At 38.7% G+C, this 144179-nt stretch overlaps 1 protein-coding gene and 2 long non-coding RNA genes across 5 annotated transcripts; 1 reads left to right on the top strand and 2 right to left on the bottom strand.

Moving 5' to 3' along the window:
* The first annotated feature begins 6249 nt into the window (after window positions 1-6249).
* Window positions 6250-7869, top strand: LOC111925416 (uncharacterized). 2 transcript variants are annotated; one of them, XR_002862239.2, is made up of 4 exons: window positions 6250-6291; window positions 6469-6685; window positions 7119-7257; window positions 7624-7869. It is a non-coding gene; the product is annotated as an uncharacterized LOC111925416 (long non-coding RNA). The 2 variants fall into 2 exon arrangements; XR_002862238.2 differs by lacking the exon at window positions 7624-7869 and having other exon boundaries at window positions 7119-7335.
* A 917-nt stretch (window positions 7870-8786) lies between these two features.
* LOC147655556 (uncharacterized) lies at window positions 8787-14293 on the bottom strand. The gene is made up of 2 exons (XR_015288996.1): window positions 14121-14293; window positions 8787-12144 (listed from the first exon to the last, which is right to left on the bottom strand). It is a non-coding gene; the product is annotated as an uncharacterized LOC147655556 (long non-coding RNA).
* A 25544-nt stretch (window positions 14294-39837) lies between these two features.
* Window positions 39838-126146, bottom strand: GALNT1 (polypeptide N-acetylgalactosaminyltransferase 1). 2 transcript variants are annotated; one of them, XM_086896825.1, is made up of 13 exons: window positions 126069-126146; window positions 100925-101094; window positions 84320-84548; window positions 76704-76878; window positions 63359-63525; window positions 57407-57614; window positions 55747-55917; window positions 54202-54319; window positions 53066-53246; window positions 45804-45943; window positions 44741-44839; window positions 43828-43962; window positions 39838-41466 (listed from the first exon to the last, which is right to left on the bottom strand). In XM_086896825.1, the coding sequence occupies exons 3-13, from the start codon at window positions 84456-84458 to the stop codon at window positions 41320-41322; spliced, it is 1680 nt and encodes a 559-aa protein (XP_086752951.1). In that variant the 5' UTR covers window positions 84459-84548; window positions 100925-101094; window positions 126069-126146; the 3' UTR covers window positions 39838-41319. The 2 variants fall into 2 exon arrangements, with proteins under 2 accessions (XP_086752951.1, XP_023777568.1); XM_023921800.2 differs by lacking the exon at window positions 126069-126146 and having other exon boundaries at window positions 100925-101099.
* Between the last annotated feature and the right edge of the window lie 18033 nt (window positions 126147-144179).

Genomic DNA, 144179 nt, shown 5'->3' with positions numbered 1-144179 from the left:
TGGCCAGAGAAGTCTGGGAGCTCTGGGTATTGTCAGTTTTGTGAAAGTGCATTTAGGCAAAAAAAAAAAAAAAATCAACAAAAAAAATCAACAAAGCAACAATAACAAAAAAACACTGACAAAGCAGGATCCTAGTCAGCTAATTAAATCAAGTTGCCATGTTTAGAATAGCTGCAGCCCTCAAAATGAGCAAAACCTCACTCAGACAGGCAGAGGCTCTAGACCAAATGTTGTTTTTCTCTCCCATCTGTTAAAAATAAAACCTGCAGAACAGCACACCAGTTTATCAAAGTCCATCCCACTGGAATAATAATCAGTGCATTGTATTTGATATTTATCTGTCTATAAACATTCCTTAATATTTTTCCTGTCTTTGTGCATTTTTTGCTGTTGGAAGTACTCTCATTCTGCAGTCTCACCACCTACTTGCAAAAATTATCTTTGCTATGCTAAGTAAACACGGAGCTTTATAGCTTTAAGCAATATGGTCTCTGCTCCTAGATGGAACAGAGTTGAAGCTTCATTGATGTGGTTTAACTGACCATGAAGAGAGGGAAGGAAGGGTAGAAAAAAAGAAAAAGAGAGCAGACTGCGTCATACTACGTAGAGAGCAAAACAGCTTTGTGTAGATATTCATTGGAAGAATAGGGGAATGAAAACAGAACAGGGTGTATCCTGCTGGAAGACAAATGAAATGGGAATGTATTGAAGGAAAAAGAAAGATGAGGCAAGAATTTAGTGCAGCGGCAGCACCCAGAGGTGGAAGTGAGCTTGAGGTTTTGGTAGCAGAAGAGGTCTTTGAGGGTGCCAGGGAGAACAAAGCAAAACCAGCTTTTATCTAAGTGAAAAACAGAGGTGGTATCAATCCAAGCTGGAACATTTGGTGATATAAGCAGCACAAGGGACAGAAAGTGTGCAACAGACTGTAGAAACTCAGTAGGAAAAGCAAAACCTCTCAGTGCAGTTCAACAAGAGTGTAAAATGAGGAACCATTCATTTTCAACAAGACTGAAAGTTCAACACCAAGGGGATGAGCAAACTTATCAGTGGCCACAAGTGGAGACATCAGAGAAATGTGGAGACACCAGGTTACTCTATGTTCAGCCTGCTCCATGAAGCCCTGATGGGGAAGAAAACAAACAGTGGGAGAGAACAGAGCAGAGAGGAATCCAGGCTGGAAGGATGTCAGTACTTGGGCAGCACAGCCAAGATGGGATTTGCACAGGATCCCCACCAGGTCAGCACTAACCTACATGAAGCTGCTTTGCTTCAAAACACAGCACCCTCCACCTGAGAAATCTGGCTTTATTGCCAGCTTCCCCACCACATGAACACCTCTTCTAATGTTCTTTTAATTTGCACGCTAACCATTGTATCAAGAACAAACTACAGTTACAGTAAGGAACTGACAGCACACAAATAACACACAACTGGGACCATGCCAGCACCTGGCTGCCCTGGATGCTCACCTCTCTCCCACACGGGGATACTTCCAGCAGAAAACTCTGACACACTGACCTGAAGAGTGTGACCCATCTTTGCTCATCAGCTACTCCCTGGAAGAGTTCAGGGCTTTTTATTTATGTAAGTCTCACACTGAATGCACAGACAGACAGACCTGCTTCCTCTGGGCACACCAGCTCATTCAGCCCAAGGGTCTCTCACTGCCTGTAGTGATGCAGGCACGTGGGGTATCTGTCACCTCCCTCCCCTGCCGGCCACGCTGCTTTGGAGGCAGCCCAGGACATGTCTGGCTCTCTGGGCTCAGTGCACATGTCCAGCCTCTCATCCCCCAGCACCCCAAGTCCTTCTGGACAGAGCTGCTCTCCATATGTTCGATCCCCAGCCTGTGCTGATACTGGGCATTTCACTGACCCAGGTACAGCACCTCGAACTTGGTCTTGTTAATCCTCCTGAGATTCCCATGTGCCCACTTCTTGTGCCTATCTTGGTCCCTCTGGATGCCATCCCATCCTTCAGGTGTGACAACTGCACCACTCAGCTTAGTCTGGTCTGCAAATCTGTTGAGGGTGCACTTGACCCCTCTATGTCATTAATGAAGATATTGAATAACACTGATCCAAATATGGACCACTGAAGTACACCACTCATATTTCATATAGCAGCCTTCCCATTTTCATCAATATCAACAAGAACATATTTAAGAAATCTGCTTGAAAGAAACATAAGTGTCAAGATTCCTCTGGCAAGAAAACAATAATGAAAGAAATGTCTTGTACATGAAAGACACAGAAGACTTTTACAGAAGCAAAAAGATGCAGGGATCTCCCTCCTTCCTGTACCTCCAGTACACCTGGGAGGATCAAACAGCTGTGGATTTTCATAGCCAGATGGAAAGAAATTTGATTAACACCTAGGTTAGAAATAAGGTGGTGTTTGAACAGCTCAGACTAGTCCCATATCAGAAACACAACACCAGCAGTTTTAATAAAAAGCACTAGATGGGAGTAAAACATCAAGCAAAGTCTGATGAGGAGCAGCAGGGAGATTTTTACAGACAGGGCAAATAAGCAGGAGGTGCTGCTGTGAAGATGTTGTCTCTTATTCTGATGCAGCACCAGAGTGGTTGAAGTCAACTCAAAATAAATGTGTCTGGAAGTGCTGTAATAAAGTTTGGTGCACAGACAAATAAGCAGAACTTCCCTGTCATGATGCAGAGACCTGGCCATCTGTCCAACAGAGAGTTGCTGCAATTAGAGGGAAATAGAGGAGTTACTTCATAGACTAAACAATTTCCTTCCTTAGGTAAGTGTCTAGCTGGTGGTGGGTGGTGCATGTTCCCAAATGTAGGGGGTATCTATCATTCAGCTGGCAGTGGAAATTATTGAACAGAAGTCACACACCTTGGTCAGGAAGGTAGAAACTCAGAAATACGGGAATTTTGCAGGTTTTGCTTTAAAGAAAGAAACAGAATTTACAAACCAGAGAGATGTTTACACACTTGCAGCACATTAGCAATACAGCTTCCTCCTCCTCTAAGCCCATTACCAGAGGCAAGCAGCACTTTCTTTACCTTTCAGAAAATACTAATTCAATTTCTTTTTTTTTCATGGATCCTCTTGATTCCCATTTGCACAGAAGAGGATGAGCTCATCTCCCAGATATGTAAATGGTGTTTGCAACATTCCAACTCTCTTCCCCCTTTCCTTTCTGAGGGCCTTCAGGAGGAAGCTGTGTTTCCCCAGAGCACACAGCCATTCTGAGGATACCAGGGGTTGTCACATACCATAGCCATCAGTACATTCAAAATCATGCACCTGGGCTGACCACAGCAAGTGTTGGCAGGGACACATTATTTCTGCTTTGATTTTTATTTTACCCTCACTTAGGGAAAAAAACAAAACCCACAAATAACTTTAGGGCTGTTGATGTGACTTTAGAGTTGATGAGAAATACCCAGCTCACTTTTGACAAATAAATCTCCCATGTCACAGTACTGTAGCACTTCTCTGCATGCAAGTACTCTTATCTGAGCACTGAAGTCAACCAGACTTGACTTCAGGCTTCAGAAACCCTATTGTCTGAGCCTTGTGCAGTTTGTGACCCGGGGGATAAGGCAAGAGGTCTTGTGAGTATTTCAGCTTTCTCACCATTTTCCTCACCAGTTCAGTCCAAAAAGTCTCTTCCCTGGGTTTAAAGCTTAAGCAGGACCTCCCATTATGTCTCCAGACAGACCCAACCTGATTAAAGGCTCCCAGGTCCCTCCAGCACAATGTGCAGCACCCTTCCACCACTTTAGAAACAGCCAGTCCTCATAATTTCCAGAGAGGAATCACAACAGCATTTCAGATCCATGTGGGAAAAAAAAAAAAAAAAAAAAAGGGAATGATGAGAGGCACCTATACTCAGGAGACAGAAAAGCAGGTTGGGGGACACTGTTATGACTCCACCATGCACTAAGCCCCTGTCCCTTTCCCCCTGACCCAGACTAGTACCCTTTGGGCTTTAGGAAAACCCCAGCATCAGGGAAGGTTAGGAACAGGGCCTAGTCATGGCCAAGTCAGGAAAAGGCTTCTGCAGGAATAAGGCTTATCAGTGCTCTCATGGACAGTTTGTAGCTGTTACATGGTGCAGGCAGAGTGGAAGGGGGAAGTTCTCCAGCCACACCACAATGCTCCTCACAGTGAAATGAATGCCAAATCATCCTCCAAGGAAGGACAAAGCACAACACTGCCTCCACACCTGAATCTCCAGGTGCCTGGAGCCATGTGGGTGCCCAGGTTGGGGCCCTGGGGTACTCCATGCTGTTGGGAGTATTGAGGTCATGGAAGGCTACTCCTTCTTCCCTGCTTGCTGCCTTTGCTGCTGTTCCTTCCTCTCTCCATCTGCACATTCCCAACACTTCATCTCCTCTTCGCTCACATTTCTCTTTCCCTCTTGCAACTTGTCTCTTTCCCTGTAATCTGTCCTCTGCAGTGTAAGCCTTTGGCTGGCCTGTCAGTGTTGTGGTTCCTGGAGAGGGCACCCTGCCACTCTCCAGCAAGTTATGAGATTTACACTTGCCTACAGCTCTGCACCTGTAGCACTGACCGTGTTGTCTCCCTTTCCCACTGCTGAACTAAAACCAGAACCCATTTCACGTGAAAGGCAGCAGGTGCTTTACCAACAGTTCCTGCAGGACTGATAACAAAGACCACCTCCAACACTCACTGAAGGGCAGTTTTGCTGCCCAGGTTTTCCTGCTCTCACAAGTAAGCAGCAGGCACATCAAGCAGAGAGAAATCTGTCATCGAGAGGCAACGCTGAACTAAGGAATTTGGGAGGAGGAATACAGCAATAACTCACAGGAGACAGAATTAAAGCAACAGTAATTAAATAAATCTTCAACATCAAAATGACATAGTCAAAATGACATACACTGAACAGGACCAATCTGTTTTTATTTAATTGGGACCAGCCTTTCCCAAAGACAAGGGCTCATGGGAAGGTAATTCTGTTTGTTCACTCAAAGTCCAGTTGCATTCCGTTGGTATTAACTATTTTTTTAATTTCTCTGTGCATAAATGATGGGACATACTAGCACAAAACAGTGACTCTAAAAGCTTTATCCATTAACCCATGTTTTGCATGGAGAGCAAAAATGCTACCATGGATCTTGCATTATCATATAATGCAGGAAATAGAGAGGAAATAGCCTTTTCAATTCTCCAAAGCATGCAATTTGACAATTCTCAGCAGTCTTATCTTGTGCAGAGATTAGAACTAGGCAAATAAATTAAAGCAGTGTAATCAATGAATGTATTCCTTTTTCCTGTCTGTGAAGAGGGGAGGGAGGCTGGGGTAACATCAGGCACTCAGGTTAATGAATGTGTTCACAGGCCAGAATTACTAAATGAGTATTTGTGCACACACACATACACTGAGTTATTGATTACTCATAACTTATTTGCAAAGAAAACTCCTCTGAATAGTTTGCAGTTCTGATTAGACATTGGAACTGTGAGGCTGTCTGTAGGGAGTGCAATTAAAAATATCTGTACCAGCCTAACTTACCAAGTTTATTGATTTAACTGCACCAGCATAAAAATCTCTCAGCTGCAGGATATTGCATTGCATTGCAGGTTAGAGCTTGTGTCATTACACCAGGTTAGCTGAACACCAGCAACATTGCTCTACCTGTGACCTGCCTGAATGACCCAGCTCCAAGGGTGACTTGAGAGCCAGCAGAAAACACCAGAAGATTCGTCTCAGCTACAAGATCAAACATTGCAGTCAAAAATAAATTTTAAATGTGCGAATATTATTCCTAAAATAAGGTGATAGGAAGCATTTCTAGATCAGAGATTCAATGCTTAATGTTTCCTGCGTGGCTCCAGGCTCCCTCAGGGTCAGAGCCTTCAGTATTTTGTCATCAGGAAGCTGAGAGAAGCTCAGAGCTGCCCCACCTCCAAGCACATTGTAAAGCAGGAGAGTTCGAGGGTCAGACTGCTCCAGAAGCAAAGGCAGTACCCACCCCAAAAACACACACAGTAATCTAGACAGACAGCAAATGGATTTATTGTGATAGCTGAACCATCTGATCTGGCTAGCCTGTGTGCTATCCCTTAGGGAGTATAGATTATCTCCCCTCTAATCGCCTCTCCCCTTTCCCTAACCTGCAGAATGCTCCCTGCAAACAAGAACTGTTTGGTCTAGCCTTAAACTGTAAGCTGTTCCCCTCAGGGCCCTACCTTCTATTTGCTCACAAAGCCCCTGGCACATTTTGTCACGGCGTAAAGAAGAGGAGAACCCATTTGATTTGCTCCTCCCTGACAGCTGCAGCTTCCTCAGGTTACCTCTTTGTTTGGGAATAATAGCGCTTTTCATACCTTGGATAAATATGGTCAATCCTCTTATAATATTACCCCCATGTCTGCACATTCACTTCATCTGTTTGTCTTGGGATGCTTCCAGCTACTTTCAGTGTCTTTCTATGGGCATTCAAAGGCAGGTCTTTGTCTCCTACAGCAAGATGCCCAGTGCAATGCCAGGAAGTGTCCAACTGCACCGCTCTGGGAAGAGGCAGCTTTTCAGACTGCCAGACAGAGCAGGGGGCAGGAGGAGTCACCGTAAAATAATTACAGGCCCATTCCTCTCCTTCTAAGTGCCCCACTGCAGAAGATAGGAAACAAGCTGCTAAAAGATCCACTCTTTCACTCCCTGTTTTCCGGTCTCCTTCTCCAAGGTACGAGCTGAGTGAAGCCACCCAGATGACAAAAGGCAGCCTGCTGCGTTCACCATCAGTCCCTTGCTGCTCCCCACACCCCCAGCACCCAGACCACCTCCTCTGCTTTTCCCCAAAACATGGCTTCTTGCCTTCCTCTGCAGGTGAAATCTGCTGACCTGGGCTCCCCCACCACCACATCAGGCTTTTCATGTTAATATGAAGAATGTGAAGTAGCTGAATTTGCTACCTGGGCTGTGCAAAGCTTCAATTCACAAGTGCAAGTGCTGCCATTCAATTTGTAGTAATGTCCAATACATTACTAGAGGGAGCCATTACAGTAGCTCTGAAAACTGAACAGTTTCTTCCCCCAGCACATATGATGCACAAGAACAAAACCACCAGGAACTGTTTGGTCATACTCTAATATTTCTTTTTTCACTTTGCATTGCAGTTATGCATAGCTGAAAACCGCTTTATCCTTATACAAGTTTTTCAGAACATTGCAGTAACATCAAGAGTTACTTGCTGGTATTTGCCAAGCCTTCAATTGCATTGCCATACAGCCAGCTAGAAGAGAGTCCCACAGAAGGGTAATATTTGATGGTATAACTTTGTATAGCATAACAGAGAAAAAAACCCCCACAGTGCTTTTCAAGTGAATTAATGATGGTTTATAGTGTTTTTTTTAAATGGGAAATAAAAAAAAAATAAAAATGCTGGAATAAAGTAAAAAAGGAAATCAAAAGCACACCACAGTGTGCAAACCTCCTCCATTCAGTCACTCCAAAGCAGCAAGAACGGCTCATATTTGTATGAGTCGGAAAGTAAAGTCTGCCAAACCCTTTCCCAGGAAACTATTTCAAGGAACTCTACTGAATTCAGAATAGCAGAAGCACTGTTATTTAACTTAAACACGGAGCTCATATTTTAATTTGATTTTGCTCTTTGCATTTCAGATGCACCAAAAAGCAGCCATCCCTGCAAGGAAAGGGGGCAGTGCTTGACAACTAGAGAGTCCTAGGGGCTCTAGAGAGAGCCCTGGGGAAACTTGGGTTAACGATTCACAGGCAAAGCTCTGCCCTCGGAAGAAGTGCTTTAAAATACCATTAGACCTTTACCAGAGCAGACAGTCTTTGATTAACAAGGTCTCATCCAGAAGAATGTTAGCTATTAGACCCGTTAATAACAGAGACCAAAGATAAAAGCACAACTGCAGCTGAGGTGTGCCTCTGTAAGATCCTTAAGTGAGGGGAGAAAAACAATTGAGAGTTGTACAGCTGAGGGAGATACAAGACCTGCTCCTGCTCAGACTTGAAAACAACACTTATTCTCTGTAGCACGAATAAGAATAGGCCACAAATCATCTTCATTGCTTCATGTATCCTTCTGAATGGGAAAGAAAGCAGGGAGAAACATGCAAATACCAAAACCTTCTGCTGAGAGGTTGCATGAGGCTGACTCTTAGTGCTGAGCCGCCCTATTGCTTTTTTTTACAGTAGCAGCTTCCCCCAAAAAAGTATGGCTCTGGGCCTTTTAAACCTGAATTGGTTCTTCAACACTGATTGGGCTCCTCTCTTTGGGAGTCAAGTGCCCACAGTGCAGATGACAGCTCAAATCGCCTCCTGTCACCTCTCCACCCTCCCTCTGTGCTTGAGGGGCACATGGTGGGGCACAGGGACCCCTGCCCAGCCACCCTCTGACAGCTGGGAACTACTGCTCAGGCTCTACCAAGTGCTCTCTAGCAGCCTTGCCTCTAGGCTATGCAGACACCCTCTTGGCCTGTGGACCTGTGCTTGTACGTGTATTTTATTCTAACTCTTCCCCAACACAGCCTGATGCGGGGGGAGGGGAGTGCCTTTAGAGATGGTGGTTCGCTGACTAGAAACAGCACCAGACAAAAAGGCATCTAAAAAAACCAACCAAACTTCAAAAAACCCAAATATATATTCAAAGACAGAATAAGAAGATATTGACCAGAAACCTAAAATTTTATTATCAGACCTCATTTTCTGATATTCTCAGCAAAAGAGTGAATTAACTTTTTTTCCCTCCTTTTAAAGATGGCAAGTGTCTCCCAGCTCTATAGCAAAGACTTAAGGAAAAAATACAACAGGGATTGGTGTTTTGTTGTTTTCCTGTAATGCTCCAAGGCAGGTTTTTTCTTATGCTTACTGTACATGAAGCATTATTTTAAAAAATCAAGTTGGGAAATTTCCATCAAGATCACTGCATTTTACAGATATAAATCAACATATCTGTTTCATCATGCCCTTAAGAATATTTGCCTGAAGGGTTTTATATCAAATCATGAGAGATGCATAACAACATTAGTAAAAAGGCAGTATCCATTACTAATGCATTTAATGTACATAATATTATGTGCATAATATTATACTGTATCTATTATTGGACAGCTGTCTTACTGCAGTGCCTTGTATCACTCCTTTTCCTCCATATAGCCCCTTCCAAATAAAGCATGCAAAACCCATATTAACCTCTTTTTAAAGCTCCTGGTTGCAGAAGATTTGGGATGAGAAGGAGCACCATGAGGCCGCTGAGAAATCCTGTCCAATCAAAATCAGAGTGCTCTTCTTGTCTTCTTGGTTGGTAACTTCTCCACAGAGCTGTCATCTTCTCCTTTCAGGAGAAAAGAGGATTTTTTCACTTGGGTAAACCTCAAAGGAAATTTTGTCCTAATCCTTCTCCTCTCACCAGGCATGCAGTGGGCTCGATGGCCCACAGGGTCCTTATGTTTCTACATGCAGCAGAAACCTGGTGTTTCCAGACAAAATCTCACACTAAATTAAAGAGAGAGGAGCTGCAGGTCATCCAAAGGACAGTTTTTTCTGCTAGTGCTGAGGAGAACATCAAGGGGTCCAGAGGACCCATCCCAGTGCTGCTCTTTGCCTGTAAAGATAATGATGACGAAGAAGACAAGGCCAAAGTGCTTTCAAGATGACTTATTCCCACAGAAGAATGATAGACAGGGAATTTAGCAGGAAAAAGTGCATATTAGTTAAGAAGAGCAAAAATGGTGGTCAACAATCCTGATATTTTTACACACATTTCAAATTTTAGGAAAAAACCCTCTAACATTAGAATCTGAAAATCACTATGGGCAGCTGGGAGAGAGCAGAGATGTGGGCAATCTGGTCTGCAAGTCAGCAGCAAACATCATGCAGAAGAAATTCAAGCCTACTTCTGAACCCTGCCAGGATACAGAGCAGGTTTGCCTGCGCTGGCATGGCTGCTGTTTTCCAGGGACAGGATCCGAGCTGGTTGCTGCACTCATTTCCTCAGTAGTTATTTTCTTGGAACTCAGAATAGTACTTCTTCCTTTTTTTTCCTCCCCAATAGAAAAACATGTGATGTTATTTAATGTGACATGCCAGCTTTTCCATCATTTTAATTTCTTTCAAGGAGAAGCACCCCACACAGAAATACACAATGCTACACAATAGCATGCCAAAAGGTCTGAGTGGAGAGCAGGGAACTCTTTTGGAGTGTGTCTAAGAGGGTGACATGTAATGCAGGTTTTTCTTCGTTTTCTTTTCTTTCCCCCTCTTTTCAAGGCTTCCAGTCAAGTGACATTTTGTTTGATATTCACATCATTTCCCAATTACAGTTCTTCTAAAATTCTTGTGAACAGCTGAATAACTCCTGGTGTGGCTTTGTTACAGCTCATTTCACTGCATTAGCTTCCACTACCTCTCCTCTTCAGAGGCTGAACCTGGAGATGTGGTTCAAATCTCCCCCTCGCATCACTCCCTCTCCACTTTCACTTTTACTGAAGCACATCTCTCTTATCTCGACTTCCATTTCACAACATTTCTATTATGACCTGGTTTAGTGTAATTCTCCCAGTGTATGATAGCTAAAAGAAAGGTTAAAAGGTATCCCAGTGATATAATTGCCCCAGCAGCTCAGCACTACTTACCTGAGGCATTCCTGAGCAGGCAGGGAACTCAGGGATGAGAAGGATCAAGAGCTGTAACATGGCTCTTATGTTCAAGACTCTCCAGCACATTTTCACAGTTGAAGGAGAGCAGTATATTCAGGGTCAGATATTCAGAAGCAATAAAATAAAGGAGCAATCCACATTTTATGCCTTTGAAAATACGGATGCTTGTTGAACCTCTCTCCTGCAAATATTTGTATTCACCAGCAACTTCACAGGTATAACACAGCCCGCTGAACACCACTGACAAGGCTCTCTCAGGCTAGACTGTTCACACGGGGAGGAATTTTTTCTCAAGGCACAGCAGTATAAAGTCTGGCCCAGAGGCCACCCTAAATGGATAGTGCAGTCCTGGCCCTGCAGACCAAGTGCTTAGCAATCTGGTTTCTCCGATTTCCCTCTCCCCATACTAAAACAGCTTTGCAAAAGCGGAGTGGAAAATTACATGCTCAGGGAGAAGATCACGATCACAAGTGAGTTCACCTGCACTTATAATATGGATTCTGGTGGTAGCCAGCCACAAGTCTGAGGATTTTTCTGCTGCACATGCTACACGTCGATCACTCAAACCTAGGCCTAAACCAAGGTTCTTTTGCTCTGGGTAGAGGCAAAGGAGAAAATTCCAACCAAATGTTCTCAAGAGGTAAAAGCACAAACATTCTTTTTTTATGGCAAACGATACAAACTTAATGAACATTGGCAAAAGACTAAATACAACATAACATCATTTATCACAGCATAGATTTAGCCCATTGAACATAGAAAACCTTTAAAGCCATTTGATGCTATGTTCCCTAAGAAGAGAATTTGATGCTATGTTCCCTAAGAATAGAATTTGATGCTATGTTCCCTAAAAGAAGAAAGGGAGAAAAAGAGAATGACAGGAAAGATATAAAATACCAGACACATAGGTACCAACTCCTGGGTCACAAAGATGTAAAACTCCAAGATGAAGGTAGGGTTGAGGGGCAGTGTGCTTGCCTTGTGGTCAGGCTTCTTAAAGCCTTGGCCCATCCTGGGCCTTCTCCCCAGGAGGGATTTCTTGTCTCTCAGCCTCTTGGGGACTTGGATAGGTGACACTGGGGCTGTCTCCAGTGTGCCATGGTTGACAGACAGTCTGGGGGTGGGGGCTCTGGGGCAGGGCAAGGCCTGACCCACCTCCTGCCATTCATTCCCAGGATGTCTCAAAACAGATCACCTTTTCCAGTCTCTGACAACATCACTTCTGCATGCTGTGGCATAATGGACACTCAGTGGGGCTGGAGGGGAACGTCCCAAAACACACGAGGTTTATTTAAAATGGCTTAATGCCTAGAAAGAGACTGAGGAAACACTTCAGTGCAGCTGCCAATGTGTACATGTTGAGGATTTATTTTTTTTCCTGAAGAGGTTGCAGGTAGAGCTTAAGCTGCTTCCAGGGCTCAGCAGAGAAGGCACCAGGGTTCGGAATCGGGAGCCTTCCACTGGTATCTCAGCTACGCTGCTGATGTTGTACAGTGATGAGTATTGCAATGACCCTCTGCAAAGAGAATATTGCATCCACAAGCTGGTCTCAGCACTGAAGTTAACATAATTTTTTTCCACCCTTCCCCTCCTCCCTCCTTATGCTTAGGGAAAAAATTCCTCCTCCACCCAGAACCCATTCCCAGCTCACACCTGTGCTGAGAGGTTGAGATGTCCTTCCTTCCCCAGCCCAGAAGCCAAGCAAAGATTATCTTGAGGTCACCTTTTCAGCGAGAGGCATATTTCTGAGAACATTCCTGACCACAGAGTACCCACCGTGCTCTGTTTCTCGTGCACTGAGCCAAGAGTCTATAGATTTCCTGCTCTTAAAATACATTAATGTAATAAAAGTCAGAATTACACAGGCTGGTGTTTATGATTTACAGTTCTGGGCCAAACACAGTAAGTAAGAAATAAGAACATCCTGTGGCAACTCAAACAATCCAAGACTGTTATGCAGGAAGGTGAACTTTTTACCTGCAATGAGCTTTCATGTCCCTTACAGCCAAAACAAAAGTGACAGAGAAACATCTGCAGTACCTTTTGTCTGGTTTTCAAGTAAGTAGATCAACATTGCTAATGACTGGCCTTGGCAGCTCTCCTGTCTAATTACCAGCTGCGCCCCAACATTATCATCTAATATTAATACCACTGGAAACCCTTGTTACATTCAGTTTATCATGATGTCATATCTGGCTTCTTGTCGGTCTTCTCCAAGTCTGCATGGTTAACCTAGACCTATATACCTCCCTGCTTCCAGACTGAGTGGGTGTTCTCAGACCCTTTTTGCTGAAGATGGTTTTTAAGAAAAACACCACAGGACAAGGAAATCTCTGTGTTAGACATTCAGAGTTTTTGCTCTACAACAGCTTTAATCTGTACAGAGGCTTTTTTTTTCCATACCCACATCAGTAGTTAGTCATTGTGCACAAGCACAGCCCCGGTGACCAACTAATGAGGCTGAATTTTAATTTTAAAGTGTGTTCTGACCTGAAGAAAAGTGCTATTATTGGCACTGACTGAAAAACTTCTGTGAAAGGCAGAACTTCAGCACTGTACCTGTAGCACCCAAGAGCAGTAACTCTGAGACAAGACCTTTGCCTTTCAAGCCTATGTATCAATAGCAGAGACATGCTTTTCTGAGACCTTCAATAAACAAAAAGGGAGAATGGTAATTTAAATGAATTTGTATGTAAAAATGTATTTAAATGAATTGCTTTAATGGCATTTCTGAAGGGAGACCAAGGACCAGTCAAATTCAGGAGAAAGTTCAGGCTGTGGAGACACCGTACTGTGTGTTTGAGGCTCTACAAAAACACCAGGAAAATATGCACTGGAGCTCTAGCTCAGGGTCTGCACACTCTTCCGGAGGCAGTGTAGGTTCTGAATGTCACATTGAGAGCACAGAAAATCAAGGTATTGTATTGATCTCCAGGCTAAATTTGTGGCATACAATAGGAGTTTGTTTTTTCTTGCTAGCACACTTCATCAGTCAGATACTCAGAGGAACAGGTCTGCAGGGATGGCATGGGGGGAGCCAGATCTTGCCTTTGAAGTGGAGAGGTTTTTCTCTTCCTCTCGGTACAACCTTCTAGAAAATGGGCCTTATTTCCACAAAGATGGATATAAACTGGACATTTTCCCTAAGCTAGTCAGCTTGCTGTTGTTTCCTATGAGCTGATTTTTTTCCCCACTTTTGCCAGGCTCCTGGGGAGATGAGCCCCTATTCCTTCAGCCTCGCCTCCTCAGCCTCCCTTCATCCTGCTGGCAGCAGCTGCTGTGGCACTGCTTCAGAAACCAGGTGCTGCCAGGGAGTACACACTGCATGACCCCACTCTGTATGAAAGGGTCACATTAGTCATGGAAAGTGCTTCCAGGAAGGCTAATGAAAGGAAATGGACCCAGACACTGATGCTCTGCATACTAAGTATCTCTTACTGCAAGAGATACTCTTCAATTAAATAATATTCTAAAGAAGTATTGGCCACGAACCTTTTCCACTATCATCCTTAATAGCTGGTAAAACAGTTACTTTGACCTCTTGATGATGTTGCACGACCACAAAAGCAGTGGAAGAGGGAATGCTGTCATCAGGCTCAGTAAGTCAGAAAGGACTGCACACACAAGGTGGAAGTTTTCTCACAGACATCTGCTTTGAGGCCCTTAGTTCCCACCCACTCACAGCTGCCCTCTAGTACCTTCATGATACTCACCTGTAGAAAACCAGCAGTAGTTTTACTAGAGAACCTAACTTGGGAGCCAGAATCATGTCACTAATATATATAGGTCTGTTCTTCACAGGAGGGCAAACCCAAGTCCTGAGCTATCACACACAAATTCAGGCACTATTTTTTCATAAAAATGAAAAAATTGCCCTTTTAGCATGTCATTAAACACAACAGCAAATCTGAATCTGAATTCAATTACCTCAGTCTTAGAATAAATTATAAGTGAACATTGAACAAATCTATACTGAGGATTCTTCAAAAATCACAAATAGACTTAGTGTATCTTCAACATACATATGCATATATACAATGTCTAGCTCATCATCAACAGGAAGACCTTTTTCTACTCTTCTGCAAGTTTTGCTTTTTTTCACTAGCATTTTGTTTTCCCTTTTCTCTTCAGTATAAATGGCAAGAAATAGGGCAATTACATTTTGAATATTTACACTGTTTTGGTTAGAGTTTTTTAAGTGGATTAAGGAATATCAGAATATACATGCCACAAGCAAGGAACAGCTGAGCATTAGGGCTAAATGTGATCAAAGGGCATATATGCATCGGGATGTCCTTACTCTGTTTTTAGCTTGCACAGTAAGTACCAGGATCTGTGTCCATAATATAAACAATATAGAGCATGAGAATGATGGAGAGCAAAGCAGGAAAGACAAACAGAAGTGGTTTGATATAAAACCTCACTCCAGGTTCCTATCATCATTCTCTCTCTTTCTCACCATGGCTGGTGATCTTCCATGCATCTATGAGAGGATATCAAAATGTTTTTAATGTGATCACCTGCTGAAGTAGCTTCAGGAGTTTAAAAAAAATTTTTTTTTTTTATTTCCAGTGAGGTATGATTTTCTTTAAGCTTCTGGTTTCAGGAGAGCAGCTGTAGTGAAAGGTAAGGATGATTGATTATTTTCTTGCAGAGCTAGCAAGAGCCCTAAACCTCTCTGGAATTACTTTAGACCCCATCACTGGTATTTCCCGTTAATTTCATTCAAGCAGATTTCTTTTTTCAGGTGAATGTTCTTATTGCTTCTGGGTACATTTTCTCAGGACTGGCAAACCCAGACCTTTGTGAGAAAACTTGCAAAACCAAAGCACTCACTCCCAGCTGGTTGCTTGTTCCCTTGGGATACTCATGTATGCCTTCTGTCAAGAAAGCCATTCTCAGTCCACCTGCGAAGAGGAATTGTTATTTTCTCATTCGAATGTTGAAGTGACACCAGGTGAGACAACAAACCGTGCCAGATGGAGAGGTCAAGACAGCCCAGTCTCATTTACAGGACTCCAAATCCCATCAGCTTTTTGTCTCTTTCAGCGTATGAGTCCCAGCTGTGAATCATTTGTTGGTGACAGAAGATACCACCAGTGAGAAAGGGGCAAGAACACCTGGGATCATTCACTTCACCCCCTCCCCAAGCTCAGGTAACTCTGACCAAGACCAAGGTGGTCCCAGCATGTCTCAGGTGGAGAGGGAGTGTAGATTTCCCTCTGAATTTTGGGGCTTTCACTGATCCCCCGATAAAGGAATAATCTCTCCCCTCTCCCCAGGATTTCAGGCATCTCTTCTGCTGCTGTGCAGACCACCAGGCCCTCATATTAGCCCAAGACATGAAACATCAAATGATATCATAAAAAGCAGCAGTGTGTGTGGAGCACAGCTAAAGGTCACTGCTGCATGTGAATTCACTTTAAAAAATAATTAATTGAACAACTGCCTGACATTTACCCTGCAAAGGGATTTTTCAAAGTTTGCTTGCTGAACCCTGATGTTCACAGGCTGCAATGTTTACTGTTGGGGGAGCAGAGGATCATTGTTATTCTACAGCAAATAAAAGAAAATGGATCGAATTCAACTCTGAATAAAAGAGGAAAAAAAAAAAACCCTACAGGCAAAACTTGCATTGGATTCACTCAGCTTCGCTCTTTCTCCCTGCTTTGTTTCGTGGGATCCGTGAATACCATTAAGGCTGAACAAATATTTCCAATGCAAAATAATTTCCGCTTGCAAGTAACATCTTTCCTCAAGGCTGAAGTTTCATACACACCTTTTCCTGCCTCAGAAATATTTGTATTAATGCTATTTGGAGGAATGAGAGTCTGAATAATGGTCAGGAAGGGATTTCTTTTAGGATAGAGTGGAAGGAGAAATAAAAGACAGGAAAGGAAATTGTGTTCTCCTTACATCTTTCTAAGTGATATCTCAGTCACAGTGTCTCATCCTTCTGTTTCACAGATGGGCTGGGTGGCATGATCACCATCAGCTGTGAGGGTCCAAAAGCCTAAACCCATTCCTTGTATGTGCTTGGCTTCTGTGTGTCCATGGGCCATCAATTTCCTTCTGACTACATATGCCCTTAAAGTCCTGGAAGGAACAGGCACAGACTCACCATTGATGACATTGCACACAGTGGTTGTTCACACAAAAGCTTGTTCTACACAACATTCATTAAGCATTTTGTCTCACAAGGAAACTAACGTGAATTTTCACTGTGGCCTTGGACTAGACTCTACTTCATTTTCAATGCATCTGAAATTTGAATGGAGAGCATCTCATCCTCTAAACAGCTTTCTGTCCATTAAAAAAAAGAGAGATTACCAAGTCTTTGCTCTAGTCCCACAGCAACTTAGTTTTTTTACTAAGCTCTGGTGTGAACCCTTGCCTCATGCTGTTTGAAAATCCATGTACAACCCCCTCTTGGGCTCAACTTATTGACACAGTTAGTGGCACCGCCACCAGGAGGTTGCAATAGGACCCAGGAGGATACACTGGTAGGGTTGCCCTTTAAAATGCTGCTTCCCACAGGCTGTGTTTGTATCTACCTGTCCAGTGCTCATAGGCCTTACAGTCAGCTCTATCATCTTGTTGCTGCTGGGAGTCAGACTCACTGCCCTGTGGTTCCTAGGTTGCCCTCTAAAGCTTGATTTAGAAAGGGAGTTTGCAACTGGGGATTTCAACATGCCTTTAAAGAAATGAGCTCTTTATGTGCTGTGATACTGGTTTTAGGTTTTGGCAATGCAAATCTGAGTCTGGTGTCTGTATGTTCTTCTATCCACAGGCCAAGCCTGTGATTCTCAGCATTACAGCAGCTACAAACAAAAGCTGGATTCTTTTTTATATATCACATGTCTTGCCTAATCACCTGCTATTTATTAAGACACAATTTAAAGCAAATCTCATACACTAGCACATTGTAGCACCTGGCTTTAGAATGTGTAGAGACATCATGTACATATCCAAAATCCCCCAATATTGGTCCACAATATCAAACAAACATTTTTCTTAAACAGTAAATGTTTTCTAACATATTTGAAATACCAAGATTTTGTTTGATTTATCCCAATCACAATCAGCTTTCTGAGGACTCATTAATACACGCAGCATCACACTGCAGACTGTGTGCAATGCAGAGATACCAAAGCCAGACTTTCAGCTCTGCTATTGTATAGACACTAGGGAAAGTAAGAAAGCTGGCTGCTGTGTTAGGGTGGTCCCTGCAGTCACACAAGACCAACTGTGTAATTTACCTCATTAGTTTACCCCTAGCTCTGAAATCAATGGTGCAGCCATAACAGCCCAAGCTTAAGAAGCAGGTGGATTTGCAGATTTACTGCAAGTGCATTTAGGTCAATTATTTTAAAAATAATTTTAATTTCCAGAAGGTACATTATGAAGCCAGTTAATATTAGGGCTGGCAGCTAGATGTGGCTGGGGACCTCCTGTACTTCTTGGTTCTGGATCCCAGCTCTCCCTGTCTACTGGACAGGGTTATTTATGCTTGACCTCTGTGACAAACCCAGGTGTGGTACCCAACCATCCGTGTTTCTCAAGCACAGCTGATGCACAGGCTCAATTGGCGTGGTTGTCAAGGCTCAGAACTAACATTTTGCAATTCCTTTATCTACACACTTCATCTGCAGTTTCTCAGGTTTACAGACTGACCCACATGCCTTTCTGAACTGTATCAGCTCGGGAGAGCTGAGCAGACAGAAAGATGGCAGGTCAGATTTGGTGACAAGTAAAGCAAGGAAATACACCTAAAGAAAAATAGCTTACCTGATGTAAGGATGTGAAGTTTTGAAAAGGCAGTTACAACCGAAAAGAGAGATCTTGGGGTGATCACTGACAGCTCTCAAGTTCCAACTCAGCAACTTCTCATCAGAGAGAAGGAGAACAACATGTTGGGCATCATCAGCCAGGGTAACAGGAACAAGACAGAAAGGAACATTTTACTACCATGTTGTAGCAAAAATTTGTCAGCCTATATCCTGAAAACGATGTGTGGCTTGGGTCTCTGCATCTCAAGAAGGACACAGTGAAACTAATGAAAGTACAAAGAAGGGTAACTAATGTGATTAAGAGAACAGTACAATTGCTGTTGTACTATTTTTTGCAAAAAAGAATAGAGATTGTAAGAGACTGGGACTCTTCAACTTGCAAAGAGAAAAGCTGGGGGATATCATACAGTGCAATATCAATATCATGACATAATTTGACAGCTGGTGGCCATGCTGACTGCCAAGCCATTGTTCACCAAATCCCATACTGCAGGAACTAGATGACACTCAAGGAAACTGTCTTGAAACTAGCTTTAAAAAGCTGAAAGTTTATTCCTTATGCAGAAGGTAGTGAGCTTCTGTGACTTGCTGCTACAGGAGCTTGTGGATGTCGATAGTATCAGTTAGCTAGAAAGGTAATTAAACACATTCACAGATGATATATAAATGATTTCTCAAAGGACTGGCAAAGCTGTGTTCTGCATCATTTTTACGATGGAGATTTCAGATAATGGAGAGCCATGAAAAGCATGGACCAATATCAGAGAAAGGGTTTACACAGTGGCCTTAATGGCCCCTCCTGTTACCATTTAAATCTATGAGTTTTGCAGTCATCTTCAAATGAGGCCACTATACCATAGAACCAGCAAAAGCTCCCACATATCATGAATGCAGCATGTTGGTAATGTGGTGGATTAAAATCTGCCTGGTAAGGAGTTTCACTCTCAGGCCTCAAAGACTTCAGAAAACTTCTACAATTTTGACTGGATAATCTAGCTCCATCATACATGGCACAGAATAGAACTCATTGATCTGAGAAAAATCTGAATGCAAACCTTACTACTTGCTGCTTGCCAAAATACAAGGAATATGTTGTTAATACTCCATAGTGCATTTCATCCTAATTGAATAATGTGGAGCCACACTTATTTCTGTAAACATCCTAAGAATATAGTGTCTTGACCTTCATATTTTAGGACAGAGACAAGGAAAACAACACATCATTTGGGAAAGAGCCATTAACAAACTGGGATTCAACTCATTGGGCCATATCAAGGTTTAAGTGAGCTTTTTGTTTTCTTGATTTAGAGAACTGTTTGAGAGAGCAGGATAGAGACACTCTCAAGAGAAATGTTCCCTCTTAAACGCATCTGTAAAATGTTTTCTAAGCTCCCTGCCTTTATATAACACATTTTTAAACAGTAGGAAATCCAGACTACAATAAAAAACCTTGCATATTCAACTCTTCCAGCAAAATGCCAAAACCACACGGTAACTTGTTCATCTGGTTTACATTGAGTCTGTAACAGAGAATGAACAAAACTGAGGAGAGGGGCTATTTGCAATGGTTTATTAAATCTCTCCTGTGCCATTTCTCAGTTGGAAGGGTTATTCTAGTCATGGCACAGAACTTAAACCATGCCCTGTGTATCTGCTGATAACGTCAGAGGTAACAGTGCGGGAAACATTGACCCTTGCAAGTACTGGAAGGGAGAAGTCCCCAGTTACTGACTGGAAAAGGGATATCTGGCACTAAGAAGACACTAACACACCTGGTAAAAAACCTTCAAGAGCTTCTTTAATTCCATACCTAAGGATCATGCTACATTACACTCAGGTGTCTCATTCTCAGACACCTGGTAGGCAGCTCAGTCTTCTATAATTCAGATAGGTGAACTGCAAGCTAGTGGCTTTGCTCTTGCTATCCCAGAGACTGTGAGGGTTGAGGAAATTTTCTAGGTGTAATTTATGTATGCCAACCTACAATTTGCTACCAACATGTATCCGTAAGGAATTTTGAAGAGAGGCTGGCAATAAAGCACACAAGCATCAAATCTCAAGAGTCAGAGCTAGAATTACACACATAATCCATTTACAAAGTCTGTTACTCATTGCAACACAAATAATCACCCCTGTGATTCTATTAAATTGATTGGTGTGTCCCAGTTACTGTCTTGCACCTTCAGGTCTGTTTAGACTCCTGTAGATTAACTTTAGTATAGAGAGTCAGAGATAGCAGTAGTTACTCCTCAGCCATCTGAAATAGTAATCACAGGTAGTGCCTACATATAAAATTGCATTGATACTTAGTTCCAGAAGCACTAACCTTTCACTGAGACACAGACAGCTTTTACTCCATATGAACTTTTGACTTTTGAGTCATGGGGGGTGTGGAGGTGGGAGAAGGAGACAAAAACAGCAAAAAAACCTCACAAACAACCCACCCCCACCAAGTCTGTTTGTTTCATTCCAACAATAACTTTTTTTCATAAGTTAATGATTACCTAAAACCCACTACACCTCCTTACCACAATGATGCATTTATGTGGGAGCAATATCATCATTCCCCTTTAAGGAATTACACAAACTCCCCTGTACGCAGCAGCCAAGATACTTTCTGAGGAATTTCTTAGGAGATGAATTAGGAACAGGTCAAAACAGGCTGGTGCCCAGTGCCACCCTCGATAAACCTTGGAAAATACTCACCTAGAAACCTAGATAGAAGGGATCTGTTAATAACATCACAGCTGTTTGATGTGGTTGTGCACTGCTACATCCTGACAGCTCGCTCTCTTTTTCAAAGCCTCAGCAGCAATGAGGCTGAGCCACAACTTTCTGCTCCTTTGATCCACGGATTTTGTTGGGGGTGAGGGGTGGGGGTGAAAGTGTGAATTGCTAAACTAAAAAAAGAGTTACATCTTTGATAACAGACATTTTCCATCCACAACCCAAGGATATTTTCATCCTTTTACTTCCTTAAACAGATTAGCTCTGATTAACAACTACTTTTAGAAGCCTGTGTTATAATACCAGCTCCTCCCAGATTTTTTGGTTATTCCTCTCCACTTCACCTACAAGAATATGAGTCATGTCTGGTTCTTGCTTCTAACCTTTGTCCCTTTCTTGATGAGAGAAGAGATCCCATATGCCCTTCATGCCCCTGCTGAAACTCTTGAGCAATTTCCTTATGAATGGCTGAGCCATGAAGCTCAGCAAACTTCAAACTTTATGAAAATTTCTGTCTATCCTTCACACCACACCAGAGTAGTTAGGTGTAAGACATTCTCTTAAAGCAATTCTGTCCACATGAACTCAGGGTATTATCTCTTCCTGATACCTGTGTTTCCACAGATGAAGTGTCCCCACTAGACACCACTTACAAGATAAGGGCATAAATGGAGAAAGGGGGAGGCTGCTCCTATAATCCAAAAAAAAAATATGAAGGCAGGAAGCAAGGGACTTGCACACACATACAGGTCAACACTTCTCCTGATCTCTGGAACTTTTTTGTTTTGGTTTAACAGTAGAATACAGACACAAAGGGTGCACAGTGTGTCTCTGCTCTGTGAGCTCCTGTGCCCTGCCACCACCCACAACTTCTGGAGAAATGGGATTGCTCTGAAATAAGTTCTGAACTACTTCAACAAAAAAGAAAAAAAGAAGCCTCTATGGACTAATTCCACATATATATGACAACTGTCAATTTTATCCATAAACAAGAGTGCAACATTGGCTGCTGCAGAAATCTGTGTGATATACATGGACATTATGTTTACTTCCAGTGCACATTACAGGTTTAGAAGAAATTAACTTAAATATGGCTGATTTAAACAAAACTGAACTAAAAGTATGCCACTATATCTGCCTGTCTGCCTTTTATTTTTTTTCTATTCCTACAGACAATTTTCTCTGATTGCTAAGCTTCCTTTCCCCTTTTATGCCTCTTGCCCTCTGAAGGACTTGTGCTAATACTTGGCAGCTTATATGAACATGCATTTCCAGCCAAGTGAAGGAACACCCAACCACGGTGAAGATTTTGCAAACTGCAGATTAAGGCCTGAGGGAGCAGAACATCAAGCAAAATTGACAAAGAAATAACTATTTTTGTTTTTCCACCTATAACTTATTGTTGCCAACATCAAAGAACAAAACACAGATTCGTGGAGGTTTTTTGGGGAGGATGAAAGGAGAGAAAATGTGGGGACTGATGAGCACAGCCAGCCAGCCATCCATCCCATCCCTGCATGAAGCAGGCAATGTGCATTTGAGACAACCACCTGCTTTAACTGCTGACAGGTTTTGACTTCTACATCTTGCATTGATAGAGCCAATATAATCCAAACTATGCTTTCATAATATAGCTGCACTTTGAAAAAGCTATGGCTGTTTTTGAATGTTGTTATTATTCAAACCCCTTTCCATCTCTGGAGACTTTCATTCATTCAATGTGGAACCAGAGCTGATTTTCAACTGAGTTTCTTCTCTTCATGTGAGGCCAATATGCCTTATCTAGTCAAAAGCATTTCTACCTCCAGGATTAGACATCTGATTTCATTAAGACTTCTGAAAGCTTTTAATTAAAGATCTTTCCTCTTTACACATCCCTGCAATCACACAGTATAGAAGACACCAGGTGATTTTCTCGTTTTAATTTTGTCTCCAGTGGGTTTCAGTAACTGCTCCTTCAGCTGGAAGTCTTTCTGCTGGCAACAGCCCCTGAATCAGAGCAGTGTGGTGTATGACACATGCACTCGCCTCTGGCATGTAACCAGAAGGATCTCCAGCTCTGGGGCTTCAGGGCACAAAAAGGGTGACAACACCATTCAGGTCCAGTGCCCACCTCCAGGAGACACTGTGTCTTCTGAGATTGTGATACTGATGTAATCAGTCAAGAAGGACAGCAAAGGGAAGGTGTGATTTCAGTTTGAACCAGTAAATATCTGAATTTAAACATGTAGAAAAAGAGAACAAAGACTGGGAAGTGAATACCAAAACAAACCTGATTTAAGCCAGAATTCTGCTTTTCTGATTTTTTAAAGAACCATTTATAATCCAAAGAAAGTTATAACACCATTCCTGACTCCCCATCTTTTCTACAGAAACAGAGAAAACAAAAAGCGTTCTGCGGTCCAAGACAAGTAGAGTTAAGCCTGTTGGCCACCCCTCTGCTTTCACTTCAGGTTACTCCCACCTCCTTACTCCTTGTATCCCACCAACAAATCAGTTGCATGGTAGCAGCTGCAAATGCCAGAGTATGGAGAAGCAGAGCAAGGCAGAAAGAAGTGTACTGGAGCACAGAGGTGCCTTGAAACCTTTACTGACAGGGACTACCTAGACAGACTGCCAAGAGACCATGTTTATCCCTACTTGCAGTAAAGGCAGTTCCTTTCCTGCAACTGCAACTTGCACACAACATGAGGAAGCTTAGGGTACACAAACAGGGCTTCAATGCTGCAAATAAGTCTGTTCATCCAGAGAGTCCTTTATTGTTGCTAGTCCCCAGAGTTCCTCAAGAAGTTCCTTCGTCTTTTTTCTCCTTAGTGTCTCTATGTAAAATACAGGAGCACCTTTCCTCTCCAAAGAGTGATGTTCTTTCACAGCTCACCACTTATATCACACTGTCCTAATCCAAACTCTGAAAAATGAAGTTCCTGCCTTGTATTCCTCACATATGATAACCCAAAATTTATAAATCTCTTATCTTCTCATAAAACCTCAGATCTGCCTGGACAGACAAAAAGAACCCTATCAAGTTTGGTGGATAAAGACACCCCTAGAGAAAAAGGTCTGTGATGGGTGAGTTTCAGCTTCTGAAAGACAGAGGTTGATGGGCAAAAAAATCCCAGTCCCCAAGCTGTTTTCTGCATGTCCTGGCTGCTGCTTTGGTGCCCAGCTGGACCCTGCAGCACCCAGTGTGGGTCACAGCTGGGCTAGCAAGCCACAGAGGACAGCTGGCTCTTCAAAACAATGCACTTTACTTTGCCAAACGCATAAAATGTCACTGCTAAACTTCACAGATGAACCAAATACACACAGAGCGTTGATTAACAGCCAATTAGCAAAGTAAATGACAAAGAGATTATACTCAATCTGCTTCTATGCCTGTGTGTGCAGCAGCAACTGAACACAAACATGCCCATTTAATGACACCAACACAAACAGGTGGACTAGCAAAGACTGCACCTAAACACATCCATACACAGCAGTTTGCCTGTTTGGAGATACCTCATTTTGCAGGCCATTTATCAATGCCCTAAAAATAACTTCACCTACCCACAAATAATTCTCAGCAGTAAGTATGGACAGTGACTTAAATGTCTTTTTATAACTGTAAAATATCATCCACAGACCATAACCCCTCTGTAAAATACCCTACCAAAAATACCATGTAGACAGATATTAATATACTGTCCCTATTTTTACACGTATATAGGTATATTTAATATGCATACAGAGGCTTATAATAAAAAGGGGTTCTGCAACTATTTTCTGTTGTAACTACTTGTGACACTTTATTGCACACAAAAATGGTTTTGGTGCTTGCAAAATAAATACTGTTCCCTCCATGTTCCTCTCAAAGAGCAGCAACAGACTCCGTGCATGTACGGTGGCCAGAAGGCAGGGGTGAGCCCACAAGCAGGTGGTTTGGCTGCCAGAGGCCTGATTTGAGCAAGGGGGTCCATCAGGCAGAAATTCACTTTCAGCCAGCTGTGTGCCCTGGGACCAGCCCGCCGGACACCAAAGCCGTGTGTGCGAGCACCTTCCGCCCTGTGCAGTTCTCAAACATCAGGCCCTAAGAAGAACTGATGGAAAGAATTGTGTGGGTTTACACACACCTGGAAAACTGAAGGAGTTGAATGCTATGGTATTGAGTACATAGAGACCCACTGAAATGGAAATATTTAAGCAGCAAATGAGGTGAAAACTTGCTAGCGGCAATGAAGAGGAGCTCGGCCGGTTGGGAGAGCGATGTACGTGGTACCCTTAGCAACTGCCAGATGAGACAGGCAGAGGAGGGTAATAAGAAGGGTCTGGGATGAGATGAGAAAACAACACTGTTTTGAGTTTGTGACAGATCCAGGGATGATCTTGACCAGCCTTTCTGACACTGTCAGTGCCTGAAAAGGAATCAGACTGCAGTGGGAGCCCAAAGCAGCAGCCCTAGGGGAGACCTGTACTTATCCCTGGATAAATCAGTTTAGTCTCTGAAGATTGCACACAACCTGGAGCACAGACTCTGATGCTGCAGTCAGGACCGTCTGTCTCCAAAATCCTGCAGCAGGAAGCCATGCTGAGCTTAAAACCAGTCAAGCAAGCTGTGCTAATCTCCACAGGTCAAGACAGTATTACTACATGGGGGAGGGAGGGTGGTGGGAAATAAAAAAGGCATGTGATAGATTGCTTCATTTTTGGCAAACACACAGTGGACAGAAATGATCACCTCAAGCACTGCTAGCTAAGGGGAACTGACAATCTGTCCATAGCCTGCTGCAAAGCACGCTGAAAAGCAAATGATATTAACTTTCAACTGGACACCATTACACAATTAGAAGTCAGCTGCCAGAAACAACAGTATTAAATGGAAGAAGAAGTTCCAAGCTCTGAAAATTTGTCAGGGAGTCAGGGTTTATTGTGAAGAGTCTGTCCTGTAATAGGAGAAAAAAACTTGATGCTGATGATTGAACCACCATCAATACTAATGAAGAGGAGAATATTTGTACCAGTGCTTAAGAAAACACTACAGGATATCTTTATCTTTTTATCTTTACAGGATAAAAGATGGGAATAGCTTCTCATTGCTGCAGCATGGAAGAAAAATTTCAACTCTTTGAATATATAAACCCTGAAGATCTGGTTATGACAAAACAAAATAACATCTTACAAAGCTTCATCCTCCAAATACTTACCTTCTAGAATGAACACCTCATTAGGTTAAAATATATGGAACCAAAAAATAAAAGAAAAAAAAAAAAAAAGAAAAATCCAGTGCAAACAAAAGCGAAGGCAAGTTTCATAACATGTATTAAATAATGAAGCAGCAAGTGATAATGGATGTTAGGCTAAAGTGTGTTTAGGACACATCTAAATTTAGAGCAGATCTACAATATAAAAAATTTCTGGTAAAAAAGGAGTTTTAGTGTCAAGGAGAGGGTGGCTGTGATGCTGAAAGCTGGTATCAGACCAGTTGATTTTTTATGGATATATAACAGACAGAAAAATCTTTATAGAAAGCTCTACCAAAATTTTTGGTTCTAGGTTCCACCTCCACTTTCTGCAACACACGCCTGCATCCTCTGGGGACACCAGGGACTTCAGACAGCAGCCATCCCACAAGCTTGCCATTCAGAGTGTGCACTGGGAGATAACAGCCACCCTCAGTTTCAGGGCAAGAGGATGCCAAGAGAGGATGAGGACAGAACTCCTGCTCCCACAAAAGGCATCCAGCAACAACCAAAGCAGATTTAAAAAGTGCCTTGAGAGTGCTACGATAAACAGATAAGGCTCTTTCAGTTACAAGCCCAGGCAGGCACCTGAAGCAACTTGCAATTTATGTGAACACCAATAGTAAAACCAGGTGCAATCTTGGGAGCTTATGTTGTATTGCAGGAGCCTGCAAAGTTGGGTTTAGATAGGAAAAATGGATGTGTTGTGGGGACCGTCTCCCTCAGGAGCCTACCTACCCATCCTTCAAAGCCCCAGGATAACAATTTTGTTTACACTTCACCTTCATATTGTGCAGTGTTTTCTTCCTTGTAAGAAAAGACAGGAGATAGGACAGGGAGGGAGAAAAGAGCCAGCCTGCCTATTTGGAGGGAGCACTGACATGCTCCCTTGTCAAACCCCTCATGCAAAACCATCTGCAGTGTGATGGAAACATTGCCTGACAGGGCTCGGGAGGTTCACAGGGAGCAAACTGCTGGTATCAGCACAATGAAGATAAATGAAGGAAAAGTCCACTGGAAGTGCTGCTTAAACAGAGGAACAATAATGCAAGTTTATTTGGTAGCTGCTGGTCAGGCTTTCACTGAAGTTAGCCATAGCTAACTTCTGTGGTGGCTTCTGATAATTAAATACCACAAATACTACCGTAATCTCTTTCTTTTTCTCTTTTGACCAACTAGATGTACAAAAAAAATAACAGAAACACATCCAAATAAAAGCACAACTATTGCACTCAGGATTATTTCCATACAAAGACGCAGTTTCAATCAGATGATGACCATTGTGTGACATGAACAAGAGCAAAAAATATTGAGTAATGGTCTCCGAAATGTAATTATTTTAAACAACCTACTTAAAGCATAGCTAACACACTGAATCCACAGGTCCACAGTTAAGAAAGTGGAAGCACAAGGAGGAAACACTTGTGCTACTTGTGTGGCCCTGAATGCACTAGAGGCTGAGGGCACAGACACATGCTCAACGCCTTCCCCCTCACTTTTCTGTTTTGAACTCTGCTGTGATCCAAACTCAGCTCAGGAACTTCCTGCAAATGCCTGATCTAAGTTTAAGAAAAGTCAAACTTGTCATCTGAAGCAGTTTCTCCATTTTAAGTCTTTAGCACATGGCACAGTTGCAAAGGATGGCATTTATAGCCCAGAGAAGCCTTTTTGGTAGAGCTATGCACCAGGAAACAAGTCCTGTTGTGTCATAGTAGAAAACCAAAGTACTTTTCGGAGGTTTTTTACTTTCACTTACAGGTTCACAGCATCACTGTTATTTCTAAGTTAAAAGCAGGCCATGATATTTTATCCAAATCCTCTCCTCTCTCTTTTCAACATTCTCAGTTTATTAGAAAAATTTGAAAGTTTACTTGCCTACTGGAGCTGAGTGATATTAAAGTTCAAGTCAATTCTAGGCCCATTATTGAAGCACAGTAAACTATAAGCACAGAAAGGAAAATTCCCAGGAACCACCATTATTTTCATCCTTAAAATCAGGCAGAAAATGACATAAGATTCTGCAAATTTCTTATTTGGTTTTAAAAGAAACAAGGCTAAGAGTTAAAGCATAATACTTCTACTCACCCTGATCTCCAGGACTGAAGTTCAGCCCTATGTAGCTAAGCTGAAAACCAAAGAAGCAGATTAGGTTTTTTTAAATCACAGGGAAATGCTTGAGTTCCTAACCCTCAGCTGAAAAGGGAAAAAAATGCCTCAAAAAACAGAAAAGAAGGAAAACAAAAAGGAGAAAAATTATCACATATACTTTCAATTTACTTACCCAGTCAAGCACAGAAGAGATCATTTATCAGCAGTGCAAATTAAAAACTGAAGCCACCTCTGCTCTTTAAATTAGGACACTTGCTGTCTGTCAAAGCAAAATCTAGAAACTTAAATCATGCCTAACTGTAGTGAAAATTTTAACTGTTGTGCACTGAATCAAAATGTGGTGCCAATGGCAGGTTGGGTTTCCATGGGCAGCTGCAAATTTTTCAGTGACAGCTAAAAAGATGTTTGATATAAGGATGCAAGATTTGCTTTCCCATTCTTTGTATTCCTCAGGTTTTGGAAAGGCCCAAAACAAGACTGCTTTGGACAGGTGTAATTCCATGCTTCCCCCTGCATTTTAAGCCCGCTATGACAAAGTTTGACAGGACTGCTGGTTATTACTGCTAACCCTACAAGTTTCTAAAATTTCAGATCATAGAATTTACAGCACTCTTAGGCCCGGAAAAGAGGTTTTCATCTCTTTCACATGATTTAGCAGCTGCCTGTGGCATTGCACAGTTGTACTCATAGTAACTGATGCTCCTGGCTTTAAGAAGAAATAAAGAGGGTGCCAAAAAGTGGTCCAACACAAACATTTCAAATCTGTTTAAGACAATTGTTTAATGGTTTTCTCTAAGACTTAATCCCTTGCTGCTACACAAAAGATTTTGCTTGCAGTGCCCAGAAGTTTTCTGAAAGGTTTTCATTACACAGAGGAGGAAAAAAAAAGACTGAACTTCTTGGGAGAAACTCAAAATTCAGCTCAAGAGTGAGGAGGTTGCTATAGAAAGAGACACAGCTTTGGCTGGTCAGTGTTCCCTGATTTTAAGTCATCTTTTCATAGGTACTTCTAGCTTGACAAAAGCCTTGCTGATGGCTGAGAGCCTCTGACCATATCCCTGGTACCCTTCATAGCACAAAACCAAAGAAGCAGCTGTTTGGTTTCATGTTTTCACACGTTTAAAACATTGTCAAAAAACAAAGTGGAATTTATATGCCATGTGGAACCAATCCTGCTACCAACAAATTTTGCCTTTGATATGGGTTTAAGCTGACACTTTGAAAAGGGTTGTGCCTTTACAGGTAGGTGCAATAAAATCCATTTGTGCCAAGAGCAGTCAAGTGATCTGAGGCGATGTGTGTCACTTGGTGGCAAGGTGGCAAGGACAGCAGGAGCTGGGTGGCCAATGGCAGCCACAGCAGCCCACGCTTTAGCTGTGCCTGCCACAGTGATTCAGTCAGAAAAGAAGTCAAATGAGGCCATGGGTATCGATTGTCAGGGCTCAGACTCTAGATACGAAATACTTTTGCAACGGGAAGGGAAAGCAGAGAGGAAATAAAGTCTGTGAGATACATACTGTATAGGGTAGGTTCTGAAGTTTTATGCAGTCTTTTGTACCTGGTTCGAGTTCAGAAGGAGAAGGGTAGGTGGTTGCTCTGATTTGGTGAGGGAAAAGCCACACAAAGTGACTGCAACAGTGGAAATGCCAGGAGGCACAATTGCAAGAATAATTACAGCCCAGGAGAGCGCAGAGCAACCCAAGAGCAGCAAGACACCACACCTGCCTGTTTCCTGCTTTTCTCCAGCATTACACCTCAGATGTAACCACAGAATTATGTTTTTTGCTTTCAGGACAAGGGGAAAAACAAAGAGAAAATACAGAGTGAAGTGTTAGCAAAAGGAGAATAGACCCCCAAAAAGGCAAAACTGAGCTCATTTAGCTGTCATCATCGAAATATTTTGCCAATTCTTTTGCAAAATTATGTGTTATGTATTCTTCCTTAGGGGTAAAGATTTCAAAATACTCAGCCATCTCAACACCAGAAGTGTTTGTTTGTTGGGGTATTTTTCTTTTAAAAATTGCTTTATTTGTTATTATTTCTTTCCTGTGAACTAGATACTTCTGCTGACAGTTGCAGAATCCTGACTAGCAGGGCTTTCCACGTAATTTGCCAGAGATATTTAAGTCTAAACACATTATCTTAAGACTTTCTGCTTCCCCATACCTGCACCCTCCCCTTTCATGAAACAACATTCTTTGAATGTTAAGCAAGGCTCCCTTTTCTTTAAAAATAACCCTATACCCTATTCTACATATGCACAGGAAAAGGGACAGGAAAATGAGCACAATCTTTTCAATGAGATGAGAAGGATGGCATTTGTGGATTATTCCTTCTGTGGATAAAAACTGAACAGGGCATGCAGCAACTGCACTGTTGTGCTTCACTGTTGTGCCATATCACCAAAATTCTGGTCCTGGAGCTGGTGCTGCTTTGACCCTCTGACACTGCCCCAGCCTCAGCATGCCCACCTCTTTCAGGATATCCAAAAATCCCTCCTGTGAAGCAGACACAAGTGATGTCATGCGAGTAACAAGGAGTCAGGATGAGAAAATCTTCAGACAGAGCTTCTTCAGAATGTTTCATGTTCGCTTCCAGTTGTCATCACATTTTAATAGACCTCTTATCTTGACTCTTAATAACCTGTCTCTATGGCTACCACAAAACTGGGGCGTCCAGGTCTCTGGGCTGTGCTCTGCAGCCCAAAGCAAAATTTCCCTGTGTATCTGCTATAGAACATGTCACTGAGCTGGTAGTTCCTCACAGAGGTGACAGGCATTAGTACCCTGTCTGTAAGAAGCACGTGAGCTTGAACCAAGTCACTTGTTTCAGAGAAAGGATCGTAAAAGAATGGTTTAAGTTTGGCTCAAACTTGTGAAGACATCTTTTTTTCCACTAGGTATCAGATAAACTTTTTGGGTCTTCTAACTTTAAGAAAAATAATTTGGTTTTTCCTAGGACTCAGCTATATGTATCTATTGTAAGTTACTTAAACCAACAGAATGATTCCTGGGAAAGCACAGCTTGCCCCTGTGCTGACCCAAAACATTTCTCATTTGCAGTGGTTGCAGAGACAGCAAAAACTGGTTAAGAAGATACAGCAACTTGGACTTTATAAGAGAAAATTCCTGCTTTCAGTAAGTAGGGAAGCATTAGACATTAATCTTTCAGGAAATCAGAGAAGCAATTGTTCATTGAGGGTTTTTTTTACTATCCCCATAACTGTCAAAACTTGAAATATAGTATTGCAACTAGCAAGGCTGCCACTTTCTTTGTTGTTTTTTTCTTCCATTTTTACATGCCAGCAACCAACAAATCTGTTCCTACCCCATTACCTTTTAATCGGAACACTATCAGGTAGAATATGAGCTTCTACTTATACTCTCCTTGATTATATACAGCTGTATTAAATCTATTTTAGCTAGTTAACATTCCTAGTCCAGGCACGTCCTAAAAAAATTGAGCTGAACTTTAGAGTCATCAAGCTACATCCACAGGATGCAGGAACAATCACTTCATTAGCCTTTTGCAACAGCTTAGCTTTCAATAAGCTTCATGCTCTGAATAATCAAGACAGTCAGAAGTCAAAGCTCACCTCATCAGTTTAAAAAAATAAAAAAACATACAAAAGTTTGCATATAGTGAGATTACCTCTAGCTGGGATTCTTCGAGCTGCAGTTTGCATCTTGGTTGCACATGTACCACAATTCTTTATTTCTAGTATCCATGGGGGAAAAAGTAACTCTTCCTCTCCTCATATTGGGGTACAATTGTGCCTAGCACCATCCAAGTTCCTTCTTGTAAGGATTCTCATGGAATGGGAAAGGAGAGAGGAAAATGAGCAAAGTCATATGGATTAATTGCACTTGTGGGTTTTAAACTGCTCTGTCTTCAAAAGAAATATGTATGGAACCACCTATGGTGCTAAAGTGAAGTGCCCAACACATCGGTAGCTACTTGTCAGGGGTCACTTCTCACAAACTCCTCACTGACATCAGTGTAGTCAGCCCTACATCCTCACATCACCTGCTGGAGAAGGGGCAGGAAGAACACAGTAAAAACTCTGGGATAATATAACTGCAGTGAAGAACTCCACAAAGGTGGAGGACACTGAGGTAGCTGGTCCCTAGCTTTGACAGCTAATACTGCAGACAACATTAGGTGGACTAATGAAACTAAAGAACTTCACACCATTAACTAAAGCAAAACTGTCTATGGTAATACTTTGAAGGCTTTAATGAAAGAAACCAGGTACTTTTATGGAACCATTAGAGTGGATGGACCTCAGATGACTACAGGAAGAAATTTACAATGAATTACCTCACTGCACATCTCAAAAAAAGCTCAGGTAAAGGTTGGTGCAGGGCAGGGGAGTTGTTATCTCTAAGTGGTATTATCTTCTCTATGCTTCTGGTAGAATTTGTCCTTCTGACATCTCCAGATAAGTTCCATCAGAGGATGCATAGGACTCATGTAACTTCCTTACAGAAATATAATATCATGGAATGTTAACACATCCAAGTGTAGCAATGTACAAAAACCCTCAAACCCACAAAACAAAAACAAAATTCTTTACATTTATGACATCCGCAAAACAGGACAAACCACAGCCTCCTCCAATTCCTACTGCTCTAAGCAGCAATATTAAAGACTGTTAGAACAATCCACTAAAAATTGCAAGTATCTATAGGTGGTACAATTGTTTCTGCTTTTGAGAAAGTATTTTGCAGGGCAGAAGAGATGTTTGATCCTAAGAGTTGTCTCACTTCCATGCCTGGGATAGAGCACTGAAGAACTCTGGCACAGTGCTCCACAATTCTTAAAAAGAGGTCTGGGAGAAGGAACAACAGCACTAAACAGCTTTGGGAGAGTGATAAAGGCATTCCCACTATCACCAGACTCCCCACCCAACCACATTGCCATCATTACTATGGCTCTAATTCTGTCATCTCTTTGAAAAATGAAGGAACCTTGTACATCAGCCTTTCCAGTCCTACAGCCATAATCGCATCTAATGGATGTCTTTTTTAATTTCTTACGCATCACTGGCAGGATGAGAACAATTATTGTGTCTTGTTGAAGTCCAAGTCAAACACACAATTAATGGGCAGACTCAAATAACCCCACGTCTGGAAGAAAGTCCATTACATATTCCTCTGATACCTCCCACACAAGATACAGTAACTTGAACCAGAATATTCAGAGTATGCAGCAAATGAGTCAGAAGCAAATCTGAGGCTCAGAGCACCAAGACAGCGATGTTCAACTGCTTCTACAACAAAACACAAGGGCTTGCTGTGCTGTGGATATTAACCACACAGCTGGTTATGTCGCTCTGTCAGCTGCACCATGCCAAAGGCATTGCAAAGGCATAATTCCAGATTAATCTGACCTGTCCATGAAGTCCACATTGCACAATGGTAGCACCACGCTGGCAGAGGCAGGGAGGTGCTCTCAGGCAAGTGGCTCCCAAAACCAACCGCAGAGCAGACCAGGTGTGCTGAAGTGCAGTGAACTGGGAGCTCTAAAATGCCAGTGCCTGAGCATTATTGAAGTCATCTTCAGTTCCTGGCCTGGAAAAGGCAGAAAACCTCTTCTGTGTTGACCAAGTACAGAGGGGTGAGGGTGGGAATTTTGGGAACCTGAAGAAAACAATCTAACAATGTCAGTGATCATTTAAGATCACTCCAGATTTATTTGTCGTTAATCTGACTTCAGGAACCAACAGAGTTAATGGATTGGCTTCATTGGCTTCTGAAGCCTACATAAGGCAGGAAGAGCATTGGTCTAATTGGACTGAAGTGTTCAGGAACAGAACATATCTTAGGAGATTGATCTCTATCCATTCTATCCCTCTAACCAGGAGACCCAGCCCTGGCAAGTCCATAGCCAGAATAAACCCAGACCTTATGGATCTATTTTCTACAAAAGCCATGATTCAGAAGACACAATTTACTCAAAGTTACATTCCAGCACTGTTTCATAGGGTTGAAATGCATGTTTTCAAGGCAAAAGTACAAGGTAGAAAAGTGGAAATGGCACATGATACCTCATGGCAGCCCAGAGCTGTGGAAGGGAATGAGAACAATGAAGTGTTTCTTCACACCAGAGACCTGACTGAGCAGGGCTGAGGTGGCACTGTGCAATTTCTGTACCAAACAAGACAGGCAGGGCTAAGCATGCCTACAACATTTAACAAAGTTGCACAACAGCCTCTTGATGTAGACTGGGTGTACATGCTCCTGCTGAGGGGTTCAACTTCAGTTATAATTGAAGTAGTTTAATGTGCTTTATCTGAACTACTTCACATAAATACGCACATATGCACAATCTGTAATTGAATAAGTCTCTGTTTTCATTCAGTAATTCACATGCAAGATCACAAAAAACAAGGCCAGTTTCAAATAATGATTGGCTTTGACTACAAAGGGTAATTCTGAGAGCTACTACATTCAAGCATGCTGTAAGTATGGGTAATACAGTTGGTTCCTGTGGTTTTTCAGCATCTGGGAATGTGAGAGAGGATTTTGGGGTTTGAGATTTGTTTCCAGTTCATTCACCATGTAAGTATAGCCATATTTAAATGGAACTATATGTGCAACTTGATCTCACTGCCTCAAGCAAACATTTCTTTCATCATTTCACACAGGGAGAGGTTCTTTCCTCTGGATAATAGAAATGACACTTTCCACTCCCAGCACTTCCTGACTCAAAATGGTACAGGAGAAAGCACAAGCAAAGGGTCATTGCCATTCAACAAGCCATTACTTACTGTACTACAGCAATCATCTATAGTGACAGCTGTTATATCCCAAGATCCCAGTATACTTACATCAGAACTGGTCATTTGAGCCATGTCTATCTAACTGGCTTAGACTGAAAACACTATTTTGCTAATCTGGCTAGCTACCTGAAAACATTTTCAGACCAAAAAGACCAACTGGAGAGTCAGATACCCCAATTAATCAATTCATGAACATCAAAACCAGGAGAGAAAACAGCAGCTAGAAAATTCTTCCTGTTTTCACCAAACTTGAAACAAGGTTTTTGCTCTGAAACAATCCAGAATCAGGCAGCCAAGGCAACTACAAAACTTACTCTCAAGTTCTTTGGTCTGAATATTTCCAATGCTGAAGTCGCCACAGCAATAAAGGCTGGGCTTCTTTCCCACTTCCTGTGGACTGGACATGGACCAAACAGTTTTTCTTGGACCACTTCACAGGATAGGTGCCTCTCTTTGCCAAAGTTAAGTTTGTAGAAAAGGCATATTTCTAGAATTCAGAGGAAGTAGTGGTGAAGTCTATTGAAACACTGGTTTAACCTCTGCTCTACTGCAGTTCACTCTTAGTATATGAACTATACACAGCCAACCGATTACAGTCCCAGAAGAAGGAAAATGACAGAGCAGACAGTATCTGCTAAGTAAAGATTTATGATTAACTTTGAAAGGCATAGAAAAGTTGCAGGAAAGGAAATTTTGACTAGGTACTGGTGGGGAGGTGGGGGATTCTCCTTCACAAGAGGTGTCAGACACAGACAGGTTGGCCAGAAGATTGAACCCTTCAAGACAAGGAGAGGCTGACTGGGTGAAGTCCTGAGCAATTTGATCTAACTTTGAATTCAGTCCCGCTTTTGCAAAGGTTTAGATGACTTGCCAAGGTCATTTCCAACCCAAGAGAACAGCAAAAGTGGGAACATTCAAAATGTGTGACTGAATTAGTATCATTAAATACTGAGGAAGAAGTCCCAAGTTATTTAAGACAGCAAAATAACCAATCCTAGGTGACTAAAGAGCATACATGCAAAGAAAGTAAAAATCTATAAATTCAACTTAATGCAAAATGAAACTAAGAATTACTTCTACAGTCCTGCACAATAAGATATTCAGAAGGCTTAAATGTCACTGAAGATCACTTCCTGAAAACATTTACTTAATGCACTATTACAAGGAATGCCTAACAAATAATACAGAAATAATGCACATCTCTAAGGCAATATATATATCCTCATCACAATCCTAAAAACCACAATCTAATCTTTGAAAATAAAATAAATTAAAAAAAAAAATCAGAGAAAGGTGATGAAAATGAGGACTTAACAACAGGTGAGGCCAAAAGGCTTTTCTGAAGAATACAACGATGAAAAACATGAGTTATCAGAACACCTAATGACATCTATCCATTGAAAGAAAGAAAGAAGATGCATTTAAAAGTGAAGGAAGTTCTTTGTTGCTTACTATTTACTCTAGGGGTGAGGAAACCAGTCATGATTGTTTCAGAGGCAGGTTACAGTCTATGCCCTGAAACAGTGCTATGACAATTACTTGGTTTGTTGTCAGAAGTAGCAGTTTGCTTTCATATCAGAATTCAATTCTGATATGGAGCAGCATCACCAAGCTGAATGGCCTGGCAAGGTAAGGATCAGCTGACACTGCATGGAATACAAGCAAAATGCTACAAAAACATCCTCCAAGATTCAAAAAAAAAAAAATAAGTAAACAGTGTAGTGAATTAGTTTTCATCTCAATGTCATAATTTTTAGTCTTTAGATAACTTATTAGTTATGTGGCAGTTTTGTTTTCTGTGTCAGAAACTTACTACATAAAAGTATTATTTTGTTGTTCAAAGTACCACGCTCACCACCTTCACATATCACAACTATGCTTAGCTGAACAATTCTCAGTCTTCAGTGGTTAGAGTAAGATGTAAACCTGGGAACTATTTACTCTAAAATGACTGTAAGAAGGGCTGTAATAGAACTGAGAGCCAACAGAACCCTGACACCCTGACACTGTGCAAAGTTTTTACTTTGCACATTCCTCTCTTACCCTAAATCTCTACTGTTTACAATTTAGTTCAAATCAGACACAATGCTCTTAAAATTACCAAAATTTATTCTGTAGCACTTGTTTTCCTACATTTCTTCATTTGAAAGCATGAAGGAACAGCTAACGTAGTGAAGGAAAGCTCTGAGTTACTATTTCTTAGTTAATCTGCTGAAGCACATTTGCATCTCCTTACTTACCTTGAAGGGAAAATATAGCAGAATAAATCTGCCAGTGTTTTGCTCATCTCTCTGAATGCTCTGCATTACTTGAAGAAATACAAGCAAGAATTAAAAAAAGATCATCTTAATTTTGTTTCTAACTTGTAACACAGATGCTCTCTTTTGCTTACAGTACAGATCTCAGATGAGAACCATTGCTGTGATAAAATGAAAAGCAGCTGCCAAGCCCTTTGAATGGAACTACCACAAAAATAACACCACTGAAATACAACTTAAGACTGATAAAACAAACTGACAGTTTGAGACAACAGTCATAATCATATGTACACACAGATAACTTTTGTGACTTTCAGTATCTGAAGAGACTCAAGATGACCTAGTAAGACCTGGCATAGTGTAGTTATCTAAAGTTTGTATCATAATGTGTAACTTACTCCAACTCAGTTAAAAGGCACTGGTGTTTCTCAATAAATGTCTTCAGACAGGCAAATGAAAAGAGATGGAGAACAGAAGACTGCCTTTAGAGCATGCACAGGAAATTTATGCTAAATACACTGAGTACAGGACAAAGGACAATAAGAGAGCTTACCAATTCTTTTCAAAATATAGCTACTGATTTCTTTTCACTGCTATGCAACTATTTGCTATCAAGGTCAAATAAGACAGCAGTGGTCTTCCCCCCCCATCTGATCTGAACAGCAATAAATGCTGAGGAACTAAGGTGGGATTTCTACTGGAAATTATTCATACATCTCATAACACAGGTGTGTTACACTATAAGGAAAAGGCAATGCTTTGGGGTTTTTTCAGAATGGGTTAAATAAAAATACATACAGAGGTTCTAAAAATTCTGTCTGAAGATTCAAGTACAAGAAGATAGACTAAATGGAAAGGAATTAAGTATGTCTGTAACTGATAGACCCAACTAATATTCCTACTCAAAGCTGGCACATAGAAGCACTATGCCTGTTAAGTAGAGGACCACTGCTGGGTGACTACAGCTGAGCAGAGCTCTGAGGAAGATCACTTTCAGCAGGGAGCTCTGGTGACATGAGCTTCCATGGCAAGAGAAGCTCTAAGATAACTCTGTGTGGGAAGCTGGTCTGTGGCCATGTTTGAAAAGCGCTTAATACGACAGAATATTTGAAATGCACGTTGGTGCAGGGATTTTTTGAAGAAGTCCTGTGTTGTCCACCAGCACAGCAGAGCTGCTGGGCACATGCCATGGAGACATGGACAGGCTAAGCACAGTCCACTGCCCCTAACCAGCCCCAGTGACCCACCATGGGACTGCCTGAGCTGCGGGGTTTGGGGCCAAACACGTCGGGACTGCAGCCACTCTTGGATCTGCTGTTTCCCCTCCCCATACCCAGCAGGTAAGAACTGGCAACGTGTAGGCTGGAAATCTGACTGCTCCTTCAGCTTGCTGACAACTTGATACATGCATTTTAAGTTTTGCAATTATTTGTACTGCAGTTTTATGTGACCAACATGTAAAATGGCTTGTTGAACTAAGAATGGTCGAATCACAGTAAGGCCTGCCAGTTTAGTTACCTCCCAAGCCATGGCACTTCAGTTTTGTTAACAGGATATCACAGCAGGGATCATAAGAGTTGAAAATACAAAGTGAAAATATGTTCTGAGTGTTCAGTGATGTGCTGTGTGCATATGAAATCTGAAACAAATTAAGGAATTTTGAAAACTTACAGGACTTTCACACTGCATTTCTAATGGTCCTGCTTCTCATTCCATTAAAGTTTACCCAACTCTGATTTAAAGTTTCATTGCTGGAAATGTCTTAAGAGGATGTTTTGTGTTTGGAAAATTGTTTCTGAAGTAAAAGATACCACATTCTTAGGCACCACCACACACACGCACCCTAAAAATTGGTAGTTTGCTAAGATTAAAAAAAAAAAAGATGACACTGTCACCCACCTTGTCCTCTTCATTGACTGTAAGAAAGGAATAAGTCTTCTCACATTTCTCACATAACCATTAAGATGGACTTTTTCAGTTTGTTTGGTTTTTTTTTAAGTAATTTTGGCACACTTCAATATATTTCTCATAAATTATTTTCATAAATCACTTCAATATCACAAGATTTGCAGGGCTATCCAAATAAAAGGGTCAGTAAAAGATAGTTAGATATTTGGATGTTTTATCTAATATTAAACCCACATTGTCTCATCCTATGTATTTTTAAAGCAGCAATGTAATAGCACGATTTGTTAACCTTTCCCCTGCTTTCTGTATGAAAAATCTTGTGTACTGCTTCAGAAATAATGGAGATAACACTGAGAACAGCAACTTGGGATTGTAAATCTAAAATGGCCCTAACAGCCAAATATAGTTTCACACAACTTTTGCATGAGTCTAAGTTTAATTTGCTTTACAGGACAGTTGGCCAAACAATGACATTTATCATAAAAATATCCTCTCCATTAAGTAAATCTCATTTTTCTTTCCAAAAGAAAATTCAGTGTGTACTCTGAGCATTCAGTGGCTCATTTCAAGATCAGATTACACAGCTTTTTCTTAACAAAACAAAGCAATTCAGTTAAAAAATGCAGACCAATATAATGACATAGTCATATTGTTTTTGGCTACGTTAACTTTAAAAACCATGCCAATTTCACTATTTTTCTTTAGGTTTTATTAGAAAAAAGCAGCAGATCAACATTACAATTCAGAGTCTAATCTAAATATGCACTTGACAATGAAGCACATCTGAATATGAAGTGAAAAAGGATTCAAAAAAAAACCTTCAGCTTTGCTAATCTTCTTCAACCCAAATCATGTATCTTTTCTTCTGGCTTTCTGATGACTGAAATCAAACAAGGAACAAAAGATTTATTGCTATGAAAACAAAACTGTAGTACAGTAGTACAAGTCTTGGGTGCTAAAGCATACTGAAGTTAATTTCCAAGTGTACTTAAATCTTTTGTTTGGCCATGAAAGTCCATAAGCTGACTCACCCAAGTATAAATTGAAAAGGCAGGTCTGGGAAAAAAAGTTAGACAGCATGTTAACCTCCAGTTTTCAGACAGTAATAAAAAGATACAATTCCAACAGCCAAGGAATTAAAATTAAAAGAAAAGTGGATCTGACATTCAAGAGCTCAGTTTATTCTTTTGCTCATTTTGTTTGCACCCAAAATAATTTTAGACTCACCAGGAAAAAAAAAGTATTTATGGACTATCACACAATTGAAAAAGAGAAACAATTGCCTTTTGACTTGGTTATTTTCCCCCACTGAGGTATAAAATCTACATATAAATTTGATACTTTACTATAACAAATTGTACTTTTCATAGTTCTGATTTAGTTTCATTAAACCCTGTTTACTTTTAAACCACAGAATTCTTATGTCATGATACTGAATCTGGTTTCCAGCTCTCTCTTTCATTTATTTGTGGATCTATATTTAGTAGTCTGGTTACCACTGCTAACCAGGAAAAAAAGAATTCTTGAAACTTTCTTCATTACAACAGCACTTTCAGCAGAGGTTACTGATGTGCAAGCAAACTAAAACGATATGTAGCTCTTCAGAGAGACTATTTCATTGATTATGTTTCCACTGTCCAAAGGTTCTCTAAATTATTTGCTGGAAGAAACTCTTTCGATCTTGTAAACATCAGTGGGCACAGTTTCACTGCTACGTGTGGTAGTTTCCCATCCTTATACAGGAAGGCTGGTTCACAGATACTGAGAAGCTGCAGGAGTTCTAACAGCTGAGGAACTGTGGATTCTGCCAAGCAGAAGTTTCTTCTGTAGCTACTTAACAGCGTAGCCAAAGTATCAGCCGAGGTAGCCCAGTCAATCTTTGCTTTTCTGTAGAACCTCTCAGAATATTTCTGGAAGGGTGACGTTGCGGAGCAGCCACTGCTGGGAGCGGCTGCCGGTGCAGTCTCTGATGCTGGGTACCTGGCTGTCCTCTTCAGTGGCTTTGTCCAGGCACTGGTTACTGTTCACATGCAACAGGGTTAATTTCTTGAAGACAAAATAAAAATAAATTAGCTTTATAAAATTCACCAGGCATAAGGTAACCAAAAAATTTCTAGTGGGCATCAAAACTTTTCCATAGGTACCTATGAAACTAACAGGAACTAGACAAGACCCTGTGGTTACTGACTGCAGATCCCAATCCTAAAAATCACTTAAATATGCAATATGACATTGTAGATACTAAAAGCAGTGGTTTATGAAAAACAAGTCTTAACTTGTCAATTACGTTCTTTGTCAAGCAACATCCACTGTTCTTTAAATAGGGCTATACAGCTAGGGATCTTTGAAGAGCTAGAAGTTACAGGTTGGTAAGATATACAACTTCAGTTATTAGGTATAATAGCAGCTTTTATCAGATCACAATGAACACATTGAATATGTTTTCAATAGTACTTTTTTTTTCCTCAGCTGGGGACACAATGCTGATCTTACACTATGTTCTTTCAGCATTTTTTGGGCTCTTTTTAAAAAATAAGTTCTTTTATGAAAGGTATGTGCATCTTCACGTAAGTGTGTATCTTTTGCAATACCTACTAATCTCATTTATGCAATCTTTGGTAAACCACTCCATCTAGAGTAAACCACTCTACCTCAGCACTATCCTCAGGGAGATCCTCAGAAGCTGCATTTCCTGCCACTCCTCAGGCACCAACTTGCCTATGGTACCACAGGCATTACTACTGTATTTCTTCTCTCATTCAGCAGCTCAGCCAGGCAATGACTGAAAAGTCATGGTCTTATGTGCACAAGCAGCAAAAGGTAATATAAAAAAAAAAAAAATCAAATTCAAAAGCCTGAGCAAGTCAATCTCCTTCACTCATAGAGGTGCTAAAGAATGAAGGAAGGAGTTGAATGGAGGCAGAAAGAAAGAAAAAAAAAACCCCAGGAAAAAAAAATCACTCAACAATGTGGGCAGGAAGTCTTTTTAAGCACCCTGTAACTTTTTTTGTGCTTTATTAACCAGCTTTCAATTATGCTCTGAAGATTATGCCTAGATTTTATACTGAAAAAATAAAGAGAAAAAACACATATAACCAAATTTATGGCTGAAGATCAGCAGAGGGGGAGTCAATGACAATCACAGCAAGACAGATTATTGCGATTAAGTGTCTAAAGATGCATTTTTTTTTTTCTTATCACTGATAGGATAGAAACCTAATGAAAAGCACTTACTCTTTGGTAAATCATGGTAGGTGGTAATATTATTCATATTATTTGCTTAAGTCAGGTAAACTAACGACATTAAAACCAAGAACAAATGGTTCCTAAAACTAATTTAATCCTGCAAGCCTTCAGCTTTCTTCAGTGTCCTATCAACTGTTGCCAGCAAAGTGCAGAAAACCTAGCAGAGATCCACTGTCTTCAACATGGACTGCTATCCTAATCACAAAATCATCATTCACACATAATTGCCCTTGGTCTAAAAGATTGCAGGCTTTGTTAACACCTCAGCAACTGAAGTCCATAGGAAGTGCATTTAGACAGAAATAACCCCCACCTTGCTTTTTAATAAGCAAAATGACTTTTTAGTAGCCAAATACCTGAAAGTTCTTTTTTAAAATAGTCATTGCATATCCTGGCAAGATTCTTCATTTACAAATTGTCTCACAACTGTCTTTTTTTATAACTGATTTTAAATTAACAAGCTTGAGAATTACTTTTTTTTCTAACTATCCATGAAGTCAGAGTTCATGATTGCATTACTCAATCACAAAATCATTTCTAGAGCTTGCAAATCAAATTAACAATGAATTGATCAATCAACAATGATTTCTAGATCTGTCAGTTCAACAAATGGACTTCAAAGTAAATTTGAACATTAAGTAGGAGAAAGAGCATGATTTAAATAAAGGTGTTTTAAGCATCTATTCCTTAGACATAATATGATTAGAAATGTAAAGTTGTCTTTATAAGTTTGCAATGCTTATTTTTTAATTAGACAACTGTTTCCTTTTAACTTTATGCAAGACAAGACACCAAGTGCTAAATTTATCACATCATTACATTTATCTTTTATTGGTCCAATGTATACCTGGAATACTTCTCTCTTTCTGATCTGATTCTAACAAAACACTACATTGTCAGACAATATTTCTCCAGAGGGTCCCAAAGCACATGCAAAATGTTCTTCTACAAGCTTCCCAAAAACTCACCAGGTAATTAAATCAACACAGATGTCCACTGTGTGACTACACAGTGAATTAGTAACAGAGGGAACATAATCCTGACTTTGTTTCCTGTTCTGTCGGTCCAATAGTGGTCCCACACTGGAATATGTTGCTCTGTAGGCTCATGTAAAAGCCAAAGGTGTCTCATTCTACAGTCAAAAGTTGTTAGAAGACTTACCACTGGATCATATTCCCAAAGCTGATTTCCTTTTAGATGGTGGCACTTGAGCATCGTTACTGGGCCATTAAGTTTGGATACATCTAAACACAAATCATCTGTTCTAATTTCTTTGTTGGCAGTATATGAGAAAACCTAAACAAAAAAGAATGAGAGGAACTGAAAAAGAAATGCTTCAACCAGAAAATTCCTGGAGTGAGGGGAAAGGGCAACATTTGTGCATTATTTCATTTATTCCCACTATTTTTTTTAATTGTTTTTTTTTCTGTTCCCTTCATAATAGCAACTCTTGGAAAGATATTTTTAAATTTCCTTTTTTTTTTTGGGTGGCAAAAAGTATAAACACAATCACAAACTGTTCAGTCAAAACAGACTTTTTGAATTGAAGATTGCTTGCTGTGAAGGAACAGGAGAATCCCCAAACAAAGGTAATCTCTGTTTATGTGAAAAAAATCAAGAATCATTAAGAAGTAGAACAGAAAAACAGATGAAAAATAAATCCCAAATCTGACACCCAGAAAAAAGATGTATTAAAAATATATTTCAGGCACAGGCATGTTTATGTTGGTTTTCTTTAAAGCAACAATGCCCATCAGTAGTTCTAACCAGAATGCATTTCAGAAGAATCTACAGGAGGTGAAATCTAGCTCATAGCATTATTTTCCTCCCATGATTTTGTTTTTGACTTTAAAGTTGATATAAAATGTATTGCAATCAGACCTGAGAAACATAAAAACAGAAACCACCACCAAATCTTCTCATGCATTTCCTCTTACAGATACTTTCTTTAATGAGGGTTTCCTAAGTATATTTTTGAAGATAACTACTGAAAACATCCAAGAATTGTCCCAAAGTGCAGCAGTGTCTCAAATAATTCAATACATTAAGAAAATTTCTTTAAAAAAATTGTTACCTGATTGCCACCCATTCCATGGCAGTTAAAGATTCCAACTTTCTCATTTTCTTTTCTTGCCATGTTATCCAGACATTGATTTGTCTCCACATTTCTTATCTAGGAGGGAAAAAGAGCACATCACCAAAGGCTGGTATTTTCAGAAGATAATTAGGTCCATATCAAAATGTGTTGCCACCATAGTGGCACCAGTTCTCTCCATACACCATAACCAGACGTTATGTGAAATAAATTATCCATATTAGCAGTGAGGGATCACTGTCCAAGACTCAAACTCTCAAACAGCTTACAGAACCATGATTGTTTCTTTGCTTTCTTTGGGAGATTCTTCCACCTTGCTTTTCCACTTTTTGCTCAAAGACTCAGCTACAACAGCATGAACTCAGTTGAGTGTGCAGCCCAAAAGTGTGAATCCCTATATCACTATATATAGTAAGCAGGCAGGAACATCAAGTCTCTTTGTAGTCATGAAGAAGCAAGTTCTGCTAAAACTTTTTTTCAAATCAACAGTACAAAATCACTTTGTAGAAAGCTTGATATTTAGTTCAACATGACTTGTAGAGGAGAGGGTGCCTACTTATTTAGGAGAGCATCATCTGTACTATTTCTACAGTTAAAAAGGTTAAAGAGAAATGCCCAGCAAGGCTTAGGGGTCACCAGAATTTGCTGGTCACTGATGAGGATTCTAGGGGTAAAGTTCAGAACAGCTTTTAGGCAACGACCTTGCTTGACCTAGTACAGCTCCAAGCAAAACTTCACTCGCACTCTATGTAGAGAACGTTATACAGAAAATTATGCACAACTGTATTTCTGAAGGAATATTTCTAAGGCCATTTATATTACATTTTGTACTGTAGTAGAACAAAGGAAAACATTCAAATTACAGTACTGTACACCGAAGTTCAGTTGTCTGCCCCACTGAGAAGCCAGATTTGTCATTCTACATGTGACAGAAACAGGTGCAAGATACTTGAACTTTGCTGGAGACAACTTGCTTCGAAACACAACTTACTGTTCAATGTACTTTACATACTGAAGACAAATATGAAAGATAAAATCTTACCTCTCCCAGAGAAAAGTAATGGCGTGGAATTTGGGAATCAGGATAAACATTCTCCAGGTACCAGGAGAAAGGCTTGCACTGGAGCTTGCGCCTTAGCCCAAGTCGTGATGATATGTCCCCATAATCAACTTTAGTAACTCCTGAAAAAAAAAGGAAGTTGTATTCAATTTCTGACAATAAAAAACATTTAATTCCACTTCATAAGAAACCCATCAGTACAAATTACTACTTCCATGAAAGGCTTTTTCTTTAAAAAGTCACCTCTATGCTAAGGGGTTTTGCTTAATATAGCATTATGTTGTTTATACTCAGAGAGAACACATCTGTCAAGACCTGTGTCTTCTTTTTCCACAATAGAAAGAATTGCTACATCTGGGCTGTGCATGACAATTTCTCACCTGGGGTTTGTGGAACAATCTGAAGGTAGTTGCTTACTAAGTTAATAGAGGAGAAAGGCTGAAACCTTTTTAGTCACTAATGCCATTCTATCCCCAGTGGTAACTGGAGTATGTATCTATGCAGCATAATACAGCAGTCTCCTTCTGTGGAGTAAGCAGAATTCCAATTAAATTTATTTCTGTAAGCCAGGTACCCCCTGCTGGACTCTTCATCATCTATCTAACTGCACAAAGAAGCAGGCAGAAGGCAGCCTTCATACAGAGCATTAAACCTTAAATAATTCAGCATTTGTTCAATATAACTGTAGTGTTTGCAGGAAGTATGTTCACCATTATGACTGTTATCAATTTTTGTGGTAGTTTGCTTGCTTTTTTATGCCTTTGCTCCTCATCTATCAAAGTGCTCCTTCTTTCCTGTATCTGCCCACTCCATTCTGGTTGCTTTAATTTCTTCTGAAAATTAATTTGTGCAAGTCCCATTTGCAGATGGGTTGAGGATGGTATGCATGAGCACTAGATACTTTTTCTTCACTCAGATTCAGAACTGTTGTAATTAATATTTCAATAATAATAACAACAATAACAGTTATTATTAATAATAATTATAGTAGTAGCAGGATAATTTCTACTTCTCAAGCATCATGTCTTTTGTCTATTTCCCACACCATACTGCATATCACACAAGTCAAATGCAGTACACTACTGAAAAACTCAAACCAATAAAAAAAGAACAAAAATTTGCCCCAGCAATCCATATTTCTCTAACAGACAACAAAATATGGCTCAGCTGGTCACCACACTACAGATCTCCTACAGCTCTCCAGCTGCACACATTTTTCAGAAATATCTCCACTTGAAGGACTGCGAGTTACCTCTAAAATTCTTGACCTCAGAAAGAGTTTGAGACCTTTCTAAGCTGGCATACTGTGTATTAAATGGACTTGCCAGCAGATGGTGTCTTTCTACTCAATTGAGACAGATAATTGGATCAAACTTTAGCTGTTTGTAAATGACAATGAAAAACACAATTTCAGTATTCCAGAAAGAAAAAAGAAAAAAACGTTAGCCAGATTTTTAGGTGGGTTTTTTTTTGTCCTTTTTGTTTTTTATTTGTTTGTTTTTAAATATTTTATTTTAAAAAATATTTTGGAAAGCTATACTGGTAAGGGAATGAAAGCAAAGGAAATAATTTTTCTACAGAATCCAAGAAAACTTCTGTCTGGGCTTTCAAGTCACAAAAGAAACCCTCGAACCAAGAAATAAAAGACAAATTAAAAAAAAAAAAAAAAAACAACAAAAAAACCCCCAAAATAATTCAGCCACAGAATGCTGCTCTATCTTCATGAAAGCAAATATTTGCTCTACAAGAAAAGCAACACTCTCTCAAAAGCTAATGCAAGAACAGAAAGGTTCTGTCCGCAGCTTAGCACTGGATTCTTCATTTTTCAGTGATGAAAAAACAGCTGATGGATGAAACAGTTATCATGCCACTCTAGCAACAGCCTTACCACACTCCAAACATACTCAGGTTGCTACACTGACCTCCCAAAAACAGCGCTGCCAATGTTTTGTCACATCGCTGAGTGGCAATAAGAATTAAAGTCACATCCATAAATAATTAAACGTAAAGTGAGATTTAATAGCATATAAGCAAGCTGTTTCTTAAAGTAGCTTTAAATGTCACACACACAAAGTGCCAGCTGATTTTTCCCTGTTACACTACATTCCATTAAACCATTTTTATTCAGAAAGTTTTTAAAAATCCTCTCTGATTTCAGGTCTTCACCAAACCATACACAAAGACTACAGTCAGCAGCAGGTTAGCAGATAGACTGAAGAGTAGAGTTGCCTTAGGGGTGTCCCCTAGTAAGGCTGAATTATTCTGTTTCCAATATTTCTGGTACCTTCTCACTATTACTCTAAGCCAGATTGAGTATTCCTATCCAGTGCAGTGCCAGTTACTCATGGGGAATTTCTTTTGGGGGAGGGTGGAAAAAAGAATGGAAGAAAACAAGGAAAACTGCAGCAAAGTATAGAGCATACCAAAAATTAGGCACAGGTTTAAATAATTATTTCCTCCAAATTTTATGTGCACACAACAGTACAAAGTTTATGTGTGCACAACAGTACAGACATATAAGCTTCTAGGGGTTTTGGACGTTTTTTCAAAGGCTCAGCTGAAAACCAAAATAAAAATCAAACTGCAAAACTTGAACTAGACCACATTTCCTCTGAGGAGGCAGTTTTGCCAGATTCAAAAGACATGTGCATTGTGAGGAAGACAGTCATGTCCACTTGCTTTTTCAAATCTTTGGCCCATTAAAAAAAAAAAGGAATTAGGAAAGAATCATATAACCACCGAACCAAATGGTTTGGGTTGTAAGGGACTTCAGGATCATCTCATTCCAACCCCTCTGCATGGGCAGACACCTTTCTCTATACCAGGCTGCTCAAAGATGCATCTAACCTGACCTTGAACATTTTCAGGGATGGGGCATCCTCACCACACAAATCAGAAATAGTATTTAAAAAACCTTGCTACTATTGTCTTTATCTGACTATTACTATATTTTTCCTCAACCTCCCTGACCCCAACCCTAATTACATTTAAAGTCTGTGCCTCCCTGATGACTCTATTTGTCACACAGCTTGCTGTTAACTGTGGGACAATCACATGCATTTTTTTCCACACACATGCTTAAAGATATACTCAAAATATAAATATTGGCAATGTAAAAAATATCTTCTTGAAATCATCCAGCCACACCAGCACCAGCCATGTTGCAACAGTTGTGCCATCCTCAAAATTTCAAGAGCTGAAGATTTCCTTGCCCAACTTAAATAATGTACGCCAATATAGTTAGGCTAAAGTCCCTTGAAAAAAAAATAGCATGTTGTTATCATCATGATTATAAATTGCTCAGTCACTTTTAAAAGTAGAGTACAAAAACTATTTCATCCAAACATATAAATGTAAAATATATATCTCATCTTCTAATAAAAATAATAACTTGTTTTTATTTATTATTATGAAATTCCATAAGCAATAATAATTAAAAATTAACTTGAATAAATTAATTTTGCATTCCAAATTAACGCTAGTAGGGACTAGCAGCTGAACACAAAACTACATGGAAACATTTAGTATGTACTTTGAGCACAGGCTTAGCAACACTCTCAGCTGTGGACTCAGTTCCTCCTCTGTCCTTCCTATCAACCATAGAAGTTTTCCATTTCCAGTCTCTACACACTGAACCTTGACTTTCTGTGCCTGGCTAGAGACCAGGGCATGCAGTGATTAGATGCAAGGCCTACGGCTCCAGTTTTCAGGGTAACACACCCGTCTCTGTCTAGATGACTCCTGCTTAGGTAATTCCACACTGCTGTCTTTTCAGGCTTTCTTCCTGCCCTCTTAGTCCCAGGCCAAAACACCTTCTGGGTGTATCCTAAAATGTATCTCAGAATATACCCTTTGGGGCAAAGCTGACCAGCCTAAAGCTTTGCAGCTGCTGCTGCCAATGGGGCCGATTTCCCTCACTCACCTTCAGATTCCTGCCGTACCTCCTGTGCTGACACAGATCCCAACTTAACCCTGGGGAGCCAGCCCCCAGGAGAAATAACCCTGACAAATCCAGCAAGTCATGGAAACAGCTGATGCAGATGAAGGATCAGCAAGTGAGGGGAGGCAAAGCCCTTATTACCTACCTGCCATGAAAAGCAAGACACTCCCCTGACAGGCATCACCATCAGCCTCTCATCCTGCACTATGCAGTCCTAATCTTTTAGCCTGGAGAGAGTGATGAATGACCAGCACTAGAAATGAAGAAGTGGCAGAGTCCACAGAAAGGATGACTGGAGCCAGGAAACAGATTATTCACATGCTGGATTTGTTTTCTGAAAGCTGAAGAGAAAATGGCCTGGGAAGCAGGGCCCTGGTGTAACACATGACTGCGAGGAAAGCTACCAGCTAATGAGGAAGGCCTGCAGCCAGTGCCTGCACTGCTGGGGAGAAGAGCTGCTGCCTGCAAAGGGACAGGCTTGGTTCTGGCTGAGCAGCAGCTGCAACGAGTTCCTGCCCAACCTCCATCTGTACCTAGGCGCTCCTAAACAGAGGGATGGCTTCTAAAATGCACACAAGCTTAAAACAAGACAAGTAGCAGTTTCTACTGGGCTCTACTTAGAAAAGAAGGAAAGGATTACAGGCTTACTTTTCAAGAGGGCAGCTTTCCATGTAACAACATTACTTCAATAGAGAAAAAGTCTCTTGAGTTCCTATCATTCAAGCAGCAAGACTTTTTTTCCCAAACAACACAGATTACATGAAGTGGGAAAGATACCTGAGAATCTTACATTTGCTTTCCTGGATGAATCCCTCTGTGATTCACTATCTTAGGGGAACAGAAAAGAAAATATAAAGGAGGAAACAAATGTCTTGTTAGCTAGGATCAGTGATGCTTGTCAGTATATTATCTCCAAAATCCAATTTTTTTCATCCACATCAACTAGTGAGAAAAATCCTGGGTGCACAGAGGATTGCTTGTTTTCCTCATTCATCTGCACCCAGGGTTTGCAAACCAGCATCAGCTCAAAAATCCTCACCTCGCTCCTTGCAAGGACGTGTGACAGTATCACAGTAATACTGAAAGTACACTTTTGTACTAGCAAACAGTTTCACAGGCTGCACACTGTGCTCTGCCTGAACTACGCCAGCATTCTGTAAAAACTATACATTAAAATTTTTATATTAGAAGGATATCTGGAAAAGCTAAGTGAGCCAAGCTAGGAGAGATTCACTGAGTTCCTAAACAAGTAATGCCCACAAGAGACTACTGAAACCTGTACTGATGCTATTTGTCGTCAATGGGTAAAATCACAGTCTGCAACACTCCACTAAGACTGGGCATACCAGAATTACAAGAATAAGGCGTTTGTGAACTTCCCAAAATAGTAATCCTTGTTAGTTAATACCTACTGGCTCTGACAACTTAGATGGACTTGGTGGGCTAAGAGGTATGAGCGGCTCTGAGTACATTAATGTGTTCATTCTCTGAACAACAGGTTTTCATCAGAGCTAAAGAAAGACCCACACTACTGGGCATTCTCCTCACAGCCCCAGGCAACAAATCAATTTCAGAATAACCCAACTGATTCAGATACAATATTATTCTATTCTTGAGACATTTGAAATTTCTGTCATCGAACTTCAGTGCACAGTCAATATGGTCATGGGGACACAAACAAGAGCGTGTGACAGGCGGCAGGTGCAGATGCTCAAAAAGCAGCTTGGCTACAGCACATCCCTATCCAACAATCACTCAGGCTGTTGGCATACAAATTATGCAGACAAGTACCTTTTGAAAGAAAAGAAAATATACAGTGCAGTTACAGATAATTGCTTAATGTACTTTCACCATTTCAGAATTTTTACTGTCTTTGGAGAATGCATGCATATTCTGTAATACCATGAAAATGCTATGAAAGCCACATCATAAACCCCAATACTACAAAATCCAAAGAGTGTAACTCCTTTTGTAATTTACACTTACAAAATGGAAGGAATACAGAGGTATATATAAAGTAATAGAGCCTTATCATGGCTTATCAGTAATTTACATTTTTAAAATAATTTGGTCCTGTTTTATAATTAGGTCTTCCTGCAACTTGGTACCTTTTAAAATCTAGCTTGACATGGATGCATAAGAGCAACCTTTACCAAAAAAGACTACACCTATTTATATATAACTTTTCTGAATATTCATACATGTTCATGTTTGTATTCATAATGCTGTATTAATTACATAACAGAGCAATAACAATAAGCTGTTAGCTTCTGAATTCACCCAGAAAGCTTTGAATAGTAGCAAGATTTTTTTTTAATTAAAAGCCTTATGCAGTCTCATTTGAGTAAAGCATTCTTTTAAGACAAAACCACTGTAAATCCACATTGTCAGCTGCTCTTACAAGCGTCTGCAAAACCCATAATCTAAAATTTGACACTGTTCAGACTCATATTACATTGTATTAGAGCCTTTAAATGTCAATAGTAATGTAGGTTTAATAAGCAGGTCATAAGCAAATACTAGTTTTAAAGGAATTTCTTTGGAAAAACAGATGTGGCATATAAAACTAGCACTTGGTACATAAAGTCTAATGTCTCAAGTATTTAGAAATGTTGACTGTTGCTACCTGAAGTTTGTATTTTTATATAACAATAAAAATAACCTGTAGTTGAAAGTAAAAATTCACTATTTCCCAGGCTTTTCTTCTCCTGAATTTTTTTCAGAAAATTTGGGTTCACAGGAAATTTTCTCTCATATTTTATATCCTCTTGTTTTGCTAACACCCACATAAAAAAACATCATAAATATCATCAGTCAATTATATTGGCAACTTGCCTGTATACTCTAGATAGTGAAGTAGAAATTCTATACAGAAGATATTCACTTTTGCCACTCCTACTTCTGGGTTTCACTTAAATCACTTCTGATGCATTCAGCACGGAATGCTTACAACATGGAAGCCAGAGCCCAGAATTCAGCACGTTACGCTATGATTTTGGATGGCTAATTTTCAGCACTACAGCTGAGCTTTTTGATGTTCCACTGAGCTTCAATTCTATTGCACAGGAAGCTCATTCATAAACCATATTCATGTTAAAAACCAACAAAACAAAAACCCCTTCAGGGTACATCTCTGGCTAACAAAATTATTTTTCAATTAAGACCTTACCTTTTGTACACCTTAAGTGAGTTCTGTCTTAACAAACTTCAAAGCAATAACATTCTTATATAAATATGTTATTTCCCAGTAGTAGCAACATTTTAATTCTTAATAAGTATTTCTCATAACCAAAGACCTGCTCACCTGGGGAAATAATGTAGAAAAAGTTTTTGAATTCATCCATCCAGACTTCTGCGAGCCGCCTGTTATTTTTGTTGATAATCTGCCCTGTACCTCCTGGGAAAGTGTATGGTGTTGCTTTTCTGAACACATGCCCAACATGTGAACAAGTTACAATTTCCAAAGTGCCACCACACTGCCAGATCTGGAAGCGATAGAACAATTATTGCATAGTTACAAGTTGTTAAAAAAAGTTCCAAAACATTAATCACTTGCTTCTGTTCAAGGTGGGGAAACAACATTAGCTGATGTCTAGAACAAATGCATACTGCATGGAAGAGAACTGCATGTTTTTTCCTGCTCAACAGCTACAGATGCTCACAAGCCCAAGCAATTTAGAATATGAAAGTATTCAGCCCCCAGAACAATACCACATCAGCCAGAGATTACTTTAAAGAACAGGGCAAGATGACCACAAAGGAAGGAAAAGGCTCACATGAATCACAGGAACTAACAGGTGTCTAAAACAGTCCATTATGAAACAGAATCTCCATGTAAAAGTACCCATACACTTCCCAAGTCTCTGAAAATACTTTCAGCATTATCCTGGACCTTGAGAAATGGCAGATTCAGAAAGCTGTAGTACTTAGAAGAATCCCACCTATGTACTTTTTGCTGACATGTAAAATGAAAGGAAATGGTGCTATTTAGTAGGAACAAAAATGAGAATAACACTGGTTAGGTCCACAACCAAATGAACACATGAAATCACGACGTTGGGAAAAAGCAAGAAGAGAGGGTTTGTAACAGAGGCGCTCACACTTCATTGACACATTTAAACAATGCCAGGACAGTTGATATCACCCTTAACTGATGCTCCCCCAACATCGTTTCTACCTGAATTCCTTTTAAGACACTCATTCTTCAGAATAACCATCTTAATCTTTTAATCACAAAGCTCTACCAACAATTCATCATGTACTTGTTACTGACAGATACAGATTTTGTGTATCTCTGCTGGAGGAACTTAGCAGGGAAGGGCCAGCTGCAACAGAAGAGGACATTGGTGCTGGTGACAGATCTGTGTTTTACAGAACTCCAGGTGCACTGTCCTGTTTAATAAATTAATGATTAATAAAGCATTGAAGAGTTTTACCTACCCTGAAGGAAATTTCTAAGTTTTCTCCACCCCAAATATCCATTCCAGCATCATATGTTCCAATTTCCTGAAAGTAATCTCTGTCTATTGAAAAAAGGCCTCCTGCCATTGTAGGTGTCCTAGGAGGAGGAAAAAAAAGTCACATAGGTCACTATAAAATCATACTTAGATACATTTCACACTTACACTGATATAATAACTGTTTATTTCCCAAGTTCCTAACATATTCCTTCTCAGTATGCTTCGTTTCAAACTATTACTGCTGATGTACTTGCTAGCTCAAATTTTTCCAGAGGTGGAATTAGGTAGTGGCAGTTCTCCTTATTTTCTCACTTCAAACTGGTGTCTGGATAGAGAAACAGTCTCTAGAAAGCTGCTGTCATTCCTGAGAAAGACTTCTGCCTCCAGTGCTCGTAACTCATAAAAAAGAAACCAGTTTCACACAGGAAAATTGTACTTCAGGCAACTGTTCTTGAAACAGTTTTGGGAGGCCATTAAGCAGCCTGCTTGCTTTCACTTTCATTGTGTCATACAAGAAAACTGTACAGTCAGGGTTACATGCAGATCTTCCTTACAGATTCCTTATCGGTACAAAAAAATAAAAGTCTGCTGGTAGTTTCTCAGAGCTTTAGAAACATCTCCCAAATTTCAACTTTTTTAGACAACAAATATACAATAAGTAAATTACATTAGGCCAATAACATAACTTTGTAGTTAAATTATTTACACTTTTAGTATTAATGATTTTATATCACTAGCTATTTTCCTGAAATGTTTAGGGCTTTTTCTGAAAGACACACAAAATACAAGCTAAATCACAAGCTAACTAAAAACTTACATGTCCCCGCTAAAAGGAAACAGGGGACTACAATTACCCATATTGTGAGAAGACCTCTTAATTTCTTAAAGACAAACAAAAACCAGCAAAGGCCAGATCCTGAGCTTTACTGCAAGTAAATAATGCCAAATTTTCAGAAAAGGACAGAAAATGTACACTTGCAATTGTTAAAATGTACATATTTCACATAAGCTATCTTGCACACCACCTTTCTCATAAACGTACATGACATCCAAGTATAAATTCACCTCCCATTCCCCCTTTTAAGACTTAAAGTTTGCATATAAATGGACATATACAAATATATATATACATATACATGTATATACCAAAAATCAATGCCTATTTATAAAACACAGTTTACTTTGTTGTAATAAAAGATAAAAATAAGGTTCCATTAAAAAAAAATAAAAGCTTTGTTAAAAACTTGTGCATCATAAGTGCTTTCTGAAAACTAGTAATTCTTCAGCAATTACATAGAACTGAAAAATATTTCCAAAGTGTCAGAGTGATTGATTCCTTTATTGCTACCAAAAGTTACCAACAACCGATCCATGCAAGAACTTTTATGCTGCTCCTTCAACCAGACAAAAAAGACGCTAAAATGTTTCTCGAAGTACCTAACAACCTTAATTACTTACCTCCATGTTTATCACAGAAAGCAAACATCACATAAAGATTTTAACCAATTTAATAATTTCCCTTTACCTAACAGGGAGGGTTCGGTCTCCTTTCCGTCGATCCATCTCTCTCTGGGGAACAGGGTACCAACGAAAATTCAGCTTCCAGTTGAACCCACCATAGGTCATGTCAGAACCTGCCATATATTCAAAGGTGTCATCACTGATAACATCAATGATGGGACACACTACTGTCCTCCTAGGAAAATTAAAGAAGCAAAATTATTAAATTTTAAATCAATAAAATCTATTAATCAAAAGGGTAATACTATGTTTGAGATTTTTGTTATTTTTTTTTTTTTAACACATACAGTTGAAATTTTTATAACAACATTATTCAATAAATTATTAACAGGAAACATACTAAAATTCTGTCTTGTTAATTATAAATCTGATAAAATTTTGGCAATGCCAGATTTTTTTTTAAATCATATTTGCATTATTATTAGTAATACATATTCATCCTTCTGCAGACAGAAATAATGATCCCAACTTTCTCATTGCTACAGAGTGATTAGATAGAAAACAAGAGGTTCTTGTTTCTAGCCAAGTGGTCGAAGTAACTTGCGTGTTTTGAAATTAAAATCTGGATATTAACTCTGGGAATGTATTTTTATACACACTCAGGACTAAGAGATGATAGTAATTGTTAACAATGTACAACTACTGCATCACAGTTGACACAAAGTGGCCTTGTTGCCCACTGTCCTGGCATTATTAATACATATATTCAGAGAAACCAATTCTAATCACCTTAAAGACACTTAAGTAACCATGCTCAGAGCAGGCTTCCTCTCATGGGAAGCTCTGTAAAACGATTCAGAGGTTGCTTGCAACTGAATTCAAAGGACTTAAGTAGAGATATTTGTACAAATTGTAACAGTGTATGTATTGTAGTCTCACAAAACCTTATTAATGATAACAAAGTTTACTTTGCACAGTACTGAGCAAAGATTCTTCATTATTTGTAGCTTATTCATCATGTAACACTATATTCTGTAACATCACATTTTAAGTGTGATTTTTATCTATAACAATAAAAAAGCTAGGGATCTTTAGCACCATGTTTTATTCTACTTAATATGCTGTCTACTGGCAGACTAGTGCACAGCTACTGCTCAGATGCATGAATATTTTATAAAGCAGACAATTCTCTCACTTTTGTCCCCAACACATTTTCCATCACATCTATAAGTGTAGATCAGCCTGGTCTAGTAATTATTCTAACTTTAGAGAAAACATCCCAGAAGACCAAGACACAGCCCAGATTTCCACAATCAAAACATAATGTAATAAAGAAATCACAATGAGAGCCTGAAAATAGTTCTTGTTCATGATGTTGGTGCTACATGAGATCAGGGCTTGATTTCTTTCTCAAGAATGTCTTCCCAAACTCTTGAAGGAATAGGCCAAGCTGCAGACTGAAGACCTCCATTTCCCTTAATTCCTCAATTTCATTCATTGCTCCTGCTATTTAACACATTATTCCATGCATCCCCATATGGGCTTCACTTGAAACAGAGTTTTACTTTTAAAAGTTTAACTAAATTAGCCTTTTATCCTTACACCAACGAGAATTTATTCAGCTCTTCAGAAAGTAGATATTTGCTTGCAGGCTATTTCGTAATACTTGGAAAAATTCTTAATAACTGAAGAAACCCAACATGGGCGAATAGATGGATAATTACCTGTCAGCTTTGATCCTTGCCAGCAGAGGTTCAAGCCAGCCTACTGTACATTCACAATGAGCATCTAAGAAGGTGATGACCTGGCCTTTAGAAGCAGCAGCCCCCTTTAATCTTGCTCTAATCAATCCAGAACGCTGTTCCATTCGAATCACATGAACAGGTACTTTTAGTTTTTTCACATAACTCTCCAGTGGTCTTTTCAAGAAGTCTGTAAAGAATGATCAAAACAGTCAAAACTGTTAGTTACATACTTCAGCTTTTTTTTTTTTAATGAAGAGACTTGAATTAAGACATATTTCCCCTGTTCTTGTCCATCCTTTTTCTACTTTCTCAGCCATCTCCCTCTACAGTTCATAATACTCCTTTCCCCATCTCCCCGGTGTTTCGCTTGATAGCACAGGAAGTTCTTCCTCCTCTTTATTTCTTCATAATGGAAAACACCAAAAGTAAGAGAGGGTAGAATGCTTACACAAAACACAGATGGTATTTGCAAGCTTTTGTGGCAGAGAAGATGTGATACTTATTTTCAAAAACATGCATAACTGCTCTTGGACATAACAGCTCTCTACCAAAGAAATACAGAAATGGTTTGACTAGCTAAATATAATGAACTGCCTCCTACAGTAATGCAACTTAGAGATAATTTCTTTGTGAGAAGTTTAAAACACAATCAAACTGATTTTTCAATTGTGCTTTCTCTAGGGTTTTCTGGCTAATATTTTTTCTATTGATTATAACACCTAAAAAAAAAAGACAATAAGCTATACATAAATGAGAATCTGTAACACCAACAAATCTCAATGTAGCATGAATTATGAAGAGTAAGTTATTTAAATATAACAGCGAATTACCATACACCCAGAGACTCAAAATTCCTTGCACTGCAAAGAGTTGCTTGTGATGATTGATGGCAACGGAAGAACAAAGAAGGAAGAATGCAATGGACAGTCACAGAAACAGACTTCTGCAATAACTTGCAGTTTCTAAATGTGGAAAAAAGGCAAAATCGTCCTATTGCACAGCTATGGAATATTATACTCTACACCCAAAGCATGAGGAAGTTGAAAGTTGTACTACCTATGGTAGAATTTCACATAGGGTAGAAAGTACCTCATACAAAAATAAGTGTGACACTGGAGGGGTGGGGGGAAGCTCCGCACTATTTTGTAAACCTCAAGAGGCAGGGTTGACTAGAAGGTGATTACCATTCCTTACCACTTTTCCAGATGAATGAGTTCTAATTGCCTTCTCATTTTTTCTGTGCATTGTTGGACTGCCACAAAAACCCACAGAAATAAGTTCTGACATGTCTTGAAAGCTAAACTGTGCTAAAAGTACATAAGAGTTTGACACATCTAAATATTTGTCTCCAGAGAAACTCAAAGCAAGCTAATTCTCATTTTGCATATGAACAGAGACTCAAATTAATACATGTTTTTTAGTACAAACCAAGTGTTAAATGTATGTGAACATTTTTCAAGGCTTTTGGGGTTAAGCACAGAAATGATGACTCAGTCTGTAGCAAATATAGTCTCATCACTTTATAGTGTAGCTTTCCAAAGCCACTACTTTAAAAGAACTAGTATCATGGCAATGTTTACAGCTTTAATGTATACATGATATACACAGAGAGAGTGCACAGCATTTCTCTCTATGCTCGCCATCTGATGAGCAACTCACAAATCAACATGTTTCTCTGCACATTTCAGGTGTAGTACTGATGAGCTTTTAAAGAAGTTCCATCGACTTTAAACTTAAATGAATGAATATGGGCTGTGACATTGGTTCTTGAAAGTAGTTACATTAGCAGAATAGTAAAATTCTGGTAGGGGGAAGAGAAATATTGCAATAATACAACTGCAGGCAGTCAAGAACTTGCATAAAACACAAACTTACATTACAGAAAGTCATGTTCAATGTATTGCATATGAAAATCTTGAGTCCTAACTATATTTTTTCAGTAAAGTATTTAAAATTTCAATTTATCAAGTGTTTTTACTTTATTTTCTCTAAGAAAGAATCAGAGATGTGTGTAGTGTTTTCACTAAAGAGGGGAAAAGGTTAAGAAAAGTCCTTCTCCTATGTTTAACCATGTCCATAAGAACATTCTCACGAACTATCACCTTGTTCAATACTTCAGAAGGGACTATTCCCAGAAACAAAACATTGTGACAGACCTCCAGTAACTGTGTCCTTAAAATATCACTAGAGCTTCAGCAAAGTATGCAGAAAAGATAAAGCTTGATATCTCATCCCTATAAAAGCATAGTAAATAATTCAGGCATCAAGATTTCCAAAGTTCCTCTACCACCAGCAGTTAGGGTAAAATGCTCAAATCTAAGCAGCTATTTTCCCTCCAGAACACGCTCACTAAGAGCAGTGCACATCCCTTACAAATTGCTCCCTTTGTTCAAGTAGCAAGAATCTAGATTTTTTGATTAGTCATTCATCCAGAAATTACTAATAGCTTCTTATAAGGGAAGACCTATTTTTTTTTTCCCCCTTAAAGACAAAAAAAATTTGAATAATCTTTTAATGAATGTAATACATTTTGGTCTACAAGAAACATCAGGATAAAGGCATGGAGATTATTTTTTATACAAACCTATTGGTAATACTAAATTCTATATTGAACACTGCAATGAGAAGTTTAATGCAATACAGAGTCAACTGCTTATAAGTGACCCAGGATTAGAGCTCATTTTTCAGCATTGCTTCATACACTTCCAACAGAGTAAGGTTTGATAATATTTTTTTTAAAAAAAAAACATCTCCACAATACTTCTAATTTGGAACGATATGCATTCATGTAGTTTTTTAGGTATAACTATAACTCTTTGTGGTAGATATTATTTTCAAGTCTTTTCTCTGTCAAAAGGATGCATAGTTTTACCTAGGACTGAGGCATCTTCTGTGGAAGCAGCAGAACTAGGGAAGCCAAAGGAGCAAATATATTCAGTTCAAGTAAATTAGGTGCATTAGTTGAAAAATACCTCACCAATTCTATTACCAAATCACACTTACATGAATATAAATGAAAAATTAGTTTTCAAACCCTTTTTTTTTTAATAAACTACAATAAAACACAAGTCTGTCTTTTTTATAAACATGCAAAAATGTTTTTTTATAAAAGTATAATTTATAAATGGTTTTTTAAGAAGTATGGAAATTTTTGTAAGTATTGGCAGGGTTTAGTTGCAGTCACATTGCTTTGACCTGTATCTCTGTAGCTAAATTCTGTGGACGTGGTCTATCCTGATGCAATCTACCTACCACACCTGGCTATTGGGTGCTGACCTAGTTTGAGATACTAGCTAATCTTGATTTCTCCTGTTAACTGTTTCAAAACTAGTTACCAAAGATCAATACTTGAAAACTAAAGTTCCAGTTCTGATCACAGAACTGTTAGTAACTAGAGAAGGTTACAGACATGTCTTGTTTCTCCAACGCGTTTCTTTTGAGTGTAAATAAATGCACGCTATTATGCAAATTCATTCTTTTAAGAGCATGACAGTAGCAGGTACAAAGTGTGCTTCAGCCAGACTGAATGCTTACTTTATCCCAATTAAAATTACTCTGATGTTAGAATTCAATATACAGTACTCAGGCTGAATATTGTCTTTTTCTGGAAAAGTACGCTGCTTTAATTCAATACAAACAGAATGCTTAAGTAGCAAACACAAACCCTTCACATCTTCAGGCAACATACCCTTCTGTTTTGTTTAATGTAAAAGCATGCTTGATGGAACCATAACAAGTTCTTGGAAAACAGAACAAAAAAAACACCCTCTCAGTAATTGTTGAAAATAACAACAAAGATGCCTAAGTGATCTGAAATGAAGATCACAGGCTTCAAAAAGAAATACTGGAACAGGTTCTGTAACATCAACAAAGAAAGTATGAAATGCTTTGTCTTTCAGCCTGGAATTAAGTTAAATTGTTTTTATTACCAAAGCCAGAAACAGAAAATTTATCTAGAGAAAACCACATGCTTTTTTAAGTGGACTATAATCCTGTGATTCATAGTGAGGACATAGTATTGCTAGGTTAAAATTGATTTTTTTTCTAAAACATAAATTGAGGAGGCAAAACATAAGTAATATGATGTCTACATATCCTAATATTAGCTTGCTCTTTATTTCTAGGTCATACTGAAAGCTGACCTGTCACAAATAATAATTCACACTGATTTAAATTAGTGCCAAGAACTGTTTTTGATAAATAAAATGTAGAATTTTTACATAAGGTTAAAACACTACAACGAATCAAGGAGTATAATTACAAATTACCCACAAGTGCAAAAAGCAAAAATTTGATGTCATGCCTTTGTAAAAGCAAAAGTTGATCATGTCTCATTTAATCTGGAACACGTTTCTGTGGCACCTTGCATAGGCATTTCTCCTCTACTGCCGGAATGTAATTGTATTTAATGCTTCTGTTCTTTCTTCCAAATTGCACTGGAATTAGCTGAAGCACTTAGAGTTAGTGAAAAAAAAAGGAAAAGCAAAAGCAAGTGGGAGTTTCCAAGAGAGGAAAAGAGCAGAGACAAGTGCAAACACAATCTGAGCGCGTGTGCTGTGCTTCCTTGGGAAAGCAGAGTGGTGAGAGCACAGCTGGCTGATGGGATTTGTCCTTGGCTACTGCACAGGCAGCTGTGCCCCACACCTACCCAGCTAACACACCAGACATCAGGCACACACACACACAGCCTGAAGGAGCAGCTCAGTGTACTTGCTTCCACCTTAGTGGTAGAGCAAAAATCCATTTCTAATGCTCTTCAGCTACACAAGCTCTTGTTAACCATTTTAGGTTCCCAACTATCCTAAAACCTCCCATTAGCCACTGTAACTAGTGTATCATAGGGCTACTTGGGGCAAATCCAGCTCCTATCTTCACACACACAGATCTCGGGCAGATCTTGTCATCTGGACAACAGCTGGACACCTTACTCTGAAGCTGGAACTACCATAGGCAGGAAAACATGAATTTTGCATCACTGGAATGAGAAGCAACAGGCTGAGATGTCAGCATGCTGTAAAACCCTTCTATGTCTGTCACATTTCCATGTATTCCTTCTGATACAAGCAACAGCCTAACAACAGGTGAGTGTCAAGACTTATTCTCTAGTGGCCTACTTGGTACTGGTTCAAATAGAAAACTTTTTAAAAAATAGAGGGGGGAAAAAAAGTTTGGATCAATATAAAAATATAGACATGTTTTATTTAATAAACCTGTACTACCCTCTCACCTCCATTCACCAACACAAGGAAGAAAAGTACTTCATAACCCATACCATCAAGAAATATTAAGCAAAAAGCAAGCCAAATATCAACTATTAACCAAAATTAAATGTTCTGTTATATAAAATATTATTTTTATTTCTAATCTTAAAATACTATGACTATTAAAATCTAAATAATATTAGATTTAAAAAAAAAATCAGCTTCAAGTTTTGCTTATTATTCATGGCAAGTTTCATTCTGTAGTGTAGAGTTTTCATCTGGAGCACTATTTAGTAAGAAATGGAACCTCTTGCAGCACAGAACCTGAATTTTAATTTGCCGTGAACTGAATAACCAAAATTGATCCCTCCAAACACCAAGCCTAATGGACAGTAAATTTAAATGCGTGCAACAGAGTTGCCTTTGCTATTATTACCAGGTGAATCAGGTATTAAACGCCCTCAAGCTGTATGAAAGTACTAAAATTCTAAATGCAAAACACTTAAGCTGTAATAGAATAAACCCCCTAGCAAACACAAAGTCCATGCTGACAACAGAAAAGTAACCAGACAGATGAAGTTACACCAGCTTTCAGTGCAGAACGATCCATCTGTATTTCAAAATGAGCATTGCTCCCTCTGCCTTCCCCTGCTCCAGGTGCTGTGTTTTGCTAAGGAGGGCTAAGGGTTTTCGAAATAGAAAGAGTGAAGAGCAAGTTAAGCATCCTCACCTCTTTCACTGGCGTCATCGACGAGGACGATCTCTTCCAGCATGTGCCGCGGGGAGCGGTTTATCACGCTGTGCACGGTCCGCAGCAGCGTGCTCCAGGCCTCGTTGTGAAACACAATGACAACGCTTGTCGTGGGAAGGTTGTCTGCATACACCTTCGTTTTACACCTACAAACCAAATAAGAGCAGATATGTGTAAAGGTCAAGCCTTCAGTTAGAGCTGCGAGTCTGAGGTTTCTCTCTCGAGTATTGCTACTAACATCCCCTGATATATCAATTTTATGCAGAGTGTGACAAAGGAGCACACAGTGCACATTTTATACATGCTCAAAGTGCTATAAAGTTCATCAAATTAAAAGAGATTTATATTCACTTTCCAGAGTTAGCCTGGAAAATCATAAGCATACGTTTAGCTCTCCTAACAGCATATATAGGGCATTTATGTAAACTATGACATACACTTCAAGTAACCCCACATGCAGCTAAAATTTTTACATTCTGCAATGTTATTTTAAAACAAATTGTTTTCATTGTCTTCTAGAAAAATAAATACACTGTACACAAAGTACTGATCACAATTCTGAAAAAATTCCAATTCTGCTCTAAAAAAATAACCACACAAATGTAAGTGTTCTCTGCACAGATCTGCTCCTCCTGCACATTTAAAAATAACAGATACTTATGTAAGATTTGATGCTATTAATCCTTTAAGAATCAAAATTTAAGAGATATATGCAGATCTCAAACAAAAGGAAAACACTGAGGTGGAAAAAGAAATATATTCAATGGAGCTCCATTCCAACAAAAAATCTTTTACTCAAGTTGTTGAGTCAGTTCACTGGAATGTAACCTGATCTAAATGCCACAAAAATACATTAACAAGTATTCAGAACTAACATCCTAACAGCAGCACTGTCCAAGGGCTTGAGAAGCACAGAGTGCATGTCCTCTACCCTAAATACACAGAAGCAGTGCTTAAGGAACAGCCTGCCAACACAACAGGATCTCGGTGTCAGCATCCAATACCATGCCAAACAGTGACACCAGGAATGTCAGCCAGAACTAGGCTTCCTACATCAATATTTTATTTGCTGGATAACTCTTTAAGCCAGAGCTCTTCTCAGAGCAGCTCTCACAGCAAACCAGCATTTCAGCTCTGAGGTGGTGACAAAAGCCCAGCGTGCACAGATATCTCAGAAAGGATCAGTAAACCCAGGTGCAAATGAAGAAATACCTGGAAAGGCTTCTGTGAAATAATTTCTGAGAATTGAAGCAGTCAGATTCAGCACTATCTTCCTTCAACATTACACCTACTTATTATACAACTATTCCAAATTTAATTATTTCTCACACTGAACATTCTAAAATTTTTATGAAAAGCTTCTGTATATCCCTGTTATTCTGATTTATTTCACATGTAAAAAAACCAAAAGCTTGTAGAGCATGCCAACTGAAAAAGCTACTTCTTTGGTATCCCTTGAAAAATAAAATAGCTTTTCACAAAAACACTATGAATTTCAGATGAAAAACTCAATTGTAAGCCAAATAATTTTATCCCCATGTTTGCCACTTGTTCAGTCTACTTTGCTACTTTAAACCCAAAATGTTTTATTCCTTCTGCTGCACTGCTTCCTAGACCAGAAAATAAGTCTCTGATTGTAGACTTTCAGCTACAACAGTAATACAAATCCTCCAATTGCTCCTCTACTTTTTGGAAGAATATTTGTAAAAGAGTCGAGAGAAGCCTGTTAGCAGTTCTCTATAAAAAGCAGTAACAATGTGTCATTCAGAAGGAATATCATGTTGGGATAGCCACAGAATCTACTGTTGTAGTATGAAATCTCTCATCGTCAGCCTTGCCTTTTATCATGGTTTTACGGAAGATTTTATTTTACTGAGCTCAAATCAATGAATCGGTATAAACATCAGCCAAGTGATCAGGGACTACAATATTTATACAGCATTACACTGTCTGAAGTATGACTATATCAAAACATTTGAGATCTGTCATTGAGGGAGAACTTTTTAGCGCTAACAGGAAGGCTTACAGGAATTTTCTGGGGAGGAACTCCCCACTGCAAGGCATTCCTCCTGCTCTGCCCTGCAGAAGGTGAATCTCCACCTTGCCATAATGAACCATGTCTATTCTCACCCCCAGAGATCAGCCCTTCCTGGGGTAACAATTTAGGAGTGACCCTACACTGGCACCTATGCTGGCTGGGTTTTACCCACAACACTTGTTTATCAACATATAAAAAAGGCTGCCAGGCATAACATAGAGGTGGTTTCATAAAAAAACTGGCTTGGTATTTTTGAATGCCATTCTTAATAGAATATTCAGTATGGAATTATTCTGGAAAGATTCATTGATGCAGGCAAGACAAATTAAAGGTTGGAAATATGAGACCTGGTTTTTAATATTCCTTTTACCTGCCCTTCTATATATACCTTTTAGCTATATGTGTGCAAATTGCAATGAATGCATACAAATAAAACCTCCTGGTTTTAATTTTGAAAACACCATTACCTCCTTCCACCCCTCAGGAATGTATTGCTGCTGAACATAAGACAAATAAAATAGAACGCTTGATGCCCATGATTAGACATTAGCCTTCTGAGGAAACCTCATGTTTTATTCTATTAACAAACATTTAAATTAAGAATTCTTTTTGTCTTTCATTTGAAAACAAATTACCCCAGAAAGGAGTACTATAGAATTTAAAATAAAGCATTAGCTTCAGCCAAATTATGCAACATTAGAAGCAGAATAAAACCATGAGGGGTATGACACACAGGCTATGAATTAAGGACAATTTGAATTTTAATGAGCTACTAATACGTTATGTTCCTTTTGTTGGATCGTGCCTCAAACAGTTTTAAAATTGAGTGCATAACATTAGGAAGGCATACCATCTCCAGTAATTTAATGAAGACTCCAAACAGCAGCTGAGAACGCCAGCTCCTCATGGAATGCATCATCCTTTCCTTAATCTACAGCATTCACTATGCAAACTCTCAGCTAATGTGACTCCATATATTATTTAGATTGTGGAAACTCCCCAAAAACGTCATATATTTTAAATAGAAACAGAGATTCCTGTCCTATTACCTAAAGACAAAGAATAGGCCAGATTATTAAAATATGATGTGATGGTCTGATTCAGTGATGGTGTTTGTCTTCCCAAGTTGCTGTTGCAGGTGATGGAGCCCTGCTTTCCTGGAGATGGCTGAACACCTGCCTGCCCATGGGCAGCGGTGCATGAATTCCTTGCATCTGAGGCTTTTGCTTTCCTGATGAAACTGAGTATCTCAACCCATAAGTTTTTTCACTTCTACCCTTCTCTCCCCCAGCCCACTGTGGGCAGTGAGTAAGTGGCTGCATGGGGCTTAGTTGCCAGCTGGGGTCAAACCACAACAGAAATAAAGTGGAAAATTACATAGGAAATAGAATTAAAATTATGAAAGATTTTTAATGCCCCATTAAAATCAGATGTGAGAAAAAATAATTAAGTTTAGCACCTATGCTTTTTTAAGCTGTTTTACAAACAAAGGACTATAAAGACATGACTCTTCTCTGACCTTTGTAAGATGCTCACACTTACCCTTCACAGAATTTCATCTTTTTGCAATCTTGCATCATATATTCATTATATTGTGTACTGCATTCTGGTCTAGGGCCTTCAAAATAAAAAGGACATGTACTTGCTGGAGCAAGTCCAGAGGAAAGCCACAAAGATGATCAGAGGGCACCTCTCCTATGTAGACAGGCTGAGAAAGCTGGAGAAGAGAAAGCTCTGGAAAGACTTTTCAGCACCTTCCAGGACCTAAATGGGGTATAAATGAACTGCAGAGGGACTTTTTACAAGGGTCCGAAATGACATGACAAGGGAGAATGGCTTTAAACTGAAATTTGGTCAGTTTAGATTAGATAATTGGAATAAATACTGTGAGGGTGAGGAGACACTGTTGCCCAGCTTGTGAATGACCCTGGAAGTGCTCACAGCCAGGCTGGATGGGACTTTCAGCAACCTGGTCTAGGAGAAAGTGTCCCTGTCCACAGCAGTGGGGTTGGGATTAGATGATCTTTAAGGTTCCTTCCAAACCAAACCATACCATTCCATGGTTTTATGAGAATAGTTTGGCCCAGCTTGTTACAACTACACAGTTAGTTCACATCTCCCCAAGAACACAGAGCAGTGTAACAAGTTAGAATACTTTATAATTCAAAATCAAGTTTACTAAACTAAAAAACAAAGAAAGGTGGACAGATCCTAGCATTTATCTATAACAATGCTAAAGAAGAACAATGACAGCAAAATAAATAGATGTTGTTATACCTTACACCCTGTAGCCAGAATTTAAAATTTTAAATCCATTACAAAAGCCTTTTAAATGAAAGGCTAAAAGGTACTATGAGTTTTGTTTTGCTATTCATTATTGTGACTCTTTGTGAAGGTATAAGTTGAATATTTCATAGAAGTTCTTCATATTTCACACAGGGAGAGGTTCAGAAAAAAAAACCTGAGGGAATTGTATTCAATGGATTAAGCATAACCACTTGAAAACTACCTGATTCTACTTCAAATGCATCTGAAGAGCCTCTGAATAAACTGCTTTCCTACATTCTCTTTCAGCCCAAAGTACAAATAGTCCACAGGAGACATTACAAAAATAACCAGAAGAGACAACAAGTAAGGCAACTATGTCCAAATAAAATTAAGGCATTAAATCTCAGAGCTTAATTGTTGCTTCAGCACAAACTTGCAGGCAAAGAAGACAAGTTTTCATTTTGCACTTTCTATAGCATAACCACACACACTCAATCCTTCTCCACATCTGGCAGAACTGGAAGCCTCTCTTCTCTCACACCAGTGAGGAAATAAGGGAACAAATGCACTTTGCTATTGCAAGGGCAGAAGAAATCTACCAGATGATCCTACAAGATGCCTTAATTGAATTAATCAAAGGTGAAATTCTTCTGATACCTATCTGATCTCCTCAGTGTCCAACTCGGAGATAAAAAAAGCTACCCACTCTAGCCACAGCCAGGCACGCAGGGACTCGAGAAACCCGGGACATCACCTGTGCTGCCCTCATGCTGCCTCTCTCAGTTTACTGCTGGATCTTTGACAAACATTCTAAATATTACATTAGAACAACCCTGCAACTGTGCAGCCATCTTATAACAGAATAGCACTTGGCATTTTATCAATATTATAAAATTGCATTCATGGATCAATTTATTTAGAAATTATTCCTGAAACCCAAGATTGAGTGCTACATGTGTGATGTTGGCAAATCTTGAAAGACATATATTTACAATGTTAGTAGTGATTCTCTGCACATCCCTCAAAGACATTCTAAATCATTTCTGAAAGTGAAAAACAAGGATTTACTGTTTGGATAGCTCTTAAATACATTTTCATAGGCTAAAAAAATCACACCAAACAAAGCTACAAGCAAGGAAGGGGTCTTTTAGGAAATCAGTTATATACTACCATAATGCTTAAGCAGTGAGACACAATGAGGAAAATCTCATTCACTGAGGCAAAGCATGAAATACATTTTAGGTCATTTTCTAGAAAGACAAGGCCATAATTATAGTCTGCATTAGAAATAAATGCTAAATTTCTAAAGTACTACAGTGCAGATTTCTACCCCTTCTGATGCTACCAGCATGTTATTCTCCACAGGGAAGAAATGAGAGAACAAGATACACATTGGAACTTTTTTTTTAATATGGATTGTTCAAAAAAAGTAACTGATAGTTACCTAATCATGAAAATTAACAGTTAGACACTACCTGAGCCATGATTTGCTCTACTTTTTTCCAGTTATATTCCCATATCCCACCAGCCTTTCAACAGAACAAGTCATGAGCAATAATTTACAATGGCTCAAAAACATTAACAGCAGTAAAACATGTATGCAATCCTTGTTTTCTAGCCCAGTGCACACAGCCCAGAGCACTCTGATAAAGGGCAGAGATGGAACACAAGTAAAAGTGTCTCCTGTGCACTGAGCAGCTCAGTTGGGAAATCCCAGTGGAGCTCAGATTGGTACTCATACGTGCAGCACGATAACACAGTGCCAATGCATTTCTGAAAGCTGAACTAGCAACAGATTGGGGCAGGAAGGGAAGCACGTTTAGTCATCTTACAAATTTAGTACAATCTTATCTTGCATACTACAAACAACAGTTATAAATAAAACCTGCAGTTATAAATAAACTTCATCTCAGGACTTAAATTTGACAATGACACATAGGAATAATCCAAGTCTTGCTGGAAATCAGGTTAGAGCTGAAGTATTGAGGAAACAGTACACAGCACAGCCTCTGTAATAAATTTGTTTAATATTACTGATGCAGTACATACAACACACATTTCAGTATTAAATATATTGAGAATCTCTGGAAAGTAAGCATCAGTACCTTTGACTTGGAAACACACATTTATTTTCCTTTGAGGTTACAAAAGTTAATACCAGATCGATAGAAAACAAAATCAGAAAATCTGAACTCCTCTCATGAAACTTCAGGTTTAATTACTGATATCTGATGAATATCACTGCAGTGCTATAAAATGTCAGTATTCCATTGCTTACTGTTCATATGCCTTAATTTATAGCCTGCAATAAAGTTAATGTAACAGAGCTGAGGCACAGCTATGCCCAACAAAAAACCACCTCTCTACTTAAATCACAGGTGAAAACAAGTTTTGAAAAAAGACTTTGAGAGTCACCCCAAAGCTGCTGAGACTGACCTACATTTCCATCGAGGGAGAACGCCCTAGAGCAGGGTGTCAGAGAAAATGTCAAAACCCTACATCAAGAACCACCAGGACTCAAGTCACGTGGTGTTTTTTTGGTAAACACTGACAGTCTTTTCTGGATCACAGAATATGCCGAGTCGGAAGGGATGCGCAAAGATCACCGAGTATAAGCAGCAGCCTCATAATATCATTAAAGAGGGGGTGCTAAACAATCTGTTTTTTACATAAATGTTAAGAACATCTCAAGCTTATAAATTGCAGATAATCAAGCTGGATAAAGAACTAATTTTCATATAGAAGCAACACGGCTAAAAGGACTAAAAGCAAGTCTTCTGAGAGATATGGGATCGTTAGCTGTTGTAACACATCAAACCACATTTCACTACTCAGACTTTGCATACAACCACAGCTTTATCATGCAACTCAACAAAGAGAAAGCACTGCAGATAAGGTTGCAACAAAACTTCACACTCCCCTGAATCTGTTTCTTCCAATCAAATCAGAACAACTTATTTTAGGAAGAGGCCTCCTTTTCTTTAATTCATATCACAACTTCAATTAATCCTTCTGAACAGGTGCCCTGAATGCAGGCAAATCCCTTATCCTTATTTAAACATTTAACGCAGCCTGCTTAATACCTGCCTTCAATAGTATTACATAATTTACCTGACATCAAGAGTATGAAATTTTCCTTTCTTCTGACCTCAAAGATTTGGATATAAAAAGGTCGCATTATCTCATGAGTCAAGTAGAAATCTTCTTAAACCCTGAAAACAAAATCCAAAATGGTTCTTAAAACCATTGTGGTTACAGAATTCGAGAAGAACTTCACAAAAATAATAGTAGCTGCAACTGTTTTCCTTATCCTGAAAGCGATCACAGAAAAGCATCTCTTGACAGAAGTAAAACCAATTCTGTCCTCAGAGACTGAAACTGAACTTTAAGATCTCTAGACCAATTATTTTCCATACCTGACCTAACAATCTGAATAAATTTCAGGATATGGCAGCTCATCCAAAATGGATGAGCATGAATAAGAAGATTGCAACTAAGAATGAGACTGCCAAGTGCTTGAGCACATATACATCTGGGTGTGTATATATAAATAATCTCTCTGCATGTGTGTGTATAGTGTAACCTCCTCCCACCACCCAAAAAAAACCCAATTTACACAAAGTAAGCTGATTTTTAATGTTATTTCCGCCCCCCCCCCCCCTTAAAGCTTTCTCTAGGGAAAAGGTTTATAGAGAATTTCTTTCAGCTAACTCACTAAATCAATGTGAGCAAGGACAGTTCCAAACATTGATTCTACAAGGGGTCAGTAACAAGCTCTAGGCACCACAAAAGCCAGATGAAAAAACATTCCTGCTTGAAAGAACACTAAAGTCTTTAATACCTCACATGCTTTCAGACTTCCATGACATTGCTGAAAATTACATTGCTGGTGATGAGGTCAGCAGATTTTCTTTACAGATGCCAGGTTAATTAACAGCCTGGGTTTCTAGATTGAGTCAAAAGCTCCTGAGTCTTCCACCACTTATGCTGACAACTTTGCTCTTTTTTAATTGTCTTTACATTACTATGACCTAAGCTAAATGAATAACCAAAGTTCATAAAATATATCACAATTTTTGAAGCTATTAAATCCCCATGGCCTTATGGGGATTTTAATGCTCAGGTTCTGCAAGAAAGCTTTTCTCCCCACATTCCACATAATTCAGTGCAACTGTGAGCTGCTGCCAAAAGCAATAAACCCACTTTTTGCCATTACAGTTTTGTCCTAACCCCTTCTTTCCACCAGACCTGGTAGTCATATGGCTGCTGTGCGCGTTGCTTCAGTTTGCTGAATCAACAAACCATACTTTTTTCCACCTTTTGGAGTCCATCCAGCCAGTGAACATCCAGGCCACACAGTCATCAGATTATTATCAACAGAAGTGATGAAAAAACTTCTTTCACCTGCAGTCCACATTTATACCAAATTATATGTAGTATAAAACTTAGCCATTCTCCTGAATTAAAATAACTAAGTAGAGACCACACTTTCACAAGCCTCAAATAGAAGCAACTGCCTTGAGTACTGTCTTTTTAAAAACCCATGAAATATCACACTTGAGTTCAGAGCACACTCTTGCATGTGTCTTTGTTTGTTTTACTACGAATAGTTCTACTCAAGCTATTTTCCTTACATTGAGATTGTGTTAATTCTATGGATGTGTTATATTTTGATTCAACTACAGTATACTAAACTATAAAGCAAATAAATTTGCATTGAGAAGCTAAAAATCCGAATTCCAGTGTATTCTCACATGCATATGTCATACTTAAAATCAACATTACATTTTTAAAGCACAGATATGAAAACCAGATTGTGGTAACTGAAAAAAATTATATTGTATCTTCTAATTAATGGTGCCTAAATTTAAATTCTGTTCTTTCTAACCAAAGATCAGACAGAATCAGTCAGAATTATTATTTACTAGATTTACTTAGAAAGAAGACCAGCATAATTGCCATAAACTCCAAAACATACATGTAACTTAGAAGAATGGTTTTTAACCTGGTCTACTTCCTCCCAATTGTGGAAGAAAGCTGGGCAGCAGGAATTGAGCAGGGTAGTTTGATCCAGAAAAAAACATTTCAATAATAACAATCTGACAACATTAATGCTCCAGTTAAACATGAAGATCTCAGAGATATGCACCTTTCTTTATTCCATGAAGTGGCTGAAGTTGTAATTTGCATGGATTTATATACAGTTGATTCAAAATATGTAGGATCATCTGGCTAAAAACTCTGATTAGACTTTAATATGATTTATAGCACTCAAAATGCCAGCACACCTACCTTCCTGAGTACAGACAGTTTGAGAAAATGATAGTTAAAAGATCCCACACTCTATGCAGAACTAACTGAGGTATAATAAGATGCCTGATACCCTTAATTCTGGCAAAATTATATCAACTAGAAAAAAAGAAAAGGAAGATCTTCCATGCCAAATGGTATAGAGCCTGTTAGCCTTGGAGAAAGGGTTGCTGAGGACCATGCAAGGAGTGTGGATACTCCTGCTTGCTGCAGGTCTGCTTGGGGAAGCTCATCACCTTTCCAAGAAATATCAGCCTGCAAAATATGACACCCTACTAGCAGTGCATCACAAGCTCCAGTGGGCACCGGAGCCTACATGAACACAAAATCATTCTGTCCCAGCCATGCCTTCATTGTTTGAAGACTTGATTGCTTGTGCCTGAAAAAAAAAAGTGTTTTAAGCAGCTCTTTTCAACCGAAAAAAAAATCTCAGAATTTGGTTTAAATTCTCACAACAGGGAACAAATATCTGCTTAAAAGTTTTATATATTCCACAAATTGTTAACTAATGAGTTCAGGCTGGAAAGCTCAGCCTCAGAACACAATACTCATTCTTTATTTTGCAAAGCAGTTTCTGAAGTCACCTCCAATGGCACAGAGAGCCAAACCAAGTCATACAACATGTGCAAATTTCATGCTTTCAACCCCTCCACTTTTCAGCCTGAGCACCAATCTAAGGCACACAGGCACAGCTGAACACGCACGTTACTCACTGGCACCTATTTTATTCATTGCCTCCCTCATCCTCAGCAAAATCAAGGCAAGACTCTAGTGTTCCTGATCATCCATCTTCTACTCTTTGCTGTCATGTCAAGCCCACAGCTGCATATTTTCCAGGCAACTGTGAATCAACTCCCACTTTGATGATGGATTCACAGGCTAGAATAAGACATGCTTGCAAGAATAATTATATTAACAGCTTAAAACCAATCTGGTATGCACAGCTGCTTCTTCCCATGCAACAGTTTTCCTCCAGAGGTTGTAGCCTTGTCCATTACATTAGTTTGTTACACTAACATGTCCCAGTCCAGATTCAGGGAAGTATCCAGGTTAAAAAAATTTCTTCTGGTTTCGTTTTTTCTGTTGAGCAAATGCCACTGAGTTGGGATAAAGAGAAGTAGAGCAATGCTCCCAGTTACAGACACAAAGTAACCAGCAATCAGGCACATGGCCATGATTTTATAGGTGTCTGTGTGCATCAGTAATTTGTGCCAAATAACAAAAATAGATATGAACCTGTAAATACAACTGGGACACACTTGGCTGAACAGAGATGCCAGCTTCTGTAGATGTCTTGTACTGAGGAGTTCCCTTAGCTGGAAAAGTGCCTAGAAGTTATTAAAGAAACTCACATTTTTGTTCTTCTAGTAAGGGAGCAAAATTTCTTGGCCAAAACAGAAACAGGATGTGCAGAGTGGATCATCTGCAGAGATTAACCTGTGAGCACTGCAGGACCAACACACTTGTCTGCACAGGTGATAGGGACTTGGCAGAACTAGAAATTAATTGAAGGATAAAGCAGTCTACTTCAAAAACTGCTCTCCAGCTGACACATCATGCCATCCCATTAAATACATGTGGCAAAGTGGTCCTGGCACTCTTAATTCCACCAGCTTTCCAATGATTAACCACTAGGCAAAACCTCTGCAGGCATCTGTACTTCAGAAAAACTGACATGCTGGAGAATTAGAGGACTTGAAATAATCACTTCTTCTGGCCACGCCACATTAAAGGAAGCAACCCACAAAACTTGCGAAGAAAATAATTACATGGTTGAACAGCTAAGCGTGCCTTTGAACATATCCTGCTTTTTCAAAACCTTGATTGAAAGTGCTACTGGCAGCTGTGCTGTAGGCACATAAATATGGTAAGGAATTAAAAATTACCCATTCTCATTCTCCACAAACTATTTCTATATTACCAGGGACATAGATAGAACAAATTATAACAGAAGTAATTCCAATAACACAGCACGGAGTGTTTCTGACTTTAGAGTATTTTGACTAATCAGATAAATAGTCTCATCAGACATACACAAAACACCAGAGTATATTTATAGTCTTCACAATTCTGAAAATGGTTACAGTGCTCTGGAAGAGTAATACTGATCCACACATACAGATTAAGATACCCTTGCATTGGAAACACAGTATTGTTTTCAAATTTGCCAGAGAAATATTAACATACTCCATGACTTCTTAGTTAGCATGCCCTTATAAAGTGCACAAACTGAAGAGATTTTTGGAAAGTATTTTCCTCTCCAAAAACTATAAAAAGCACATACACACGTAAATGTTAAAATTTTGGCAGGAATTTACAAGAACAGAAAAATCCAATTGTGAGACTATCCCTAAAATTTTATACCAAGTATAGTATCATAAAAAAATGGAAAAGAAAAGCAAATGCAACATTGCAAAAGTTAGAGCACATGTCTTACTGTAAAACACAATAACTGCAGAGCACAGGCAAATGTGAAAGACAAAAATTTCTCTTTAGCTACACTGGATTTTGAAATTGCAATTTCCATTGCCTGCAAACTTGAGTGATGACTAGGTAATAATTTTTTAATAGTTTATAACAATTTATTTTTCCATTTTTGTCTAATTCAAAGTCTAGACCTCACAAAGGTTACGATTAAGTCAACCTTTTAGATCCTCAAATGTATGTTTTTATATTTGAAAATCGATTAAAAGCCTAGATTATGTCAATCTTGTGAAATAATATTTTGAAAAATATGCCTCCATTATTAAGAACACCAGCAATGCATCAAGAACACCAGCACTACCAGGAACTTACAGAATCACTTTCATCACAACAGATGAAGGCACCTAAAAACCAGTTCTTTATCACTCATTAAAAATGAAAAGCAGCAAGAGCTTCATCTCACTCTGCTAATATTATCTTCTGAGGTAGGAGATGAAAACAAATTCATCCAGGAGCTAGGCCTTATGTATACAGCAGCAAAGCAGAGCTTTTAAAGAAATGGGGTTTCCATAGCATATGATTCTTGCAAGAGAATGTAGATAATTAGGAAGATTTTATTTCATGAGGTTTATTCAACCTGAATGTCCCTTTCATAAAGAAGAAGGGTTGGGGTGGGGGAAGTCATCAGCTATCATGTCAGAGTAGTCCCAGGAGAGTAAAGCAATCTTATTTTTTGTTATATCAAGGCTACAATTTTCTTTTTAATTACTTAAGACTCAAATAGCTCTGAAAAGATCAATATTCTAAAGGCAAGATCAAAAACAAGCCAGATGGATATTAGAAAACATTATAATGCAATCTAAATGAGGCTTTGCACATTTCATTAGGTAAGAAAATTTTTGAAGTATTTCTCTCATCACCCAATCTCTTTTATTTTATATAATGCAGAATTTTAGTCTGCCTCAGTGCAAGCATTACATGAATTTTTCAAACAAGTGATTTTTTTCCTGAAATGCCAACGCTTAAGTTAACTTTCTTTCAACCAAATTAATTTCTATTCCCTGAACAGGCATCATACTTGTAATCAGATTCAAAGTTAAATTACACTGAAGAAAACTGGTTTCTGTTGGTCCATCTTATTTTACAAATAAGTATATTATATACAGGAAATCCTCCAAATGTTTGCTTGAACAGAAATACCTTAGAGACCTGTTGTTTTGGATTAGTCTTTGCACACTCTTCATTTAAAGAGAGTACATTTTTAATACAACATAAAGTACTTACCCTTCTAACCTGACATCAGGTAAAGATCTGTTGAGTGCAATCATTTCACTTGCCATTAAATTAAATTGGTTTATTTTAAACATTTCTTTCATTTTCTCTTGCTCCTCTTTTGGAATGACAACAGGCTTCCCCATCTCTCCAGGTCCTTCATGTGGTTTTTGTATGGGTTCTGGAACTTAGAAAAAATAAAATGTTACTTACTCCTTTTAAGCTTGTTTTTGTTTGTTTATACATTAAATTACACTGTAGGATTGCTCACATTTAGAACAGTCCTAAACCCACCAGGTTTTGAAAGTGAAAACCAATCTTCACATTTGGGAGTTTAACAGAAAGAGTTAGGTGCTTTTCTTACACACCACAATTCATGTAAGGAACTAATAAGGATTTATTTCTATCCACTACTTCATCATAATTGACTTTATAAAGTTCCTGTAAAGGAAAATTCACCTTTTCCAGGAAAGCCTACATGTGCAAGAAAAATCTGGGACATAAATGAGGGGAGATCTCATCACAGTCTGCAACTTCCTGATTGCCTCTTCCCTCTGGTGACAGTGACAGGACCTGAGGGAATGGCCTGAAGCTGTGTCAGGGGAGGTTTAGGTTGGATATCAGAAAAAGGTTCTTCATCCAGAGGGTGTTTGGGCACTGGAACAGGCTCCCCAGGGAAATGATCACAGCACCAGCCTGACATAGTTCAAGCAAGAAGACTTTGGACAACACTGTTGAGCACATGGTGTGACTCTTGGGGTGTCCTATGCAGGGCCAGGAGATGGACTCAATTATCCAGATAGGGCCCTTCCAACTCAGCTTACTCTGTGATTCTGTGATAAATGTTGTTTAATAGAACAGTGAAGGCTTGATTAAAGTAAAAGTGTAGCTTTACATTTATTTCCACATATTGATTTTGACATAATGAAATTGGCAGCAACAGTTTAGAAACAATTTCTCATTTGTGCTGAAGTTATTTTTATGCAACAAAATTACATTTTCAAGCTTGAATTCAAAATTACATTTTGAAGTTACATTAGTACACAAGACAGTAACACTACACTTCTTAAACCCAATGAAATCTTAAATACCAAATATATAATCAAACTGAAGAGGAAGAATGGGAGAAAAAGAATTCAGACTCTGGAATTATTTAGGGTTTTAAACCAAATATTTAAAAAAAATCAGAACAGTTTTTGAAAGAAGTTACACTTCTCTTTACAAATATCATTCACTTTTCTCCTGAACAGAAATGCTCAAATACTGAATTTGAGGTACATTACTGCTTTACAAATTCAGCAAAAGTTTTACTTTTTAAAAAATAGCAATTAAAGATGTAAACAGAGGAACATAAAGTATTTTAATATAAAGACACCAAATACCCAAGAAACAAGCCTAGCTTCAAATTATCTTTAATTTTCATCTAGGATAGCACAGTGAAATTAAACCTTAGGCAGAGAGTAAAAATAAATTATCCACTTAAAAAAATAAAAAGAAAATTTTTTAATTTTAAAAAATTTAATTTTTTTTAAAAAAAGGCCTGAGCCTTCCATCCCTGCTGAAACCTTAAGACTTAAAGATATATTACTAATAAGTGAGGCTTTTTTCTGTTCTGCATTTAGTGTTAACTGGTAACAAGCACAACGTGCTCGTCGAGAAACTTTCATTTTCAAGTACCTGAGCGATTGCATCAGTTGCATTCACACAGGAGCTTTTAGCAGAGAATATCCACCCATCACAAGGGTGCTTTCTCTTTACCAAACTGCTCTTGACTGCCAGCTGAGCTATAAAACCCTAGAAGCTGCCAGCCAGCCACCCATCCACTGAAAATCGATGGAGCAAGTGTGTTTGAGCAAACCCTGAACAGATGGGTCGAGGTGCTCGTTTCAGCCATGGGCTAAGCTGAGCGAGCATCTTGCTTTGCCTCTTCAGAAGGTATGGTTGGAACCTGCATCCAAACTTGCTGACTTGCAACTGCATAACCTTTTCAACTAGAATTTGTGCCTTCTGGGAGGTAATTAACTTAGAATTATGGTATACAATAAAGTAATTATTTGGGCTTAATTTTATACATTCAGCTTGGTATTATTACGTGGGCTAGCACAACAATTTTTCTTAAGTGTATAGCAATGAGTACACAGGTTCACTTAGACAGAAAATGACTAAACAATGGGTGTTCCACATACCTAAAACAATTTTTAAAACCCTATCAGAATATAGTTGTATGCAGCATGTTTTTCAGAGTTCTGAAGAGTGAATGTCTTATCCTACCCAATCACCTATTTAGAAGGAAAAAAAAAATCCTGTTTCATTTACACTTCCAGTTCTTAACTTTCACTAAACCAGTTAAACTGAATAGTTAAATCAGCCAAAAGCTCACATCTCACATTTGCAGATCTGTTAAGATCAGAGTTTAGCACATCAGTGACTTGGATACTGGTGTACAAATTCCACAAATTCATCGGTTGATTTTTAAAATTTCATTAATAAATACATACTGCTTGATTGCACATTTTACCTCAGTACCCCATTCTTGCACAAAAGTCCAGCAACAACTAATTAGATCCAGGTATTCTGTGCAACTCACTAAATGCAGTCAAGCTGGGGTGCAGGCAAGGCAATGACTTTCCAAGAAAAGTTGACCATCTTCTCTAAAGTTTCTGAGAACCATCTTCTCTTGGGTTTTTTTTTTGGCTTTTTTAGTGGTTATCTGTTTTCCTACAGAAGCACGTAGTTTTCACATAAACACAAACCAACAACGTTCTCCCAAAATGACTAATAAATGCATTGTTGAAAATTCAAACCACGGCTCTCTTTTGTCAATTAAATGCTAAAAAAAAATTCCATTCAAGGACTATATGTAGTGATGGCAGTCTTCTAACAAACAAAAATTTAATTTATAGCTAGTTATTTAGTTTCAGAACTAAATGAATGACCGAATCATCACCTGATTAAATAAGAAATCTAGTAATGTATTTCCAGATATTTCTTATTTGTATCGGTAAACAATTAGTTTCAAAGAAGGCTTGATCTCTTCCAGACCTTCATTAAAAAATCAGAAACTCTTTATGTCTGTGGATTACAAATTTCTTTCTACCAGGCAATATGCCTGACGAAAACCAGATACTTCAAAATCTAAGATCATCTCAAGGCAGGAAAAAGGCGTGGAATCTTCTGGTGAGATGTCTTTAGAACCCATGTAAACTGACCAATGCAAAGTTCGGCCACCTTTGGAGGCATCACCATAATTACTTGAAAGCTCTTTGGACAGGTAAAAGTTCAGAGCAGTTCTGCCTCTTACACACACCTCAACCTTAATAGAACAAGACTGATTTATGATAAATGGTTCACATTTTCAATAATTAAATTTTGAAAGTGCTCACTTTTCTTCTTAGGATTCTTTTCATGGAGATGAGTTTATCCAGAACCAAGACACAATTTAGAGATTCCATCTTTAGCAAAGCTCAAAATTCAGAATGCAAGGTCTTGATTGGCAACTGACAAAAATGGCTGATCCTAGTTTAACTTTGTCATTGCTCCAGGAAAAGAGTGCAAATAGCAAGGAGCTGAGATTACATGACTCTTGCAAATCACCAGTCCTAATTCTGAAAGATTCCCCAGTGCCCAGGGCTTCTAATCATTATGCAAGGGGAATGCACCTCAAGGTAGAAAAAGGAAAGGGAAAGAGGATGAATCTGAAAGTTTATTTAGAAACCACTTCAAGTGCCAAAGCTGGAAGTTTTTTTTTCAATCAGACCTTTAAGAAGCCTGTAACTGGGAGTAAAGAATGACTCATTTAATCTTCATTTAAGTCAAGACCTCAGAGATGACATACAGGGTTCTTACAGAAATAAGACAGAGCTACATAAAAAAAAATAAAAAAAATCTTTATTACTTTATTAGTAAAACCACATTACTACCTAGGCATATTTTGTTTACAAGAATGGTCCCTTATACTGTTAAAGAACAGCTTGAACCTTCTCTGTAAGTCTGAAACTTGTTTGCATTTTTTAAGGTCTATTGCAGTCTGTGAAATCTAAATTGTAATGCTACCCCCATATGAAAACAATAATGCTTGAGTAACAATCCTATGAATTTAAGATTTGGGAAAAAATCCTTCATAACATGGATGACATGGATGATGCTTACTAAGGCTAAGTGATTTTCTTTCCAAACCATAGCAACATTTAAACTTACAGCAGCAGCCTCCCATAGACAGCAATTAATTACTCTGTGAATTTTACTGAGTAACCTTTGGGAATTACAAAAGGGGAACCACCACCCAGAAGATGTGTCAATAGGAAGAACACGTGTGACATTTTGGATAACAGGTGTGCACTATCCATGTCAGAGTACCTGAGGCAACCTCAGAGCTGAGCACTGGGAGAGAGCTTCCCCTGGTTTTCCCCCAAGCCCTCTGGGGTGGTCACAGCAGTGACAAAAAAGAGCAGCAATATCAGTCAGCACAAGCACAGACTCCCTCACAGCTCATGGATTTTTGCTGGAAACAACACTGTTAGGTGTTCTGATCCCAGTTCCCCAGGTTACCTCATGAAGATATTGCAGACATCTTCTGCCATGGTGGAGGGGGTGGGCAAAAGCTTAAGTCCACAGCCAAATCACCCCACACAACCACAGTCACTAGATTCCAACTATCCCTCCCTCTGGTATAATCTTAATTACTCAGTCTTGTACTCATCAGACCCCATGCCAGGTCCCCTTTTCCAAAGGCATCTTCATCTCTACTGTCTTCCTACCTGGCTAGTGGCCTGCCCCTTTTCTACCGCACCTTTTGTCCCCTCAACTCCACACTCGTGTCATTTCAACTCCCAGCCCTCAATCTCTGTCATGGCAGACACCAAGGCTTTTATCTCACTCATCTTACAGTTCCCCATAACCACGCACACTGAGTTTCCCACAGATGCACATTCCTTTAGTGTTCCTTATGTTGAGCAATTTAAAAAATATCATAGCAGTATAACTAAAATCCAATATTTGACACATAACCTGGAATTCCTGATTTAAGATGGTGGTATCTTATGCCATCAATACCAAGGAGAAAGATTTTCCCCAAAAGCAATTTTGGCTGTGGCTATTGCCTAATTCTACAAAAAGAAAATCCTCCTGTTTTCTGCATTAAAGACCTATGGAAAACATCTTTCTAACTTCATGAAAGCCCAAACTGTCCAAAGTTGTCCTCAAAATCCTTTGCTCCTGCTGAATAGCTAAAGACTGATTTTTCCAACTAGACAAGTACAACCAAAAATAAACTCTTCAGAAAAACTGACTCCTGTGTTGAGCAAGTTCATTAAATACCATGGAATTCCTCCATGAATTGCAAAGAGAAGCTATATACCAGAGTGACATGGACAAGAGGTTATTAAATTCAGAACACCAGTATAATTTATGCTGAATCAAGAAAACTAATTCAATTATGGAAATTAAAAACAGAGGAAAAATTGAAGTGAAAAAGCAGATTTTGATAAAAGCTTCACAGACAAAATAGCCTCAATGTTATCTGAGAAGACTCCAGGCACTCTGAGCGGGAGTAAATCCACTACACATTCCAAGTCAGTAAACTACTGGAACAAGTAAAAATATCTATGATCAGGCACGCAACTTGGTTAAAAAGAAATGTCACGGGGTCAACCAAGGTTTCTAGCAGACCTATTCCTGCGTGTACCTTACTACAAATCAGCTATTAAAAAAAACCAAAAAACAAACAAACAAACAAAACCCCCCCCAAAAAAAACAAACCAAAAAAATGTACAAACCTATATACAAGGTTTTGTTTGGGTGGTTTTTCATTAGTTTGTTTTCCTGCCAACTATAAGCTATTAAAAATAGATCAAGAATTTTAACACACACAGGTTTGGGTAAAGGTCAGAATGAAGATTGTACTCAGCTACATAAAATTAGTGTTGCATAGGGAAGACATAATACAGATCTGTCAAAACTGAAGACTTTCCTTCACCTGAAGGTTTCCCCAATGACTTCATGTGTAAAGTCATCTGAAATTTCAACATTATCAATACATCACTCTAACTTGATAGATATTGACTTCACCTGCTCTTTGCTGGCATAAGTTATCTGCTTTATGGGAAGCCAAAAAGTGGATCTATTCCTACACAATAACAAATCAGTAATTTTCTTACCATATAAGAATTTCCAAACTTCTGAAAGGAAAAAAAAAAAAAGAAAAAAAGGCAAAAAAGACTCAGTTTCTGTGCAAGACATACTTTCTACATGAGCCTAATTAATTTTCTTGCCACTTTCCTTTCCACTTACTGAAAAAGAAACACAAAAATTGCAATGCAAGCAATGGAAAATTTAAGTTCTGCAAAATTCCAGTGGATTAGAACCCCTTTAAAATGTTCATATGCAGTCATGAAAAGAGCAGTCCAGAGGTGCTGAGCACAGAAATTTTACATTCTATACAGTGCTCTCTGTGGAGATTTATTGGCTTGTTTTCATCACAGAGAAAGAAAACAAGTAAACCAAATCTGACAATTCCTATATATCTCCCCAGTGTTACTCTGTAACAGACCAACATTATTCTTAAAATACTTCTGAAAACTTCCCAAGAAGATCAAGGTTCATACCAGATTGTCAACAGGTGAAAAAGTTTTTTTGTGATGGAAGGCAATAACCTTGAGTGCAATTAACTGATTGGACTGAACAATTAGCAGTACTGAATAGTTTTCTAATATCAGCAGTGAAACACAGACACAGCCTTTTCAGTGGGAGAGACACCAAACTACAACATTAGATGTTTCACAAACAAACTGGAGGCGGCAGCTGCCTGCAGTTCTAAATGCATATGCTGAGACACTGCAGGGATGAGAAATCTCCCTGCACCAATCCTTTCTCCCATGTGATCAACTATGCTGGCTTCCTAAAAATAAAGTTGGCAACATCAACAGTAGTGCTGTCAAAAAAACAACAAAACAAAACAACCCCACACCCAGCTCATCTAATTGGCAATAACAAAACTGAAAGCTTATCTAAAAACCTTTGGTATTGAATAATGCAGCTCTCACTTAAAAGTTATGTACATATTCACTCATATTTGTCACTTTTACATTTAAGTTCATTCTATTATCATAAACCTTTTCATTACAATATTTACTGTGCTTTATTGCTATAGTCCTTGACCAAGTTTTGAGTTAGGTAGGTTGTGGGGCAGGGGGTGTTTTTCAATTTGGTTGGTTGAAGTCTTTTTTTGCAGAGGCAGGCAGCCAAGTGAGCCTGGTTATTGGTTTGGTTTGTTTTACTAGCAGGTCTAATGAAGTTAATAGTGCTTTTGCTTCCTCACTCATGGGAATTTAAAATACACTTTAGACTGCATTAGCATGGCTTACATTTCTGCACTTCTTGTTGCATAGATTTTAGGGTTATTTCATATACATTAGTGCTTAAAATTCTACACCATAAGTGTTTTAAGTCTGCAACACTCATCTCAGGCAATATGGTTATTCCTTAGTCATTCAAAAAAACATGGAACATTCTGTGATACCTAAATGCTGACACAATGCAGTATTGTTGAGGAAAAAAAAAATCCCAAATCTTTAAAAAGTCTGCAATTTTAAAGGAGCATAATTTAAAGAATAATCATGCAGAAAACTTACCATCTCCAGCTGGCAGGCCTCGTTCTTTTTTCTCATCACATTTATTGCATTCACTGAAGTACAGCAATAGAAACATATCCAGAAGGACCCAAACCAATGAGGTGGCAAGGACCACCTTGCAATATGCAAATTTTTTCATGGCACTTTGAGTCAAATACAAAAATAAAAAAGTATAAATAAAAATATCAACAGGTTTTTTTAATCCAGTTTGAGAGACCACGTTCTATATCTGGAAAAGAAAAAAAAAAGAAAAAGAAGTCACAAAATTAACCTGAGGACAGATGTTGAAAGCTGAAATTTTAACTCCATTTTAAAGATAATAATTTAGTTACCTTATGATGTATGCAAGAAAATGAATGCCCTATGCATTTCAGTGAGATAAGGGAATGGGGTCAATTATAGCAGCATTATTCCAGTCCTTTATTATGTTACCATTCATAACCTGAAACATTAAAATGAGTAACCAAAACAGAGTCCTCTGCTGAGCTACTGGAAAAGAAGGTAGGCACATCTAATGACATTAGGAGATACTCTCTGGATCCTCTGCAAACCAGGACAACAAATGATTGGAAACCAGGAACATCTTGGGAAGTAGGGTATCAATCTCTACTGTGTGAACCCCATGCCTAATATTTCTCATGCTTCTCCCATGTAGCACACACTGACATTCTGAGTCCATCATTAGGAGTGCCAGGATTTTACACAGGTTCTAATGGCATATTGCACATTCATCACAAAGACAAATGGTTTACTTTCAGCAAACCAAAAATAAACCTCCCTTTTGGTAAAATTAAACTGTAGGCAAGGTTAACAAAGTACCAATAAGCCGCCATGATAATTTACTAGGTATTCAAAGCTTAAGTTAGAAATTCTGACACTTAAACTGCCTTTGCTAACTTAATGTTTGATTATAGAGAAAACCTTTATACATTTTTTAATGTGTATACATTACAGTTTTTGAATGCCAATCTTAGAAATTCTCTTTTGCCCTATTCAAATTACAGATTTTATTACAAAGACTGCATATTTCCATGACTGGTAGGGCAGAATCAAGAACAGCTTTGAGTTTCCTCATAGTAAAATATGGAGGGGTTTCATTTTTAATTTTTTTTTTTTAACCACCACTGACATATTTCAACTCAAAGTACTCCTGAAATGCTTACCAGTGGGAATGGTTTACCAGTTAAAACCAGAACTGTAGACACTCTTCACACAGAAAATGAAGGGAGTAAAATAAGGAGACTTCAAAGACATTTTTAAAAAGGATTTTAAAAATTACACAAAATTTTTCTCACATGCTTTCAGTGAAAACCAAAGAATTTATTGAAAAGGAGAACTTTAATCACAAGCCTTTGTGGTGGTTTGAACTGAGATAATTTCCTTCACTGCAACCAGTAGAAGCCATGTTTTGGATTTGTGCTGGAAACAGCATTGATAATTCAGGGATGTTTTTGCAACTGCTGATCAGTGCTGAGATCTTTTCTGCTCTTCACCCCACCCCACCAGAGAGGAGGGTGAGAGTACACAAGGGGCTAGGAGGGGACACAGCAGGGACAGCTAACCTCAACTGACTCAAAAGATACTCCATACCATATGGAATCATATAGAGCTCAGCATATAAAGATGCGCCAAGAAAAAAGAAGGAGGGGATGTTTTGAGTGATGGGTTTTGTCTTCCCTAGCCATCATTGCATGTGATGGACCCTTGCTTTCCTGGGACTGGCTGAACATCTGCCTGCCCATGGGAAATGGTGAATGAATGTTGAATGAACTTGTTTTGTTTTATTTGTTTGTGCAGTTTTTCTTTAATTCAACTCATTTTTCATTTTTATTCTTCCCATTCTCTCCTCCATCCCATCAGGGATGTGGGGAATGAGTGAGTGGCTGTTCCTGGGGCTTGGATGACAGCTGGGGTTAAAGCACATTAGCTATGACTATGCAAAAACCTCATTAAAAGCCTGCATTGTTAAGACTACACTTCCTTTAGTATTTCATTGCTGTAATTTGACCCCTGACTCTCCCCCCACCCTTCTTAAGGAAAAACACCATGACATCCCTTTTCTAAATACAGTTTATTTCTTCTTACTGGCAGCAGACAAATTGCTATCTCCCTGCACCCCTTTACACTGAAGTCACACAGGTCTGGATGGCAAAGCAACATAGGAGTCTGTGGGCTCCCACTTTTACAAGGCTAGAAGGGTGTACAGCCCTCTGCCTCTTGCATGGGTGCACATCAAATGCCAAGAATGAATTTTGTTTGAGATCTCAGGTTGCATCTATATAGCTTTGGTCTACAGGGATGACTATATGAAATTAAGAACTGTAAAAGCATCTGTAACAATTTGATGATAAAGTAGCAGATGAAATTACCACAATTAAAAATTAAGTGAATACATTATGAAAAAAATCCCAGGGGTTGCTTGGTTGATGGTTTTTTAGCTGGTTTTTTTGGTCAATTTTTTTTTTTTAAATAGACAGGAGGACAGACCTGAACTCTGGATATTGGGAGCTGTACTATGAAATTCTGTAAAACTATCAGGAGCAGTGAAAGAAAAGTAAATTTATTACAGACTACTATGTAGAAAACAGAAACCAAAGCATCACTATTCCATTACATAGTATCTACTTTCTCATCTTGAGTGCTGCGTGAACATTCAGTCTTGTCATTTCAAAAAGGATATAGAAGGATTAGAAGGAACAAGTGAGAAGTGCAAAAGGATGAACACAACAAAGAACAGCTTCATTACAAGATGAAAGTAGCATTTTTCCTGTCTGGAAAAGATGTAACCTAAATCAAGTGGCAGGTCTATAAAATCAAAAGCTATACGGAGATGGCAAACAGAGATTGACTGTTGCCTTTTACTACTTCTTCTTGTATTGGCAGAAATCAAGTGAATTTAGCAGCAAGAGGTTAAAACCCAGAAAAGGAATGTATTCCCTACAGTGTGTACTCATCCAGTGGAACTGCCTGCCACCATTCCCTGCCAGTGCTGCAAGTCTCTCCATCAGCTACTAAATACCAAGTCCTCACCTGTACTGTGGGCAGTCCCTGACTGTGACCTTCAAGTCACAGGAGAGCATAGTGAGGAAGCATCAGTCCAGCTTCTCCCATTCTCTGCCCTAGATATGCATATCTAACACTGGCAGAAACAAATACAGTATACAGACAAAATTTGTCTGACATAGTGCATGACTGCCCTTAAGCTCTTCATACAGTAGGTTTCTTTTGGTCCAAACTGGGACGCCATAGAAATGATTTGGCAAAGAATCAAGTCATGACACCACTCTGCTCTTACTTAAAGAACACAAATGCTAATAAAATGTGTTTTGAAAGAAAACTAACAATTCTTTCAATTTCATACATCTTGAAGTTTAGACCTGTGAGACATTAGGCTCATAAAACAATGTAAAACACAAAGAAGCACAGTGCTTTGGGGTCCTCAAATTAGCAAGACAACAGGAGAACCACAGTCTAGACTTGCCATCCATAAAAATACTAGCTATATCAAATACTTTAGAATGCATAGCCTGGTGGTATATCTGCCTCTAACAGAAGAAAATTCTTTTACCAGCTTAGTGAAATGTCAAAAAGACATTTTGCAAACCCTTTGAATCCTTTGAGGGCTCAGGAAAGTGATGAAAAGACAGTGATACAAAAGTTCAACACACTGTTTTCCATTGATAAGGCCCTTCCCTGTACCTTTAGATGAAGGCTCTCATTCCCTTGGGCAGTCTACCATCACATGAATTACGCTGCATTTTTACCACTGCTTTTATGACAGCACTCCCCCTGTCTGTTTCCCCAGTGAAGCAGAGGGGCCCAGAAACTCCAATGAAGCAACTGCTCTTAGCATACCAGAGCCCTGACCCAGAGCTCTGGGAAAAGGGCTCTACCATCCAGGGCTCAGATTGTGGTCTTGGTTCCTCCCTCTGTTGCTGGAGATGTGGTGATGGCCTCAACCACAGGAGGAAAACTCTGCCTGAGCACTGCTTCTTCAGTGGAAGAGGCTATGGAGCAAAGTGAGCAAGGATGAATGGCAGGTGGGTGCATCTCCACAGAGACCTTGAACTGCCACGGGTCTGAGTCCTGTGATGCAAAAATAGAAGAGAGAGCTCAGCATTGCACTCAAAGGATAAGTGGATGGAGACTTCCAAGATGGGGACTGAGAAAGACAAATCCAGGAAACTGGCAACTTGTGGCAACAGAAGGAAAGCCTGCAGATGTGCCCTTCCAGAACAATTATACTGCCTGGGATCCTGCTGAAAGGCTGATGGATACACCTAAGTTACATTTCCCAAGCATGTGAGGAGGTTCTCAGATAATCCAGGATGTACACGTTGAAACAAAGCAAGAGCAGCAACAAGAACGGCACCTTAAGGATAGCACCAAAAAAAAAAAGGAAAAAAAGACGGCTGAGGATAATGCAGATCCAGTGCTTGGCACAGCAAAGGTACTCAGTGCCTTTTTCACCTCCTTCGTTATTACAGCCTAGTGCCAGAGTCTGCAAGAATGAAACCTCACATGCAGGACAGACAGACTGGGTCAGGGATCTCTTAAACCACTTGGACATGTGCAACTCCATGGCACCAGAAAGGCAGCATCTGAGGGTGCTGAAGGAGCAAGCTGATCTTACTGCAGGGTCATTTTCTATCATCTGTGAAAGGTCTGAAATGGTGTTCCAGACTTTCCCAATACTCAAGATTAGGAAAAAAGTTACCATCATGTAGGAAAGGAGAATCTGGAGAACTGTCTGCAAAGTCAGTCCCATTTCAGTCCTTGCAAAGATTATGGAAGAAATCTTACATACAAACACACAAAACTGCAAACTAAACCAAAAATCAAACAACAAAATAAAGCAAACCCAACCCCAAACAGATCACCACAAAACAAAAACCAAAAGGGGAACAGGCAGCACAGAAAACCAAACACCAAAGCCATACCACACTTGAACAATTTGGCAACTCACTTCAAGGAGAGCATTGGTTTGGTGAACAAAGGAAGAGCAGTGAATGATGTTTGCATTAACTTCAACAGGGACTGTGACAGTCTTTCAGAGTACATTTTCAGAGCTTAATGACATTTAATCTAAAGAAGTGGGCTATCAGGGGGATGGACTACCAGCTGGACCACCAGGCTTTGTGGGTTCTGACCAGCCAGAGTCCAGCTGACAGACTCAGTCCAGCTGGTGGCAGCTGAGGCCAAAACTGGAGCTGATGCTTGTTAGGATCTTTACTGAGAAACTGAGGGACAGGACTGAAAGCACGCTCAGCAAGGTTGCCGGTGACACCCAGCTGGGCTGGAGCATGCAGACAATACTCTGAAACAACATGCAGGAATGGATCTGTGTGGCCAATTCAAGGGACTTCCAAAGGCTAGAAAAACAGGCAGGTTAAAACCTCAAAAATTCAGTGACTAAAAGGTACCAATTTGTCTTCTTAAAGGCCAAGTTGGATGAGGCCCTGAGGAACTTGATCTAGCTGGTGGCATCCCTGCCTATGGCAGGGGTTTGGAACTAGAATATGACCTTTGAAATTCCTTCCAACCTAAACCATTTTATGAATCTGCGATTATTATCTATATAGGCTGGGCACTACTACCATGCTAGGAAGCTGCTGTGCTTCCTAGGAAACCTTTGCAGCCTGAGAGCAAATTCAAAATGAATCAGCAGTGTGTTCTTATAGCAAAGCAAGTCAACTGCATCTATAAACCAGCCTAGCAACCACAGAAATAACCCCCAAATGCATAGGCTTAATAATTGCATTTACCTACAGAGTAACATAATAGAATTGAAGATTTTTGGAAAACCAAGTATTTTTCATCCCTTCAAAATATTGGATTATAGATTACAAAAGCCTTATATCATGGAAGAAAAAGGAGTATTGAAAACACCTTGGAAATAGTAGGAACAAAGGCTGTACTTTATCATGAATAAAGTGAAAAGAGGAAAAATGGGTACATTCAAGTCTTGTTACTTCTGAAGGTCAAGTGAATTTTTCTTCCCCGTGACAAAATCCATGATACATTTGACACTATAGGAAAAGGTCATCTGTGAAATTACTGCTCATATAAAGAGCATTGTTTCACTTAACAACCTCTTCTACAAACACAGTTGGCATGGGAAAGAAAACTTCCTCTTTTTCAGTATAGCATACAAGTACTCAGTCATTTTTATCTTTGGATCAACTTTATCTCTGTTTATACTAGTGATCAGTCTTCAATACGACTTTGTAGCAGACTTGACAAAGGGCTTCATTGCCGTTATTCAGCTAAATTTGGATTCTACACTGGATGCAGCACGTAACCAGACAAAGCTGATGTAAAGTTTGTTTTCCAGAATTTCAGATATGAATAAACAGAAGCTGGCACAAAATAAGGGCTCGTCAAAATCCTGACACAACATTTGCTATGTTTAAGCTATTAATATCAATTTAAACCAAACAGAAAATGATTAACAGAACAGCATCTAAGGAAAGATTGATGGCCTACACAAAACTGAATTTTCAACTTCTCAGTTTACTTAGTAATGAGGGAGAGAAACTGGCATACTGTAAGGTAACATATTAGGCATGTGTATGGATTTTTGAGCAAAATTCTAAAAAATGGAGCAAACGCAAATTGTTGTGAGCATTGTCTACAATTCTGTATCTCTGAACTATTAGTGAGGCCAATCTCATTGGCTACATCCTTATTTGAAAACAGAAGTCATGCCAACATTACAATTATGTTTGCTATTGGGGTGATGTGTTTTGTTTTATTATTGTTTTCTTTTTTTAATGGCCCATGCTCTAAATTGGTTCCAGTGCTTGTTTGCAGAGTTCATCACCATCAGAACATCAGTAAAAAGGTCACTCTGAGGATAAGCAAAGCACTGCCTTTCAGTGCTATGAAAGTGATAAAAAAACCTTTCAAATTAGGCAGCCCATCACCTGTGGAAAACAGGTTATTCTTCATTTTTCACAGTAACACAATTGCATCCAGTAAATTTCAACAGGCAAAAATAATACTAACAGGTTTGAGGATGCCAGACTTCTCAGAAGTTAATATAAGAGAAGAATATTTCATGGGGCTATGCTCATTTGATGGATTTTGAAAGGTTTTAGTATTCATCTGTTCAGTACATTTAAGCAAATAAGTTCTGAGGAGGTGATGAGAGAAAGCAGATCATACTAGTTTGAACAGTATGAAAACAATTCATTAAAAGCAAGCCTTCACTTCATAAAAATCTGAGAAATATAGGTCAGTAAAACAAATTTGTATTCTTCTCGCTCTGTGTAGGAAGACTATACTTCTAATTCATCAGAAGCAATTTTTTAATTCATAAGTCAATTTTTTAATTGGCCATTTGAAAAAAAAATGTCAAATGTGTTTCTAAAAACAGTGGGTCTTGGAATAAAGGCAGAATAACAAACATAGAAGTAGTTGACTACAGTTGAAAAACAAGGATGAACTTCATACACAAAGGCAGAAGCTACTGCTTCATACCTCTTTTCCTACAAATTAATAGAATGCATCGTTGTACTCACAAAAGTAGAAGCTCTTGTGAGGTTAAAATCTCTCATCACTTAGAAAAGCAATACCAAAAATGGAACAACAGTTATGCACTCCAACTACAATTGTGTCAAACTGTTTACAACTGTATGGAACTATGTGACTATGTACTTGAACCTCTGATTCTCCCTATTTAGAATCAGAGAATCATAGAATACTTCAGGTTGGAGAGGACCTTTTTACTCAAGTAGTCTTTACTTAACCTCCAAACTTTTATGATTAGTTCTAAATACTTCTACATAGTATGGAAATAACCTTTCTGAATTGAAAAAATTGGCTTTTAAAAAGTTTGGCTTTTAAAACAAGTTCTTTCAATTAATGCAAGAAGGTTAATTGAAAAGACAATGTTCTTTTGGTACCTACAGTTTTCAGGAACAGCTATAGTCATTGAACTTCTGAAAACAGCTTATAATTTCGCGTATAGTGCTTAATGGTTACTCAAATGAGTTTGTAAACATGCCAAATTCTATCAATACAGCATTTTTGAGAATGAAACAAGAAGATCATTTACAAAACAGCTCAAATGAAAACCTTTGAAATCACTTAAATTACACTTTTTCCCAGTTATAGTCAGACCTCTTTAGATTGACTTTAAGAAAGCCCTGTCTTCCTTGCAGGAAGAAACTGAGTAGGGCAAGGTTTCAAAGGACCAGATGAACAATATTATAATCCAACAATAAAAGTTCAGACCAATTCAATGTGCAGATTTTGGATTTATATTCTTTTTTCACAACTATTCTTTTTGCTATGCAAGAAAAGGAATAAATTGATGCAGGAGAGAGATGAAATATTTATTCAGTATCAGAATATCACTGTAAATATTGCAAGAGCTCAAGAGGATAGCTAAAATTTGGAAATTAAGAACACAATAAAAGTACTAAGACGACTGCTGTCATATAACCAGCTGAGATTCACTAGACGTCTATTCTATGACTCTGAAGTGGATTTCAAATGTCTGAGGCAACTACTTCATTTCTCTCTTGTTCTACAGGTCACATAAAAATTACCTAAAATCAGACATCTCATTCAGGGATTCTTCACACATTCCCATTCTCTCAACCGCTTTAAAATCTAAAATATACTCCTCTTATGTCCAGTGAGAAATCAGAATATATTACTTCATATTGCCAATCTGATAACAAAAAAACAACTATAGATATTTTTAAAGAACTGCTTCAAATATTTGGAGTACATCATTAGCCCAGGTTAACTGCAACACATAAGGAAATTAATAACATCCTGAAGCAAAGAGAAGTAGGTGTTTGCATGGGTATTAATTTATTGGCTGCTACAGTCCTGGCAGGTAAGTTCAAATCACTAGTATTCAAATCTTTTGCCTCTTAGATTGAACAGCAGAATTGCCTCTTGTGACAGGTGCAGAATAGGCAATCCTTATTGGAAAGCAGATTTATAAGCCAAAAGACAGTTATTTCTTTTCCTGAAACAACTGCAGTCTTAAATTGGGTTACTGACACCTCAGATGCTGACTGAGAGCAAACATTCCTCTTCCAAGCCATAGCTGCTACACATGCACGCTCTGGGAGGGCTACTGAGGGTGCTTGACTAAGAGAAACAGCCAGCTTGAGAGTACAGGCAGTATTTTCATCACTAAGTATCAGAAGCAGCATGAAGACAATGAGCAATTCATGAGTAAAAAGCTTTTGTTGTTAACAGCAGCAAGAGATGATTTAAACACTAAGCTCATAAACCCTTGACATGCAATAATTAATGGCTGAAGATGCATCAATAAGACCTATTTGAGCCTTCTGCTACCCTTCACAGCAGCCTAGAAGGCTGAAGTGGACTAGAACCACTGGCACAGTTTTTCTTTTTGGAAGATTCACAGATGGTGACCCAGCACTTAGCTTTTTCAGCACAGCAACACTCCTGCCGAACAACATCTCAGAGCTATAAACTGACTCCAGTCTTTAATAACTCCCTGAAGAGCTGTGTTAGCTGGTCTTTCAACCCCAACACTACAGGACTTTTAGAGAAAATTGAGGTCAAATCAACACAGGTGTTTTAGGTGAGGACCTCCATTTTGTCAAGAAAAACAATTTGTCATGTGAGGTACAGACTGTGTAAGTTTACCATTACTCAGAAGAAACAGCTTAAAACGAAGTAATTTTAGGCTCCCTATTGGATCTAAATGGCCTTTTAAGAAATTAAAAGCTGAAAATTTATATTGCAGTGAAGTAGTGGCACAGTAGCAAAGATTAGGCTATTAGTACACTAATAGCTGTCTGCAAGGAAAAGCTCTAAACACCTCCACATGTTTTAGGTACTCAGTCTTGTGACAGGATGTAAAACAGCCTGAAGGCTTCTTGCCAAAAGCAGCATCATCTGGCCTTACAAGGCACAGGTTGCCTAAGAAACAAAGCATGCAAGCGGTCAAGAATTCCTAATAATCAAGAATTCATACATTTCCAAAAATTATTTAAAATAACTTTGCAGGTGCCAGTTCAGCTGTAAGTAGAATACACTACCTGATAGGACTTCTATTAAAGTTAAAATTCTTTCTGAAAAAAATTTGAATTTAGCATTGTTAGCAAGCTTATTTAAGAAATCATATGCACTAGATTAAACTATGTGAGAGTAAAGCCACAGGAAGCTGTTTCATATTCTCAATGCTCATATTTTCCATCTTCATTTACAATGTTTCTGCATGATTCAGAAAATCAAATTGTCTTCCAAAATATTTTAAAAGTCCTACATTAAAATGTCCAGCAGTAAACTCGGAATTTACCAGCTGAGACTGAACTAAAATGGATACGATCCTTATCAATAGGTCACTCTTCAAACAGATGTGTCAAATGATAGAATTTTCTGCAGATTATACTCTCTTCAGTCTGTACATGTCAACGCTCAAATGTCTGGTAGCATTTGCTTTTGAAGTATTTTGAGGAAATAAGCAAATTCTTCTAGAAAACAGTGATGAACACAGAAAAAGGGGTTTCAAATTGACTCTCTATACTGCTTTTAAGTTAGAAGAGAACTAGAAACTCAGGTGTCAGTATAAAAGAATTACAGACTTCAAGGAATAATCTTTCACTACTTGAAGGTCAGGTGAATTCACCGTCACAAAACTAGCTACATATTTTTCATAGACAAGAACCTATGCAGGCTCTGAACAATCAAGTGAATAAATCTTATTCAAGACATTCTTGACACCTTCTTTGTACTTTGTAAGAAATTATTAAATCTTTCAAGCTAAGTCTCAAATGTTCAGAAATATCAAATTTCCATAAAGCTTCTGATTATTTTTTAGGTATGTATCAAAGCCACAAGCTAGAGTGGAATAAAATTGTTCATTAATTCTTCAAACACTTTTAAAGATGGAAGAAAATTACAAAGGCAAATAGCCATCATTCAGGATGAATCACTAATGGGTAAGAATTTGATTTAAAGAAAAGCAAAGTCAGCTAATTAGAGGAAAAAAAAATATTATAGAGGAGACTTCTGGATACATTGGGTAAATTGCAGCCAATAGATTCAACCATCCTTATGCAAGCAAGTGCAGAAATCTCTAATCCTGAAAACTTTCTAATGTAGATTAAAAATCCATCAGGGAAAATTGAAGAAATGCCAAATAACTTGGAAGAACACTTTTTCTCTGCCTTCAGTATATGTGGAAAATATTCAAAATAGTTTTTTAGAAGAAAAGCTTCTAAAAAGGCACAGATAAAAAAAAATTCATCATACGTGCTAGGGCTATAGGGTGTTTATCATAGAGAAGCTGGCTGAATTCTGCCAGCACAACAGAGTAACAGCAGAACTTGCTGAAAAATCAAGAAAAGGGAGATATCAAGTTAAAAACTGATGAAAGGATAACACATGTGACTAATTGTGAAGACTTGAAGAGTTATGATATATAATTAGAAAACATACAGATGATGATCACGTAACGTGGTGGGTTCTACTGCTGCAAGTAAAATGAAGAATGATATTTCAAGTAGAATGAAGAATGGCAAAGAATTCAAACAAACTGACAAGTTTTACTTGCCATTCCTTTAAAAGTAGCGCTGCACACAGTTTAAAAGAAAAAACAAAAAGTACCACACCTCATCATGTCTAAGGAAACACCCAAATTCTAACCAAAAATAAGTCAGCAGTTTTGCACAGCTAAACACTTTTTGAAATGCAGAGAAAACATCAGATCTCCCTCCACAAAAGTCTAGCAATGAAAACAAACAAACAAATATCAAAACATATGCATGATTTTCTTTCTCTAGAAAGAAAAGACTGATCAGATACAGAAAAAAAAAAAAGCTAGCATTTTCAAATTTTGAGATACATGGAATTTTTGCAAATTGTCTCCCAAAAGCTTGTGCTCCTTTGTTTTATATCCATAGGCAAACAAAAAGTCTATCTAGAGAGCAAAAAGGCTGTATTTATAGAGAAAGCCCATATAGCTTTTAAGCATACATTCCCAGATAAGCCTGCTCTCAACATCACAAAGCTGTGTGCTCAGCAGGTAACTTCTGCTGCTAACAACTGATTTGTACTTAATTAACGCACACAGTATTGCACTACAGAGAAGATTCTTCACATCCATCCTTCCCTTTACCCCTTAGACTCACTTGTTTTAGATGCAGTTTCTCTTAATTCTGTCTTTCCAGAGATCACTGGCAACACAAATTTGAGAAACACCACACTTTTAAATCCTTTGTTTCAATTGTTAATCCACTAAAATGTACACATGGTATAACAAGAACAACCATGAGATTTTCTTCAACCATGAGACTCATAAATTTTTCCATGTAAAGTTTATTTCTAAAGTAGTTAGTATGCATATTTTGGGTTCTACACTGAAGACCTCTTGGTGAACAAAAAGGAAAGAACTCTTAGATAAGCTAAAAAGGCAGAATGATAAATGCAGAGTTCTGGAAATCCTTTAGAACTTGAGAACATTTTCAAGACTGGCAATTCAAAAAACAAGAAGAAATTGATAGGGAGAAGCTGCTAGAATAGTTTGCAAGGAGACTGATAGAGCAATTGCTCTTCTTCAGGACTAGAATCCTGGATCTTTGTCCATGTGGCATCTTGGTCTTCAGCACTGGTACTGATATCTCCACAGGAACTGAGCTTAAACTAGAATTTAGACTTCAGGTGAGCTACAGAGGTTTATATGCTGACCTGTGATGCCTATCACAAGAGAATTCACAGAGGTATCAGTACTGCCCATTTTGAGCAAAGGCTTGCAAAGGCTGGTTTCACACCGAGACATTCTCCCCACAGAGCTCTACTCTCCCTTTCCTTTTCAGTGCCTTTTTCCCTTTGCTATTCAAACAAGCAAACTATCCCTAACTCTGACAGGGAGCAGCTATGACCAATTTGTGTCCCTGTAAGCAGATGTCCCCTCCTACCCCATTGCTCTTACATCTGCATCTCCTAATTTGCTACCACACCAACAAAATTTAAGATAACAAGTAATGTAGAGACAGGATGGAAAACGATCTGCTGCTGCTGGGCTCAAGACTGCAGAAGAGGAGGAGAAAACTGCCAAAGAACCCACCTATCTAAGAAGTGTAAGTATCCACCCATCAATTAAACATGTGTCTGTAACTGTTAAAGTAGACAAATATGGGCCAAATCACAGAGATTTTAATTGATCATGCACATATTTCTTCCCAGGTTTCAGCTTCATTGAAATACATAAAGATTTACATTCAAGTTCACATTTGGTCAAAAGCAGCACTAAGGAAAAGATAAACTGAGAGAAACAAAAGTTGTATTCTATTAATAGCTTCAAAAATTTGCACTTTTTTTTTAAAAAAAAGAACAAACTGATCATGCTTTGAGTTTGTTTATGGGAGAAAATTCTAAAAAAACAAAAAACAATAAAACTTAAAAATAAGTTTTCACTTAGGCCATGGAAATTATTTAAACAAGGTCATTTTCAAAAGAAAGTGCTGCATTTTCATCATTCTGTAATAAATGCTTTTCAAATGTTGCTGGATTTTATTTCTTAAATATTTTTTAGAAAGAAAAATGGCAGATTTGCTCAGACATGAAATTTCAAGACCATACTTTTAAATCTAGTGATTCCAAAACATGTTTTTCATCTGGCCCAACTTGTAAATTTTCATCCTAGTTTAACAAATTTTTAAAAAAATAATCATATCAAGATACAGAAAATGCATCAGTAAGGTAAAAAAGAAAATAAAATTTAGATTATTTTATTTGCCATGCTGTACACCAATCAAGAGCAATCTGAAGAGTGTTATACGCAATTTGAGGCAGAAAGATTATTTTGTGGAAGAATTCACTTGTTTCCCCAGTTACCTACAAGTGTAATGATAACAATTTTCTGCATAGTTTGCATAGGGAAAACAATGAGCAGAACATTCAGTATGGCAGGTATGCATCAGACTTCAGTGAATTACTTAAATTTCTTCAAATACTTGGGTGCTTATTGCTTTGTTTTCCTTTTTTTTTTTTTTTCCACACCAGAAACTGTCAGGCACTTCATGAAAAAACAGCTAGTGTATTTAATTTGACATCAAATAATTTTTGAAGGTATAAAGCTTGTAGCAATTTGATCTTTTTACAATTCAAAATTAATTCCTGACTAGAAGCCAAGAGACAAACTGGTCACCATAAAAAAGGTGAATCTGTCAGAAAATATTAAAGGAAGAAATATGATGGAACTGTTTTGGAAATTCAACTATTTACACAATTAATTGAAAATCACAGAATTTAAAAAATAAAATCACTGTTATAATTTAAATCAGAGATCAGATATTTTAAAAACACCTTTTAAAATTCTGTGTCCCAAGACATTTAAAATTACTCTTCAATACCTTTCCTGAAAGATTTTTATCTTCCCTGAAAGCTCTAGAATTTTTACAAGAGTAGACATTCCTTAGAAGCCAGGCCATGGATGAAGATTTATCAGCACACTATTACTGTGTGTTACTGTTACTGCATTACTATTGCTGTGTTACTCCAACATGCCAGCCTTCTGCTCTGCCAGCAAAAATCTACACAGCAACGAAGAATCTTTATCAGAAAACTGACACAACTGAAAAATAACTAAGAGCAATTGTGTTTATTCAGCCACATCAGTCTCTCAGTGGAGACTTAGAATAATCAGGCATTCTGCCCAAAAGAAGTTTTTTCTATTTAAATCTGTGATCTCATTAAACCAAACATTGCTGACCAACCATAGAAGAGGTGCTTGGGCTACCATGAAAAAAATCAGTGAACATACCACTTGAGTGGCCAAAGGAAGTAAACCCAGAAATAAAAAATTTGCTCTACTTTTTTTTTACCTTAGATTTCTTTTCTTAGCAGTCTCTACTACTGAAGAGTATTAGGTAGTAATTTTGGACATACTTTTTCCTCTCCTCTAAACTGATATGTGTTCCAATTATAGCTTTGAAGCACTCAGTTTAAGACTACATGTTAGATCTTTTGAAGCCGACTGGAAAAGGACCCACTCAAACATGAAAAACACTTTTAGCATTTTACCATGCTGAACCTGAACTTCAGAATTGGACCCAAGGAGTCCTTCAGAACTCAGTCTTTGAAAAGTAATCTATGAAAACTGCTAATAGGTTTCAGGAAAGAAAAAAATCAGAATGAAAAATTAGCATAAAATGTCATTACCAATGATTCCAATGGTGCAGGACACCATTTAACACACTAAATACAACTAGACTGGTTAAACTGTTCTGCCAAAGGAAATGGTCCTGTCATACCACATCTTTGCCTGTCCATCCCATTAAAATTTGGCTCTCCATCTTGCTTCAGTCAAGCTCAAAAAAAGTGTAGGAGATGCTCACAGAGGAGGCTTCACAAATACTCAGTTGTTAAACACCTCACTGCACAGCCAATGACTACGCAGTGGCAGTTTAATAAATCATCTTTTGTCTGACAAGGATGCTTTAAGGGTACTGTGTTTGCTGTAGAAACACAGAAAATAAAACTCAGGCTTTCTTAGGTCATCTAGATGGAAACTTGATCTGAATTCTAGTTCACTGGACTAAATAACTCTTTTCAACATATACTGAGAGGGTAAAGGTGAATTTAGGAAAACTAATAATGAGGGCCTTTATCCACTTGTATGCTATACTTCTCAATACTCAGAGAGAACCACAATAACAGTTTAAGTAGGTCTGCAGTAATATCTAAACAGATTCTTATGGAAACTTGTTTCATAGCTGCAGACAACTGAACTGTTCCAACAGGATGCTGAAGAAACTGTAAAATACGGCATATGCATGGGGAGTATTGACCCTGGCTGGATTCCAGGTGCCCACCAAAGTCAGTGTCCTATCCCTCCTCAGCTGAACAAGGGAAGGAAAATATAACAGTGGGTCAAGATAAGGGCAGGGAGAAATCTCGCATCGTCACAGACAAAACAGACTCAAGATGGGGAAACAGTTCAGTTTATTACCAATCAAATCAGAGAAGCATGAGAAATAAAACTAAATCTTTAAAAAACTTTCCTCCCACCCCTCCCATCTTCCCAGGCTCAACTTCACTCTCAGTTTTCTCAACCTTTTCCTCCCCCTAGCAGCACAGGAGAACAGGGAAGGAGGGTTACAGTCAGTTCAGCACATCCTGGCTCTGCCTCTCCTTCCTTCACAGAGGGAGGATTACTCACACTTCTCCCCTGCTCTCACAAGAAGCAGCTCTTGACAAACTTCTCCAACCTGAGTCCTTCCCATGAGCTGCACTTCTTCATGAACTGCTCCAGCATGGGTCCCTTCCATAGGGTGCAGCCCTTCAGGAGCACACAGGTCTAGCATGGGTTTCCTGTACAGTACCCCAGAGTCTCTAGCACTGTCAGTGATGGGCTTGGCCTTGGCCAGTGGCAGGTCCCTCTGGGAGATGGCTGCCATTGGTTCCATTGGACACAGGGGAAGTTTCTAGCAGCTTCTCAGAGAAGACACCTCTAAGTCACTTAGCAAAACCTTGCCATACAAACAGTACAAACTAGTGACAAAGCACACATGCAGTCATTGAGTGCTCCCTTTGCTCTGAAACACACCCAAAGCAGCCAGACCTGATCAAAGCATCAAAAATTCCTGGAATGCATTTCGTACTCACCTCCTCTGCAGGTTTACAGCCATCTGGATGGTCCACTAGCACTGGTGGCAAAATCCTGACACATTGCTGTAGAGCACCTGTGGCAGGAACCATAGAGCAACAGACTGGCCTAGGGCATTTTGACATGAACGTAGACGCAAAAGAGGTATTCCACCAGCAAGGTCTTAAGGCTGTCCTAGAGGAAAAACAGAAATTCAGATAAGTTCCTAGCTAAGTTCTGGCAGAGCTTGAGGTGGAAGGGGAGGAAAGTTCCCCATTTAAGATTTCAAAATCTAAAATCCCATGCAAGGGAGAAGGAGTCAAAGACTGTTTCTAAAAAGAGGCAGTGAACTGTGCTTGTGAGGAAAACAACATATGCAGGGAAGAGTGGAGAGGTGGAACAAGTCATCAACATTTTTTAGCCTTCCAGATGATATGATTTAAGTGGGAGGACTGCCTGTCCTCCCAAATAAGCTGTTATCTATTTTTGAGTTCTATATATGTCGTCCTCTATCCAATCATGAATACTTAGCACAACAAACTATGAATTGTTCTCAATAAGGCAAGAAAACAGCCTCCTCAAAAAACAGCACACATTCACATGAGCAGCTCCCCAGATGATCACTCTTTTGGACTAAATCTTCCTATACATATTCTAGTTTATAGATGTAGGGGTTTTTACATTCTTTCATCTCTCGCCCACGAGTTAAACATTAGCATTTATAATGACAGCTTTTGTAAAAAAAAGGTGTTATTACAGTAACACAGATTTGACGCTTAAGAAGCAACGTTTTTTCACTTATAGAAAAAAAAAGTGACACCTGAAAAATGATGCCTGAGCCTTTCCAAGTCTTATATATGAAAACTTTAGCAATACTGAATGAATTCCTTCAAATCTCTGCCTTTGCCCAGTTAATACAGCAATGGCTGAAGCAGCTGAAAAGTAAAGAATGTGTCTTTACAGTCAAGAGAGATTTGAAATTTGTCTTCACTTAGGTAATATTTGCCATATATTATTCAAGCTTGTATCTTGCACTTGCAATATTATATCTGAACTTACTAAGTTACTCAAGTTTCGTGCTCTGCCTGTTTAAACTGTTACTTCTAGGTATCTGTCCAGATAAACCTTATACAAGGGAGGAAAAACAAAACCTGATACTGTGGTAACATGACAGTATGGAGGAAGTATACGGTAAAGAAGGCTAAGATTGGCAGAAAAGGTGTTTGTCAACCACCTAATTATTAAATATTATCCCAGTACTGAAGCAGGTAAAATAAGTATAATACTTGGCAGTTTCCCTTTTTTTTATATCAAAGTAGAAGGGGAAAATGTCTTGGCTTAAGGTCTGATTATTAAAAGAACTGGCTAAAGATCTCCTCAAAATGATACTAATTTTTACCAAACCTGTGTAAAATAGGGAAGTTTCAAAGGGCCAGAAAAACATGATCCAAGACATATCCAGCAGGAAACCTAATATAAATGTTTGTTTCTTTTCTGAATATGTTAATAGAAAAGATCATGATATAATTCTGAAGAGACCCAACCACCTTTATCAAAGCAAATTAGCTGTTGCCTTCAAGAGGTTAAACAGATTTCCATTATATATTTGACTAGTCTCTACACACTGCACTGTAATATGCAATACACATACAAAAAAAATACTCATATTTGTGTTGCTTATGTTAAAATAGCCCTTTGCGTAGCACTTTTCTTCACTAAAACTCATGTGTCTTACAGAGGTGGGTGGAGAACATGATCCATTTTTGCTGATGGGGAAACAGGTCTGTTACTGGCCAAGTGGCTGGCAAGTCTGGGAGCAAAGTTTCTTCTATCTGCTCTAAAGTTTACACTGAAGCATCTCTCTGTACATCTGTCTGGTTAGATGAAGATCCTTACTGTAGTGATTTTGCTAATTTATATATTTCTTCAAAGGATCCTAAAATTCAGGCTCTTTGTTCAGTGCTGTCCAGACACTGACTATAAAGTCCTTATAAAACACTAAACCAAAAGCCAAACATTGAGAGGAGGACTCACATGGCCCATGTTGCCATTAGTAAGCAAGGCACAGCTCCCAAGGGCAGATGTTCACTTATCTGTAGTGAACTTTCACACACTTAAAAGCTTATGATTTCCCTTGATCTTTTCTTTGGGTTACAAAAATGCCAATTCAATCATTCCTTCTCCACATAGCACCTTTTCCAAATCATCAGTCCTTACATTTCTGAGGCAAATTAAGTGTGCCTACGTCCTTCTTGAAGTACAATGGCCAAAACAGACACAGTACTTGAACTTCACAATATAGAACAAAGCAACAGGTTCAACTCTACATCCTCCAGATTATACCACCAATTAGTCATGCCAATACACACCTCTTCTTTGTCAACCATACTGCAGTGTCAGCTCTCATTTTATAATCCATAGTGAGGAATGGGATGGCAGGAGGAACTTAACAGATGTTCTCTATATTTTATTTTGACCTAAATATAAAGCAATCCACTTTTTCTTCTAAATCAAATCCTATTCTCCAAGGCCACCTTTCCAACAATTAAGATTTTTCTGAATTGCCATCCCACCTCTGTGTAACTGCATTTATTCCCAAATACATCCTGTCTTAAGATTTCATAACTATATGCTAATTAGCCAGTATGAACAAAAACAGTTAGCTGAAACAATTATACAAAATCCCATACAATATGCTTTCTTTGCTCATAGAGAACTACTGAAAAACCTCTGGCTACTGTTAACCTAATGAGTTTACACACATCCTAAAATAGCTTTTTTTATCTAGGCCATATTTCCTTAGTTTGCTCTGTAACATGTGGCTTTCTGCAGTCCACAAGCTTCCTGTTAAAAAGGATATTACATTGCCTTGATTATGCATTTCTGATCTTCACAGAATCATAAAATGGTTTGGATTTGAAGGAACCTTAAAGACCATCCAGTTCCAGCCCCCCACCACAGGCTGGGACACTTTCCACCAGAGCAGGTTGCTGAAAGCCCCATCCAATCTGGCCTTGAATACTTCCAGGGACTGGGCACCCATAACATCTCCAGGCAGCTGGTTCTTGTGCCTCATCACCCTCACAATAAAGTTCTTTTTATATCTAATCTACCCTCTTTCAGTTTAAAGCCATTACCCATTGTCCTATAATTATCTGTCCTTGTAAAAAAATCCCTCCCCGGCTCTCTTTTAGCTCCGTTTAGGTATTGGAAGGTCTAAGGTCTCCCTGGAGCCCTCTCTCCTCCAGGCAGAACCGCCCCAAATCTCTCAGCCTGTCTGCACAGGAGACTCACTCCAGCAGGTGCACATGCTTTCTTTGCTGGAGGCCCAGAGCTGGACACTGCACTGCAGGTGGGCTCTCACCAGAGCAGAGCAGGGGGGCAGCATCCCCCACCCCCTTGCCATGCTGGCCAGGCTGTTTTGGATGCAGCCCAGGGAATGCTCATCCTTCTGGGCTGTAAGTGCACATTGCTAGGTCATGTTGAGCTTTTCATCCATCAAAAACCACTCCCCACACAACCTGCATGTGTACTTCAGGCCAATTCCCCATCCCCCCACCTCCTGCTTAACTACTGAGCATGATGTTCTGTGGTATGGAATATCCTTTTGGCCTGTTTGGGTCAGCTGAACTGGCCATGCTCACTCCCAGCTTTTTTGCACACCCCTCACCATCAAGAGCGTGAGGCACTAAAAATTCCATGTCTTGGAGTAAGTCCTACTTGGCAACAACTAAAACATCAGTGTGTTATCAACATAATTCTCATAATGAATGCAAAACACGACTGTAGCAGCCAGTAAGAAAAAATTAATTCTATCATAGCCAAAACCAGGGCATCACTCAAAAATGAACAAAGGTTTATTTGAAACTTATTTAAATCTAAACAGATTTTAACCAGTCAGTCTAATATGCTGACCAGAATCACAGCCACAGTATTTGTAGGGTGCAAAATATAACTCTCACATTCAAGCAAGTGCCTATACTGAATAGTCTCAATAATTGCATTCCTATTATGCAGAGAACTTCCTTCTGATACATTCAATGTTAAAAGCAGCAACAATCCTGCAGAGCTATCTATGCCAAATGAAATAGCTATCCCTACTTGTCACACCCCACTCATCACTTTTACCTCTTCTTAAATAAAATATGGATTGACTGTATGATTCTTTAGCCATGCATTACCTTTCCAGTCTGTCAATTTCTTTTGTATTCAGTGAAACATCTCCCCACCACACACACACAAAGTCATGCATGTGCCACAAAATATGGAGCAAACTCCATTGCATCAACATTTTTTTTCTACCAGCTCAATACAGTAGTGTGACCTTGCACAAGGTCAGAAAAATCAGTGCAAGAGACTAAACAGAAGAGCATTAAATTATTAGGGTGCCATTAAACTCTAGAGAAAATAGATTTGTAACACTGAGAAAACCACATCATCTTCCTGTTATTCCTGAAGTGACCAAAAATACATTAAAAAATCCAGCGTGTACAACAAAACAACCACAGTTTTGTTCCACAAGTCTCCGCGGCTTTATCTTATACAGAAAGACAGCAAGGAAAAAAAAATAATCTGAGTAAATCTTTCTTAATGGAGACAATCCAAAGTTTTTTGTTTTTTTGCTTTTTTTTCCCTGCATGCAATTTGTCTGGGAAAAAAAAAAAGATTCATAGGCATCATTTATAATAGAATCAGCAAAACCATAAAGACAGGTATTATGTTTAACAGCTGTTAAGTACACACTGCTATCATATTATCTCCCCAAAACTTAGGAAGAAACTGTCAAGGTAACAGCTGCTTTGATCAGACTGACATCTAAACTGTATGTCATTACTTTTCTTGGCCTTCACTAACAGGTTGTTCACCAACCAAGCAATGATTCTGGCACACACAGCCAGGCAAACAATGCAGCAGCACCTTCCTCTCACAGGCCTCCTGCTGCCCATGGGGACGGGGACTCAAAAACAACACAAGCGGTGTCTGAAAGGGACCAAGAGTGATGGAACCCACAGAGGTATTTTGAAGTAAATATGATTTGTAGAAGTCAACTCTAAAATGCACCTCAGCCTGTATCCCCAAATCAAGACTACTGAAAAGCTGTTTTTCCTCTTGCTTGAGAATACTACACTGCTGGAAAGCACCAGAAAAAAACAAAAATATGAGACTGTCTACCGCTTTCACCAGTGAAGTGTGTACTGTCATATTCCACATCATTACTAAATCCCTTTGAACTGCAAGAAATAGCTTTTTCATAATTCAAACTACCTACACAGAATTGTTCAACTTACAAGAAAAAAAAATAAAAGCAAGGAAAAAAAAAGCTATTTTTCATAACCTCTCAACTGCTTTCCAGAAAGACAAAAACCCAAATTATTCACAAATGAGGAGAAGCACTGCAGGTTTGTAAAGATGACAGAAATCTTTCTAACTATCATGATTCAAAAACATTAGTAAGGCAATCAGCAAAACCAGTTTATTTTTATAGCATTAACTTACATCAGCTTTAAGTAGGAGCACAGAGCATCAATCCAGGCATGCTTGCCTCCAGTGGGACTATCAACAAAGAGTTGTGTGTTGACTGCTGCGAGCTGGCAGACACCCTCTGCACCTTCTCTTCAGCCACCGGGAAACACTACCCTCATTGTTTCACAAGTATGCAAAGCAACCAGCACTGGTGTGTATGGAGGATGTGAGCCACAGTGCAAAATGCATTAGACACCTCTCAGCTCCTTCAATTGACAAAACATTCACTATGAAGGAATCCAGAAATAAAAAAAAAAAAAAATTATGTTTGTGTCAACTAAAGTTTTTTGTTTGCACTGTTTGTTTATAAAGAGTAGGTAGTGTAGTTTCCCAGTAATTTTTCCACTGTAATAAGCTATGAAAACATAAAGACTGAGCTGTACTTTGCTCTAAAATCTCCACCCTCCTATCCAATTTCAACTCCAGTCTTGTCCTCTCACCCCCTTGCTGGATAGAGCTCAGGTGGGACCAGCAACAGATGCACATCCCCAACACATTTCCTGTGTAAAGAGCACTGACTTTGGACCTCACCCACAACTCTTCACAAGTCACATGAAGCTCAGGAGACATCAGATGGTTATCACTTACCCTAACAGATCAAGTCATCTTCCCCAAAAGACACGAGCATTTCAAAAGCCTTAGATCGAGCAGCAGCAACCAGGCAGAAACATCAGCCCCTCCAGCAAACAAACCAGCAGTAACCCCAGCTATCCATGTGTGTGCATGTGCATAGCCACATACACAATGTGAATTTCTTCACTTAGCTTTTATAAATGTGGCTCAGGTTCCATTTTCAAAATACTGCTCTTTGCTAGAAAAAGTGTACACAATATTAGCACTGGCAAATGTATTAACGAGGGGCCCTTCAGCTGAGGAAGATGGGGCTTTAGCACTTGTCTTCCCTAACTCCTGAGAAAAGACTAAATGTTTCCAGACCTACTGAGTAAAAACATCCTATTTAATAATGAATGCAAAATAGCTAAATACATAACTACATTAAAATCAATGACAGCTGCCCTCATAAATTTTACATTCTGTAAAATTGCGTGCCCTATGATCAATGATTTTTTCAACAGCACGCAGAGGGCTTCAGAAGAGCTGCCTGCTTTATTCCAGGTTTAATATTCAAATGAACAACCTGTAACCTCCCTTTCTCTGATCTGATGCAAAAAACACACCAGGTAGTAGTAAAGCTTACAGGTGTGGATGGCATGGGAGAAGAGAGTTTAGGGGGAAAAAAATGTATATGAGTTATTCCCATACTCATTTCATTCATTTCCACTGGTTAATTACTGTATGTACTGTTCCATTACATAATAATGGAACTACAAAGTGAAATAGCTACAAATATTTCCCATTTCCTCAGAGATGATTGGAGGGATGCAAAGTTACAGACATTCAAATATACTGTTTTGATGGTGCTTAAAATATCACAGCCTCTGCCTTCTATGGGCCAAGAAATCAGTTTGCAAGTGTTAACAACTGCGGGATAATAATGTTATAGCAGCTCTATCCAAAATGCAAAGAAAGAGAATTACAGAATTGTTCTACTTCGAATCAAAGGCTTAGGTTTTTTGACTTCACACAGACAGAGTATCATAGCAGGAATGATAGCACATCACTTAGAGTGAGAAAAGTGGGAGGGGGAGGTAACTAAGCAAGATCCTAAGACTCGCCATTCATAAGAGCCAGTACTTGAAATAAATCAACCGGTAAATTTGCAAAAGCAAATGTCACATTTACACAATGCTTCTCAACATTTACAAAGGGCATCAATGATATTAATATTTTCTCACAAAGATAATAAACAAAGTGCTAAGTGGTAGAAAATCCCCAAAGTAAAACCACTGCTCCACACATCTAATTATGTCTCTTTGGACACTGAGCAATCATTTCTTGCAGCACTCTGGCAGGAGACAGACCACTATCTATTCAGCTCCATAGCTTCTTTGCAAAAGAAATATAAACATTAGAGTTCTAAATTAAATAATTTGTGGCTGTATACAGAGCTAAAAAAGGCTGTTTATATATTTACTAACTTAGGAACCAAAGGAAGCTATAAAAAACCCCTCACAAATCTAACAGGAAGTAGTTTCTTGCACTATGTAATTAGCACTTCTTAATCAAAGAGGAAAATGAGAAAATTGCATTCTTGTCCACAAGATTTTCCTAAGTCTTATATTATCACCCATTACAATATTAGCCCCCAGTAAGTAATGGAAATCATAGAGACAGCTGCTTAAGAGGTGAACAAGCATATCATAACTCCAAAGTCCAAAATAACACATTGCTTATTAGGAGGACTTTAACTCAGGGAACAGTTAAGTTTACAGTACACAAAAGTAGACCTTTAGAAAAAAGTTACCCTAGGGCACAGAAGTAATACAGACAACCTCCCCTAGGGAAAAGAAAAAAAAAACAAAAAAAAACTGGCCTAGGAACTCAGTCCTTTGAAAATATTAATGTTCTATTTAAAACCAAAATTTTGTGGTGAGGGAAATAAATAGTGAAGAGGGAATGGTTTTCTGCCTTCTGCCAGATTTAAAGCTTTTCAGTATGACTGTCTGTCAGTGTCAACAGGAGAAAATATACCCAAACCAACAAACTGCTTGGCTGAGCATATGTCTTCATGCACAAATACTAACCCTCCCACAGAAATTCTAGTTTCGGATATATGCATCTGCCTCCAGGCAAAGCTCTGCTGCTTGCAACAGTATCTGAAATTTGGCTGAGCTGACAAATGACTATCATTTCTCACTTGCAAAAGTAGCAAGATCACTTTAAACAACAACAGCAACAAAGTATTCCGTTCTTCTAAGTAAAATAAAGCAGGCAAACTTTTTCTGGCTTCAGGTGAGATAATGGTCCCTAATTCAGGAAGTTTTGTTTAACATGGAGGAACACAGGAAACATTACGTTATCAAGTTTCCAAAACAATGCATTCAGTTAGTAATGCAGATCCCAATTTTTTTCTTGTCCCTTTTTTGTAAAGTCAGTAACTACTTTCAGGTAGTTGAAACAGAATCCTGAGAGCCATTAACACTGTCAAAACAAGGATGAGGAAACTGCGACAATAACCCAATGAATTAGCTTTTCTAAAAAAAGCACTGCTGTTTTAATGCAGCCTTTGGCAATGCAGCAATCCAGCCCACAGTTTCCCAAATCATGCTGCAAACCTTCAGGTTTCTTCCTAGAAATATCCCATTTCATTTGATTTACTAATTGCTGAGTCAGTCAGCTGTTTGCAGCATTTTTCTTTTTACAAGCACAAACCCAAAAGGTACTTCAGTACGCTGGAAACAAGGTATGCAGTTTACATAATACATCACGCTTAAAACAAGTGAAAAGAAAAAAAAAAAAATTAAGAATGCTGAAAATCAGCACTGCAGCTCAAGGACTGCATAACACCCATAGTCCTTAAGCATTTGCTCTATCCCCACACTCCTTTCTGACAACATCAGAGTTGAGTACAGATTAGAGCTAATTCAGCACAGAAATATACTGCAATTGAGAAATTTTTGCAATCAATTTCACAATATTTGCTTAATGAAGGGAAAGAATGCCCAGGAAAAGACTACTTCAGCAGCAGGGGCAGACACATGAAGCTAATAACCTAATTCTTAAATTTTGAGAGTTGCCACTCTCTTACACTAAATCTCAACATGCCTATTATGAGGTAATTATATCTTCTATTTTCTCCAATTCTGTAGTGTTTGTCAGTTATTCTAGATCAGTCTTCCACCTCAATTTTACCAGCTCTTTAGAGGTGGGCCACAAACATTGTTAATTACATCATGAGGAAAGGATTATTAATCTGCTGTTTGGCAGAATGCTTCACGGAATGAGAAACTTTCATTGCTGGAAATCTCCATCAGTCATTCAGACAGGAATTTGACTATTTAGCAGTTTCAATAACTGGCAAGACTTGAGTTGCTTGCCTGAACACCTGACTGATTCAGGGTTGAGGAATAATTCTTGCTTGAATATTCCAGAAAGAGATGAAACAGGAATCTTCTATACAGAGGCTCATCCTGGTGTACATCAAAAGCTATATTAAAATATGCAGAATGTTTAAGTTTCTAATCAGCCCCTAAAAATAAAATTACTTATGATAAAATAGTGCAACAAGTAGGCTAGGGACCTGCTATGCTGAAGGGAAAGTCAGGATATTGAGAACTATGACTTACAGAAGAACAAAATCAGAACTTTTTTTTATAAAGTGGGTCTGCTATGCTATAGAACATTTCAGCAAGCATCAAAATGAAAGAAGGCACCTTTTAAAAATACAATTAAATGTAAAGCAATTAAAAATTTACTGCACTACTTTTGTTCAGTCAACACTGAATTATTTTTATTCCTTTAGACACATGGGGAAAAATTTTGGAAGCACTATACTGTCTTAAATCACTTATCCCAAAATTTTTAACTTGTCATGCAGCAAAGCAAGCTCTCAACGTTTCTGCCAACCTCATGACAGACCAAAACAAAGCCTCCCAACTCATTCAGCTCTCAGCTCAACTGTTTGACAGAGTTAAATGCTTTGCAAATGACGCCTCAACACTGGCTCAGGTGGAAAATGTCAGCTAACTTTTTTGTATAGGTTAGGAAATGTACTATGCTTTTTATGAACTCAAATTCAACTCACCACTAGTAACTAAACTAGAGAAAGCAGTGCCAGCTCAAACAGCATTTCTAAAACCTTCCTCTGCAACTGAAAACCTCAGGCTTGCAAATTCCTTCCTGTGAAACTCCCACCAAAACAGAAGACAATCCATTTTTCAAAATACCTGAGCTGAGTTTCCATGATGATAGAATGATAGATGAGCATTTAGCTTCAAGATACTTTGATATAAAATTAAGAAGAATCAACTTATAAGTAGTAGTTCAAGTGCTTCATCAGCTGTGAAAGAATAGCAAGTGCTGAGAATGGGTATTTGCTTTGCAAGCTGGAGTGTTCTACAGACCAAGAATGCTCAAGGCAGTGATTTGTCAGCATTGCTCTTAGATTTGTAGCAAAAAGTGTTGCACACTTCCAGAAAGCAAGTTCTAAATAAACTCTAAATAAAAATATGATGACTTAAATACCATCCTTCCAGCAAAAGCCTTATCAACCTTACATATTAATGGGAAAATTACATACAGAATGGAAAATTAAATTTGATTTTCCAGACCATAGTAACATTCAGCTTATTCATCGAGAATGAATACGGCAAATAAGTTTGTAAAAAACTTGTATTTCAGTGTTATCTTCAGCACATGAATGTAAAAGAAAATTACAAGTATTTAAAGAACACATCCGTCTAACTTCTTATATATGGTCCACAGTTTGGAATATCATATAACTTTTTGCTCAAGAGACATCATATCTTATCCAAATACATATACTGTCTTTCCCACCTCCCCAAAAATTATTCCAACATACTCCAGGACTATATTGGTGTGCCCTACCCTGTAAATGAAAGCAGACAATGTACCTATTCTATATTTTACTGGGGCATATAAACCCATCCCAGATCTTGCAAAGATCCCACTGGTATTTTCCTGGAAACTAAGTCCTTTGTCAGGAGTAAATTTTGTCCTTCTCAGAGTCAAGAGAGGCAGGAATGAAGAAGGTCAAACTGATTTTTTCCTATGTGAAACTAGCTAGACAGGCAAACCATGCTAGTCAAAACCTTTACCTATCAATATGTAAATTGTCCCCAGTCAACACTTTCACATTCCCTTCACAGTTCTGGATTTGCCATCTCTTTTACTAATTACCTTGCCATACCTCTGTAACATCACTATTTGACAAAAGAAAGAGTGAAATATTATTTAGCCACTGAAATATTTTGTTAGCTTCTAGAGCAACACATTTTATTCTCTCTCAACAACATTTCTGTTCCTTTTTCCTACAGGTTATATGTTGCCCAATACTTGTCTTCCTTTATTTTGAGCCCCTGATGAACACCTGCCAAAGCCTCTAATTCTGACAGAACACAAACTACTTTCATCTACTGAAAGATGCTTTGTAGCATCACTCATGCCATCCAATCCCAATTCTCCTCAATCTCAAATATTTGCTCCTTGAGGTAACCTACTTCCGCAATAGTTTTCCACAAAGCAATGTCTCATTACCAGATTTTGGGTTATTTTTTAGAAGCAGAGGCCTAGCCTTTAACTATTTACAAGTTACATACTGAAATAATTCCAAGCTGAGGAGACAACAGGACAGTTTTTCAGTATTGAGACCCAGTGATTTACTTTCAAAATGCTTTGAAAAGTATGTCAATGACTCATGAACATCACCAGAATGACAGGAAATTTTAGTGTAGCAGGATGTTTTATATTACATGCAATTTTGAATTTTTTTGCTAACATGCAGTGTAATCCCTGTTAGAAAGACCACAATAAACATGTAATTCAGATACCATTACCAAGAGATTAAAAAATAGTTAAAATGCACCTTAAGATAACCTATGTTTTTTCTTAGGATTTAGAAATTTCAAGGCTTGAAGTAACCAACTGCTTTCATGATTACACTGGTTTGTGCCAAGAAAGTTGCTATTTATATATTACATGTACAAAACACAGATAATTCAGGTAAAAACTGAAATGAAAGTATAGGGGACAGCAATGTTAAAAATATGCTCATTCTTATACTAAAATTCACTTTAATAATAGTCAAATCCTTAAATTCCTATCATCTACTAGCATTCACTCAGAATAGTCAAGAATATTGTTTATATTTGTAATCGCAATATAAAAAAATCTTTCTTAATAGTTGCTATGACATTACAGTGTAGAAAACATGTCCACTGAAGAAACAAGGTCATAACTAAGTATCCAACAACTGAATTTGAAAGTATTTATTAAATTTTTGAACTTCAGAAAGTTGTTTTATTCATGTTCTCATACCACTCTTCTGTACAAGTATCTGTCACAGTTAAGAAATCTCAGCTTTTCCAATAAGAGTAAGATACCCAGTTTAATTTTAGTGCAGGAAATATTAGCACAAAGACAGTAAAATTAAGATTCTTTCCTTCCTTTTCCTCATGCAATTCAGAAAGCAAATAACCTAGGTTATCACTTGCCTTAATTACATCAGCTTACATACTTTACGTGCATGAACAATACATTAATCTTCTCATCTAGTCTATAGTCTGCTTTCCTGTGCTACTCTTTGGTTTTCCAATAGAGGAACAGGTGATGTCACACTTACCAAATTGTCACTTTATCAGCTAATTGTCTCTTCTAGAAGAAGCTTTCAACTATTCCCAATATGAAAAAAAGATACAAAAATAACTCCTTCCATAACTTCAGACCAAACAGTTCTTAAGCAAACTGTGGAAACTTTGTTTCAAGGAGAAGAAACATGATCAACCATTCATTTATATAAGCAGAGTCGTTTAATTTTACCGCTATGCTCTTCTAATAAACTACCCTGTAGCAGCAGCTGGATACTTTTTTTCATAATTTAAAAGGACCAGCTGCAGTACCAGACACAGCAATGAAAAAAAAACAAAAAAAAAACAACCAGACTGACAGAATGTTGGTGCTTAGAAATAAATTATGGTCTACCTGCAAACAGATCTTGTTAAAACAATTTATCCTGACTTGTGAAAAGCAGAACTTTTGGGTTTTTCTCCCATAAACAACAATAACCTCAGCACCTTGCTGCTGCTGCCCCTCACAAGCTCTCCTTTACTCCTCCACCTCCAAAATATCCATTCCCCTCACAATACTATGACATCTTCCCTGTGTCTCTTAATTACCAAATCATCAAGGGGTATCAGATACCAGGGTTTGTTCCAAGCATTTCAAGTATTCCATCTGGCCAGTGAAGAGCAAGGCTCACTGCTGAACTGGCAGGCTAGAAAACTACAGGTAACTGTTAAATTGCCTTTCTTCAATTTTCCCCAAAATTGTGTCAATTTAATATTTTAGGGATTTTTTGCCCATCAAGTATTACTAAAAGCTATCTACAAATTGGAGCAGGAGAGTGGTGGGGGCACAAGGTAAGAATGAGGGAGGGCTGAGGGTGAACAGAGCAGATCAAACTGTCTTGAAAAGGCAACTTCTCCTCTCCAGCCAAAATGATTTTTGTTGCCTGACTGGGGCAATCTTCAAGAAAAAACACTATTAGCTTTTACAAAAAGGATTACCACACATCAATATTATCACATTTGACATACGATCAAAAACTTAACAGACAAACTGTGGGCAGGGAACAGAATCCCAGCCAGTGGTGGTACTCCCAGGGAAATGCCCCTCCCATCACTTAAGTCTGGACATTTTATCTATACATATGCAGGCAAAGCCAAAAGTTTTCAAGTTTTGTGCATTCACTTTTTGTGTATTAAAGTTTCATCCTTAACTTTCCTCTTGAAAGAGCAATGTAAAAAAAAAAAATAAAAAAAAATCTATTTATACATCTTAAGTTTTCTTTTTGAAGCTGAACAGAAAACAATATTTCTTCCATAAACCTACATTTCCAGTGAATACAAAAATGTTGAGACATATACACAGCTTTTACACAGAAGTGTTTTAAAATTTCCCTATTCAACACACAGTTGACTTCATAAGCTTGGAGGCTTTTCATTTATGTTCCTCCATAAATATTCAAGTTTTTTTAAATATTTTTGGCTTTTTACGCCTCCATCTGAAACAAATCCCTTCTGGAAAAGGAAGATAATTCTTTAACAAGTATGCATAAGACTGACTAAACTTTTCCAGTTCCAGCAACCACCAAACGAGCTAAACTTTTTTCATCAAAACCTAAGACTTGCATATGGAAATTTTAAACACAGTGTTTGTCAGTTGGGTCATTGTATGATTTTCTCTTCAATAAACCTAACCATAACTAGACTTCAATCTACTTCAAATATACCAGTCTTCACTTTGTTCTTAAAGCCTCACCTCTCTTCCCTGACATATCCTGGTTTACCTTTTATGTAACAATTTAATAAATTGTTAAAACATAAAGAAACTCATTAAATTATTCAAACTACATTGAAATGTCTTTAGTAAATTAAATTATGTCAATAACTCACATGCAAAGGAAAATACAAGACCTTACATCTTTTCTGGATACTCTCCAAGCATGAGTACAGTAAAATGAACATTCTGACATTAGCTGACTTTGAGGTAACTAACTTCTTTTTTCTTTTTTTTTTAAATTTAAATACTTGAGTTACACTAAAAGTGAAAACACTGGAAAGCACTGAGCTTCATTTTCAGACAGCCAGATCTCCAAGACATGTGAAACCATGTATCAAAAACCCCAAATTACTAGCAATTTCTGTTATTTTGACTTCCTTTAGATACATTTCTCCACTCTCATTCTTGAATTATTACCACGTTCTTCTAAATAAAATTAATGACACACCCAAACCACTCATCATGTACCCAGACAGATGGAAGAAATGGAGAAATCACAAATCATGGAAACTTAAGGTAGTATGCTACAACAATAATTGATACAAGCTGTTTTAAGCCAACAATTAGCCAGCAATTTACAAGTGATAGATAAAGAAACAGTCTCTTAGAATAATGAGAAACTCCTCTTGGTCCATAGAAATATACCATACAGCTCATCCCTGACGACAGAAGCGGTAGTGAATAATAATTTCATTTGCCTCTGCAGTAAAAGATGGTTTGGTTGTAAGAAAGTTGGTTTCAAGTATTTTTCCAGCCTCAGAGTTGAAAATTTAGCTATGAAGACTGCAAGGGAAAACATCTGATTTGGAAATAAGTGTCTGCTGTGCATAATATTTAACTCTTCTGTACAAAAGTGTAAAGGAAGTCTGTTCACGTTAAAAATCACTCCACGGTGGACTCTGATTAAAAATGCTGTTGATCCAAACTAGCAGATTAGTGCAAACTAGTGACCACAACCCACTGCTATTTAACTCCACTGCAGATAACATGAGGTATGCTATGAAAAACAAATAAAAGGCATTGTTTTCCTGGCAGAAGGCAAGATGTTTTATGAAGTTTTCCATACAGAGGAAAATGTGGTTAAAAAAAGGAGTCCTTAGATGCCTCTCAAATATACATAACACTCACAAAATACAGAGAAACCATTGTTTCAAGCTCTTAGAAGCTCCTACTGTGTTTGGGAAAGCACAATTTGGGGAAAAGAATGAATAGTCATAATAGTCTAAAACTGCTTAAGAAAGCTTTGATATGATCCAAAGTAAGAAAATTACATATTATTGTACTTTCATGAATCAGATCCCAGCTGAGGTTGGGTCAATTGGTTTCTTGGATATAGCAGATTTCAATCATTAACTGCTTGCAGAAGAGTGATTAGTTTTCCTGGACATGAAAAGACAGAATAAAAGATGTGATTTGACGGCTCTGCAAGATCCAAAAGCAACTAAAAGAAAGAAACACTAGGAAGAAAGGAAAGAAAATAAATAATGTCTAGTAACAAGGGGGTTGGTTTAATGGTTTTTATAGGGTTTCTTTTTTTAAAGATTTAACAAATTCAATACACAAGATTATTTTGTTTCCTGTGGGCATTGGTTACCATAATTTTTTTTTAATTAACTACTGCAGGTATAAAGATTTTATTATTTAGAACTGCAGTACAAAATTAGATATAGAATTTGGCAAGTATATTTTGCTAAAGAAAAAAAAGTTTTGTGCTGAGTCTGCATACAAAAATGTATTAATCGCTTTAAAATGTTTCAACCAGCTCTGGTTGCTCACTAGACTCCTAGAACTCTTCATGGTTTTTAAACACTCCTAATTTGATGACATGACACCATAGCAGAACAATGTGAATAATATTATGAAGTAGCATTTGAATTTGTAAAAGAAGAAAAAAAAAAGGCTGTACCCACATACCTTTCAAATATCCAAGTTAACGTTTTCTTCAGATGCTCTGATGTACCACATTTACATATCTTCCAATTGCACTTTTACAAGAGTTGATGGATTGCTTAATATTTTCTGCAAGAGTCTGCTAGTGTTACTGGGAAGCACACTACCAATGGTTTTCTCTTCTTTAATATTTTGTACAACCAAGTAGTATTTTAACTACCAACAAACTTCTTTAGACTTGAAAAAATATTAACACAGTTCCCAGCAATTCAGTGAATCTATTCACAGCCAAACATAAAGTACAAATTTTAGAGCATACAAAACCTATGATGAACACTATTTTTTCTAAAGCTATACTAAGAATAATTTTAAGCTCTCATCACATCAGTTGTTTTGAAGGCTAGATAATCAGTCATTTACTTTGTTGCCTAAGCTGTGCTTAATAATGATTTAGCTATACAATTTTAAATTATTTTATTCCAATGTTCATAAAATCTGTGATACCATACATAAAACAAATTTGATGCTGAAAAAAATAACCAAACCAACTAAAACATTTTTGATGAGCATGCCATCTAACATAGCAGCAGCTGCTTCACTCTGTTGTTTTAGCAAGGAACTCGAGAAAGAATAAAGAATTCCTGAGCATCCTTCATATCACGTTGTTCTCCCTGTTCACTTCAGTGTTCAATTAAACCATAGCAGAAGTTGAAGAAAAGAGACCACCAAGCACCTTGGAGTTTTCTCACAGCTATTTCAGACCCCATTTCCAAAAGGTTACCAGGCCGTTCTTCTAGATTAGATTAAAACTAAGTCTGAAGCAAATGTATTATGTATTTATGTATAAATGTATTTAACTTACTGGACTTTCCTATCACAGCTGTAATATACGGCTGTAATATCCTGCATATACACATACAGCACTAGAGCAAAGGACAAGTCCCAGTAAGAATCTAAAGGCCTTTCAAAGACTAAGAAGTCTTTGAAATAAGAAATACAGAGTGTATTTTTGACCTGCATTAAGGCTTATGGAGGTGGTACCGTGCCCTCCTACTCCCTAAAGTTATTGAACAACTTCATACTTTTCATGTCATTTCTGAGACTTTCAGTTCACAAAAATAAACCTCAAAATCAAATATTTAGAAACATCAGCCTGAGGAAGTCCTTCAACTTTTTAACCATTCTTTGCAGACAGAGGGCCTTAAGGGATGAGTTTATGTTTTCTTGAAACATGTATTTCAAATAAATGTATTTAAATCATAGCACCTCTGCTACATGTTAGGAAGCTTAATATTTCTTGTATGATGTATACACATCCACACTATCTTCAGAATTTGAAAACAAACCAAGTTTACTAAACTATTACTAATTTAAGTATCTAGCTTTCTGAAACTTCTGATCAGCTAGTCCCAAAGGAAAAAATTGAAAGAGTATATTGGAAAAGGGATGAGCAGAGTTACACACTGCTGCCAGGGTTGGGGTTTTCTTTGCTATTCTAAGTAGAGCTGTTATTTAAGAATCTCTTTGGGACAGGGCTGCTCTGGTGTGCTGTCTTCAACTGTTTTTCAAAGATAAAGATAGAAGATATTTGATTCATTCACATGATACTACAAAGTCAACTAAAAAAACCCAAGTTCTGTGAAAATGCATACTTAATTTCTTTATGGCAAGCTCACAAACTGGACATCCAAATTAATATACCAATCAGGAGAAACAGAAATAATTCTTAACAGAAATACTGTCTGGAACAATAGTTAAAGGTGAGTTTTGCACCTAAAATTAGGTTTCAGGTTCTGTGTTTGAAAAGTGTATCAATCCCAATTACCCTGAGTACATAACAAACTGAAAATTAAATAAATCCATTAGTTTAATTTTAACCAAAATGAGTCCTTAAAGATACTTTAAAAGTGCTCCATCAAGTGAATGTTCTCTATTGAATGTATTTAGCAGAAATATAATGAGCAGGATATGCACATAAGAGCCTGGGCTGTTCTTAAAGCTAAATTATTCATAGTGGTAATCAAACTGATGAATGTCACTGAGTGAAAAGACAACTCTGATCAATCTTATTTTTTTCACCAGCAACTAATATGCATTTGGGCCATCAGAAGATTTGGAAGCCTATTGTACATGTGATTTGTTTTCTCTGTTCTTAAAAAAAAGTAACACCTAGCTAAGTTGAGAACAGACCTCATGAAATTACATCTACTTGCTATCCACTTTGGGCTGGGGTGAGAGAGCTTTATCTTTGATTTTAGTCCTTGCTCACCCTGGCCATGATAGTTAAACTTTTTTGAACACTGTTGTGGAGACATCTGGTCAAGGGAGGGGATTGTCCTTCTCTTGGGCAGCCTCACCTTGAACACTGTGTTCAGTTTTGGGCACCACAGTATTAAAAAGACATTAAACTGTTAGAGAGTATCCAAAGGAAGGCAATGAAGATGATGAAGGCCCTTGAGGGGAAGCTGTGTGAGGAGCAGCTGAGATCACTTGGTCTGCTCAGCCTGGCTGAGACTGGAGACCTCACTGCAGTCTTCATCAACCTTGTGAGGGGAAGAGGAGGGGCAGACACGGTTCTCTTCTCTGTGATGATCAGTGACATGGCCTGAAGCTGTGTCTGGGGATGTTTAGGCTGGACATGAAGAAAAGATTCTTCTCACAGAGAGTGTTTAGGCACTGGAGGTGCCTGAGCTCCCCAGAGGAGTGGTCAACCAGCCTTACAAGGTTCTAGAAGTGTTTGGACAATGCTTTCAGGCACATGGTGTGACCCTTGGGAATGGTCCTATGCAGGGGCAGGAGTTGGACTCAACGATCATTGTGGTTCCTTTCCAACTCAGCACACTCTGTTATTCAGACCAATACTAAATACCTCTTTGTCTTTATAGATATCCATGGTCATTTGATTAATTTTTTATTCTGTTTTCCAATCAGCTTCACCATTCAGGTATAATAAGGTAATAAACAAGAACTTTCAAATCTCTCTATATATATTGACAATTGATTCCAACCTGCTATCCCCTGGTTTATTCCTCACAGGAATCTGAAAAACAGATAAAAAAATCCCAAAAAAACCCAAACAAACAAAACAAAACAAAAAAAAAGCCCACCAAAAGCCCAACCCTAAAATTAGTTTCCCTCTCCCTGGAAGAATCCTGGCATTATCACCTTCCCTTTAGTTGCCAGCATAATTCTGGTTATCATTCACAATTTGCACTAAAGCACTGCAAGCATACTGAGTGCAGGTTTAAAAGGCATGAAAAAAAGATAAGATAACAATGACCTGTGGCTATGGAAAAGTAAACAGATTGGGATTCAAGTTCTTCAGGTTCTGTTGGCCTTTATCATGTGGTGCCTGTAAACTCAGACCAGTACTCCTGCCTCCTGTCAAACCACTTATTGAGAGATACGAATGCACTCTGTTATTTTCATCATTCCTGTGGCCGACAGGAAGTACCAGCTGAAATTCTGGAGTCTATTCTAATGCACTGTAAAAAAAAAAAAAAAAAAGGCAAAGAATATGACATACCCTCTTGCTTGCCTGTAACAAGTTTTCACAAGCAACTTAGATGTTGAATATCATTCTGAGTCAATTGTTCCACAAACCACGATGACAAATTTTGTCGTATGACTTCATTTACACATCAGGAACTGTGTTACAGGAAGATATATTGGAACTCAACATGAAAATAGTACTGCATCACATTACAAAGAAATATTATTTGTACAAAAAACACTAGAAGTTCATCTACAGTAAGAAATCCCATCCAAAAAATTAATTCCTAGAGATTTTATCACTTGCACAGTTTAATCAATATTAGTACTAGTGAAAACAAAGTAAATTTTTCCCAAAAAATTGACAATATTACAATGGTTTGTAATTTATAGGGCAAAGTCTTATAAAGATGAGAATTAAGGAACAAAAGAGCAGTTCACATATACAACCCCCAAAGGATGCTAATGTTCTTTCAGCTAGACAGCAAGACATTGAACAGGCTTATCTTTTGGATAAGTTTTCTAAAAGAGTAAAGTTTCTGAAAGTTGATACCAGCATGGCACAAGGAAAAAAAAATATGAAAGTATGAAAATACTTCCCTCCTTAACTAAGAATGAATTTCACAGCAGCTTTACATGAGCCTGTCCCAGAGTCTGAATGTCCACAGCAGCAAACTGCTGCTGCTTTATCCTGTTCTTCTCTAGCAGCACCATCTCACAGGAGAACAAACACAAATGTCTTGAGAACCATCAGATTACACAGAACAGCAACACAACACAAGCAGTGCTCAAATTCCTACCTGTATATTTCTCTTAAATGGTAGTTTGACAATAGAGGAGGAAACTCAGGAGCTGAAACTATCAGTGAGAGTTGCTGTGGTCATTAAACACTGATTCTAGTGAAAAGACACCATTACAAAGCTCTTACTCTAGAGGATAACTTTTTAATTCCAAAGAAATGAAACTGACCACTCCAATACCAAAATGAAATACCTTGGGAAAAATTAAAAAAAATAAATCTTTTGAAGTCAATTCATAATCAAGTACTGTATCACAGTTACCTATCACTTAAAGAGAAGAGGGGGGAAAAAAAAACCAAAAAAGAAGTTGTGAGAGAGTTCTTTAATAATTGAAAATAAAGCTCTGGATCATAAAAACAAGGTTGGTAAATGGTAACAAAAGACAGTTTAGAAGACTACCTTGACAAGGGTACCTTTTCTTAACTAAGTCTCCAAGCACATTTGCTTTCAGTGACAAATGAGGCTATGAGCTAAACACACCTGTTCCATCCTGACTTCAGTTCCATTGGTCAAAGACAGGAGGAATCAAAATTGCTTTTCCTGCAAGGAACTACAAACCATCACTCAGTATCATGCATAGTGCAGGGGTTTAGAATTCAAGCTAATTCTCTTTTGTGGGTTATAAAAAGATCTTTATGTGAACCCAATGGTAAGAATGCCTCCATGAGTTGGGAATTACTACAACAGCACATGCATGAGATAATTCATGCAGCGCTCAAAGTCACAAGCTTCCAATTTAGCCAAAAGTAAATGCCCCAAAAGAACCTTCATATTTCATGCTGCAAAACCGTATTTAAGTAATCAAAAAGTGAATAATAGAGCAGTTAGCCAGCTCTTTAATACATTATCTAAAAGTATATCAATTCCATTGATTTTTACGATGGGCTGGTTTCACATAATGGATTAAGCTCTCTAGAAAGACTGTAAAGGGGAAAAAATGCCAGAATTAGTGGAAGATGGTGTCAAAGTGCTTTTATGACAAGCATGCAGTTAAAACATTTTATTTGGGGATGCTAAATTTAGAGTACTTCTGACAGGAATAGACCTGGTGCTAACAGTTGAGTAAAAGCCATTATTTCAACACTGCAGATTTATTTTCAAGATTTCAGTTATATTTTCCTTTAAGTATTTTATTCCTAGCTAAGAAACAGGAAGTTCAAATTAGGAATATGTAATCAAACTTCAACATGGCAAAAGGTTAACAGCAGGATGCTTCAAGGATCCATGAAGCTAGCAACATTTAACAGCATTAATTAATGAGCTGAAAAAGAAAGTAGAAAAGTTAATAGTTATATAGGTTAGTCAAGTACATAACTCCAAGAATGTAACCAACTGGAAGCTAATCAACCATGATGTACACTGGCAGATAAAAGTCAATGTTAATAAATGCAGAAGAAGTGTCACTGAAAGTTAAATAATTACCAGTATGGTCAGCAACCTTCTAAATTAAGTAGGCCTAGTACAAACAAGAGGATTACAAGCATCCCTGTGGAACTCGGGGAAGATCTCTGCTCAATATCAGAACATTGCTGCTGATAATTAAAAGCATCCAGATTCAAAAGCAGCAGTGGCAAGCACTAGCAAAACTGCCTTCATATAAAACTAGTGCTTCATTCTTAATGATGACCTGGAAAAGACTGCTGCAGCATTAGATTAGGTAAATAATTAGAAACCCAACAGAAAGGTTCAGAAGACAAAGCATGAAAAAACACAGTTATAAGACGACTAAATGTAAACAGAAGGAAAATAATTTCCACCTCAAAAATTAAGATGCTGCTCAGTAAAAGCAGGAAGTATATAGTCCAGAGGCACTCTTTTTTGATACAATGCATAATTATATATTCACTTATGTCCAGTGCATCTTTATAATGAAGAATCTGTCAATATTCAAAAGGAGGATAGAAAAAATTGACTGAAATGAAGACCGTACCATGTAATGATCCAAGCCTACTTCTGTTAAGTATTGGTGCAAGACACATAGCATAACAGAAGCATCCAACATTTGCCTTCTTTAACACTTGCTATATCTGTCACGAGTAATTCATCCAGATGAACTCCAGAGTCACAACTTCAATAGTAAAATCAACATGCTGACCATTTAAAGGAGGAGGGGGGCACCAAAACCACCTCTTTCCAAACAAACTTTAAAAAACCAAAGAGCAACACTGGAATGCAAATGATGCACTATATCTTGGCCTGAAGGACAGCACCACATGCTTCCAGATTTTGGTTATCATTTAAGACAGATAAAAGAACTCCAAAATTCTTAAGGAAGTGATCGGTTAAGTATGAAACAGCACCATTTTAAACAGAGCCAGTACAACTATTAAAAGGTATTTTAGTGCACCTTACACACAAAAAGAATTTTATTTGAATTTGTAGGCTATTTCTTTTCTTTATAAGCAGTAACAGCTCCTGATCCAGCTCGGCTTGAATCTAGAGATGGTCCCTGCACTTCCATGAGAAGACATTTCAAGACACAGGCTGGGGAAGACTGCAGAGACAAAGACCATACCATTTTGGTCCTGTGAATCAAACTTTTGTGCTGTGTGGACAGTCTGGCACTATATGCCCTAAAATAAAAATAAAATTAAAAAAAAAAAATTTAAAAATCACTAGAAATATAAAATGTAAAATCTGTCAAGAATCTCTTGACTCTTGAAAAAAACATGATGCAAATTGCATTCAAAGGATTTAAGTATTTGGAAGTACTTTATTTTTAGATGAGTGTCCCTGGAGCTACTTTTTGTTCTCACACCAAAGAGAAAGATTACACTCCTTCTGTGATAAAGAAAAATATTTAACATGTTTGCAGCTAACATACAGGTTATCAACACATATGTAACAATGAAAGGACAGCAGGATACTATTTCTCTTAAGCAGCAATTTGGTATTAAAATTTATTCTCAATTTTCTGCATTCTTTTTCTGTATAGCTTATTCCTGAACTCATCTGAACAAATTCCCTTTGAGATGATGAGGGGGGAGGAATAAATATTTGTATAAAAGTGAACCAGTACCACCTCACCACTAAGCTAAGAACACCACTGTCACATGGTGTTTCCAAAGCATTTTCATGACTTTCATTAGTGTCTTTGAACTGCCCTATTCCTATAAGAACAAGGTACAGGAGGAATAAGGTACAGTCATTCACGCAGCTTACAATTTTGGACAGACATCATCCAGTAATACTTCATGTGCTGTCCTTATCACCTTGATCTCAAGGGTGACTTGTGTGCAGTGTCCTTGCCAGGTAAAATTTGTATCATTTTTCTGAGGATAGCCATGCTGCCACGATTTCCCTACGAACAATAATTGTCTCAGATTTACATTCCTGTTTCACAGGTAAGCCTGAGAAAATGCAGCAAAGTGTTAGCAATACCACTTAATAAAAGGCCAGCATCACAGGAGGACAGACACAATTCCAAGTCACAGAAAATGATGAAGCTGGCATTAGAAATTGAAGTGCTTTCTTCAATATAAGTAATTCTTTGTATTTACAAGAAAAACAAGTTCTGTGGTGTTCCAAGTGTTCAGGGTGGCATGATCTTCAATGTCTTTGCAAAGGAATGAAGCTGTGAGTAGCAATGTATAATAATGCATGGTTAGTTACATAGTTTTGGTTTGCACAGCTGTTGGCTATGTTCGTTTACAGTTCATGTAGTGCCAACATCATTTATACAAACCGAAGAGGCTGTTTCACTCCTGTTCATCGCCATAAAAGTTATTTCTCTCAGCAGCTGCTGCACAAAAATCAGTTTCTATTTCAGTATCTCACGCTACAAGTTCACGAAGTGGCAGGTTCCAGAATCTACTAAAAACAAGCGGGACCTAAAGAAACTTACCCACTTTTAATAACATAAGGGGGGAGGAGGCAGAGGGAGCAGAAGACACGCACTTCTGCTTTCCTACAGTGGAAGGAGGTAGTAACCCTCTCTCAACACTGGCAAAGTCACATGAAAACCAAGTTCCATTGGACAACCAATTAGAATGAGAGCTTCCCCGATTCTCTTCAGCCTTATGAATTAAAAAGCAATAAAACAAGGCTAATCCAGAGCCCAGCAGATAAAATAAACTCTAAAATATTAGTCACATGTTACGTAATACACATCAACTGAACGAACTTGATGTGACAGCGGGGAAGAGATAGAGCCGACGATGCTGCCCTGGTACTCCCCCCCGCACACACACACAGCCACGCTGCCGGAGGCTGCTGACACACAGCAGCTCCCGAGCCCTGGAAGCAGCAACAGGACGTCCCCAGCTCCCCGGCAGGAGCACCTCGGGGAGCCGCCGGAAGGCAGCCGCAGGCTGTGTGCGCCCGTCCCCCGCGCCGGCTGCCCCCGAGCGGGCACCGCAGCGGGGTCACCCCGCTCGGAGGAAGCGGCGGCCGGCCGAGGCGGCGGCTCTCCCGCGGGCGGCCGGAGAGGGAAGAAGCCCAGCGCTGCCCGAACTTGGCGCTTCCCTTCCCCCGAGCCCCAGCGCGGCCGGGAGTGGGGAGGGGGGAAGTGGAACCCGAGGCGCCCGGAGCCCACACTCACCTCGGCCCTCCTCTCCGTCGCTGCCGGGCGGACGCCGGGGCGAGGCGAGGGACGCCGCCAGCCCCGCCGCTGCCGCGCCTGTCACCGGGCGCCCGAGCAGAAGAGTCCCGCAGGGTAAATCCTCCGGGCGGCGGCGGGGACGAGCCGCGCTCCGCCCGCTCGTCGCGGCGGCCGCTGCCTCGCACCACCACCACCACCACCACCACCACCGAGTTGAGGCGCGGCCGCCGCTGCCGCTGCGCTGCCGGGCTGCCGGCGCCTCCGCTCGCCGCCTCGCTCCGCGGCCGGGGAAGCAGCGCCGCACCGCCGCCGCCTCGGCCCCCCTCTTCCTGCGGCTGCCGGGAGCCGCGCTCCGGGCGCAGCGGCGCGGTCACACGGAGCCCCGCGGAGGAGCCGCCGCCGCCTCGCTCGGCGCCTCGGAGCCCGCAGCTGCAGCCCCCCGGCGGCGCCCGCTCCGCATGCCCCGCGCTCCGCCGCTCCCGCTGCTGCTGCTGCCGCCGGCGGCGGCGCCCCCGCCCGCTCTCCCGCGCACCACCGCTGCCGCCCGAGCCCCGCTCAGCGCCGCGTCTCCATCGCCGGCGGCAGCGGCGGCGCGGAGAGGCGGGATCAGGGAAGGGGCGGCGACCGCCCCGAACGGCCCCGCTCCGCCCCGCCGCTGCCCCGGATGTGTGGGGGTCGCCGCGGAGGGGATGTCCGTACCCGGGGCTGGGATCGCTGTCGCGGGCGTGCGGATGCCCGGCGCGTTCGGGAATCGCCACCCACCCCGGTGCAGCAAAGCCGGCGGGCGCCGGTGTCCTCGGTGCCCCACCTGCCCCGGGCGAGGGCGGCTGCCGGCTTTGGCGAGTGCTAGCGCAACACGTACCGAGCCGGGGGTCCCTGGCTGAGGGGGCCGTGCGGCGCTCGGAGCGGGTGCGTGGCTGCCGGCCGTGCGGCGGCTCTCCGTGCGTGCAGGCTTTGTAGCCGGTGAGCAGGTGTGGTGTTTTCCTGTGTCATCCCTGCTGCGCCCCTGCTTAACGTGTGCTTTAAAAGTAGGTCTGGGCGGTGAGGACGAGCGGGAACTGCGTGGCACCGGCTCGTCCTTCCTATGTCTTGTGATGGGGGTCAGCAGCAGCTCCCAGCTCTTTGCTGGGCCACACGGGTGGCTTTGGCATAGCCTGTGTGCCATCATCGTGGTGCCCCAGCAGCGATGTCGGGACGAGTAGCTGAAACAAATGTTGCATTGGATCATTAGCCTGCAACAAGCCTCTCCTTAGCAGTGGCCCCTGGGCAAGGAAGCATCAAAATGTTACACATGTGCCCTAAGACCACGTTCGCGTTCTAAGATTATTCAACGCAACTAGAAAATTGCTTCACGCACACACTCCAAGATTTATTCTGACACTTGAATTCTGTGACGTGTTTTATCTTCTCCCTGATCTTAAATTCAGCTTTTTAAAGTTTATAGATCAAAGTTTGTATGTCCCCTTTAGAAAGTCTAACTCTCAAAGTTTCAGTGAAGAAAACATTGAGCTTCCTTGACGAGTGAATCTTAAGACTCTGAAATGATAACTTTAAAAAGGTATTTGTTTACAGAATCCAAAAACCATGCTGTGCTCATTATAAACATTTTTAACAAGTTTCTTGGCAGAAACCCTATATTCAAAACAGAACTTAAACAGAGAAAGGGAAGAAAAAAGTGTGCAGACAAAGTTAGGTGAATGCTGAACACATGTTATACTGATGCCTCATAATTTTGGGGGGAATTTTGTTGGTGCTTCCATTTATTTCTCTCTTTAAATTCCTTTTGGTTCTGTCACTAACTGGTTCTAGTCCTTTATCCACAGCATACTTGAAGCTGCCCTATGGGGTTTTCATTTTATTTAACCCTAAGAGATATTTTTTTTTTCTTTGAAATATCTGCAGGTGCTACTTGCTCTTGCTGCCCTCCAAAGTAACTTAGACCTTTTTAAAGGCATTTAGGTTTTCCAGCCATTCATTTGGGATGCTTTTTCTTCAGACAAAAGCAGCCAGTTCAGAATCCTTATGTATCCACAGAGATCTATTGAGGATGAGTACTTAGTTTGCAAGGTACCATACAGGACTCTCTTTCTCCATATGTTTTGATGTATATTTTGGAGCTATTTCAGGCCTAGCCTCTTTAAGCAGTAGAATGCAGACAGCAGCACGGTGGTTGCACTTGAAGTACATCTGCCTTTTCTCCCCTCACTGAGGAAAAGTCAAAAGTGCAGGATGGATTCCTGAGAAGGCCAGGGTGCACTGAATATTAGACTAAAAGGGGATTTGACTAATATTGACTGAAATTGTTTGAATAAAAAACAAACAAAAAAACCCCCAAAAAACCCAACCCATTTTGGAAAATGCCTAAAGGTGTAGTCAGGTGACAGAGTAAACATTCCTGTGAAAATACCAAGGTAGCCAATGCATAAACAGTAGGACAAGGAGGCATTCTTTGCCCAGTGGAGGGCTCTCACATATGTTCACCTTCCATGAGCTGAATGGGATTCTTTGTGTGCTTAAACAACTTAAATGTTTGAGCTTTGCTGTATTGCTCAGCTGATATATCCACCAGGGAGTGTGCACTGTGACAGGGAGCTTCCCTGTGCGAGGTAATGCACACAGGAGCTGTTGAGCTGCCTTCATTTAGCATTTATAATCTGGGATAATACAAGAAGTATCAGGCTTTCCCATGGGGGGGTGGGTTGTGGTGGAAAAGTGTGTTTTAAATTTACACTATTTTTTAAAAATAATCTATTATATGCAAGCAGATTAACACTTGTTCTTTTATGATTGATGATGCCATAGGATGTATCTCAAGTTCCTCTAGTGGAATGTCTTTATGACACCTCAATTATCTATTCTATTGCATTGCAGCCAAGTCCAGGAAACTCACTCAGCAAAAATGCTATTAATTTCATGAAAAGTAAAAGTCAATGTGAGATGTCTAGATACAGCCAGAGACACTTTAGAAAGTGACATGAATTCACTAAACACTGTAAATAAAAAGATGTAATTTTGGAGTAAGTGAATATTCAAAAATATAGTTATGATTTAAGGGCTAAGTTTATAGCATTTGTATTTAGGGAATTATACTGAGTTTCAGGTTTATGGATTGTGGAGCACTACTAAGCCAACTTTGTAAAATTACTATGGGAGAGATCTTTTACAACATGTACATCTTTAAGTCATGAGAACAAATAAATTCTTTTTAAAAAATCTTTGTGATAGTTTGTAATTTTAGTCAATGCTAGCCTCTTGATTTCATGAGACTCTCAAATTCCTCTAATATACATACTGCAGAATTGCCTGGAGGGAAGCAAGAAAAATCTTTGAGTATTTTTCTTACTTTGGTTACGTTTGCCCAAGCTGTGACACTCCTCTGATGTGCCCAGAACCCCACAAAATACCAGGTCTAAGGAAAACAGTAGAGGAGCCCCAGCTCCGTGTAATTTGTACTACACCAGACACTAAGGGGCACAGTTCCCTGCACAGGTCTCCATCCTGTATCTGCAGCCCACCTACAGCTGAAGGGGGATGAATGGACCATGACAAATGCCAAAGCTACCAGATGAGAAACTGAAGTTCAGGCTCACTACAGGGTAAGTGGAAGCATCAGTGACCAGACCCCACAAGCGAGGCACATGTAACTATAATTCACATCAGCAGCATGACTTAGCATCCCGAGGACAACAGCCAGGAGTAGCCTTGCCAAAGAATCCTCACAGAACTGGGATTAAAATACTCCCCAGCTGAAGGAAGTTACAGTGCCAGGGTTTGGCAGTTTGCTGCGTCTGAGGCAGCATCCCCTTTGAGCTGAATGCAAACAGGCAGTACCTTAGTGGAGGTCATTTTGCACTCATTCAGTATTTAGATGGTGCTTAGAAACCTTGGAAATAAGAAGTATACAGTCTGCTTTGTCAAAAGGAAGAAACATGTAAATACCGTCTTCACATCAAATTTGGGGAAGTGTTTGTCTCACCGGAGCTAATTACCAATGAGGAAATTGGCATTTATTGTTGAGGTTTTAACAAAGGGTGTCATAAACTAACGTTATTACAGCAAAAGTTGAACTGTATTTTCATTATTTCCATCGCATCGTCTTTGCTTTACAAGCTGTCTAAAATAGCTCTTCTTGGAAGGTCTCCAATAAAGCATTCTCTTTGGGGCTACTAACTGCAAATAAGATTAAAGTTTAATATGTCTGGTAATCAGTTTTCTTTTAAAGAGTGCAATCTGATTTCTTATGGTCAGTTGGGATCCCACATATCCTCATCTCCTCTGTTCTTCAACTTGCTGCTTTCAATAACCCAAAAAAAGGCAATTTGCCAACAGATGTCCTTTCACCACTTTTCCTGAAAGGGAGCACCATCTGAGAGGCAGTCATACACAGCTTCTACTCCAGAATCCCAGGCTTCTGTCTTCTAAATGCCTTTTTTTTTTTTTTTTGCCTTGAGCCTGAGCAAGAACAAAGTGCTTTATGCCCTCCATTTGTTCCTATGACATGCAGTGAATAAAGGTGGGTAAATCTCCTTTGCTCAAAACTGAACAACAGGAGGAGGTAATCTCTGTACTCCTCACTCAGATCATTGATTCACTCCAAAAGAACTGTGGCTGTACTGAGTGGATTTCTCAATATCAATTAAAACATCCTTTGGGGCAAATGACAAAAAAAAAGAGAAAGCACCACAAGAACTTGTCTATCTTTCATGAACCCAGCCTTACCTCCCAGCTGGATGTGATCTCACACTACTTTTAAGGATGGAAGTAGGGAGTAGCAGGGATCTGTACTGAAACCCAGAGGGAGGGTAAGAACACTGTCTCACCTCCCAAGGTGAGGAGTGCAAAGGTCCCAGCACTCTCACTTCCCATGAATGCACCCTGAGCCCATGAGCACACAGCCCTTGTTTGCTTTGCTCCTTTGCTGAGAAGGACTAGAGAGAGAACAGGCCTCTTTCACAGAATTCCTTCCCCTATATTGCACTGGAACTCGGATGCTGTCCAGGAGAAAATTAAGGACAGAAAACCAGTGTGACTGGACCTGCAAAACTGGACTGAGTAATCCTAGCCCTAAAGATAGTGGGTTTGACAGCCTAATAATTATTAAATCATTTGGCATCACGTGCAAGCTGCATAGCAGCCACACAGTTCTCCTGACATCTATGTTGTAATATTGTACCACAGAAGGGTCAGGAGTTGCAGGAGACCATGAATCATTAAGGAAAGCTTTTGATAAAAGAGCATGCTGGTGGTGACTTTTGCAATTTTTTTTTCCCAATATTCCTAAAACTCATCTTGACTGATACTATACTTTTCCTATTGGGCCTACTTGAGGAAATCACCAGAGGAAAACATCTTCAGACTGTTAGTTTCTCACTGGGGGATTGTTGCTTATATCCCAGTACTTAAATTATGGATTTTTTTAACTCCTATTGAACAAGCTGAACAACCTTCCATAGAGGTTGTGGAGTCTTCCTTACTGGAGATAATCAAGAACCATCTGGACACAATCCATGGTGTGTGCTCTATAACGACCCTGCTTGAGCAGGGAGGTTGAAACAGAGGACTCGCTGTGATCACTTCCAAGCAAACCCATTCTGTGGTGAAAACAAGCTTTCAGATAACATCAGAGCATACCACTATATTCGTCAGTTTGGTTGTCAGAGGTCCAAGAGGATTTAAACCAAGTTTGCCAAAGTAGGAGGCTGCTTCTAGATATAAACATTTCAAAGAATGTAAATTGAAAATGTAAATGAAATGTAAAAAAACAGTTTCCAAAACATTGTTAAAAGGTTTTGGCAGGTATGAAAGTGCTTCCATTTTCATCTACATTAAACCTGGAACATATTCATCACTCTCACACAGTCTGTTGTTATTCCATATATGGTAATTTGTTTTGATGCTTATTTTTAAGTTCTGTAACAGGAAAAAAGGTGACTCCTGTTTTTCTAAGACATTTCTGTCATAGTAATATATTTCAATATATTACAAAACACTTAATCCACAGCTACAAAATGTGGATATTCAAAAGACAAAGAAAAAAACCCAAAACAAAACAAACACAAAAAAGACCAAATAAACAAAAAAGACCCTATTAGATGTAATTCAAATATATATGCGACCAAATGGACTGAAGATTTATCACAAACAGCTCCAGCCTTTACAAAGTGGTCCCATTCTGGAAGAAATATGAATGTGCTTTCTCCCAAGAAAAATAGAGGCAGCCTGAGGGCAATATAAAGGTATAGTAAACTTCTAAAAGATGAAGCCTCTATTTTATTTTTTACCACAATAACTTTATGTTACGGATAAACAAAGACAAGATATAATTTTATGCAGTCATTTGAAAGTTCATAAGCCTGGCAACTTTTCAGGAGCAGCCCTAAAAAACAGCAGTAAAACTAGCAACTAATATGTTTGCCTGATACACTGCCTCATCTAGAAGATAGTAAGGTCTGTCTAACACCATCAGCTCTCCCTGCAGATGGGATCCCAGTGTTCCTACTTCAGCAGGATGTTTTTTTTGTCACTGATTTAAAAATAATAAGTGATTAAACTGAGAGCAGATAAATGTTTTCACATAGAAGCCTGTCACAGATTTCTCACCCAAATGCTTCCATCTATTCTTCACTATTTACTATCGCTGTTCACATAGCAGGTCAGCAGTATAATTTTTTGCCCAAAGTGAAACAAGGCAATTTTGTAGGGAATGCTGGAGGCCGCTTGGAAACCAATTGCTTGAAGGAGAAGATACCTTCTGAAAAGGGGCTGTAAAAGCAGCACCCGAGGTTTCAACTTTGTACCTTGGTGGCTCCTTTAATAAATAGGCTCTGTTTATCACATACAGAAGAGCAAAGGAGAGGAAATGGGCTTCCCACAGACAGGTCTGCAAGGCGAAGTTACCGTCTGCTTCACACATCATAGATTAAGCAGAATAAAAAGGCTGAATTCATCAGTGTAGAGATACACTGCATCATTAAATTATGCCTTCAGTGACAACTGAATAGTCCATTTGCCTTCAGCAGCTTTCTAGTGGAGGCAATGATTGGAACTTAATAAACAGTTGTGTTAGAAAAACACTATTTGTTATATATATGGCTTGTTAAGCACAAGCAGCAGAAGAAAGCAGGAACATTTCTTTTTTTTTTTTTTTTTTTTGTTACAAGCATCAAAAGAAATTACTGGCAGATAAAGGAACTGGATGGATGTGATAAAAATAAACTACTTACCTCTCATTTTTCAGGTAGAATAAGCCCTTAAGATGCAATTGGTAAGTTTTCCATTAGTCCAGTATTCCTAAAACGTGCATTGAGTAATATTCCAACATGTTATTTTCAGTAAAGTACTCCACCCCTAATCTAGATTCCAGTTTGATTTCTCAACTGGGTTTTTAAAATGATTAATACCCACACCAATTCAATTATTTCATTACATTTACCATTTACTGAAATGGCATTGCAAGCGAGCTACACCTGCACCAATGGATGGTTTGGGACAGACCAAAGGTGTGTCTAACTTTGTATCCTCTCTGACGTCTCTCAAAATGAGTACCCTGGAAAAGATTATGAAGGCCACTACAAACATGTGTGACAGGTCCCCAGCTTGCAGCTGAGCTTGGGTTTCCTTTCTTTTTTCAATACAAAGGTGATTTGCAGTTCGCTTGTTTTCTACAACTTGTTGGAATCTGCAGCAGTGATAACGCTGAAGATGATCTTTAGCTAGGTCTCTCCTGAAGTACATGCCTAATTGAAATGTACTGACAACATGCAGTTGCTGAGCTTTGTAGAAAAGCAAGTTGCTGGCAAAAGCAAAAGGCAAATATCACTTCTATGTCTTAATTCAGTTTATCCTTTATTATTCCTAGACCATGGGAATTCACATACCTTCCCTAGAGGTTTGATTTCTGTAAACAGCGGATGATATCTATGTGGGTCAAATAATTTATCCCAAGTATAAATATATTTTTTCTGTATAACCAAGAAATAACCTATCACTCAGAATTCTTTGTTAACAATTTTCAAGAATCAGGAATATGGCTAAATTTTTACCATCCTGTTCTTATTGTTAAATCTTTCTACAATATCTAAATATACACAAGTATAAAATATTTGGCTCAGGATATGTTTAAGTGATAAGGGCATTCTAACATTCTGTCATTCCTTCTGTCTTGCTGTGTAGCAATGATCTTTGATCTTAGTACATTCACTGCCTTCCTTCCAGGCTTGCACTGATTTTAGACAAGGTAGATGAAAATCCCTCCACCTGGAGCTATTTTAATGCTTACTGCCCATTTCTTAAGTCCTGTACAGGAACAGAGTGCACTGTGGCTGAGCACAAGCCCAGGATGGAGGGATTAAAGAAAAAAAAATCTAGCACCTCAAGGCAGTGCTTGGCAGCTGCTGTTTCAGCCCTAGAGCTACAGCAGCTGCCACAGCCAAAGCAGCAGTGGTACAAACAAAATAAGGAAGGTTTGCCTGATGTACTTCTTCCCACCTTGTGGCTTGCCTGCATTTTTTAACTCATGCTTTCCATGATGCAAATAGTTCTACCTGGAGAGTAAACCTGTGGATCCAAGAGAATGCCTATGTTTTCATCCCTGTTACACAATACAGCCACAGAAACCTCCCCTATATTCCCCCCAGCTAAATATTATGCTAAATTAAAAAGAAAACACATTATTTTCAGAAATTATATGTTAAATAATTACATATCTTATACATTAAAATTATATATCAGAAATCCTAGAGGTGTACAGTAAGAAAGATCCTTTCCTCAAATGTAACAAATATGGAGACTGCAAGCAATGAGCTATACTTTTAGGAAATTGTGAGAAAAAGATCGAGCATATAGTCTAGAACCAACAGAACAGCATTAATGTATTTAATTCTATATTAATCTATTTTCATACCTTTCTTTTCCTCCAGTCTTTTCCAGAAAAAGGTTTAACTCTCCAGAGTGCCATTTCTGAGACAGCTTCCCATAATGCAAGAGGGAAAAGTCTATGAGCTTTCCAGTATAATAAGCGAGTAGCAGATGTGTGTGAGTACAGCTCAGTAAGTAGGCATTTCCAGAGAGCTTAGATAAAAGTGCTTAATAAGATGCCCAAATACCACAAGTCCCAGTGGGATAGTGAAGCTTGCTACAGAACAGAGACAATGGAAGAAAGTCAAAGACAGTGCAAGAATATGATCTTCCATTTTTGAACCATTTCAAAATCCAACAACCTTTGTGTGAACTTGTCAGTCTGATACAGTCAACAGAATGATGCAGCATGGGCTGTGGCCATGGAAGGGAAAATAGTACCTGCTCAGGGCTATTAACAGCATTCCAGTTGTCCTGTACTAATTCTGGGGCTAATCATCAGAACCAGGAGTAAGCACAATATAATTTCTAAAGTACAGTTTTAATGGTGCACCTTTGTATCTAAAAAAAGTCTAGCTTTTTGCTACTCATCTGAATGCACACAAGATCTGAATTTTATTAAATTTAAGGAGAATTGGCATTGGTTAGTGCAAACACTAGATGAGTAAACATGCACATCTCCCATGCTTACTCATGCAGATGCAACTGCCTCAGACCCATTCCTTTTAGACAGACAGCTACACTTGCACCAATGCCAGGAGAAGGAATCCTAACTACACTGCATGTAACCCTGTAATGCAGGATGCAACCCTGTGACCTCCCTCCCTGCTTCCTGGGAGGCAAACTGGGGTCTTGCCTCAGGCTGCAAAGCAAATCAATGACCTAGTGCCAAAAGGATTTCAGGTCTCACCCTGCCTCCCATTCCTGGGCTACACTATTAAGTCATACATGTCTTCTGTTACATGCATCTCACTTTTCATTACAATGTATCACAGTGTAGCAGAATTTTAACAATAAAGCTTACTTTATGATTTTAAGTATCCTTTGGATAAAGAGAAAAGAATTTTCTTCTAACATACACTCCCATCTTGAAATGTAAGTGTTAAATCTCTAGATGAAAGACTATGGTCTGCATATTCTTTTAAAGGTATGACATCATCCTCAGCACATGCAGAGCCTAGTACACGTAAATTATTCTTCCTGAAAATTCCTTTCATTATTCTCAGATTGTTAAACATCACCCAGTGGCAAATTTGTTACTGATGTCTCTTGTCTGAAATTTATTTGCATGTTTATTTCTTTTGTTAACTCCCTGGGGTCTCTTACTTTTTGTGTCTATAACAGAACTAAGGATGCAAATATTCTAGGATTGAGAGAAGACATTAACCTATTTGCCATTTTCTAAACCTGTATTTATTACTTCTTAAAAATGACTTTTTTATTGCAAACAATACTCCTTCACACAGTTACACATCCTCTGGTATTACCTCAGATGCAAAATACAATTTTCTACCTAACCTTTGATATAGGACTTCAGCCTCATCTGCAGCCAACTTCTGCCCATGACCACTCTCCCTGACTTTGCAAAGGAGTGAACTTTTGAAGTTAACACTGTTTTGTTAATTCAATATCACTACTCCAACTAGCTGAACATTACCAGGATGATCTGAGGCCTCTGAAAGTGAGAGGTTTAATCAGAGCCCCTCACTCAGACTTTGGAAGTATTCTTCAGAAAGACAATACAGGCTTATAATTGATTTCTTGCAGGACCTGAGAGTGGCTGCTGCAGAGAATAAGTAGACGGCACACACAGGAGTCCCATGAGGAAAATCACTTTAACTGAAAACACTGGAATTCCCCAAAGCTGAATGGTGATGAAAGCAATTACTTGAAAACATAGGCAGTGTTTTTACACTTTTGCTATTGCCTTTTCTTCATGGCTTTTGGAGCTGGTTTTCTCTTAGTTCTAGCAGTAAAGCCAGCACCTGCAGCTTTCTGCTGTCTATCAGCCAAGTAAGCGGCCAGTATTAGCCTTTTGTTATGGTGGGTCAGAGCTTTAATCTGAACAGTACTGTCTGTAAGGAATCAAAAAACCTCCAGGGCATTCTCCTGTATATGGCACCATTATTTGCTTCCATGTAAAACATGATTTTTAGGCACAAGTGCTGCGCTGTTTCTAATATAGAAACAGTGATGAACTCCTGCTCACCTATTCAAACAGAGCAGGAAGTACATCCCTTTCTAAATTTCTTTCACTTATGCTGTCAGTCAACCAGAGTTTCTATTTCTATTAAATGGCAGATTTGCCTTCCCTCATGTGTTCAGTAAAAGCAACTTACTCTACTCTTACTCTGGAAGGTGTCTCTGCTCATGGCACAGGGGTTCGAACTAGCTGATCTTTAAGTTCCCCTTCCAACCCAAACCAGTCTGTGACTACTTTTTTTGTTTACGCTCTCATAGTTGATCACCTTGCTACCAAACAACACACCCTGATCTTCGCCTTTATTAGGATTGTTGTTCTAGAGACACTTCCCTATTCAAATTCAAACAAATTTTTGGACATACACAGATACGGAGGTAAAGAATGGAGATGGACATAACTGATTATTTTTCTATTTGAAAACAAGTTTTCACGCTGTTCTGGACAGATGGAGAGGAAAAAAATATAGTACTTAATGAGATGGGACATATTGTACTTCTTGACAGCACTGCTGAGCCAGAATACCATTTTTTAACATGAAAACCAATGCAGTAAATAATGTGCCTTTCAAAGACAGTTTTAAAGTAAAAACCAATACACAAACCAACACATCTCACCTAATTTTCTCATAACATAATGGCTTTATTGCCTATATTTTTATTTATTACTGCTCCCTCTTCCTCCCATTTTCTACCCCACTCTTTTTTCTCAAAAGAGAAGGAAACAGATGCTAGTAGAGTAACCATCCAGATAAAAATACCTAAGAAACCATGCACAATTTCCCATGAACTCTTTCAAAGCATGGTCCTAAAGGAGTATGGTCATGCACTGCAGCCTCATAACCGAGCTCTGGTCACTGTGGGACATAGCTTTACACCTCTAGAATAGAAATGCTGCTCTAACTGTATCAAAAAAGCTTACAAAGTTTATAAACTTGCAAAGTTTTAGAAATTCTCTGCTGGCAAAGTTAAATCACCCCCTGCTCTGAAAGCAAAGACTGAAACCATCTGGGAAGAAAAAAAAATGAGGTGTCAATTATCTAGAATGAGCTTGTACTTTATGTACACCTTATTAATAAATATATAGTCAGACCACAGCAATTCTACTCAGACAACTCAGTCTGCAGAAAACTTATTTTATGCATGTGATTTGAGAAGCATGAAGAAAAGAAAGCTCATCCAGAACTGGTGCAGCCACTTGGAAGAAAGTTGTTAGCTGGAATGGAGTTCAAAGAACTCTGATAGGTAAAAGCAGATACCTTTGGGTGCCAGCATCAGGGTTAACAAAAGCTGTGATCTTTTACAGTTACTCCCAGCTGTAGAGAAGCCAAAGTTACCTTGACTATCAATGTTCATCAGTAGGTTGGAATCTTACTGTCCAAGATCTACAATCTTTCCTCTCTCAAAAGCCACAAAGACAGCAAAATGAGATGACTCCTGGAACAGCACTCAAAACATAGCTTTTGAAATTTCAGAAAGGCAACTCAAATTCTTTAAATGAAATTTTGGAATAATTCTAATTTAATTGTTGTGTTTTGCCTCAGAGTTTTTGTGTCTATGTGTTTCAGTTAACATTTTCAAGCCAAAACCTAAAAGCACTTTGCTGTAAGTAACAGTAGAAGCTAATGTAAAAGCTAATGTTCTTACCATTGAATAAGGCACAAAGGAAAATAAGAGCCCCAAAGAATTTACCATCTAAGGGCTCATTAAATTCAGTGGGACTACTTCCAAGATTAAATGAACACTTCTGGGCTGAGTATTTGTGAGATCAGTTTCATATTGCAGACATAAGATACAAAACTTCCCCTTGAGACTGGGAGAATAATTATGCATAACAGAAGGCATGTACTCACTTACTGTACTCTGTAGCAAAGCTTTAATGATAATAGGAGAGCCCTCTGTTGTCTTCTTATACACACTCACTCATACTTCTACATACGTGTATATATACATGTTCTGTCTTGTTTAAAATATGATTGTGTCTGGGTATGTGACTTCCAATCACATAATATTGAATTATCTTTACATTTACATTTAATTATTCAAATGCAATCTATCACTGCTGTATGACACATAGTATAATAAGAATTCTTAAGCTAAGAAAGTAAGGGGGCAGTTAAAAACAGGCTTTCATACAGGTTGCAACTTCATTCTCCTAAGATATCAGAGCTCCGACTTAGAGTTTCAGAAAAATATCATCTCCTTAAGTACATGAAGTAACTCCTCCTTCTGCAGGACTTCTGGCTCCTCTTATGGTCAATGGAGAGTTCTCCTCTGCTTTCAAGAGGAATCAGACCAGGCCTTTCTCCATCCAAACAGAAATCACACAGACAAGACTATGGTGTCCCTGCTGATGCAGGAGTAACATTTAAAGCAGTAGCCAGTTCATGATCACAAATAAGTGAAAAAAAGGTCAAACAAAACAAAATCCAAACCCAACCAAATCAAGCTTATTTCCTCTATGCTTCAGATGTAGCAAAATTCTCACTTTTGAACTCCATGTACAATTTTAAACAACCAGAATCACATGCAAGTGGGAAAGCAGATATTGATCACTGCTTTGGGACTAGGCAGGTTAACATTCTGGCAAAATTTAAGAATTTAAATCTTGTAATTACAAGGGATTATGATCTGCAGGAAAATCCTTGCCAGGCTGTTAAAACTAATTTCTGGTATTCATACTAAACTCCTACCAGGCTGGGTATTTTGTTTGTTTGAACAAAAATTTGGGATTTATGCAAACATTCCTGAAATACAATGAATTTGGATCTTTTCAAACAGGAGACTGAAAACTGCCAACCTGCCTACAAAATCATCATCACTTCATCAGTCAAAAATCACATCTCATACTGCTCTCATTTAATCAAAAGCAGGTATTCTTAAGTTAGTAAAAAGAAGTGGCTTATTGGCATTAGCTAACACCAACATTAAACAAATAAAAATAAGCTAATATCTCATTCAAAAATCATGGCAAGAGTGGAAAGGAAAAAAATTAATTGGAGTAGACTCTTTTTCTCCAAGATACATAAAATACCATCAATTTTCAACAAGCACTGGCAGAGCACATATTTAGAAAATCACTTAAGATTTCATCATGGCAAAAGCAAGATAGCATCAATATTTTAGATTCTGTAACATCTGTTTACAGTCAAGAATTTTTTCTGAAGTACTATAAATTGGCAATTGTTTATGTACAGTAATGGACTCAATTACTCCAACCCCAGATTATGCAATAAGCATATTCAGTAACTGAGATAATTAAGCGACACATATATACTCTGAGCTACAGCACAGCCTTGCCAGCATTAATTCTGCCAAATCAGAAGACATACACACATTGCAGTGTCATTTATTCGCACTTCATTTTTCAGTACTTTGTCCTTGACTGCTCGCTTCTGTAATGCTAATGTACCATTGCCTTGCAAATAATTAAAATTATGGTCTAACCACATGCAGTTTGAAGAAATTAATGTGTGACCTTCAACACTACACAGAAACACATACATGCTGGAAAACAAGGTTATGTAGCATTAGGAAAACCACTATACAAACTTACGCACATTATAAAAGTCAATAACCAGCCAAAATTTTAAGACACCTTTTGATTGCACAAAGATATGTGTTACATCCTTACATTACAGAAATGTTCTGTTGTTTCTTTTTTAAAGTGTCCCTCAAAGTCTTAGTTTAACCACCATAATTTATCTCCAGGCTTTAAATCTGTCAAAAATACTCTCCATTAATTTTTCATTCTTTTTTTTTTTTTTTTTTGTATGCCAAACACTTAAGTTGCTGATAGTTTGAAGTCCTAAACCTCCTTAAATTTACTAAATCTATGGCAGAACAAAACTGCTTCATATCACCAAACTCACATTTCTAACATCTCTTAGAACTTACTAATTAGGAGAGACTGAATGTCACTGCAGATTAATGCACCTCCTTTCAGTATGAGCACCTGAGTTGAATCTAATCTGCACAAAAATGACTAAAAATCAATCTAATCTGACAGCGGTGAAATTATTATGTATAATTATATGCATTCTCAGATCCTTAGCTGGAGAAGACAAATTCCTTGAAATACTTCAAGAAATGAATTTAAATATTTGTAGGGTTTATTTTGTTGTTTTGTTTTTTTAATAAAAATACATGCAGATAACATTTTTAATCATAAAAGATGAAAGGTGATCAAGACAATATCTTCTGTTCATATCAGCCCTCAATATTTGCTACAGGAAACAACATATTCCCATGCCAGAAGTGTGCTGGAGGAAGGAAGGAAGGAATTGGGGGAAGGGAAAAACCTTGAAAAGTACTCAGATGCATCATTTTTAATTACCTGAAAATATGCATTACATTTTTAATGATGGGCTCTTTTCCATTAAAGTGGTAGAGATCTTAGCTTGCTCATACAATGACATAATCAGCAACATTTCTTGTTGGCAAAGGGCTGTATATATCCACCCAATACAGGCAAGTAAATTCAGGCTTTTTACCAAATCCAGAGCAATGGACATGGCCAGTAGAGCATAACCCTGATTTGAGGCTACTTTTTCCTCTGTCAGTTTGCTGAGTGATATTCAACTACAAATTAGAAAATATAAAAGACAATACATCTATTTTTGTCAATAATCTAAGCAATAATACAACACCAAACAGTACTGAGGAAAAAAAACATAGTTTGTTTCAATAGGCATGATTAGTACTGAAAAGATTTAAATTGTTTTGCAAATTTTTATTGTACAACATGACATATGCAACAGCACTCAGTTAACAATGATCTTCATCAAAATCTCTCTTCAAGCAGTAAAATGCATCCATTTATAATGCCAATATTAAAACAAACCAAAAAAAAACCCAAAAAAAACAAATGATTAAATCGTTATAGTCTGAGCATTAAAAAGCACAGAATAGCCACGTGTCAGAATTTGAAACGTGACAGTGTGACTAAACCAACAAATTTGTGTTTGGTGAAGAGAACAGTTTCTCATATCTAAGATAATCACATTGTTACTACTGTCTTAATTTTATTCCCAAATGCACATGGGCAGTAGAAATCCAGATGATACAATCTATCACAATTTCCAGAAGGCTGAAGGAAGCTAAGGACCTACAAAAAAATAGTGAAGGCACTTGCACAGATGAAGAATTTCTCAAAACGAGAATAAAATCCCCTACAAGAGTTAGGGAAGTAAACAGTCCTCACAGAAATCCATCCTGGGAGTCATGCTGCTCATTGTATTTACAAGAAAGCCAGAAAAGGAGATGTATCAAGGTGGCAAAAGTTGCTGATGTCACTTCATTATTTAGGGTGGTGAAGGTGAGGGCTTATAATGAAGAGTCATACAGACCTTATATGACTTAGAAATTCAGCAATAATCCAGCATAGGAAATTAGCTAGAGATGAATGTCTAAAGACACACAGGAGAATAAAGCTTTCCAAATTTAAAATATACAATGAGCTGACCAGTATTACTCAGGAAGAGGGGCCTTGAGGTTAGGACAGCAGATTATGGAAACATAAGCTTAGTGCTCAGCAACAACATCACAAAAAGAAAAAAAAAAAACTTACTTGAAAAAGAATTGAGAATAAAACAAAGAACATCTCTTTGCTACCTACACTGCATCTTAACTTCTGTATTAATTTCATGCCCTCCATATAAAAGGATGTAGAGCTCAAAATGTTCCAAAGAGGGCAACAAGGGAAATCCAAGCATCATCTACCATATAATAAATAGCTATATAAGCTAGAACTTTTGAATCATAATGTTTAAGAATGAATAAGGTAAAGCTTGATAAAGTCTTTAGCTGCAACAGAGAGGATGGGTCTATAATGTTTGTCTAAAAAGAATGAGAGCAAGAAGCACCAAATGAAGCTAAAAGGGGGTCAAGTTCAAAACTAAGAGAAAGGTTTTCACACAGGTGATGGGAGCTGCAAGAGATTCGGGATGTGGAATACCATGAACACCAAAAGCTCAAACTTGTTCAAGGGGCACCAGATAAATTCAGGGAACTGGAATCTAACAAAAGCTACTAAATACACAGAAACCATCTACAGAAAAAGTATCATCTTGTGTAGTCGGCCTGTTTGTACAGTATTCCCTGTACATCTGCTTTCAGCTCCCACTGGGATGGTGCACTGGGTTAAACAGTCTGACCCCATCCAGCCAGTCCCACATTCTCACTGCTCTGTGTGAAAGCGCATGCCTTTAACAAATAACCATGGAACTGACAGAATCACTGAAAACAGAACTGCAAAAATTCTTGAGAGGTCATCTAATCTACTCTCATATCTCTGGGTAGAATCAGTTGTGCATGATCTTTTGTGGCAGATGTCTAACTTTTTTTTAAAAAAAAAAATCTTCAAAAGCAAGCTATTGTAGTGTGAAGCAGGCCTTCTCTGAAAAAAAGCTCTTTGTAATACAATGTGAATCTTCTTTGCTGCAAAGTTAATCCCTTTATTTCTTCATTGTTACAGACACAGAGAGAGATTGTCCCTCCCCTTCTTCAACGGTCTTTCACATTCTTGGGCTTATCTACCAAAACCTAGAAAGAAAACCCAAGCCCTCTCAAATTGTTGTCACCTTATCATTGAAAGAAAAAAAAAAGCACTGTTCCTTGAATATACCAAAATTCCTCTACATATTCCCACTTAAGTGCATCACAGAAAGTTACAAAACAGATTCTTCTAATAGGGACATTATTAATAAAAACAAAACAAAAAAAATATCACAGAACAAAGCAAAACAAAAACAAACAAAAAAACCCAAATCCAAATAAAATCCACTAACACAAAAATGTGTGAAGTCTGTTTGCTATATAAAGAATGGCCTATAGCACATAATAGAGTTCATCTACAGCAGGCACAGAGAACAGATCTTCCTTTCCTGCAGCAATCTCCTCCAGTCCCCTTCTCCTCCTTATCCTTATAGATAACCCAAATTCTCAGTCACACTTCATAGACCACACTCCCTAGACCTCAGAGGATCCTCTTCTCTTCAAAACAGGAAAGATTTGGAGAGAGCCCAGAGGTGTAATGCCCACAGCTAAACATAGCAT

This window comes from Cyanistes caeruleus, chromosome 1 (assembly GCF_971803275.1).
Source record: "Cyanistes caeruleus chromosome 1, bCyaCae1.hap1.1, whole genome shotgun sequence".
NCBI classification, from domain to species: Eukaryota; Metazoa; Chordata; class Aves; order Passeriformes; family Paridae; genus Cyanistes; species Cyanistes caeruleus.
Note: the sequence above shows the minus strand (reverse complement) of the source record. Positions and strands in the feature narration are given on the sequence as shown.

Coding starts and splice junctions, on each gene's coding strand:
- GALNT1 (XM_086896825.1), bottom strand. CDS start 84,458: ATGAAAAAATTTGCATATTGCAAGGTGGTCCTTGCCACCTCATTGGTT. Junction 55,918..57,406: donor GCAAGGATCAAAGCTGACAG/GTAATTATCCAT, acceptor TAATTTTCCTAG/GAGGACAGTAGTGTGTCCCA. Junction 45,944..53,065: donor TTTCTACATTATTTCCCCAG/GTGAGCAGGTCT, acceptor TTTTTTTTTCAG/GAGTTACTAAAGTTGATTAT.